This window comes from Canis lupus, chromosome 17 (genome assembly GCF_048164855.1).
Source record: "Canis lupus baileyi chromosome 17, mCanLup2.hap1, whole genome shotgun sequence".
In the NCBI taxonomy this organism is placed as follows: Eukaryota; Metazoa; Chordata; class Mammalia; order Carnivora; family Canidae; genus Canis; species Canis lupus.
Window position 1 is genome coordinate 37928566 of NC_132854.1, and position 144179 is coordinate 38072744.

Sequence of the window (144179 nt, forward strand, 5' to 3'; positions counted from 1 at the left end):
GTTAAATGTGAAACAAAATGAAGTTGTTCTAATCCTGAAATAATAGCAACCCATGAATAGGATCTACTGAAGGGAAACAGCTCAAATATGTTTCCAACATACACAGAAACTTGCAAAGTCCTTTGGTGAAATAGAAACTAAGTATGTATAAGAGTCTGAGTGATGATGGCTGGCTCAGACCTTGGCTTGATCATTTGCAAACATTATGCCAAGGTTCATAAGCATTCTGTGTCACAGTTTTTCCACCTTAATGATGTAGGAACGAGTTAGGGGCAGATGGGGCTAGGCAGGGAAAGACAGGGGAAAGGCCCAGAATCAGGCTACAATGCATCCCAAGAAAACAGATGTAAGACAGTAAAAACAGGGAAAAATAATAAACTTGGCTTCCTAACTCCAAAAGGTTAGAGAGTATCCCCCTTCAATGGCTACTAAGTAATCACAGAAACTCAACAGACCACAAAGAAATATGTCATTAAGGTGTTATCAATAGTCTCTGCTCAAACCAAGACAGCACAAGAATCTCAACTATGGGCTCCCTGGCTAGGTTCTTAATAAAAGGCCAGCCAAAAAGTCCTCAGTGCAACCCTGTCAGGACCCCTCTCACTTCTGAGAGCTGTCTGTGTATCTCTGCTTAATAAACTTCTATCGCTTTACTTACTCTCTGTTGTCTGCAAGATTCATTCTTAAATTCCATGAGACAAGAACCAAGCTCTCCTGTATCATGAAGATGAGAAAATGACATACCCTATGTCATGGGATTGATGTGAATAGTAAACTAGTTATCTATGTAAAGCATTTAGGACAAGTACTGATACTTTAATGTAAAAGTAATTCTAAAATGTATTAATTCCAAATACTTTTTACTTCCAGTATTATTAAAAATCACAATTTAGCAAAGATATTAAATATTGTTAAAATTATAAATAAAAACAACATACAAATTACCACTTAATAATAAAACTATCAGCTGTGGTTTTCTTTTCCAAATATTTTAATTTATTTCTGATGCTGTTAATGTGTTTTTTTTAACATTCATAAGTGCAAATACATCATTGTAAAATGATATATTTGAAAAAATAACTTATCATCATATTATTAGCAATATAGTTAAATTCCATTCCTAGGCTTTATTATAAATTAAGAATAACAGATACTCTTTTTTCTTTCATTTTTTTTACTGGTCTACTTTTGAGGACAGTCTAGTAACCTCTTAATTGACCTCTGTTATGCCATTTTATATTCATACTGTATGAGCCGACTTCTCCAGAGAAACAAAACCCATAGGCAATAGAATATATATCTGCCCCTGTTCCCTATAAAATGGAAGTTAGGAACAAAGGGCCAGTATTTTTTAAATTCCACATGATAATCCTTATTAAAATTGATTTATCTTTTTTCCCCAGAAAGTCATTGCCTTTATGGAATAAGAGAAGATTATGAATAGTTTAACAATATAAAGCAGCATACTAAGATGCCTGTGTAAGGAGTACCAAGGAGTTTAGTGTGATGGAATTTATATTGTTCTTTGTTCTGTTGGGAGAGGGGAGAGGAAAGGGAGGAAAGGAACCCAGAGATAAGACCTCCTATTAGTTAGGATAAGTTAACAAACACAATGTCTGAAGTTAGTGATTTAGCACAGTATCTATTCTTTGTGCAACCCCTACTTTTAATTCTGTCTCTATGTTTGGTCATAGATTTCTATTGCCAGTGAAAATGCAAAAATATTAGATAGGAGAATATAAGGTATTAAATTTGGCAGTATAAGTGGGGATGGAAGAATGAACAATGTTCACAAGTGTTGTGATTTTGTTAAATTAACACCCGTTAAGTAGAGCCCTGAGATGTCCAGTGGTGAGCCACTGTTCAACAAAAGGCAGCGTGAAATAGAGGTTTGTTACTCACAGGTCCTGGAAGTGGTGCAAGACAACCCTCTAGCAGCCATGTAGAAATGTCAAAGCCCGGTGCTGGCAGAGTGCTTTGGGTCTCCTGGGCTAAGGCTGGATTGGTCAATTCAAACCAAAGATAGTAGAGTTTTGGTACAGGGCTCTTAACCTAAAAGGCACACAGAGGGAAGGCCCTGGGAGGCGGAGGAGAATGCTCATCACCAGGGCTGTTGGAGTCTTGTTAGGAACTTATATTTACCTGTGACCCTTACCTAGGGCATGTACTGCTGGCAGGAGGCACTAATGTCAGTTCAAGTCCCCTGCAGGCTGTTTAGCCACACAAAATGGATGCCAAGGCAGCAATATTATGGAGTAGTTTTGCTAAACTCTCAACAATGAGTAACTTAAAATATAGATTTAGCTAACGTTTCTCAAGAGATGTAGAGGAAGATATAGGAAAGACTCAAAGTGATGTTACAAAAGTGAATGCTGAGGTGGTTGACCTAGGAAAGATCAGGCAAGAATTAGTCCATCAGTATAGGATTTGATAAAAATTGATTTGGGTATACTAGTGTCTATACTTAAATACTATTTACATACAATTAAATGGATGTTCATATGTCCTCTTTAATTTATTAGGAGCTCCTATAATTCAGAGACTATGGTTTTTGCATCATAATTACCTGAGGGAATAAGCACAGGGTCTAATTTTCAATGAAGAAAGAATGAATAAAGCAATAGGACTTGCAAAATGTCATAGGGTACTCAAAGTGCTGCAAAAAAGCAAAGGGTGTCTGAGCCATCAAGTAATATACTTTGTTGATAAGGGTGCAGTCTGCAATATAAGGGATCTAGCTTGAATACTATCTCTACCATTTATTTTCCATGAAAAATTATTAAAATTCCCAAGCCATAGTTCATGACCCCAAAAATGGATATTATGATGAAAGCTGCTTTCACCATTACCTCAAGGACTGAATTATATAAGACAATGTATAAAGATGCTCAGTGACAAAACATAAATGCTCAGAAAATGGATACTAAGGTTTTATATCGGTTTTCCTTTTCACCCAAACTTTAAGAGATTTTAATCAATTAACCTACATTTTATAACTACTTATTTTATTATTATTTACATATAATATTTATTTTACATATTATTTTATGTGATAAATTATTTTTACTTATTATACCTGTTTCAAAACTATAATCCATCAGCACTACAAGGAATCAACAAATTTGCATATTCACACAATATCATACCATATAAAGGATTAAAACTACAAGCAAGTATATGTATACTTAATTTCACAAACATTATGTTCAGTGAAAAAAATTAGACATAAATGAGTGTATTCTGAATAATCCCATTAATATAAACTATTTTAATATAATATAAAGGTCAAAACTAATAGATTAACAAAATTATTCTTTTAGAAGTTAGGATAATAGTTGCTATTATGAGCATTAAAGGGCTTTCGGGGCTCTGTTATTTTTGTGTTTCTAGATCTGGATGCTATTCAGACAGGTCTGCTCACTTTGTGAAAACCAACTGAGCTGCATACTTAAGATTGTACATAAGGCTATAAGTATGTAATGTGTTAATAAAAAGTTGACATGAAACATGAATTTTATAAAATCATAGTATTGTTAGAAATTAAAAAGCTGAGTAAAGAAGTAAGGATTCTATAAGAGGATGAGTTAAGTATATTTCAATGAAGTATTAACTGCAATCTTTCAAAAACAGGCTGATTGAATTGTACTCAATATGCCTAAGGATACATGAACCCTCACATTTCAGAATGACCATGTCTTTATCAGCAGATTAACTTTCATAATGGGGTATTTGTTCATTTGTCCTTCTGATTTGATGTAGACATATCCTTATTTTTTCAACAATGACAAACGTTGACTGAAGAAAAGTGTTTGTGTGCATATGGTGGTGGGGATGATTATAAAGTAGGCCAAAAATGCATGACAAAACTATGCCCTTTTTTTGATTCTGATAGAAAAAAGCACACTGTAAAATGACAGTTTCAAGACAACGAGGGAAATTTTTTTTTTATGAACAGAGATGATGTTATGGAATTACTGTTATATTTATTAGCATTTTTCATGACATTGCAGTCATGTAAAAAAGTAGTTTTTGAAATTTTGTAACATGACATACTGAAGTATTTATGGGTGAATGAAATTTGGATTTGCTTTAAACTACTTGATCAAAGCAATAAAAAACTAAATAAACCTATAGAAACATACATACCTACCAACATGCATACTACATACTTAACTTTATGGGTGAAAGATTGGATTATAGGTACATTATGCACTTTCTACTTTTGTACTTTTGCGTTATTTGGGAAATTCCATAAATAATTGCATTTACCTAAGTTTTTAGCAAGGCACTTTTCCTTTTGAAAGGTTTACTTATTTATTTTTATTTCAGAGAGAGTGCACATGAGCAAGGGACGGCACAGAAGCAGAGACAGAGAGAGAGAGAATCTCAAGTAATCTTCCTGCCCAGGGCGAAGCCCGTCTCAGGGCTCAATCTCAGAATCTATGAGACCATGTCCCCAGCCCAAAACCAAGTCAGAGGCTCAAACAACTGAGCCACCCAGACACCCCTTGCAAGTTAGTTCTATAGCATCTACCTTTCTGAACACACATCCTACCATTCTTCTAATCACTGTCAGGAGTGAGCACCTTGGTTTTCCTCACACTCCAGGCACACTTGTCTTTACATTTAACATTTTCTCTAGTTGTAAGCATTACACTCTGAGTTTCACATGAACACTTTCAAGTCTTTGTTCTAAATCTCCTTGTTGGTGAGTCTTTCTTCCATTCACCATAGTAAAAATTGAACCCTTCACTAACGTTGTTTCCTATTTTACTTTCCTGTTTTAATTTTTGTATTATGTATCGCTATCTACTTTACTACACATTTCCTTTAAAAATTTTTAATTATATATATCCTCCAATAGTATATGAATAACAGAAAGATGGCAATTTTGTCTCCTTTATTCAATCTTGAATAACCCAACACCTAGAAAAATAACAGACACATAATAGTCACGCAGAAAATATCTTTGAATGGATATATATTGTAATAGAAAGAATAAAGACGGGATCCCTGGGTGGCACAGCGGTTTGGCGCCTGCCTTTGGCCCAGGGCGCGATCCTGGAGACCCGGGATCGAATCCCACGTCGGGCTTCTGGTGCATGGAGCCTGCTTCTCCCTCTGCCTGTGTCTCTGCCTCTCTCTCTTTCTCTCTCTGTGACTATCATAAATAAATAAAAATTAAAAAAAAAAAAAGGAATAAAGACTTGCAGTTAGACAAAACTGAGTTTGAGACTCAGCATCACCAGGTACTATTTAATCTTGAAAAAGTAGTCCCTCACTTAGGAGACTAATTTTCTTTACATACCAAAAGCAATAGCAATGCTTAACTTTAACGGTTGCTAGGGAATTTAAATGAAATAATGCTTAGTAATGTACTTGATATAGTTTTGTTCACTCTTCCTTTTATATTCATCATCCCAGCAACATTATCTTTCAGATTTTACTAGTGTTATCATAAGAAGTAAACTCACTTGTGTATATAACAATTAATAACCAATGAATTAATATTATTTTCAATTTAGTTATAATTCATTCTATGGCTTGCTAAGACATTTCTTGTATGAATATTTAGCAACTTGAAATTAAGTAATTCTTACCATGCTTACTTCATGAAAAATATAACACAAACATAATACACATATTTACCAGAATTATGTTTATGTTTGGAATTTTCCAAATGGAAACAGTAGCTATAAGATAAGATTTAATTTTATTAATCAGATAAGTTACTTTTGGGTACTCTGGAGGCATTTTAAGCAATGTGCAAGAAAGATTGTTCTTCTAAGTCTCCCAGAGAGAACATAATAGTTTTGGTTTGTCTGAAGTATTTTTGAAAAATATGGGAGACTCTAGAAAAATTGAGAGTGAAAGTAAGAATAGGCTGAAAGATGGAAAGAATGAATGGATACAGGTTTAAAATAACAGTTTCTTCTAGAAATTTCAAAAAGACAAGAGGAATTGAATTTGATAATGTAAGGATGAAACATCCATTTACTGTTAAAAATGGATTTAAGTCTAAACTGTTGGAGCACTTTCACAGAATGTATTTTTAATCAGTCTGAGGCACATGATCCACTATTTCTGTCAATTATAATACAGAAAGGATGTGAAATTCCATCATTGTTGTGATAGTTTGAGTTTTTGCATACCACCACTAACAAGATGTAGTATTACTACACCAATTTATTAGGGCTACTACAACAAAGTACCACAGACTTGCTAGCTTCAGCATCATATATTTATTTCTTTACAGTTCTGGAGCCTAAAGATTCAAGACAATAGTGCCATCAAGTTTGGTTTCTTGTGAGGCCTTTCTCCAAGACTTGTAGAAAAATGTCTTCTTCCTTCCCCTCTCAGAGTCTTCTCATCTGTATCTGTGTCCTAATCTCTCTCATAAGGACATCCATTTTACAGAAATAGGGACCACCTTAATTACCCCATTTAACATTAATCATCATTTAAAGGCTGTGTCTCCAAATATAGTTTACATTTTGAGGCACTGAGAAGACTTCAAAATAGGAATTGTAAAGGGACACAATGTAACCCATGACAGTCACTATTCTCTCACCATTATATCTTTCTTTCCACATATAGATTTTAATGTTTTACATTGAATGTGAAAATCCTAAGTATGGTGATATTGTCATTCATTATTTTGGGGAACTGTGCCATATATAAGAGTATCTGCATTAATAAACTCACTTTAAGAAAAGCAATCAGTGGGATCCTTGGGTGGCACAGCAGTTTGGCACCTGCCTTTGGCCCAGGGCACGATCCTGGAGACCCGGGATCGAATCCCACGTCGGGCTCCCGGTGCATGGAGCCTGCTTCTCCCTCTGCCTGTGTCTCTACCTCTCTCTCTCTCTCTCTCTCTCTCTGTGTGTGTCTCTCATGAATAAATAAATAAAATCTTAAAAAAAAAGAAAAAATTTAAATCAGTTGTCAGATTTCTCACTCTTTTAATGATGATTTTGGTTTATCTCCTTTATTTTTGTATGACTTCTTTTGAAATATATGTAATTTATAAAATTAAATCTATCTAATCATTTCAATCTATGAAATGAAATGAATTTATAAATGAAATTTATAAAATGAAATATATGTAATTTATAAAATGAAACCTGTAGATTTCATTTCTAAAATGAAAAAAATAGGAATTTTAATGATTCAATAAATTTTCTTTTATGAAGGAAATTGTAATTATTGTGCCATGGACTTCCACTTAAAAAAAATCTTCAGGTGACTTCCTTGAGAATAGTAATACATATTTTTTTAGCATATTATACTTTCCAAGACTCTAGGAATTAACCTTTGTAAAATACAGTATGATCTCTTATAAAACATTTCTAGCACCATTACAAATAATACCCAGTATTCCAGAATATAGGAGCCCACAAATATAGGTTGAATCACAATACTGGTAGAAAAATAAGTATCATGATAACTTCACTGCTTCTCGTACTGCATGACCTCCATCTTTCTTAAAATTTTCTAAACAGGGATGCCTGGGTGGCTCAGCAGTTGAGCATCTGTCTTCAGCTTAGGGCATGGTCCTGCAGTCCTGGGATTGAGTCCCACATCAGACTCCCCTTGAGAAGCCTGCTTCTCCCTCTGCCTATGTCTGTGTCTCTCTCTTTGTGTGTCTGTCATGGATAAATAAATAAAATCCTTAAAAAATAAAAAAATTTAAACAATTTTTGCTGTTCTCAGGAATTGCTCTTGTGTGCTTGTGACCTTATGTTCTTAGCTCATTTAAGGAGATACTCAATTTTATTTTTTTCCTAGTGCAGTTGAGATGACTAATCTTACCCAAAAATTCTGTGCTGAAATATCCAATCTTGTCAAAATATGCTAGCCACTCATTAGCTACTGAGATGTTTCCATAAAACCATCAAAGCATGATGCCCTTCAATGCTTTTTGCTGCTTCAGTTGTAGGATGATTTACTCTATTCTCATAAAATGTATAATGTTCCTAAGGCACTGTCCTCACTCCCAGAGCATTTCTGAGAGGAAAGATACCTTTCTTCCTTACCTGCTTCTACTGCACAGCTTAAAAATAAGTGTTTATTATGTCCACAGTGTTCACTTGCTTTTCGTTGTAGTTCTTATTCTCTGAAGTCACATGAAATAATGACTGGGCTGGTTCTTCTAATAGGGAATCCCCATACTGTATCAGTTACTCTAGTCTAGAAGCATTGGTCATATTATTATTGGATAAAACATGTGTACTTAACTCTTTCTTCCTTTTTAAAAAAATATTTATCTATTTGAGAGAGGGAGGGAGGGAGGGGGAGAGAAAGAGATTAAGCAAGATGAGGGGCAGATGGAGAGAGAGAGAATCTGAAGCAGGCTCTACACTCAGCAAGGAACCTGACATGGAGCTTGATCTCAGGACAACAAGACTGTGATCTTAGCCCAAATCAAGAGTTGGATGCCCAATGAACTGAGCTACCAAGCCACCCCTCTTTATTCCCCTTTAATGAGTTCTTTCTGTGGTACCTCTTGGTACCCTCTTGGGTCATACCATTTATAGAACCAATTTTTCTTTTAAATGTTGATAAGCTGAATTAATTATTACCCCAATTATCTTCTCAGGCTATTCATTTGTATTCTTTATTATCTCCTTCCATCTTTAATTTTGGGGGGCACCTTTATTACCTATTTTCATGTGTGGTAGGTTAGAAATTTATCCTTTTATATAGTCTTCTCAGTCAAAATATTAATCACATCATTTCATAATCAATATATCAGCAACTTGTTTAAAATGTCTGTCTCTCCGAAATGGAAGATAAACTAGTGCTGGATTCATTATAGGAAGTGTAATTATAATTTTGATCAGTGATTAGTATAATAATACATATTATGTAGTATTAGTTTCTCATTTGTTTAGCTAATTTGAATTCCCTTCTATGGATAACTTAACTTCTCCCTTAACTCTGCAATAACTAATGCCATTACCCTTGGCTTTATTTTGCTTTTCAAAACAGAAGAAGCTTAGATATGTATGATGAAATTATTGAAAATCAAGTTATCCATAAAAGTTAAGTATCCACTGCCACCAGAGTGATATTTGATACAATTTTTGGGGTATACAGTTAAATCAGTTGAGGAAAGCGACAGGAAATCTCCCTTTCTAGATCCTTCATCCACCTTCTTTGCATGTTTTTGCATCATGGGAATATCATAGCTTGGTGGCCTTTCCTGAGTCTCTGCTTTTATGCTTCATTATGTTTTTTGCTTCCTAAGGAAGCTCTAGATTATTGAATATTCTTAGCCAGTGCATTGTTCTTAAAACTACCATTCAAGTCAAGTAAGAGTGGAAAAGTTAAAAAAAATTCTATGGGAGAAAGAAAAATATATGCAAGAATGCCAGGGCAAAATAGCTTCTCAAATTTTATATGAAGATCTTTCCAACAGTAAGATGATGAGAATGTAAGCCATAAAACTTTTAATTTCTAATTCTTGGTATGTGTACCATATGTTTACATTTTCTTTTTTCTTTTTTTTTTAATTTTTTATTTATTTATGATAGTCACACACACAGAGAGAGAGAGAGGCAGAGACATAGGCAGAGGGAGAAGCAGGCTCCATCTCGGGATCCTGATGTGGGATTCGATCCCGCGTCTCCAGGATTGCGCCCTGGGCCAAAGGCAGGCGCCAAACCGCTGCGCCACCCAGGGATCCCCATTTTCTTTTTTCTATGATTCAATTTCCCTTACTCTATCCAGGTGGCTTATTTATGTCAATACTAATATATGACAAATTTGTGTATTATCACAATTAATTTTTTTACCCATAGAAACTTTAGACAAAAACAGAGGGCTTCCAACTTGTAATGAATATCTTTGTCAAAAAATACATTTACTTTTTGGAGGCTTGTGTCTTATCCTTGTTACCCATAATATCTCTCATCTGTACACCAAAGAGAAGCAGATTGGATTGACATCCCTTTATTCATGATCTCATTTGACAAAATATCTACAATGTACTTTCCAATACTTTATTTTTGAAAATATATAAATATGGCTAAAATCAAAAACAAGAAACAGCAAGTGTTGACAAGGATGTGGAGAAAAGGTAACCCTCCTGCACTGTTGGTGGGCATGCAAACTGGTGCAGCCACTGTGGAAAACAGTATGGGAGTTCCTCATGAAGTTAAAAATACAACCACCCTATGATCTAGTAATTTCACTACTGTGTATTTACCTCAAAAATAAAAAAAAAAACACAAATTCAAAGAAATACATTAACCCCTATGTTAATTGCAGCATTATTTACAATAGCCAACTATGAAAGCAGCCCATTGATAGATAAATGGATAAAGAAGATGTGATTTATGTATATATAACATATATAATAAAAATCTTACATATACATTAATATATATATTAATATTATATATATATATATACCTTGTCATTGTAACAACATGGATAGAGCTAAAGAGCATAATGCTACGTAGAATAAGTCAATCAGAGAAAGACAAATACCCTATGATCTCATTCATATGTGGAGTTTAAGAAACAAACAAATGAGCAAAGGGGGAAAAAAATAAGATAAAGAGACAAATCAAGAAACACTCTCTTAACTCTGGAGAACAAACTGGTGGTTACCAGACAGGAGGTCGCTGGTTAGGGAATAGAGGGAATGGTAATTAAAGAGTACATTTACTATAGTGAAAACAACAAATGGCAAGACTAAAAAATAAAAAAGAAAACATATTAAATATATTATCCATATGTTGAGTGTCATCTAACCCTTAATTTTTTTTAATTTTCTTAACCCTTAATTTTAAAATAAAGTTCCTTTTCTCAACTTTTCAAAGTATATTTTTTAAAATTTTTGAATAATTTTAGCTTTACAGCAAGGTTGCAAAGATGGTACAGAAAGTTTCTGTACATCTTACACCCAGTTGCCCTTAATTCTTAACATCTTGCATACCATTGTACACTTAAAACATTAAGAAATCAATACTGGTACAAGGCTATTTTCAACTAAATTCCAGGCTTAATTCAGATCTCACCAGTTTTTCTACTAATGGTCCCCCCACCTTTGTTTTCTCTTCCAGGATCAATCCAAGTAATAATGCACTTAACCAACTTTTTTCAAGAAACTATTTTTCTTCATTTACCTCCCTTAGCATCTTATAGAGTAAACTTTATAAAAATGTAATAATCTGGTTATATTAAATTAATGCCAAATGTAAAGCAGGTATAAAGAGCATTCCCTTAATTTGGAGAAATGTTCCCTGTCAGCAAAGTAAATTACACGGAAGACAATCCTGTGTTGTTAAAACAAACTGTTTAGTGATTCAATTTCATAGAGTCCTTTTGTTATATTGCCTAGATAATTGCAATAACTATGAACACTTTATAATACTGATTCCAAAAACATGAAAATAATGCTCCTCAGTGGGAATAATATCCAGATCATTGTATCTATGCTGGATTAACATGTTAGGAGACAACATGTTATTATAAAATAGAAAAAGCCTGCTGTCACACTATGTCACTAAGACATAAATGGCCAAGTAATTTTGCAAGCCTACTGAAATAATAGCTATTTTTAGCAATAATAGTATTTAATTGTATTATATGTTGATATTTAATTGCACAGACTCATTGGAAAGAGATACATTTAAATTCACATTCCTTATATTCATTCGCAATACTGTTTATCTTAATTTATCATTGCTGTTTACTGATATGCTTCAGTTCTAAGAGAAGGTCAAACAGTCCTCCTCAGGGCATTTCAATCTCTGGCAACAATTTTTATTTGCTGATCATAAATGTACTTGGATTTCTGCATTGTTATTCTATGTAATAATGTCAAGGGCAAACATTCTGAAGCATGTCTAATAACATTGAGATCCATTTTCTTTCCACTACAATTCAGCACCCCATTAAATTTAAAGATAACTGAACAATTCTTTAGCTTGGTAGGGGGTATTAGATTTTCTTCAAAAGGTTTTGTTTTTGTTTTCTAATTGTCCTCTTTCTTCTTAGTTGGGAGAATGTCTGTGCCTAGAATAACATGAAGTATAAGAGAAGAGTCTGGTGGAAGAAAAAAATTGTATATATTTTCTATGCTATCATTATTCTTGGTCCTATTGAAGCAATAAGGAAGCATAATGATTCTGAATGTAAATGATGCATGAATTAAATGAGAAAAATTGTAATAATTTAAAATAGGTAACCTGTTAAAAACAACAGATACAAAATGGAGTCACTTATGCTAAACCCCATGATACCAAATTGATATTTAATTACAGTTTTGGCTCTTCCCAAAATGGAATTTTACACTAGTCAATCAGGAATTCCCTGATCATCATCAATTAGGTAACCTACTGGATAGACCTTAATATCCCCTAAAGGAAAATAACTACTTTGCATACTAAAATTTCCTTCTACCTATAAAAGTGTTTCATTTTGTGCAGCTCCTCAGAGCTCCTTTCTATCTGCTAGACTGGTTCATGAACTATTGAATAAAGCCAATAAAATTTACCCAGTTGTTTTCTTTTAAACAAACTATATGTTATGTTCTTATTAAAAACATTTATTTATGGCGTACATCATTTTTAAGAGGTCACTTAGAAAATGTACAGTAACCGGGAACCTGGGTGGCTCAGTTGGTTAAGCATCCAACTCTTAGTTTTGGCTCAGATCATGATCTCAGGGTTCTAAGATCCAGCCTCATATCTGGTTCTGTGCTCAAAACAGAGTCTGCTTGTTCCTCTCCTGCTTCTATCCCCAACTCATGCTTTCTCTCTCACAAAAAAAAGTCTTTTCCAAAAAAAAAAAAAGAAAGAAAGAAAGAAAGAAAGAAAGAAAGAAAGAAAGAAAGAAAGAAAGAAAGAAAGAAAATGTACAATTAATCCCTAAGAGCTACCCATTTGTACTTAAGCCAAATGTTTTCACTACTGTGTTTTTTGGTAACAGATTAGTAGACTATACTATCTCTCATGATAAAACCTGTGCATTTGCTTGCCCATCATTGCATCCACATAGTAGTCCCTCAAAAGGTATATTCTGAACAGTTAATGAATGCTCTAATATGGAATCTTTCAGGGGAAATATTTCAATTTTTCATGTGTATTTTATTCTACTTTAAAATATTTTTTAAAACACATGGTAGATATTAACCATTTTCTCTAATTTATGTTGTGGATACTTTCTTCCTAACATTATCTTATCATTTCCTTTAAGGTATTTATTTTGCCATATAAATTTGCTAAATTTTAACACATTCAAACATTTCAGTCTTATCTTATTGATTTGTATTTCCCCACAGTCAACTTATAAAAATTAACAATTTCTTTTTTTTTAAATAGAATATTTATTTTTTTATTTTTTTATTTTTGGGTTTCCCTTTTATTTTATTTTAGTTTATTTTTTTGGATTTTATTTTTTATTTTTTTATTTTTTTTAATTTATTTTATATTGGTGTTCAATTTACCAACATACAGAATAACCCCCAGTGCCCGTCACCCATTCACTCCCACCACCCCCCCGCCCTCCTCCCCTTCTACCACCCCTAGTTAGTTTCCCAGAGTTAGCAGTCTTTACGTTCTGTCTCCCTTTCTGATATTTCCCACACATTTCTTCTCCCTTCGCTTATATTCCCTTTCACTATTAATGCATTTTCAAGTACAATTGTTTTATGTAGAGTCTGAGGTCACACTTTGGTGTCAGATTTTCTCTACTTACTACCTTTTGTCACAGGATTTATTCCTCAGAGTCCTCATCTTCCCATATTCATATTTTTATTATTTGGATATCTGTGTGCAGTTTAAGAACTCTGAAGTTATGCTTACATTTTAAAAGACTTTCAATTCCCTTTCAATTCAAACACTGTTTGAATTATCCATCCTTCTACCAAAGATCTAAAAGTTCCCTTTTATCAAAACTAAAATTCCATCTATAAATTGGCCTATTTCTGCATTATTTATTTCATTGATATGTTTATTGATGTCATTTATGTACAGTTTTAATTTCTTTAATCTTGATGCCTAGCTGTTCAAGTCATTCATTATTCTCAATATCTTTCTCTCTCTCTCTCTTTCCATTAATAAAATTAGAATGGTTTATTAATGGTTATCTTCTAGATGCAATTTAAAAATAACTTACAAAAATAGTGGAATTTCAACAGAAAATGAAGGAGTTTATATGCTAATTTAGAAAGAAATGTCAATTCTACTATAGTGACTCATTCAAAACACAACTATGTCATGTATTTATTGATTCATGGTTTCTTTTGTATATTTTAGTAAAAATGTCATTGATTTCATAGTATATAGTCTGTTCATTTAATAATAAATTTACACTTTTAGTTGCTGTTTTAATGAATATATTAAGATGTTAAATTAATTTCAATAAACTGGTCCTTAAAATAAAAGTATACTAATATCTCCACTGACTACCACCCAGAATTCATTCCACCTTCATAGATGTAAACACTATCCTCATTGCAGTACACACAAACTCTACACTTTGTATTTTTTCAACTGTGTGATAGTATAATGCAACTGCCATCTACAACTTACTTTTTTACTCAACTATCTGACTCATTTAGCCTTTGTATAATGTGGATGAGCTGCTCTTTATTTAATGAATTATTAAGAAAACTGAGAGTGTTCTGGGTAAATAGCCTAAATTTTCTCTTGTCAACTGTCCTTTAACTCAAAGTTGATGTGTAAACATCTAGTTATCTGCACCTAGATCTAGATATAGGCATATTACTGAAGCCTAGACATTCGGAGTGTCATACAGTGACCACACTTGTTGAGAACCAATCATGTGCAACAAAAACAATACTGACATCAAAGAGAGAAGAATTTGTACTTTCCCTTCTGTAATTCAATCAGAGGAGCAGCAGGTAGGAACTGATAGCAGTCCTCTTCCTACCAATCACTTGTTATTTGACAACATATACCAGACAGAGGAAAGACCTGAGACATGGATAAGGATAAAAGCTGTAGTACATTTAAAATTTTATGCTTATGGCAAGAAAAGAACAACCTATTTATTTATAACAGTTTAACCAACCTGTATAAAAATATGAGGACGTTGGTGCAAGCATGATGAAAATAAAGGAAAATGGTTTTTTTCGGTTTTTCATATGCATTTTGAAGTATCTATACTTCAGGAATCTAAGGGAGAGAAGCGACATGATGCTATTGTTAATAAAAGTAAGTTTCCAGCCTTAATTCTATTAGGGAGGAAAATCTAATGGGCAAAAGCAGAAATGACGGAATGTGGGATCCATGTATTTAATATATTGTTTTTTAATCTGTATTTTTTGCACCTAATACTTTTCTTTAAGCAATATAATCACACACATTTTCTAAATGAAATAATTTATAGACTCTATTTCGTTTTTTAAATAAATTTATTTTTTATTGGTGTTCAATTTAGCAACATACAGAATAACACCCAGTGCTCATCCCGTCAAGTGCCCCCCTCAGTGCCCATCACCCATTCACCCCCACCCCCCCGCCCTCCTCCCCTTCCACCACCCCTAGTTCATTTCCCAGAGTTAGGAGTCTTCATGTTCTGTCTCCCGTTCTGATATTTCCTACCCATTTCTTCTCCCTTCCCTTCTATTCCCTTTCACTATTATTTATATTCCCCAAATGAATGAGAACATATAATGTTTGTCCTTCTCCGATTGACTTACTTCACTCAGCATAATACCCTCCAGTTCCATCCACGTTGAAGCGAATGCTGGGTATTTGTCGTTTCTAATGGCTGAGACTCTATGTCTAAAATAAATGCAAAATTTCCCCAAATACCCAGATTTATTAAGGTAATGGGATGTATTGATACTTAAAAAGTAATGTCAAAGCTAAAATGTAATTCTAGGTTCCTAATTCCTAGTTTAGCAGAATGAAAATATAGTCTGATTTCATAGATTAAAACTCGATTGTTAAAATACTATTTTTATTATGGTTATTGTTATCATAGTCATAATCCAGATAATGTCTTATATGGTTTTACTGGAAAACAAGGCCATAAAAAGTAATACATACACTCCTGAATAAGTTTTTTTGTTTCTACTTTTCTTATTCAAGAACAGTATGTGAGCATGTGTATGTGTGTGTATGTATATATGTATATGTATATATTTAAGTTAACAAAAATGAAAATGTGAAAATAATGTTAAAGGAAAAATGCACTGGGCAAATTTAAATAGACACAAAAAAACCCACTTTATTCAAGGCTTTTGCTTTGAAATGAAGGACTGAAAAGTTTTTAAGAGCTGATGCAGGGAGGCTGTCGGACATTTCTGTTTGCTAATTGGCTTTGCACAAAGAAAAAGTAAGCTTTGTCATATCTCTGTGACAGAAGTTATTTTTAAAATTGGAGCAAAGCACTTGCCAAAATTAGGCTTCTGCTCTCCTACAAAAATGGAAGATGAAGGCATCTTCCTTAATGATTACATTTCAAAGAAGTGGGTCCCAGGATCCCAAGAAAGTCAGACTTTCAGGGGTTCTAAAATGGCAACACCTTTTACTCTAAACAAAACTTCCGCTATGTTTCTAAATATATCACAGTTTACAGAGACTTGCAGGAGAACATGACTAACTTTTTTATTAGAGGAGTTTTATAAATTTATCAGCAAGCACACTAGGCAATTATCACTGTTAAGAGTTCTAACTAATCCCATTTTGAATTTTAATTCTATTACTTGTCATTATGTAAGGTCAAAGCAATTATAACATGGATCTAGACCACAGTTTCCTTTTTTAGCAAAACTGCCCACTTTTTAGGGTTCATCCAAGTACTAAGTACACAATTTGAGCAGTGATGAGTTTATTATGTAGTATACAATGCATTTTAACTACTTGTATTTCAAAGACCACTTATGATTCTTTCCAAAATTCGGGAGCTGATAAGAGTGAATAATCCATAATATCTATGAAAAAAAATAAAAATATTCCACATACTTCAAATTCTAGCTGTTTCTAACATCATCAGTAACAAAAGTGACTTCTCTCTATGTATCTGGTGAAAATAGCTGCACATTCAGTTTCTCACAACTGAAGTCCAATGAGTGACAAATGTGAACCTCAGATTGGTCAGCGTCTTCTAGAAGGTCTCTGCCAACAGATTTTTTTTCTCAGAACTTAAAAAATCTATTTATACAATAAAATAAATTCGTTGTTATAGGGTCTGATCTATATTTTGGTGCCCACTTGGATAAGTAAAAAATTCCTGCTCACAATAAGCTCACAGTCTACTGGTGTAATTCATAACTATCAGACCCTATTACAATGATCTGAAAAGTATTCCCACATCAGAAATTAGAATCTTATAAGAAAAAGTATGACATCAGTATTTTGTTATGTTTCAAAAAGATCCTGCGGAAACTTTATTCATTGAGACTGGGCCTAGATAGGTAATTTCACAGACTACAGTTTTCAAAAACAGGGGTTCTGTTGCATATATACAAAAAAAAAAAAAAGTTACTAAATATATCAGCACTAGCCAAAGTACATATTTACAAAACTAGGCTTTCTCTTAATAAAATGTACCTAGTAAAAGAAGAAGCCAAATAAGTAATATTTAGCATTCAAAAAAGTGTTCACAATTTCATTTGAGATTTGTAAGGAATAATACTTAAGAAAATTCTATTTCAGATTTAGGCATGCTAATTATTTTGAGAATTGGGATAGAAAGTAAATCTGCCTTGTCCTAGCTATTTGATAAAATATCAAAGAAGACATGCAGTGATTTCTTTACTAATTGAAGCTTTAAGGATCTTTAAGTTGCCTATCCATGGGCCATTTGAAAATTGTTCTTCATATTCTTTCATTTAAATTTTTACCCAAACTGCTTAGATTTACCCTTAGTTCTAACAATTGCTAGGATATGTACTACTACCAGCATGTAGTAGTACATCATAGCTACTGATAACAAGATCTGGAATCGTAATTGAAAGAATGGTCTATCATAAAGAGAAAAAAAAAGGTATATAAGCACCTATTGATCATTTTAAATTGTTATCTCAATAATGAGAGACATCACTGTCAGTCATAAATTTTGAGCATTTTTCAAATTAATCATTCATTCTGCTTGTACTCCAGATATTTCCCAGAAGTTAATATCTTAAATAAGTTTATTTGATTTAGTAAAAATGTAATGAACACTTGATCCCTTATTTCTGAAACACCTGTATTACTGAACATTTCAGAACTGAGACTTCTAGAAGTATTCACTATATTACCGAGTTTTAATCTAAATTAATTCTGCCCACCTATCAATATATTTAAAGGATAATATTTTTGAAGTTTTATCTTTGATTTCAGTGAAGTTACTTAGCAAAGTCAGAGGCCGTTGTTCTGTAAGTTCTTTGTGTCTCTCTTTGAATAATAATATTGTATAACCAAATAAAGTCAGTGAAGTGTATACAATCATATTATCTAATGCTGTTTGTGATGCTTTAACACATGCTTCCTGGGAGCTAAAGAAAAATGTGTCCTTATTGTAGGAGTAATAAACACAGGCAATTATGCATAATTATGGAGATTAAGCTCCAATTAAGGCTCAATTTCAATAATATCCCTATCTACAAATCTTTTCAAGTTTTTAGTGACATGAAAGAAGATCAAGGTAACTCAAGATACTAATCTTTATTATGGTTAAAGATAAAACAAGTTTGATTAGAGAATTTTGCCCATATTCCAGTATTCTAGCAGCATGGCAGGTTCAAGAGCATATCTCCATTTGTATTAGTGTTTGCGTAGTTCTTTTTAGTAGAATTTCAGAACCTGGAAAGAGTTTTTATATCCCCAAAGTACTTTTACCACTTGAAAACATGCAAAAGAATCAGTTGTCCATCTAGTTTTACCTACAAAAGTGTGTTTTAAATGTCAGTTGGAATGTTGCCCAACAGGCTTTAGAATATCTTCAGCTTAAACCTAATATCCTTTCAGAACACCCAATGAAAGTCTTTGTATTTTGTATAGGTAATAAAAATAACATGATGACACAAGACAACATAAGAAAAATGTGTGGTACATCATCCCATTAAAGCTATTTCCTTGTTTGCTTAAAAAATAAGAAACCTAGGGATCCCTGGGTGGCGCAGTGGTTTAGCACCTGCCTTTGGCCCAGGGCGTGATCCTGGAGACCCAGGATCGAATCCCACGTCGGGCTCCCGGTACATGGAGCCTGCTTCTCCCTCTGCCTATGTCTCTGCCTCTCTCTCTATCTTTCTGTGTGACTATCATAAATAATAAAAAAATAAGAAACCTAAATATGACTGTTATTTTCATGTAAATCCATTGTTGGAAATATCAGAATTATATAATGATTTACATATTTTTAAAGATTTTATTTATTCATGAGAGACACACAGAGAAAGAGACAGAGACATAGGCAGAAGGAGAAGCAGGCTCCTTGGGAGCAGGATATGTGATTCAATCCCGGGACTCTGGGATCACTCCCTGAGCCAAAGGCAGAAGCACAACCACTGAGCTACCCAGGCATCCCTGATTTACACATTCTAATCTTATTTATTTTGTAAGTATTGGCAATTTATTGTACTACATTTTCTTTATATAAATACTATTATGGTCATTATAATAAACCAACTTTGAATAAATCAACTTTGATTACTATGTTTTAGGCACTGTGCTAAATTGCTCTGTATATCTCCCTATTAAGTAACTGCTACTATTATCACTTTATACAGGTGAGGAAACCATGGCCTATGGAGTTTAAATAGCCTGATCAATGTAACACAGCTAATGGGTGATACAGCTGGGTTTTAAACCCATGTAATGGTCTTGCGTGCTTACAAATTGCCTTATTCAGGGTAAGCAACCATATTGATTTAAACGCAAACATCTATTTAACTTGTTGTTACAATATTCTTTAAGCAGAGAGCAGAATAGAAAGGGCTATACTATGTGTTCCATAGACATTCCCAAACTTCCCGCTGTATTTAGGACTTATCTAAGGAGATATTAAATTAATTATAATGAATTTTCTACCTGGAATTCTATGATCAGACCCAAAAAAGTTTCTTCAGCCTTTCATCTGTACAGCAAAAGATATTTCTTTGTCTGCTTCTAACACCCTTCTCACTCAATTTTTTAAAAGATTTTATTAATTTATTCACGAGAGACAGAGAGAGAGAGAGAGAGAGAGGCAGAGAAAGAAGCAGGCTCCATGCAGGGAGCCCAATGGGGCCTCGATCCCAGGTCTCCAGGATCACGCCCTGGGCTGCAGGCGGCGCTAAACCGCTGAGCCACCTGGGCCGCCCCCCACTCCATTTTTGTATTGTTTCCTTCCACAGATTACTTCTCTTTGCCTATCAGATGTGCATTGACATATCCACATAGCATGTTATCAACAAAAACAGATGGAAGCACAGGATAAAGATAAAAGAAAATGAGAATGTTAAATAAGATTTGGAAGGACTCACAATTCTCTTTTTATATACCCACCTTAAGAGAATTATCTTCTGCCACAGTCTGACATCCATTTAATAAAAAGATGTAAGGTATATTATTAAAACAATTGCACTTTCTCTTTAATGGAGCATATTGGAAAATAGAAAAGGAAATAAAAATCCTATAACCTTTATTTTTCCTGATGAATTTTTAAACTGCAAAGATTGTAGGTGTATACCACTCATGACATATAGCAGCCAAGAAAATTGAATGTTTACACAGGAAAAAAATAATTAATGAACACATGTTATAACATAGAAACTGACACTTCCTAAAGAACATAAAGTCAATTATTCTCCAATAGCAGGCATTTTGAAGTGCCTTTCAGGAATAAATTAAGTGTAAAACACAGTAGGATACCAAACAGAATCAATTATCTACTGGCAACTGAGGTTTACAGATTTGTGGAACAGATAGGGTTCATGCTTGATGATCCTCATTTTGTTTCAGTGCATTTTCTAATAACCCAATGAAAATGAAGGAGGTGTGTGCTTATATACTCAATGCTTGGGTCCCCCTCCAATTCATATGTTGATGCCCTAATCACCAATATGAAGATATTCAGAGATGGGACCTTTGAGAGACTTAAAATTGGATTAGGTCACGAAGGTGAGACCCTCATTATGGAATTAGAGGCCTTATAAAAGAAACCAGCTGAAAGGCCATGTGAGAATGCAGCAAGGTGGTAGCCACCTGCAATCCAGAGAACTCTCACCAGACCCTGACTCTGCTCATACTTTGATCTTGAACTTCTAAGACCTCTGCAATCTTCCAGAACTGCAAGAAATAAATTTCCATTGTTTAAACCAACCAGTCTTAGGGTACTCCGTTTTGGCAAACTAAGCAAACTAAGACAGGGTGGTACAGTAAAGTTTAAAACTTTATAAAAATACATTTCCACATTAAACTGATAGTAAGGCTGGGTGTAAAATTTTATGTGGAAAAAACATTTCCTTGTGGGGAATGTTCCAGCGTCTCATAGCTTCCACTGTCACTGGCACGAAGATCCATGAGCTTCTGTTATTTTATTCTTTATGTGAAAATATTTGTTATGGTTATATACTTCTTACCAGAAGCTTGCATAAATTTCTTTTATTTCATTCTTCTGATGCCCAGTGGATGTGTAACTTCTTGTATATCTATTTCAAAAATTTTTATATCACTCAGTGGTGGTTTCTTTGAATCTGGAAAATGTTGTACATATTCTGTTGACTTTACTTAATTATCTGTTGGATGACTTATTTTGCTTTCATTTGTTCTACTCTCTCACTATGGAATAACTCTTTTTAAGATACTGTTACTCCTCAACTGTTTCTATAACATTATCGCTAATCTTAATAGATATTAAAATTTTGATTTGATAATAATGAAGCTTTTTTTTTCAGAATATATTTTCCAAAATGTGAAGATGCAAAGTTGTTAATAGGAATTATAAAAAGATTCAAAGTCCATATTAGCTTGGGAAATTCATGACTGAGCAGGGTAATCAAATCTCTTAACTGTAGATATTATCAGAATATTTAGGGTACCATGTATTTTTTGGTAGTTTTTCAAAAAGAAAACATGCTATAAAACATATCCTTATGAAACATTTTTCCTTTAGAGGATCTCTCACAAAACTAGTTCTCAGTAGTAAAACATGAATCTAATGAAAACCTTTACTTTTTTATATGCCTTCAGGAAGGTTTAAATTTAAAACATCATCAATTTAAAATTAGCTTTAAATGTACAAAAAGGATATATTTTAAAATAGGAATTAACAATTATTCAATTCATGCGGGTCCTTGGGTGACTCAGCAGTTTAGCACCTACCTTTGGCCCAGGATCCTGGAGTCCCGGGATCGAGTTCCACACCGGGCTCCTTGCACGGAGTCTGCTTCTCCTCTGCCTGGGTCTCAATTCAAAGAACTAACTCTGCTTCAAAAAAAAAAAAAAAAAAAAGGAAAACAGCAAACTTGCCTGAAATAGCACATGAAGAGACAACACATTTGTTTAATAAACATTTAGTGAAAACCAATGGGCTAAGTTATCAGACTGTAGAGAGCAAAGACAGTCCAGGACCTGAAGGAATTCATTGTCTACTCTTCGTTAGGCATGTCTCCAGTGACCATTCTAGTTTATCCATGGGCATTTGTGGCATGCACATTTTTCTGAGTTCATAGAGGCAGACATCAACTTAGCCTGGCTATGTGACTCTGATTAATAATAGACTTGTGGAGCAGATGATACCTAAAATTTTAATTGTGATTTGCCCTTTGTGTGTGAATGAGGTGGAAGTTGGGAGTCAAGTATGTAGATCTTTTACTCTGAATGAGAACTCTTTACCACATAATAATTTTGGTCTGGAGACTAAGCTAAGATTTACTGTTGTTGTTGTTGTTTTTTGTTTGTTTTTTTTTCTCACAGTTAACTATATAGCATTTATATATGTGTATATACATATATATATGTCCTTTATATTTATATATATTTTTATTGACGTTTTATATATATTTTTATTGAAGTTCAATTTGCCAACATATAGTATAACACCTAGTGCTAATCCCACCACGTGCCCCCCTCAGTGCCCGTCACCCAGTTACCCCATCCCCCTGCCCACCTCCCCTTCCACAGCCCTTTGTTCATTTCCCAAAATTAGGAGTCTCTCATGTTTTGTCACCCTGTCTAATTTTTCCCACTCATTTTCCCTCCTTTCCCCTATAATCCCTTTCAGTATTTCTTATATTCCCCGTATGAGTGAAACCATATAATGACTGTCCTTCTTCAATTGACTTACTTCACTCAATACAATACCCTCCAGGTCCAGTCACATCGAAGTGAATGGTGGGTACTCAACATCCTCAACTAGAGAATTAAATGCAGATGTTCAAGTACGTTACTGACTCAAAAGCAGATTTGTAGCAATTTATGTATGGTGTCATTGAAGCTATTTAGAGCAAGTTTGGCTAATTGTTTTCATTTTGTACTTGTAATATATTCTAAGGTGAAAGATTAACAGTATTTCCTATATATCAAAAAATTAGTACTGTTTTGTTTTAAAAATGAAAAAAATTCTTCAAAAAGTCCGAATTGTTGTTAATTATCTGTTGAGAGATATTTTTTTAATTTATTTTTTATTGGTGTTCAATTTACCAACATACAGAATAACCCCCAGTGCCCGTCACCCATTCACTCCCACCCCCCCTCCCCTTCCACCACCCCTAGTTCGTTTCCCAGAGTTATTGTAAATATGGTAACAATTTACAACATTCCCCATATTCACTTATGAACGTCTTAGAATATATCTTTTTAAATACAGATTTTTGACAAGGATAGGATTCTGTCCTAACCACTGAAAATATTTCAATTCAAAGATGAATTAGATATAGTCTCTCTGCCTGACCATGTTATACTCAGCAGCTGGTTCTGTCAAAGTGTAGTGAATTTTGAAATTTCCATTTTTTTAGTTACCTTTTCCTGTTCTTTCACTAAGGATCAGAGAACACTGGTTTGGAAGTACCAATCAATCACATCAGGCACCTTTATTCAGTAATTTTGTCTTTCCCACCCATGATTTGTTGTTATTATTTAAATATCTTCCCCAATAATTGTCATGAACTCTCCAAACTTTATTTGTAAGAATAGATGAAATATAGTAGTTTTATACAAATTAAGAGAAATTATTTTTATGATGTGAAGTGTAGTGTTTCTTGGAGGGAGGGGAATATTTGGAGGCATGCTATTGATTTATTGAGGTCATTAGAGTAATGGAATAACCATAGAAGAATCCATTATCTGTACATTTTATGCAGTTATGGGGGTATACAGATTAGCTTTATGACTTGGAAAATGTTTCATAATGCAGCATCAAGAAAATAGACTTATTTAGGACATTTTAATATGTATTTGATATATCCCTTGCTGTTTAAACCAAGCAAACTTTTATTGAATAAGTGAATTACATTTGTAAAGTAAAAAGACCAAATTAAATCTTCATTGGATTAAGATTACTTATTCAGGAAATTACATTTCTCAAGGCATGAGGCATAGCAGGGAGAAAGGTTTTATTTGTTGTAGACTTTCATTACCAGTATCAGAATATCTAATACTGAAAAATATATTCAGTAAATTCAAATTCATTTACATACTCTTTATTCTTAAATATTCCAAAGACAGTCATGTGTCTAGACTAAAGAAGATCTAGTAAATGTCTCATATAATAATCCTTGAGTCTTTTGCTTTTTCATATTACTATTTACTCCTCATCTTAGGGCTTATTTGAAGCCAGAAGGGCAGAGCAGCATGGTTTCCCAGGCCTGTAGTTACTGCTTCTCATTCTGACAAATCAATATAAAATGTGAGCCTTAAACCTGATATTATCAACCACATTTTCTCAGTTTCACAGCAGGAAATAAAGTTATTTCAGAATCCAGGGCATCAAACGCATAAGTGTTTATCGTAACATAATTTTGCCAGGCAAAATACAGAACTATTATTTTCTCATAATACTGTGGCTTAAAATAGTTGATTTGATATTTTTGTAAGGATATGCTGTGAAGTATATATCAGCCTGAATATATACTTTTTTATATACAAATTTGTCGATAATATCTATTATTTGAATGTAGGTCAGTCTAGTGCAAACAGTGAAAGAAGTAAAAATGTTTTCAATAGTTTACCTTTAATAGTTTTATTGTTTATTCTATTTTTATGCACATCTTTTCTGACCCTTAGCATCCGGTGCTATTGTAGTTTCTAGCCTATTTGGCATTATTAAAGCTGAACTAAGAAATCTTTTGTATGAATTTTTAATAAAATGACCTCATTTTTGATACAATTTCAATAAAATCAAGGAGATATTTGACATTGAGTGGTTTTCCTCTATCCATAATATCACACTACAAAGATCATTATTTATAATATATGTCCTAATTTGTAAAGCTCAATGGAGGATTGTTAAAGTTTAAGAATCCTAACATTTTGACTGGGAAGTACAATGGTTATGGCATATGCTTAAAGCCTAAGAATCCTCTCTCTATATTTCTGCTTCTTTGACACTCTGAAAGGAAGCTGAGTGAATAACATCTTGTTGCTCAAATATTACACTTGATTTCAGTGTCTTTCCCAGAAACAGTGTACTGGCATTTCTCATATTGTGTGAAGGCTTTGGAGTAACCTGGAGTCAACTTTGTTTGTGAATCTCAAGATCTCTGTGACTACATTGAGCCAGAATTGAGACATAGTCCAACAAGGGGTGAAAGTACATTTTAAAAATGCTAAATAGGGATCCCTGGGTGGCGCAGAGGTTTGGCGTCTGCCTTTGGCCCAGGGCGCGGTCCTGGAGACCCGGGATCGAATCCCACATCAGGCTCCCGGTGCATGGAGCCTGCTTCTCCCTCTGCCTATGTCTCTGCCTCTCTGTGTGTGTGACTATCATAAATAAATAAAAATTTAAAAATAAAAATAAAAATGCTAAATATTTCTTCCAATTTATATTCTCTAGTTGGACTGGAACAGAATGAATCTAGATTTCAGACTTTAAGAGGTTTGTTTGTTTTGTGAGAGGGTTATTATCACATCATACATAGATGAATGCATAATTTTAAATATATATCCTGTAGCAAGTCCCATTTCCTTTTTCCAAAACAGTCTCTAGCAATTTTAAGATTAGAAAAATTTTAGAATTGTGCTGAAAATTATGAATATTTTGATGTTACAAATTTCAGTGTCTGTAATTTTGGATTATTGATCCCTTATTATTTATTTGTACTTACACTACAATAGCATATAAGATCTATAACCCCCCCCCCCAGCTATTCTGAGGAGTTCCATTAGTTTACTAATTGGCTTATGTTCATATTTTCTTCTATTAAATGCAACAAACTTTTTCCCTTTAATTGTAGCAGTACCAAATATATACAAAGGAAAATAAATCAATTTGTGATGATTCTAGGTACTTTATCAGGTAGTACAGCTCCAGATGTTTCAAACATTGTTTGTTATTTCTGTAGACTGAATGAAAATATATTTAATAAAGAGGAAGGAGGTTCAGTGAAGAGGAAAGAGAAACTTGAAATAGTATAATAGACTCCAAATCACATGAATACTTCTTAGAAATTGAAACAAAGTTCATCATTCAAATAGCTCTCAACAACTTAACTATTCAGAAGGATGTTTATGTTGTGTATCAAATTTGAATACATTGGAATCATTCCTTAGGCAAGCCAGATTTTAGCTCAGTAGGCTCTGGAGTTGATCCAGGTAGCTGGCACTAGGCCCCAAATAAATACACGTTGAAGAGTAGTACACTGAAACAGCAATGTTAAATTAAACTTGACATTCTTAACAAAAAGATTCATTATTTGTATACTTTTGGGAAATCTGATTTGTTCCCATAGTTCTCTTCCCTTGGTATTCTCAGCAGCTGGTATAAAATAAAATCTGTTTATGCCACCTTAATTTATTACTCATAATTAATACTTATAAAAATACAAATATTTACAAATCACCATAATTTACTATTGAAATTAGATCATAATTGGAAGCATAATTTAAAATTACATTATTATACAGATATTAGCTATTTAAAAAATCTATTAACTTGTATCTTATTACAATGTGTTTCCCTAGACCATACCCATCTTTATGTAATAATGATGTCAAAATAGCACTAAAATATTTATTAAATTCACCTCTGGGGGCAATGCTTGCACTTCAGTCTCTTCAAATTATTTCTGAATAATGTTTGAGAACCTCTAGAGAGTTATTATTCATGGATTCTCATAGTAGTCCTTTTTGATGCTCTGTGGTAAATGTCAGTTTCCTCATCTAGCATCCCAGCGTGACAACTATAGGTATCAACAACAATCAACCAGGTATGTGGATGATGATTTCATTTCAAGGTGTCTGCCTTGACCATCGAGACAAAGACCTCCCTCAAGATGAGATGGTTTCTCCCGAGTAAGCTGCACTGCTTCCCATGCTCTTTTTTTTTTAATTTAAAATTTTCTACAGTAATAAGAAAAAGCGTGTGCTTTTTATCCCTACCAATGGAATTCTCTATTATTTCATACCTAATCACTATAAGTACACACAATCTATGCCTGTATCTACAATGTATATGTGAGTGTGTATCTCTAACTTGTTAATCTATCTACATCATTATCTAAATATATACATAAAATGTAACCCAACTTGTTGCTAGGCTCTTTTTTGATCATTTATTTTGTAGAACCACATGATTAAAAATCATATATCTTTAATTTTCTAGGAATTTTAATTTTTCATATACATATACAAGAAAAAGAAAATCACAAAACTGACTGACAAATATGTACATATTATAATAAATAATTTGCTTGTTATTCAAGAAAACATTCCTTCACATTAATTTTTAATGAGTCAGTGTATTTGAAAGAAGATAGTCTAAAACATGATGTACATTAATTCAGTTGTACAAGTATTCAGTCTTCATAATATGGAAACTGAAGAATGAAGATAATTAGAGAATATAAATGAGAAATCTATCAAAAGTCTCATAATAGTATCTTATACTGTATTTTATACTAATAATGACTGAATTAAGTTGCTTCTATTTTAAGAGATTAATAGTAATACTTGAAAGAGACAGTTTTACTTATCTCACAGGATAATCAACTTGCACAAAAGAAGATATTAACAATCAATAAAATTGTAATGTTTATTTTTAAGATGAAAGGAGTACAGTGAAAAGAAATTTTCATAACTTCACACATTATAGAATAATATTAATTTACTGTTTTATGGGAAATAAGGTGCAATTCCCTAATTTTGAAGATGATATATTTTGGTCCCAAAATACTAAATGGTTTATCTGGGTTCAAATACTTAACTAATAATAGATAATTGCTGAGTTTCTAAGCCATGTTTCAAATGTCTTGACTTTTCATATTAAGACATTTTTATCTATTTTATTTTACATTAAAATATGATTTCTAATAACTTTTGTTGGCAATATTAAATTGCAGATACAAAGTGTAACTAAATTCACAGTGAGTGCACATTTTATACTCCAGTGAAACAAAAGGCAAATATTTTTATAAGGAGAATGTTTGACTCTAGACCAAATAGTCATAAAGAAAAATCCAGTGAAACAAAAGGCAAATAATTTTATAAGGAGAATGTTTGATTCTAGACCAAATAGTCATAAAGAAAAAATTATACACGATAAAGCCACAGTGCCAAAACGTAAAGGCATGATGAACTATTAATAAATGAGTAATTAATCTGAGTTAAGCCATATATTTATGTATATATATCAGCCCACATAGCTTCTCAAAAAATAAGAAATTAAACAAATGATAAAGCCACCACTAGGATTTGATAGAACTTATTTGACTTAAAAATATTTTAATTAAAATATATTTTATAAGTAATACAAATAAGTTTTAGAATTAGAGATGTCAAATTTTTGACAGTTTTTAAAATGGGAACATCTGCTTGCATTCACTTGAGATCACCTTTTTTCAAGCTGCTGAAAGAAAAGGAAGGAAATTGATTTAGAATTGAATTTTAGAGAAAATGTGCAAATAAAACAGTTGTGATACATTTAGGAAAGTCTTTTCAGCCAATAAAATACTCCCCAAAGATATCAAAGGACTTGGACAAACCAAATTAACTCTTTTGTGACTTTAGAGAATGAAGAATTAATTAATACTTTATTTAGTAGTTGACTTTGAGATTTTTTAAAACTCACTTTCATAATATATTTGATTTTAGCAAACACATTTGTCTTCTAAGAATAAATGTCAATCAACTTGGGAAAATAAATGCAGCCAAAAAAAAAGGAAATTAAGATATGACACATAATATAAATTATTAGTCCACATTTTCTAAAGATTTTACAGTTAATAAATGGAAGTGCAAACAAAGTGGGATGAGTTTGACAATGGTAAGCTAGCCTGGTTGGATAAGCTTAATTATATTTATATTTCTTTATATATTTCAGCAAATAAATTAAAGGATTATAGTCTAATAAAAGGGATATATTTGAGCAAATTTAACTTTGAGTCTTATTTCAAGTAATTTATCAATTCTAGGTTCAGTTTAAGATCAGAATGATATACACATGTGAAGCAGAAAAACTTTTTCTTTTTTTTAATTTTTATTTACTTATTCATGAGAGACACAGAAAGAGAGAGGCAGAGAAAAAGGCAGAGGGAGAAGCAGGCTCCATGCAGGGAGCCTGATGTGTAACTCGATCCCCGGTATCCAGGATCACGCTCTAGGCCAAGAGGACACTAAACTGCTGAGCCACCCAGGCTGCCCGCAGAAAAACTTAATAACATATCCATCTGAGTTCTAAAAGGTCATGAAATTTTTGTAAATGGTGTACATGAGACAAAAAATAACAACAAAATAATAATCCCTCCTGTGTGCAGTTTCTTTCACTATAGAGTTATTTCCTGGGTTCCAGAACAACAGTAAACAACCTTGTCATGAGCAATTACTTAATTTATGCCTTAATAGATTTTATTTATGTATGTACTAAAAATACGATACTATTATTTTCCAAATACTGTGTACAATTCAATAAAAATTATAGAGGAAATTTGTCTCTGATTTTTATTATCCAGTGCGGGGGTTCTAAAAATTCATGGGAATGAATTTTTAATTATATTGTTCAAATCATCTAAGGGCTATCCTTTTTATCTGTTTGCTATTTGAATTTCTAAAATTGTGTGATACATTTTCTTGTTATGGTCATAGTATAGATTTATCAATTTATTGTTCAAATTCTGACATTTTTAGTCTATACATTGTGAGAAAATATTATTGATTGTATTGAGTTTGGGGATATCTGTGTCTTTTGATGAAATTTTCCTTTTATCTTTTTGTAATAATTCATTATTGATCTAAAATATTTTTGCCAATAAGTTTATTTTTTATTTATGTATATATTTTGAATATTTTGTGAAAGTATATGTACATAACCATATATTTATTTCCTTTTTTCCTTTGTAAACCCCTTGATTGAGATTAACATATAATAAGCTGTAATTACTTGGTGTAGAGTTGGAATACTTAAATAATTGGAAAGTAAATATATGTATATGAAATCATTACTAAAATCTATGTCATAAACATAGCCATTACCTCCAAACAATTCTCTTGCCCTCTTATAGCTATTTATTATTATTATTATTATTATTATTATTATTATTATTATTATTTTGTGATAGGAACACTTAACATAAGATCAACTCTCCCAGCACTTTTTAAAGTATGCAATACAATATTGTTAACCATAGGCATCAGGTTGTATAGTAGATCTCTAGGATTTACTCATCTTGCAAAACTGAAGCTTATACCTTTGACTGATACCTTGTCACTCTCCCCTCCTCTCAACCCCTTACAACTATTACTCTACTCTCCGTTGCTATGAGTTTGACTACCTCAATTCTCATGTAACTGGTATCATAAGATATTTGTCCTTCCGTGTCTAGCTTATTTCACTTAGTTAATGTCCTTTGTGGTCATGCATGTTGTTACAAATGGTGTAACATTCCTTCCTATTTAAGGGTAAGAGTGCGCTGTATGTATGTGTGCATATATATAGAGAGACCACTACATACACTATATCAAACTAAAAAGCTTCTGTACAGAAAAGGAAAAGTCAACAGAATAAAAAACAAACAGCTAATGAATTATTTCTTTCATGCACCATGCCTTTGGTGTGCAATCCAAAAGTCACTGCCATGCTTAAAGTCATCTGGATTTTCTCCTATATAATCTTCTAGGATTTTATAATTTCACTTTTCACATTTAGGTCTGTGATCTATTTAAGGTTATTTTTTGTGAAGGTGTAAAATCCATGTCTAGATTATTTTTTTCTTTTTTGCAAGTGGCTGTACAATTGCCCTGGCATCATTTGTTGAAAAGACAATCTTTGTCCCATTAACCTTTGTTCCTTTGCCAAAGTTAGTTGATATAATTTTAGAAGTTTCTTTCTGTGATCTCTATTCTGTTCCATTGATATATTTATCTGTTCTTTCCTCAATACCACCTTATCTTGATTATGGTTGCTTTATAGTAAGTCTTGGAGTCAGTCAGGTAGTGCCAGTTCTCCAGTTTTACTCTTCTCCACCAATACCATGTGGGTTATTCCAGGTCTTTTGCCAGCACTCTTTCTGTTTTTGATTTCTAGATTAATTTCATTTTGGTCTGAGGTCAAGAATTGTATGATTTCTATTCTTTAATTTTTTAAATTTAAATTTAAATTTAATTTAATTTAATTCTTTTAATTTTTTAAGTTGTGTTTTATGGCCCAGAATATGGGCCATAAAATGTTTGGTGAATGTTCTATGTGAGAATGATGTGCATTCTACTGTTGGTGAATGTAGTAATATAAAGCTGTCTTTTATGTTTATTTGATTGCTGGTGTTGAGAAATTTAACTATATTCTTACTGCTTTTCTTACTGCTGGATCTGTCCATTTCTGAATTGAAGTCTCCAGCTGTGATAACAGATTTATCTATACCTCTGTTGTTTTATTGGTTTTTGCCTCACATAGTGTGGCACTGTGTTTGGGCACATGTACATTAAAGATTGTTATACTTTCTTGGAGAATTCACCCCTATATTATGATATAGTGCCCATCTTCATCCCTGATGATGTTCCTCTGTTCTGTGTGAAAATAATACAGCTACTCCTGGTTTCCTTGATTAGTGCTAGCATGGTATATTTTTCTCCATTTACTTTTAATCTATATTTGTCTTCATATCTTAAGTGGGTTTTTTGCAGACAAAATATAATTGGGTCTTGTTTTTCGATCCACTCTAACAATCTCTTTTAATTGGTACATTTAGACCATTGACATTCAAAGTGATTATAAGATATAGTTAGACTGTATCAACCATATTTGTTACTCATTTCTTTTGCCCTTATTTTTTGTTCGTATTTCTGTCTTCCACTCTTAATATGCCTTTGTGATTTAACCAAGAATTTTATATGACTCCCTTTTCTCTTCTTTCTTAGCATATAAGTTATACCCCACCCCCCAACCTTCCTTAGTGGTTGCCCTATAAGGCAAGAATATTGGAAACAAATTCAAGCCCAGTTTCAAATGACACTCTATTACTTCATGGGTAGTATGAGTACTTTATAATAACAAAATAATCCTAATTCCTCCCTCTTGTCCCTTGTATAACTGATGCCCATTATATATTTGCTTATGTATGTGTGTGTGTGTGTGTGTGTGTATATATATATGTATATATATATATATATATATATTTCTTTTCCTTTCCCTTCAGATGCGAAAAAGTGGCTAGAGTAAGTCAGAGTTGGGTATTTCTCTTCCTCTGGTAAGTTACACTCTGATAACACAGTAGCAAGATCTAGTTACCTAGTTTCTCCTAAGGGCAAGAATAAAGTACCCCTGGAGCACCTGGGTGGCTCAGTGGTTGAGCAGCTACCTTTGGCATAAGGTGTGATCCCGGGGTCCTATAATTGAGTCCCACATCTGGCTCCCCAGAGGGAGCCTGCTTCTCCCTCTGCCTATGTCTCTGCCTCTCTCTCTGTGTCTCTCATGAATAAATAAAGTCTCAAAAAAAAAAAAGAATAGAGTATCTTAGAATATTTAAAATGGTTCCCTTAACATTCTCCCTATGAAACCAAGAAGGAATTTTTTTTCTGATATTTACTAAGAGAATCTATTAGAACTCCTTGAGATAAATTTCACAAAATTGTTGATGAATTGGTATAATAAGGTCCTCCTGGAGTTTTTAACTCTCAGAGATGTCCACACTAAGCCTTCAACAATTCCTCAATTATAGCTCAGTTTTTCCTAGCTTTGCAGGTGATTCAAGGGTGGATCATTCACGAGTCTACCCAATTAAGCCATGACTCCAACTTTGGTTTACCCTGTGACCTCACTTTTCTTACAGATTTTAGAAGAGTTGTTGATTTTTTAGTTTGTTCAGCTTTTTCTTGTTAGTGGCAACTTCCAAGCTTTTTATATGCTGAATTGGAAACCAGAAGTTTATCCTTGCATTTTGCTCTATTCTTGCTAGACTCTTTAGTACAACATTGAAATGATCACAATGGACATTTTAGACTAGTGTTCAGCTTAGAGTGGAAACATTTAGTCTTCACCATTAAATATGATGGTATATCTAAGTTTTTTGAGGGGTGCTGTTCATGTACCAGGTTTGGTATCAGTTATTATCATGAATGGATGTTAAATTGTACCCAAAACTATAATGGCACATATTTTAAAATATCATGTTTTTCTTTATTTTGTGTTTATTTTTTAGTCTGATAATATGGAAAATTGCACTTACTTATTTTCAAATGTTATATAAACTTTGCATTCCCATGACAAACCCCAATAGAATATATCAATAAAACTAAAAAAATATAAAATATCAACAGAATAAAACTATAAATCTAAAAGCAACACATAAAAATATTTACCACTGAGCTCAAACATACAGATAAAAATAAATGAAAGTAAATATATCTATTTAAGAAATATATCAATAATATAGCAAAAATGTATTTTGATGTTTTGGGAAGAAAACCACATAAAATGGATTTATTCATAAGGATTAAAATATATATACAAAACATATAAAGGTAAATAGATATTAAAAGTTTGGATCATGGTTTTAATATCACATAAGGTAGATTTTGGACTAAAAATCATTACATGAGGGCAGCCCGGGTGGCGTAGCAGTTTAGCACCTCCCTTCGACCCAGGGTGTGATCCTGGGGACCCGGGATCGAGTCCCGCATCGGGCTCCCTGCATGGAGCCTGCTTCTTCCTCTGCCTGTGTCTCTGCCTCTCTCTCTCTCTGTGTGTCTCTCATGAATAAATAATAAAATCTTTTTAAAAAATTAAAAATCATTACATGAGACAAAAAAGAACACTTCATGATGCAAAAGACTGCCAAAATTACAGCAGTTTTTAGTATATCTCTGCATCTATTCCATAACAATTTCTATGAATCAGAAAACTCAGGAAAAGAAAAGAGAAATATGTAAGCATATACCTGTGATAGAAGACATTCATACGTTTATCTGAAATCTTGAGAAACACTTTTATTTTCATGTGTTGAGGAAAATATCTGGAATCCAGTTGAAATGTTAGCGTCATCTACAAGTGAATTGCTACACTACTTTAAAATGTCCTCAGTGTAGAGTGTATGTAAAATACAATGAAAAAGAAAATCCTCCCAAAATATAAGATCTGAGATATAGGGATACCTGGGTGGCTCAGCAGTTGAGCATCTGCCTTTGACTCAAGGCATGATCCCCATCCGGGGATTGGGTACTGCATTGGGCTTCCTGCAAGGAGCTTGATTCTCCCTCTGCCTATGTCTCTGTCTCTGTCTCTGTCTGTGTCTCTCATGAATAAATAATTTTTTTTAAAAAGACCTGAGACATATATCTGGTGTACATTTTGCCTAAAAAGGAAATGGTCAAATATATGGATGTATACTGCTTGATATGGAGGGGCTAATAACTTGGTTGAATGATAAGGGAAAAAAAATCAGAGGATTGCATAAGTATAGGACTTAGAAAATACATGTGAAGGATCTGTTAGAAAGGGTATATAGCATATAAAGAGATTTGCATTCCATTTGAAGTTCACTCCATACTGATGAGGTCCTTAATACTTAGGTGGGAAAGATGACTTATTTAATGACAGTCAGTCAGCCTCTGTCTCACCTATCCTAGCTTATGCTCAATGAGCTCATGAACAAAGTATGGTGGAAAGTATGGAGGTACTTGCCAAGATTCAACTAGATGAAGTTTTTCTCTCCAAGGTTGAACTGACGCCACTATCCAAAAGCAGAGATCAGCTGAGAAATCAAAATGATATCATCTCCCAGGGAAGCAATAGATGGCTCTCGTGAAAAGGTACTTCAGTTGAACATAAATGTGTATTCTTTGCCAAAATGCCCTCATAGCTATGCCATCTGTTGATTTAGTGATTTTTTTTTTTTTTTTTATATAGTGACCATAGGAGTGAGGCATGGAACAGATTCTCCCTCATTACTCTCAGAAGGAGTGAACCAACCCTGATGAACCTTGATTTTGGACTTCTGGCCTCCAGAACAGTGAGACAATGGATTTCTGTTGAATAAGCTACACAGGGCTTTGTTATAGGAATCCTAAGAAACTAGCACAATAAGCAAAAGTGTGATACTATAGCATTTTTCTTTTAATTATGAGTAGGAAGATATTCAAGAATGCTAAGTAGCGAGTCATTGCCTGTTGATAGTAATCACAATTCCTGCCTTAATAAGCTTTTGTCCATGCTACACTTGATGGAGAGCTTGCTGGCCTGAAAGTTTCCACTTTAAATTTTTCCATTAAAAGACATTTGTGCAGATTTGGAAAGTGAAAGAGAAGCCAGGTTTGCCCCTGCAGCAGTGGTAACTAAGCATTGGCTTTGGCAGATGATAGATGTAAGGTTTTGCTGGTAGGTTGGGAGCATCCTCTTCAAATCCCCCAGCTGGATGCTGCAGGCAGCTCATCTTATCTGCAGAGGCTCCTAGTGATATCTGCATTTCCTGATTTCTTACACGGGATTTATGGACTCTTTGACCTTCTCACCTCAACATTTCTGATATTATTTTAAGACTCTAATTCCCCATATTACGTCCCTGGCAGTTTAAAATACCTGAAGCAGTCTGTTTTCCTAAACCAAATGCACATTCCCTCAAACTTAATAAAAAAAATTAGAAATAGAAATCCTCACATAATCCAAAAATAATGAAAAACTTTGTAGAATATTACTATAAAAGCAAAATTGTATGACCTTTAGAATGAAAGACCTATTTTATTTTCCAAAGACAAATGCTAATTGATGCTCTTCTTATTCTAGCTTCACATTGTACTCTAAAATTTTGTGAAACGATACATATTATACAGCATTAATGTGAATGTCTTGTCAACTACGGGTTGATAGTTCAGAGAACCCCATGGATTAAGCTCACTGGCAGGTCTCTATGTCTTCAAAGTGACGCCGACTTCTAAATGAGAGAAGTTAAAAGAGGTACCTTACTTGGTTAGAAAATATTTTACATGTTGGATTACTTCATGTGAAACAAACTGAGACTACTGTCAAACCTATTTTATCTTCTAGAAAATTATGCTACATTTTCTATCACAATACAGACATTTATTATAGAAGCAAAGTGAATCTAGTGCATAGTTGTCATAAGATAATAACTACTCTTGGGAATTACAGATACTTGGTTAAGTTTAGTATCTCTTACTGCCTTAGGGATGTGGTTATATTATGACAAACAGCCCTCATCATTTCTTTTTTAAATATATTATTAGTATAGTATTTTAATACTATTAAATTTTAAGTTTTAAATTCCCACTTTGGAGAATTCTAGCTGTTAAAACAGTTTAGAATGGTTCCTAAACTCTTTAGTCTTGCTATGACTGCTATGCATTTCATAGACTGATCAGTACAGGGGTATTCTATGAGCCTGAATTATCAGTCCTGGCTGCTCTGTTTTCCATGAATTGCATGCTGATAAGGTTCAGATTTGTTTGGGGAGTGATGTTCAAGCTGAATCCTTAAATGGTACATATATTTAGGGTTAGAAATAGCTGCTATTAAAAACTCATTTTCCAAATAATTCCAAATTGATGATGCTCGGACATACCTGAGTGAATGAGGATGCTGCATTGTTCAGACCTCCATTAAGCTCATATTCTCTCAAAGCAAGTACTCAATTGTCTTTAGGGCCTTGTATTAGGTAGGATAAGTCTATAGGTTTGCATATTTGTAATTAAGGCTGATTTGTTTTAATCCCTGCCACAGAAAGTCCCATATCAGACAAGTGTGCTTAGCCATGTTGTAAAAATAAAATAATTAGGCAGGTTCCTCGTTCCAGAGCCTGGAAAGTCAAGCAAGCACAATACACTCTTTCTCTCCAAATGAATTTAGTTATACAATCTAAACAGAGCATATGGGGGAACTAGGTGAGAACTCTGAAAAATAAACAGTAGCAGGCATATTGAGAAGATAAGAATTTCAATGTCATTGAATTATTATTTTCCTGTTTTTCTCAGCCTGGTCTCAAGGCAATTCAAAAACTAGACTTGGACATCACACAGTCACAGAGAATGCCAGGAAAAGCCTCCAGTTCAGGCTTAGTGTGTAGGAAAGGATTCTTCTGGCAAGGACAGTAGTGATAGCCAGGACTTGTAGCACCTAAAACTCTGTATGAGGGGAAAATACTCTTCAATTAAAAAACAAATGATATAACTAGACACTAGGACAAGTCCCATTAATGTTTCTCTACCTCTGTCTTTCCGTACCTGGGCCAGAATGGAGGTAAAACCAAAGAATTGCACACTGGTGGGGGAAGGGGGTAAATAGTGTTCAACGTTTTTAGACAAAGCACTAACAGGGGAACTAGCTAGCACCCAGAAGATGACAGGAAGGGAGTTGAAACTCTTGGTTCATCCCTAATGAAGTATGTATGAATCTAATTCTAAAATAGCATGAAAATATTTTAAATCATAAACAAAGAGATAAATTGCTGCTAAGTTCCCAAAAGTGGCTACTGGCTGGTACACATATGGAGCAGGTTAGAATAGCACTGCAAACTCTTTGAAAATTGAACTAACATTAACACCAAAATCCACTGGAGCCTAAAAATAATGTGTCAGCCAAATTCAGCCATGTCGATTGCCAGCTTAGAAACAAAAAAAAATCCACAGAAATTAGATAAGACTCAGTGTGTCATATCACAAAATTCCATGGTATAACCAAAACTTATCACCAAGTGAAAAACCAGGAAAATCTCTATAAATATCAGGAAAGACACAATCAAGAGATACCAATGGCAAGTAATATCATTGAGGAAATTCTTTGAAAAATACTTTAAAAATAGCTATTTGTAAAATGCTCCAATAGTCATTGAGGAAGACTGCTGAACGAAGTTAAAAATGCCAGCAAAGCAATATATGTATTGAGATGACAAGGCAAGAGTCAATGACAATGAAGATACTAAAAACAATTTATTAGATGAGGTGCCTGGGTGGCTTAGATGGTTAAATGCCTGATTCTTGATTTTGGCTTAGGTAATGATCTCAGGGTCATGGGACTGAGTCCTGTTTTGGGGCTCACACTGAGCGTGGAGTCTGTTTGCGATTCTCTTTCTCTCTCTCTGCCCCTGCTCAGGTGCACCCTTTCTCTATAAATAAATAAATAAATAAATAAATAAATAAATAAATAAATAAATAAATAAATAAAATCTTAAAAAGAATAAGAACTATGGCAATATCAAGTCTTAGTGGAGATGTAGAGCATACAGAAATCATACACATAGTCCACCGAAGTGAAAAATTATACAACCAATCTGGAAATAGCTTGGCAATTTCTTTCACAAAAATACCCACATACATTCCGTATGAATCTGCAATCCTATTTATCAAGATTTAACCTAGAATAGTGAAAAGTTATACTCATATAAAAACAAAGAAGCAAATGTTGAAAGAAGTTCTATTTATAAGAAAAGAAAATTGGAAACAACCCAAATGTACTTCAAATTGTGAATGGAATGGAAAAACAAAATGCAGTACATCCATACAATGGAATAATACTGGGTAATCAAAGTGAATGCTTACGTTTAGATGCACCGAGTTGGGATCCCTGGGTGGCGCAGCGGTTTGGCGCCTGCCTTTGGCCCAGGGCGCGATCCTGGAGACCCAGGATCAAATCCCACGTCAGGCTCCTGGTGCATGGAGTCTGCTTCTCCCTCTGCCTGTGTCTCTGCCTCTCTCTCTCTCTCTCTCTCTGTGACTATCATCAATAAATAAAAAAAAAAAATTAGATGCACCGAGTCACTTGGCTCCCAATAGTAGGTTTTACTGATGTGCACAACTTGTATGAATATTAACAACTAAGTGAAAAAAAAAAAAAAAAGACTAAGTGAAAGAACTCAGTCTCAAAAGTCACTTACTGTGTGATTCCGGCTACATAAGTTTGTCACAAAAGACAAAACCTAATGGCAGATAATAGATCAATGCCTGCCAGAGATTAACAGTGGAGCAAGTGAATGATTACAGAGGGATAACAGGAGGAAGCCTTTGAAGGTGTGGGACTATTTTGTATCTTGATTATCGTGGTGTTTATGTGAATATACACACATGTCTAAAATTCATAAAACTACCAAATTATAAAGTCCATTTTACTGCATGTTAATTTAAAAAGTAATATGACATTAATTACACATGATGTGATGTTACCATTTTATTATGAGTGATCTAAAAACTGTCAATTTCCAAATTAACATTTCAGCCGAATTTCACTTTCCTGAATTTCACTCATGAGTAGCCAATTATCTGTTTGACCTCTCTAGGGCTATGGGACTGAGGTGCTCCAACATCTATTCAAATAAAACATAAATTCTGAATCCTCAAACTATACTTCCCATTTATAAATTTCCTTCATTCTTCAATTCTGAAAAGAGCAATATCACTACCCAAAGTAACATTATAGAAACAGTAAATCCATTTTGGCAGCTAGCTCTCTCATCTCACCTTAAATCAAACACCAGATCTCCCTGACTCCACCTTTATTATTGGCACAGGAATGTGTAAATGGGTGTGCCTGGGTGCACACACACACACACACATACATATTTAATTCTCTTCCATCACCAGTATTTATTTTAGTCCTAATGACCTGCAGCTTTTACCTAGTCACTTCTAACAGGCTTTTGTATCTTTTTTGTTTCATCTCTCATTCTCTTTAAATCTATTTTTTAACCAATAGGCTAATGAATATTTTAATAGGATACTAAAGGACAGTATATAGTCTTTCAACAAATTTGCACTTGAATTTATAATTAAATATACACATAAATTAAAGGAGCTATGAGCTCTTATTGATCTTGCTCTTGTCATTTTCTCAGGTCTCATGATACAACTCTCTTGGTCACTGCTTACTAGGCTCTGGAACTTCCTTCTTTCATTTTCCTAATTAAGAAGAGCTTTTGCTCTCTTTTTGTCAATGTCAAAGCCCTCATCATGTTGGTTCTTTTGCCTGTAGGACCTGTATCACCGTCTAACCTCAACTATGTAACTGTTATTCATCACAAATATGTCTACCAAAATAGTATCTTCTGGAAGGAGCCTTGACTCCTACCTCCCAGGGAAGTAATTATGTTCTTTCATGTTTACCAGTTACTTTCTTCAGAGCATGATGTCATTATATGATTACAGACAATGTTGTAGATTTTTAAAATATCTGAAGTATTAGTGTCCAGTAAGTTCCAATAAGACTAGCATCACAAATTCTTGTTTTACCATAACTCTAGCCAAAGTTCCTGAAATCATCTGCATTTAATGGGTATTTAATATTAAAGTTAATTAATAGATGTGTTTTAAACATTTGATTACTTTTATAACAAATTATTAACATTGTGTTTCTTTGGGAAAGACAATAGTATATTTTGTTATTTAATGCAATTTTGTTAAATATTAGTTGATATTATAAGTAAATTAATACATATGTTTAAACCTACTAAGACCATTGGCAATAATGTTTAAACCTATTAAGACCATTGGAACTGCTGAGTGTCCATGACAGTTTTCTTTCTTTTTTTAAAAAGATTTTACTTATTTATTCATAAAAGACACAGAGAGAGGCAGAGACACCAGACGGAGAAGCAGGCTCCCCATAGAGAGCCCAATGTGGGACTCAATCCCAGGACTAGGATCATGCCCTGAGCCTAAGGCAGGAACTCAACTGCTGAGCCACTCAGGCATCCCCCATGCCAGTTTTCAATGAATAAATACTTCTGAGCCTGTAGCTTTCTTTAAATAAATAATCTAAATTTTATGATATAAAAAACTCATAAAAGTGAGTAATTAGGGTAAAATACTCTTGTGTTTAATTCTATATATCCATGTTCTGTTTATATTGTATATAGCATGTCATAATGACATACAGCATAAAAACAGTCAAAAATTTTTGAAGTTCAATCTGGAGAATTAATTTCATCATGCCTTAGTCAAGAAGGGGAGTATATTAGTGAGGATTTTATGTTTTAAGTTAACATAAAACCTAACTCAAAGCACATTAAATAAGTAGAGCATTTAATGGCACATGTTACTAAAACATTTAGAATTAAGACCTTCACCTGGAAAGGCAACAACTTTCCAGGCTTCTGGATTGTGCTGAATGGTTCAATGCTTTCGCCTCCCAGGCTTTCTTCTTGCACTTTGCCAGTGTTAGCTTTAGCAAATACCTGGCCCTTATTTTTCACAAGATACTAACCAATGCAGTGGCATTACCTCCGTGCTTATCCAAGAGAAAGGTGAAGATAGAAAGGGAAAGAGAAGAGGAGAGAGGGAGAGAGAAGTATGGGAAGAGAAAATAATTCTCTCCAAATAATAATAGTAATAATAATAATAGTATTATACCTGGGATTCACTATGATGGGACCAAATTAAGACAGGTTTCCTTCCCTAATCCAATCATATGTTTAAGAGAGAACCTTATAACTGGGTGACAAGGGATATGGATTAATATATAACCACAGGCTAATGGAGGCCTTTCTTAGACCTGAAGTGGGGTGAATTTCATTTAAACTATGTGACTGCTAGACAATGTGGGTATTACTTGAAAGAAAGAAAATCTAGGGCTGTAGGAGAGAAGTAAATACATAAATGTCAAAAAGCCAGCCCGGGTAGATCAAGCTGCCTATAACAAACTACAAGCAATTATGTAAATATTTGATAAATTAGCTAATGAAATACTACATGAAAAATCCTTAATTATACTTAAAAATGCTTTAATATTTAGCCATCTATTTTTCTAAAAAAAATAATAAAGGCTTCATTAGGATAGTGACCATTCAAATATATTTGGTTTCAAAAGCCCATGAGTTTTGGAACATCTGGGTGGCTCAGTTGGTTAAGCATCTGCCTTGGGTTCAGAACCCAATCCCAGGGTCCTTGGATGGAGTTCCCCTTCAGGCTCCTTGATTGGAAGGGACCCTGCTTCTCCCTCTCCCTCTGCTTGTCACTCCTCTTGCTTGCGCACTCTCTGATAAATAAATAAATAAATAAATAAATAAATAAATAAATAAATAAAATCTTTAAAAACAAAAGCCCATGAGTTTTGACCCACAGATGATTGCTTATTACTTATAAAAGTTGTATTTTCACTTAAAAATTGCATCTATATAAAAATCATATATTTGCTATATGTTAAAAACTATTATGGTTAAGAGTACAAAAAATAAACATATTGTATTAGGTAAAAATGACAGTTATATTAATTTCTTCATCTCCACAAACATATTTCCATTGTACCATTATCACGGTCTCTCATACACAGTTCTACTTCAAATAAAATGAATTTCATCTCAGACATTTTTGCCTCAATGTATACATAGAAAACAATAAAAAGGATAGACACCATATAATAAAAAGTGTAATTTCACTTACTCTAATTTTGCTAGAGTAGGCCTTTTATAAAAGGATCATTGTTTATACAAATAATCCTATCTACTAAATCTAATTAACTCTGTAAGAAGGTTTTATTGTATTTTTTATGAAGAAGAAAGACTGTCCCTAGCAATGATTTGCATGATGCGTATAAACAAAGATGATGTTTCTAAGATTTTTTTCAAAACAATGAGAGATCTGTTCAATACACACTAAATAGGACCTTTTGTAGAATTAATCATTCAACAACACTTTGGATGGCTGTTCTTTCTTTCATGCTAAAGATTGGGAGTACAGTGTAGCAGCTGTTTGCGTTAAAAGTTTGTAGATGTTGGCCTCACATGCAATTCAGTTTAGTTGCTATAGCAATCACTACAGGGAAAGAAAAATAAAAGAAAATTAATCTGCCTTACAGTTTAGTTTCCTAGAGTGCGCCCACTATGTGGTAAGTGCAATAATTAAATCTTGTTTACTGTTTCTTTAAAACCTTTGATGTGTCTGATGATATCATCACTGCCTGGGAAACAACCAAAATTAATTGCCCTAATCTTCACTCAAGGACAACACATACATTTTGAGCTGAAACAAATTATGTGTGCATGTGTGTATGTTTTATTTCAGTTTTAAATAGCTGGAGATTTTGAATTTCTTCCATTCCTTTTTCTGTATTATAAGAAACACATTCTCAGGGAGAGAAAAATTGTTGTAATCCAGAGGTTGAGATTTTGGATGTGAAGCTTGAAATGGACAGAACAAAGGATTTGCTCTTAAATTAACACAATTTCCTTCCTGATACCAAATGACAGCAGGAAAAGAAAATTCTTTTCATCTCAAGAAGCTGTATTTAAAGAAAGATATAGTTTAAGGTGGACCTGATATATTAATTCTAAGAGTAAATAATTTTAGAAATGATTTTAAATTTTTTAATTTTTAAAATTTATACAAGTTTTATACATGTGTTAATGATCTATAAAGTACTATGTAGGATTATTCCAGAACAACAAAAAGAAAAATAACTTAAAAATGTATTATTAATCTTTTTATGACTTTGGTGCTATTGTCAACTTAGCATGGATATACAAATTTTCACATATCACATCATAGACATGAGTTTCTATCGACTGACCAAAGAAAAAAGTCTCTCTTTAAGAAAATAATCAACTTTCAGTAGCCAGTCTTAATGCATGCTTACATTTACTATAATTGCCTAAAACCAACATAAGATGTTCTTTCAATCCTCCCATTAATTGTTTTACTCATTCTTAATTGCCAATTCCCTTTTATACCCTTGAATAATTATTCCTATTTTTGCCACTATCCTGTTAAATTTATATCCCTTTCATAAAGAGAACCTAGCTTCTCATTTCATAAACAAAATGAAGAATATTACTTATGCAATCTCCTAATGTTTGCTATATTGCAATTATACAATTTATATAGCCACATCCATTTTATGTATCCTTTTCTCTGTGTTACTGGAAGTTCCTTCTGCTTCAGGGCAATGTTTGCACCTATTATTATTAACTCTTTTTCCCCAGAAGGTTATAGATCAGTGCAAATCTCTTCTATTACCCTCTCTCAATTTTAATCCTAACTACCAACTATATCCTTTGCTTGATATATTTCTAATAAGATAATGTTTGCTTCTTAGTCCCTGAAGAAAACTGCATGCTCCAGATTTTTGCGTTTTCCTTAACAATATTAAATGTATTCCTTGTTAATACAGAGTAATTTCAGGTCATGTCTTAAGCATTATTTGAAAATCTCTGCAACTATTTATGTACCGCTCCTCAGTCTGGCTAGTTATCCAGGTTAATTTAAAGGTTACATAAAATGATTGCTTTTTTTTTTCTTCCTCCTGAACTCATCCTTAACTGGAGGTAATTTATATTAATTATTTTTATTTAACTCTTGCCTCTCCTATAATCTTCTTTGTAGCCTCCTTTAGTACAAACCCTTCAATAAGGAGAAAGTTTTTATAACCTTGTATTGAGAAAGCCTTTGTACATCAATATACAAAATGGAATCCAATCTCTGAGATATCTGAAAACCACTATAATAGTATAGAGAGTGGCTTCTGAGGCTTCTATTTTTTCTTATTAAGAAATTGACGATAACAATTAGAACTTATCTTTCAAACCAACACACATTTGAGAGTGACAAATACTCTTAATAATAATGTAAAAGCAACAGATTAATATCAGGAAGTAAGATCATCCTATACTTCTGAGCCTGTTCTAATTTCTTTCTAGGTCTATATGTTCTCTCATACATTTTTCTTAGTCAATGAGATTTGTGGTGGGATTCCCAGTGTGAACTCACTGTACAATTATTTTTTTCTTCTGTGTTTTTCAAAGATTGGCTTTTAAAGTAATTTTAAGTCAGATGTAAAAACAAATTCCAAAAAGCAAAGTCACATATATTATGGTGTTTACTGCACCACCTCAATAATCTTATTTGGAGTGTATCATGGAGAAACTGTACCCCATAGGGTTAATGAGGTTGAGACTAACATAAAATTTAAAGCTTGTTTTTCAGAGAATGAATCCCCCCTAATCAGCTATTATCTCTTTTCAGACCCCACTAACAAATACATTAACTGTCTCTGCAAAAGCCTGAACTCAAGGTCAACTGATACAGTTCCAGCCTAAGAACAAGCAAGGTCCATTCCTTACCTAAGATAACAAGCTCAAGACCTCATTTAGTTTATACCAGCCTTAGGGGCATGCTAATAACCCCTTATTCTTGTCCTAAAAGAACTTCCTGAGGTTAGGGGCTGAATTTTGCCTTGTTCTGATGTTAAATCTCGACCCCAAAGTGAACACCGGATATATATTACATATGTTTGCTCAATGCACATGCTCCATCTTTCCTTATGACTAATCATAAGTTTCCCCACCATTTTCATCAATATGTATATCATCTCAATCTGATGATTATAAAAATTTGTTCTCTCCTCCATTGGGGAGGTGTATTTGAAACTTACTCTCTCCTCTCCTCACTACATAGCTGATGTCTCAGTGATTGGTTTTGCTGTGCATAGGCAGATGGGAGTCTATGAGGAGACTCCCACCTAGACAACTAAATGAGCAGACCATTAGACTGAAGTGTCTCTAATGCCTTCAAAAGCCTAAGTAAGCAAACTGAAACTTTAACCAGAATAAATATGAAAAAAATACCTTAAGGTTTTGAAATCCAAACCTAAGAACAATCAATCACAAACAGCCAATTAGGCTTTCCCAAATACGGTAGTCTTTTAACTACAGTCAATCAAATTCCTTGCTTTGCTTCCGCTTCTGTATAAAAAAGTTTCCCTAGCTTCTTCAGTGGAGTGGTCCCAACCACTTTTGATTTGGTGCCACCCATTCAAAATCCATGTTTGCTCAAATAAACCCTTGACAACTGCAATGTGCCTCAATTTATCTTTCAACACATCTTTCATATGCAAGATTCTATAAAATGGGATGTGATAGCTACTTCAAATAGTCTGCAATACTCTAAATGGAAGTGAGAAAGTATATCATTCCAGTGAATTTGCTTTAATTATTGTTCTGTTTGGGGCACAATTGCCAATGACTTTTGTCCTTTCTTCAAGGGTTTTCAAGCTTTTGAGCAGAAAAAAAGGTTTTCCAATATTTATGTATTGTTTTTAGAAGTCTTCTGATTTGCTTCATAGATACAGCTATAGCTAGTTTACTACACATTTGCAAACAACACACATATATAAGCATATTTGTGCATATCTATTTTTATATATGTAAACTGATGTAAAACAGATCGGGATATTAACATCTTTGAATTATATGACAGTGATTCATTTTTATGTGAACAAAAGTTGTTAAAATAATATTACAAATAAAATAATTAAATTAAGTATGCTTGTCCTGTTTCCTAACAATTAAGGGTTAGTTTTTGTTTGTCAGACATATTAATGCTATCATGACAAATCCAAATCTTATATAGAGACAAGCTGTCATGCTTTATTTTTTAATTGGAAAAGAAATAGGGCAATGATACAATATGTTATAAATTTATCCTTTAATCTATATAGATAGTCTTTCATGATTTAAAACTTTATAATATTAATGTAACAGGGTGCCTGGGTGGCTCAGCAGTTAAGCCTCTGCCTTCATCTCACTGTATGATCCTTGAGTCCCAGGATCGAGTCCCACATCAGGCTTCCTGCATGGAGCCTGCTTCTCCCTCTGCCTACGTCTCTGCCTCTCTTCTGTGTCTCTCATGAATAATTAAATAAAACCTTAAAAAAGATTAATGTAACAATATTATATTTTAATCTGAGAATTTATAAATGTATATAGTACAAATATGAAACTTGATTTTTCCAAATGTTTATTTATTAGATTAATACTTATTTATCCAATAAAACTACTTATACGTGTTTAAAGATTTTATTAAATATGAACATTTTTTTATCTCAATTGTAAAACAAAGTAATATGATGTTCTACTTTAAGAAGAAGCAATTTATATAAAAATAGAAGAAAATTACATTAATGTTGAAGAAATATAGTTACATGTAAATCACACATTTAAATACATTGTACGTTAATGTCTATGCTTAGTATATTAGTCATAAAATGCTATTTGGAAAAATATATAATAAATCTTGAACAAAATAATAAAAGTATTGCCATCAGAATAAATACTTGAACTCCAATGGTCGTATGTATTTAATATCTGAAGTATGCTACCTATTGTGTTTAATTTGAAATCAAAGTAAATTTGTTAATAAATGCACTGTGTTTTAAAGAAACAATGGAAACATATTAGAATTGTACCTATATGAGGGCAATCTATGGATTGTGCAGATCGGGATGTATCCATGCAGTGGTTAGAATATATTAACTAATTCCCTCACAAATATGTATTCATCAGCATCATGAAAGCATTTATTAATTCCCCCCACACCTTACATTAATTCTTAATTAGTAACTAAAAATGTCAAAGCCAAATGGGAAATGCTGTACAAATTAAAAATAAATGAAGTATTAGCATTAGTCACCAAAAGAAAACCAGAATTGTTCCTTATTACATGTATAGGGTACTGCTAACTCTCATAATGACTTTAATTATGTTTGGATTAGTAAATTTATGATAATTTTTCTAGTGGTGGATTATAATTATGTGTGAGTTGATGATAAAAATAAGAAAGATGATTTGTTATATGAAAATATATCAATCTGAATATCTACATATCCATGTTTAATTTCTAATAAAAACCTTGAAGATTAAGTAACCGCTTGTATGCAGAACATCATTTTGAAAATGAAACAAATGGAAGAAGCATTTAAGGAGGGAATAAGTCTATGTATTTGAATTCAATGTGTCTCAACATTTTAAATGTACACTATAGGATGTATTATATTTGCCCACATAAATAAATGTAATAATTTGACTATTTTAAAGTATTTTATTAGAAGACGCAGAGGTGAATTGGCTAAAAGTCAATCAGTAAATTACACTAGGAATTAAAAATAGAGAAAAAACAAACAAGGCAAGGAAACCAACAGGAAAGCAATAAATCTTGAACATCTTAATATATCTGCAGTTTCTAGGAACAGTAAATATTAAATGTGCAAAATACAAGCATATTGATGCCAGAGGAAAAGAAATATGATATATACACTTTCAATCTTGGGCTAGGAAGGCCTTTCAGTACATGATATACAAAACAGGATTTTCAAAGACAAAACACTGATAAAATAGAATACATAAGAATATTGAGAATATATTCAGGTAAAAAATATTTCAAAAGGCAATAATCATTCTGGGGGAAAATGTTGCAGAGAATTGACAACAAGAGTTTACATCATTTAAAAAAAAAGAGTTTACATCATTAACCTATAGTTAAGTCATCGACAACATTTATGTATTTCTTCATATATGCAATATATATCAATAGAAATATTATATACCTACATATATGCACATATAGATGTCCACATAGAAAAAAGCAGACAAAATCAGAAGTGCACCCAATTAATAAAATAAATATAAAAGTCTAGTAAACAAAGTTGACATTTTTTCATACATGCACTATTATGCAGATCTTAATTTTTAATATTTAAATGATTACATCATATTAATAGAAAAATCAAGCTCTAGAACACCATGGTAAATACTGATAACATTTACAAACTTCACTATTGCATAAGCATGTGCAACATCAGGTTTTGCAAGCCAGTGACACAGAGTGGCTATTTATTAAAACCTCTTCTAATAAATTCAGTTTTCAGAGTGCAAATCTTGCCCTATTTGATAAAATTTACTGTTAAATATTTTATTATATTTGATATTGTTGTAATGGCATTACTTTTACATTTTTCATCATTTTTTACTAGTATATAGAAATATGATTAATTTTTGTATGTCAATTTGTATCCTGAGACCTTGCTGATACAAAGAATTTATCAGTTCTGGTAGTGGGGCAACTTTATAATTTTAGATATCTAGGGTCATGTTGTTTGTGAATAAAACCAGCTTTATTTCTTTCTTTCTGAAAGATTTTTGTTTCTTGACTTCTTTTTTTTCTTCTTTTTTTTCTTTATTTCACTGAGTAGAATCTACAATGCAAAGTTGATCAAAAGTGACAGGGGTGAAATCCTTGCCTCATTCCCAATTTCAGAGGAGTAAATCATTCTTTCACCATCTATAGTAATCTTTTCTTTTCTTTTTTTTTATAGTAATCTTAATTATAGGTTTTCCCATTCCACTTTTTATCAAAAAAAAAAAAAAAAAGAAAGTTCCCTTCTATTCTTTGTTGCAAATTTTTACTATGAGTAGATTTTGCATTTTGTGATATGATTTTTGTACACCTGTTGAGCTGGTCATGTGTTTTGTCATTTGTATTATTAGTATAATGTATTATATTAATTGACTTTTTGAACATTAAAGGTATCTTCATTTCATTCCTGGGATAACATCATTTGATCATTTGTATACATGGTCACATATCTAAAAAGTGTGTATAATTCTTTTTATATATTTTATATATTGCTAGATAAAGTTTGATATTTTCTTATATACTTTTCATCTATATTTATGAGGGAAGTCGATCTTTAGCTTAATCTTTCCTATTTCTTTATCTGCTATCAAGGTAATATTGGTTCCTTAGAACAAGATGCAATACATTCTTTCCTCATCTGTTTACTAAAATAGTATAAGAAGGATTTGTATTATTCCTTTTAAAAAATATTTGATAGAATTCTCCAGTGAAACCTGGCTTTTTCCTTTGTACAAATTTTGTTTGTTTGTTTGTTTGTTTGTTTGTTTGTTTTTAATGATGCAAACTCTTGGTATAGGTCTATTCAGATTTTCTATTTTTTGCCAGTTTCGGTATTTTTTTCTTTTGTAGAGATTTGTTGATTTCATGTAAATTGTAGAATTTGTTGACACAAAGTTAATAACAGTGTTCCTTTATAATCTTTTTTTAACTCTTGTCAGATTATTAGTTACATCCCTACCTATATTCTTCATTTTGGTCATTTCTGTCTTATCTCTTTTTCTACATCATCAGTCCAGCTAATTTGCCAGATTTTTAAAAATCTTTCCAATGATCAGATTTGTATTCACTGTTTTCTCTTTTTATTTTCTGCTGTTTCATTGCTTTCTGCTCTAATTTTTATTATTTTCTTGATTGTGCTTATTTTGTAGTTAGGTCGCTCTTTTTGTAGTTTCTAAAATTGGATACTTGGGCTAATGATTTTTATTTCTTTTCTAGGATAAGCCTTTACAGTTATAAATGTCCCTCTAAATATTGCTTTAGCTACATCCCATAAATTGTGATGTGTTGTGCTTTTAATTTCATTCACTTCAAAATACTTTCTAATTCCCTTTGTGACTTCTTTGATTCCTCGGTTATTTATGTTTTTTAAATTTACAAGTATTTGTAGATATGCCTACAAATATAGCCCTCCATATGCTGATTTCTAATGTGATAAGGGTCAGAAAACATACTGAGTTATTTCAATATTTTAAAATTTATTGAGACTTATTTTATGACCCAGTATTATTAGTTATCATGAAGATTATTGCCTGAGTCCTTCAGAAAAATGTTCACTGAGCTGTTGATGTGTGCAGCATTCTGTTCATATCAATTAGATTGAGTTGGCTAATTGTGCTGCTCAAGTCTCCTATACTCTTGCTGACTTTCTGAACACTTGTTTAATCCATAATTGAGAATGTAATATTGACTTCTCCAACTATTACTGCTAAATAGCCTCTTTCTCCCTTCAATTTTCCAGTGTTTGCCTCCTGTATTTTGCAATTCTCTTGTTAGTTGACAACATGTTTGGAATTGCTGTAACTTTCTGATGAATTTGTCATTTTATCATTATAAAGTGTTATTTTTTGTCTCTGATAGCTTTTCTCTTGAAATGTATTTTGTCTCATGGTAGGACAGCCACTCCAGCTCTTCTATTGTTTGTTACATACTACATCTTTTCCTATCCTGAAACCTCCAATTTCTTTATGTCTTTGAGTCTACATTCAGTCTCTTGTAGAACTCAAAGAGTTGGATCTTGTGTCTGTTTTTGTTTTTATTTAGTTCAGTTCCCTCTCCCTTGCAGATAGGGTATTTATTCCACTCACAGTTTGAATATGTCGTGGGTGGCTCTGGTCTTCACTTACTTTTTAACTAAAAAAACAAGTTATTAAACATTTATTAAGTTTCTGTAATGAATGTGTCACTTTCGTCTTGACTTATTCAAGATTTTATTTTTGGTTTGGGTTTTCAACAGTTTGGTTATGCACTATCTAGATGTGAATTACTTTCTATTACACTCCGAGTTTTAAGCTTCTTAGATCTGCAGGTTAATGATTTTCATCAGATTTAAGTAGTTTTGAGACATTACTTATTCAAATATTTTTTATTTTTCCTATCTTTTTAGTTTTCTCATTCTGAGTATCCTGTTATTCATATGTTGATGTATTTGATACTTTCAATTCTCTAACCTCTTTTCATTCATTGTTGTATCTTTCTGCTGTTCAGATAGGGCAACTTATACTGGTTTGTCAATCAGGCTCACTGATTATTTCTTCTGCCACCTTTAAATATGCTTTTTAAAATTTTTCACTTATGGTCTTTTAAAAGTAAATAATTTTCATTGGCTCAGTAATTTGTTTCCTTTGAGATTTTCATTTCATTTCTCATTGTCATTATGTTTTCTTTAATTTTAACCATTATATCCTTTATTTCCTTGTATATGTTGATAACAGTTTTTTTTTTAAGCTTTTATTCATTCATAACAGACACAGAAAGAAAGACAGAGGCAGAGACACACACAGGCAGAGGGAGAAGCAGGCTCCATGCAGGGGCCCCAACATGGGACTTGATCCAGGTCTCCAGGATCACACCCTGGGCTGAAGGCGGCGCTAAACCGCTGGGCCACCAGAGCTGCCTGATAATAGTTGTTTTAAAGTCTTTTCTAAGTGCAATAGATGCCTATCCTGCTCCAAGACAAGTTCTGTTAGCTGTAACTGCTTTTACCTTGAGTATTGTTTGTACCTTGTTTGTACCTTGAGTACAAACCTTCTGTTTCTTTCCATGTTCAACAATTTTTGAAAGAAAGAGAGAGAAAGAAAGAAAGAAAGAAAGAAAGAAAGAAAGAAAGAAAGAAAGAAAGAAAGAAAGAAAGAGAGAGCCTGAGGCCTGTGACTGGCATCTGAAGTGGGGGAGGGGGCTGGGGGCAGTCTTTTAGGACTGAAACCTTAACCTGTGGAATCTGCTGCTGTGCAGAATGCTAAAATTACGTGCAGTTCTCAGACCACCAAGGTGTTTGGCAGGAGAAGAAGCTACCTCCCGTGTTAGATTGGGTCCAAGAATTCTAGAAGACCTATAATTCTTGATCTCACACCTTTTCTTCAAAATGTGAACATAATTATATATGGATATCTGGTTTAGACTTTTTTGTTAAAATTCTAACATATGAAGCTCTAAATAACACTCTGTTAGATAAGGCTCAAAAATATCGCATTAAATTCTAAAATGTTCTATCTATATATAGGCTCATACTACTTACTCACAAAAGGTTTATAGAAGTTTCCACAATGATATATTAAACATAAATTTATTTATCCATGAAATATTTTCATAATGATGCATACACTACAACATGGTATCTTTATTAGAAAACATAAACTTTTAGTGCATTTTTAGCAGAATCTGGTCTAAATTATTATAAGGTATTAGAAATAGCCCCATATACAGAGCGAATGAAATAATAGAATTTTATGCTGAAAGGTATCACACTAGTTTTCAAGTAGCATACCTTGAAGACATTTGAAGTTTCCTGGGGGTACCATACATGTCATTTTGGAGGACATGAATACTTGATAAACTCAAGGCCCTACCACCTTATTTAAAGATTTATTTATTTATTTATTTATTTATTTATTTATTTATTTATTCATGATAGAGAGGCAGAGACACAGGCAGAGGGAGAAGCAGGCTCCATGCAGGGAACACGATGTGGGACCCGATCCTGGGACTCCAGGATCACGCCCTGGGCCGAAGGCAGGCGCCAAACCGCTGAGCCACCCAGGGTTCCCCCTACCACCTTATTTAATAAGAACAATAGCACTTGTATTTACTTTAGAAATCAAAGTTCTCTAAAATTATCTTTTAAAAATGGTTTTCACTGTGGAAATACTGAAAAACTACTGATCTGGTGCTATGACTCATAACAGTGCTAAGAATCTGAGAAGCTTGGAGCAGTTGTCCAGAGTGGTTGTGTCATGGCAAACATCTATACCAGTCACTTGGTGGCGGACAAGGGATCAGACCCCAGGTTCTTGTTTCATGATTCTGGGTTCTTTAAACTTTAATTAAGTGAAAAAATATCATTTTGTTAATATTTGAAATAATTATTAAGATTAGTATCATTTGATAATTCTATTTTAAATAATCCTCATCTATTAGTTTTTTGTTTCTTCTGGTTTTTAAAAAATAAATCAGACCATTGATGTAGAAATACAAATGACAATTACAATTCTAGGAAATAATTACAGTTGTATTTCTTTGCAGTATATTAAATTGGTAAGATTTTTCAAGTATTTAATTATCTTTGAGTCATAGTCAGTGAACCAGATTCTGTAATGATATTTACTCTCCTTGATCATGAAGTTTTCTATTCAGTAGAGTAATAAAATAGCTTATTAAGAATATCTCCAGCTTGAGGGAAAGACAATAATGAAACTTGCTCCTTAGATACATTATGCAATACACTGCTAGACTCTGGAAAATAAATTGCTTCCTTTAAGCTACCAGGTTATTATTTAATAATGCACCTTAAACACTCAAGAGTTTATTCAACACATATTTATTGAGAAATTGAGAACCCACCATGTGGTATGGTAGACAGAGTGTAAATGACTAGATATACAAAGCCAATCTATACAGGCACAATGCCTACTACCAACCTCAACCTTTCAGTTTGTGGGAATAGGAAAAATGAACATGTTAACACATAATTACAATGCAATCTGTTAAGTGCCTTATAGAATAAATGCAATGGTTATCCGCACAGATAGGGGTGGGTAAGTGATTTTCTGACCAAATTTTCTGACCAAAAAATTTCTGGTCAGAAAAATATTCCTGGATGAAATTGCTAAATTTAGAAATAAAGGAGTCTGCCTTGTTGGATAGTATGGGTTGAGAACACTGAGCCACTCTTCCTAAAACACTAGGAAATTGAAAATATGCATCTTTATATCTTCCATTTCCACATAAGGTACAAGTAGGTTGAGAAACATGTCCAAGGTCTTACAGCTCCTAAGTGGTTATCTAGAGTCTGGAGGCTCAACCATGGTCAATCTAATTGTGGAGTCCTACTTCTTGCTACTATCTAGAAAAACACTAGAAGAGAATAGTAATAGAGTATGACAGTATAACATAGCTAGATATTCATTGAATTATCATAGATATGTGTGTGTGTGTGTATATATATATATATATATGTATTGATTACACTGACATTAGCAGTAACTACCATTTTTATTTCAAATATTTACATTCTATTACATTTATCCCTTAGTTATTTTTAACTGATTACAAATAGGTGGATGAAAAAGCATTCATTGTTTCATTAATCTTGTGTGTATTTACTTTTCAAAAAATTGTTTTATCTATATTTAAATTTCCTTATAGATGTTCATATTTCTTTCACTTCTCCAACAGGAGATTTAAAGATAAATATGCCAGGATAGCTTATTCTTGATTTAACAGAGAGGAGTTTATAAACTAACAATTACATCAACTAGCTAGCCTTGTGTTCTTCATTCAACACGATTGCCAGAGCCACTGTGCCCTGTGGTATTTTTAACCTCTGTAAAGAACCTCTGAATCCTGATTCCATATTTACCCTGAGAGAAATCCTGTTCAATCCTTTGAAAATCTTGAACTATAACTTATGGGATATGATTTTTAACTTTATCAATTATTGCTATATTTACTGTATCATAATAATTGAACATCAGTTTTAATTTACTAGAAAATCTACACTAATTTAAATTGGCTCTACAATCTTTTTAGCAGTAGTGAAAATTTATATATATTTTGTAAACAGAAGGAGCACCAATGAACTTTTACTCTCTGCCTTCTTCCCTGAAATTCAAAAATAAGTTTTCCTTTCCGACTTCTTGAACTCATTCTTCCTTTCCCTATACTCACAAATTGCTGTCTGTGAAGAGATTTTAATTTTTTTTTTTTTGCTCCAAGTTGAAATATCTTAGCTCAGTGGATAATTTAATATTGGCTATATATACAGGATGAGAAGCTCAAACTATGGGCTAAATTGTGCCACTCCATTACCAAAATTCATATGTTGAAGTTCTAAGCCCCATTACCTCAGAATGTGACAGAATTAAGAGACAGGATCTTTAAGCAGCTAATTTGTTTAAAATGAAGTCATTAGGATGGGCCCTAATTCAATATGACTATGTTCTATAAACAGAGGAGATTAAGTCACAGGTATACACAGAGGAGTATCACACAAAAACATGGAGAAAAATTACCACCTTCAAGCCAACCAGAGAGGCCTCAGAAGAAACCAAACCTGCCAACACCTTGACCTTGAACTTCTGTCCTCTGGAATTGTGAGAAAATAAATTTCTGTGGGTAAGCCACCCAGTATTTGGTACTTTGTTCTGGAAGATCGAGCACACTAATACATTAAGAGGAGAATACTATGTTCTTTTCAAAGTATTAGCCACTACTTTGTTCTCTATTAAGATTCCACATTATGAACAATAACATACATGTTAGTCTTGTAGCCAACATTCATGACTGTAATCAATAAGCATGTTAAATTATAAGCCCTGCAGTAGTGTTGAAATTAATGGTTCTTGTCAATTTCTTCAAAAACTGAACATGCGAAAAGAGATCAAAGTAGGAATAAGGAAGAATGTGAAATTTTCTCACTAATAATTTTCAAGGGTCAATTTCTTGACTTTATATCCAACAATTAGTACTCATCTAAATTAAAGAAAACAATGGCCTTTAAAATGCTAGTCCTGTTGCAAGGCAGGAAGATAAACTAGTGGCTTAGGTATATTCTCTTCAATGTGACCACATTTATTGAACTTTATGACACCCTGAAAACAAACACAAACTCTTTATATGTAGCTCCTTATGTATGATATATTTGTGGTGTTCTTTGGCTATTTTTCACAAGTGTCTTGTAAATGTCATAGTCGAGGGGAGGTATGCAGGTAGGAAAAGGGAAACGTAGAAAAGAAAATTAGGCCCACAGGGACACTGGTTCTGATATTTCAAATTGAGTCTACAACTTGAAAAGTTCTATAATTCTACCGCCACATTGCACTATGTGAGAAAACTTGCTGTAGTTTATACACTGAAGTTATGGAGGAAAATCACAAAGATCTCAACACTTCAATTAAATGTGTGTTAAGTCTAATTCTTAGTTGTCATTTTTTTTCTTTCCCTCTGAGATGTCATCTATTATTATGATAAATAACAGGTAAATAGTATTATATATAAATCTGATCAGTAATCAAATATGCTATAAAGGATTCAGGTATTTATGCTAGTCACATTGGTTTTAAAACAAAGAAGCCGAAATAAAACAGAGACAAAGAAATAAAGACAAATACAGTTCCACAAATGTAAGTAAAATATTTCATACTTAAAATATTAAACAATAACAGCTGCATTAATAGAACACTAATATAAATAGCTTGTTATCAGGACATTTTGTAAATGTACTATTTAAAAAATGAAGGACATTTCTAATACTATCTACATATTAAATTATTTATTTTTAAAATGAAAACTAACTAGAAATACATAGCTTTATCATTTCATATAATGGTCACACAAAAGAATATTCTTTTCAAAAAATTTTTTAATTCCAGTTAGTTAACTTACAGAGTAATATTAATTCCAGGTGTACAATTTAGTGATTCAACACTTACATACAACACCTGGTACTCCTCACAAATGCACTGTTTAATCCCAATCACCTATTTCACCCTTCTCCCTACCCACCTCCACTCTGGTAACCATCAGTTTATTCTCGATAGTGAGAGTCTGGTTCTTGGTTTGCCTCTGTCTTTCCTCCTTTATCCATTTTGTTTCTTAAATTCCACATATGAATGAAATCGTATGGTGTTTGTCTTGCTCTGACTGACATATTTCACTCAGCATAATACAATCTTTTTTGTTGCAAATGGTAAGATTTTATTCTTTTTTATGGCTGAGTAATTTTTCATTATATTCCACCTCTCCTTTTCCCACTCATCAGCTGATGGACTTTTGGGCTCTTTCCACAGTTTGGCTACCACAGATAATGTTGCTATAAACATTGGGGTGCACATATCCCTTCCAATTAGTACTTTTTGGGTAAACACCTAATAGTGCAATTGTTGGATCATAGGGCAGTTTTCTTTTAAGTTTTTGAGGAACCCCCCCATACTGTTTTCCAGAGTGGCTGCACCATTTTACATCCCTACCAACAGTGTAAGAGGGTTCTCCTTTCTCCTAATCCCCGCCAACATCTGTTGTTTTCTGTGTTAATTTTAGCCATTCCGACAGATGTAAGGTGATATCTCATTGAGTATGGATCTGTATTTACTCAGTGATAAGTGATGTTGAGCATCCTTTCCTGTGTCTGTTGGCCATCTGGATGTCCCAATAAATGCAACTTAGTTAAAAGAATCCAGAATGTATGTATGTAAATAAATGTTAATATTACTGATTATTATTAATATATCAAAAAAGACAAAAATAATATGTACTATAAGTTTTTGATTCACAAACAATGCACTAAGTACTTATGGAGATTAGCTCAATTACTTCTCAGGACAAACTCTGAGGTTAGTCATTATTACCATCAGCATCTATTTAGATGAGGAAACTGAGGCATACATAGATGTCATATCTTGCCAAGTAACACACAGAAATTAACAGAAATATAAATAAAACACCACACTTTGCTTTTTTATCATTTATGCTATATTTTCCCTCTAGTAATAATAGTAGTATATATACACATATATACATAAAGAACTATATGTGTATGTGTATATCTATACACTCATGTGTATACATATATATACATATATATGCAACTTTATATATGGAAGAGTGTGTTGTATGTGTTATATAGGGAATATATGCATTGTTTTTGCTTATTTGTACATAAATGGACATTTTTATTCATGCCTATTCATTTTTATTCATGAAATTATGGATATACAGGTATATTTATTTGTTTATTAAGGTAATTGGACTGAAATGAAGATGTGACTGTATGAATAAGGACAGATATGTGAACATACATGTATTTATGCATTTTAACTAATAAAAATATCTTCAACTGATTTTCTACTTTAAAAAGGAAATATGTATACATATGTATTAATTTGCTATCACATTAAATCATTATAGATAATCAGAAATATTTTAATCATCAAAATCCCCAAATAATCTTTCATACAGTCAATATTCAAAATTTATAGAAATTTATAATAATAATTGGTCTAGACATGAGACAGTCTCTTATTTCTGTTCTCAACAATAGAATATATTTTATATAAAAGGGATTTTTTTATTGTTAATACATTTATTATTAAGAGTACAAGCCAATTTTGATATTTGATATTTATAAAACATATTTTTCTTGTTTTCATACAATTCCTGAGAGCATCTGTTACAGGCAGCAAAGGTTTCAATAGTTTTTTTTAAATTCCAATATTTTCTTCACAGTTTCTGTACTTCAAGATAACCAAACCAAAAATGACACACAACAAAGTTCAATTGCATCCACTGATTTCTCCTAAAAATGGACTCATGTCTTCTATAATCTATTCTGATATCAACCTAAATCAGTGGAAGACTGTCACTTTGGCTATGTATCTTTGCAAATTTTCATTAAAAAAACTAGAGTATATATTTAATGGGGAGACAATTATTTATGAAACTTTATTAACTTGTTGGACATCAAAGGCATAAACCTCTGTTTATCTGATTAAGTATCATATAAGCAATTCCATAATAAATGGATTAATATATAATATCTGTTAATAATTTAAGAAGTATTTATCATAAATCTATTTTCTATCTGCTAGTTTTTAATAGTGTGATTATTTTCCATTGACCATAATAATAATTATTAAATAACACAGGCCTTGTGAAGTCATATTTTACTGTAAAATGACAGTCTTTAACTCCTGTTGTTATACAGTGAAGATGGTTAATAATGCCAGATACAAAAATAACCATAGAAAATAATAACAGATGAGTATTAAAGAGAACATTTTCCATGCAGGCCTCTGAATAGAGGTCTCTTTTTAAAAATAAATCTCTTTTAAAAGTAGCATTCACTGCATTAAGCTAAGGATGGCAACAGACTAAAAATATTTTGGGTAAGACTCACATCATCCTGATTTTCAACATGCTTTAGTATTGTAGAATATCATAAAGTTTGCAATATTTAAATTAATAGAAATAGCATCAACTATGTTTTTCTTATTTATCTTATTTGTACTTTCCTGAAGTGTGGATGTGCAACATGCTCTGAAAAATTATGGATTGAATAGTTGTTCTTGGTCAGGTCAGCCTCCATTACTATGTGTTAGTATCTCAACAGAGCTCATCTTACACATTTAGCTCTATAAGTATGTATAACTGTGTACTGTTTCACTCTATCTCTTCAGTTCTCTGATTACATGTCCCTGTCTATAGCGATGCTTTCAGTTTCCACCTTCCCTCTTAGTGGGCTCCCTCCCTTTCTTCATCATATTACTCTATCTAAAGTCTTTGTAGCTCATTTTAATTGTAACTAGCTTCATTAATGTGTTCACATACTTGATATAAATTCCATAAATACAAGGACATTATTCCATCTTATTATATGTTTCTATGTCAGCCATCTTTCTAAATGCTTGAAAAGAATTAGTAGTTCAATTTTATATGTAGTTGATTGAATTAATGCATGTGGTGGTTAATCTATAATTAAATAATATATATAAAAAGCCATATCTTGAGTCTAAACATTGTCCATGTTTTAGTTCAGTGTGAATGGGCATGACAGGCACATTATATGGTGGATCATCAGGAGTGTACTTGTTAAAATTTGAGGAGCACTAATGCTTTCATTAATTCAGTAAATATTGAGCACAAATACATGTCAGGCAAATGAATAAAGCAATCAAGTTACTGTTTTCATGAAGTTTATAATCCTGTTAGTAACAGGCAGAAAATAAGCTATAGTTACAGCAAATAAGAAAATTATAATTTGGAACAAAGTGTTACTAGTAAACACAAAGCAAAACAAAACAAAAAACAACATGGTAAGGGGTAGCAGGAGTGTAAGGCAGAAAGTTGAAGAGGAGAATGTGACATAGATTTTGTGATATAAAATCTGCTCGTTTCACCATGCATTCAATCACATTAACTAATGATAGTGAAATAAGTGATGTTACTTTATAATATCTCAAAGGAGGAAAGTGACATGTTGAGTAAAAAGTAGGTTCCAATATATTATTTAAAGTTGTATTAGTACCTCACATCAAAAGGATATCCCTTATGTGCTTCAAGAAATACTGATGTCTTACATTAAAATATAGAAAACCATTTTTAAAGAAAAAAAATGAAAATAGAGAAGAAAGTAAAACTAATATATATTTTTTAAGACGAAGTGAAGTTGTCTAATAAGTGAGGTATTGGTGAATTTAAGGAAAAAGTTGTAAAGTAAATTTATCACATGGCAGCAGTTTGTAATACTAAATCATCAGATTCAAATGACATTAAATCCTGTATTTTTAATGGGAGAGAAGACATTAATGTAAAATTGCCATAAATTATCACATCTATATATGGAAAATAAATATTAATATAAATAGGAGTCTTCTGCCTTAAGTCTGCAGTACATATTCTATTTTATGAAAAAGAACATATGCCCAACAAAGCAACAGAATTATAAATTGTGGTATACAAACAAAAGAAAGCCTATGGATATACTCTGATATTTATTCTAGATAAACCATGCTTTATGAATATGTTTTATTTTTATTAATAATATTATAATGAAATATGCTGTAAGCCTACAGCTATGCTGATGGTGCTTTTAAAAATATATACATTTTTTTTCATTTTCAAGAAGCATGAATGCTCTGCTGATAGACAATGATATGAAATTGTTCAAATCCCATAATTTTAATAAATGCTCTTTTAATATCAATAATACTTCATTTTATCAAATTAATTCAGTTATTTTCTCCAAAGGTGAAGAAAATAGAATAAAGTTAAACAATCACTCTAAAAATTTCATTAATAGGATTAGAAGTAAAGAATGCTGCTGCTGATTCTATGTGGGAGAACTTTTCAGAATGGGTTGGAGAGGTTGAACATATTAGGAATATATGTTCTTTTGTGTTTTATGATAAAAAATAAACCAAATTTTTGGTACAGAGAAAAAAGAAACTCACATGTTTAAGAAAGGTGCTATACTTTAGAGATACGAAAAATCAATCTGTGAACACAGTCACTTGGTCTTTGATCTGTTTCCAACTTCTCTATGCTCTCAGCATGACAAGGTGAAGGAGAAGAAACATTTTTTAATGGTAATTTTAACATTGGTTTTTGCATGAAAATCCATTTTGGAATCTCAAAAATAAAGTAGCACCTGAAATACTGTACTTGACTACTGAACATTTGTAGTTATATCATATTTAAAATAAAACTAACATAAATTAAATGTTCAAAAGAATTGACATTCCCTGACAAATAACATACAATTATGAATTATATGTACCTTTTACCTATCATTGGCAGATATGATACTCTCATCAGTAATACATTTTTACCATGGAAAATGATTTGTCAATTTTCTTTACTATATTTGTTTCTAGCTACCATTATAAATTCTGGAGATAAAGATTACTGCAACTTTTTTTCTTATGGATATATTAATTATGATGATCATTTAATAATGTATATTAAATCATCAGGTTGTACACTTTAAATGTGTACAATTTTATTTGTCAATTATACCTTAATAAAGCTGGGATCAAAAAGTAAGAAATTTTTTCTTATAAGGAGAAGTGTATTATCACAATTTGACCAGATTCTTTAATCTATATGACTGTGTTATAGCTTCAGGGGCTTTCTAACATGAGATTTATTTGTCTATATTCCATAAGAGGAAACAAACAATAAAATACTATAATACCATGAATATTAAAATATGTATTTTTTTATTCTCTTTAAAAACTCAAAGTGATCATGGCAAAGCAATCCTCTATGTCATGATTTGTAATGCACTTCTAAATAATATATTTTAACATCCTCTTGTTACCAAAATAATAGCTATTGGCCAGTAATATTTGTGCATTTAAAACGTAAATTAAAAAGGAATTTTACCTTGATTTGTACAGTCCTAAAATTGAGAATCCCTGCCAGTACCACTCTACTTCATTCTATCTCCATCCTCCACATTACAAAATCTTCCTAACAGATGTACCCGTGTCTCTTAATGCACCAGTCCATTTAATTTTACATGGAACATAGTGCTTTTACAGAACTGTGATCATGTCACTTCGTAGTTTTAACTGAGTCAATTAATTCCCTTTGTTCTTTCATTGAAACCCAAAACCCAACACATTCTATGATGTCATGAATGACTTAATAAATGCTCTTTTATTCTATTTTATGAAAAAGGCCCTTTGCCTGTCTATCAAGTCTCAATCTCCTCCACTTTTCCCTAATTCTTACTGCTGCAGTTGGTAGGAGTTATATTAGTAACTTGTGTAAGTGGCACCTCTTCCCTCACGTTTTTGTATTCTGAGAAGACATTCCAATTACTCTTCAGAACCAAAGAAAAATCAGCATGCCTGCCTATTAGTAGATACATTTTCTCTCATCTTTGGAAAGAATATGCAAGCATCTGTGAGATGTATATTTCATAGACCACATAATGACAGCTATTTTTCATGGAACCTTCTAACCTAGCAAGGATATCATTGATTTAAAAGGAAACTATGTGAATAAGTCCAAATTTCTCAGAGAAAAACTTTAGAATAGAAAATGAGTTAACATAAAAAATATAAAATATGCTAATCTCAGATTTTTAAAAAATATAAATTTTATATTTGCAGGTTGTATTCATTTTTAAAATATTGTTAGAAATTCCCCATAAGATGAATATGAAGGAAAGCCAAAATATGTTTGAGCTAATCTAGACTTTAAGTTTACTGAATACAAAAAAACAAGTTTATAAATTATAAATAGCAATAGATTTATTAGCATCTAAAATTTAAGGCATCTAAAATATCTAAATGATTTAATCATATTTTCATATTGAAAATACTATTTCTTCATATATATGATCTAAATGTTTGTGTCCCCCAAAATTGATATGTTGAAACTTAATCCTCAGTGTGAGGGCATTCAGAAATGGAGCCTTAGGAAAGTGATCTCTTCACAATCTTGATGGTTGTTAGAATCATCTTTGGATATCAGCATTTCATCTGCACTTCCAGTTTGGTTACTATCACACTCATATTTAAATTGATTGATCACAGATATTATTTTAAGGGTGCCTGGGTGGCTCAGTTGCTTAAGCATCTGCTTCTGGCTCAGATCATGGTCCCAGGGTCATGGGATAGAGCCCCATGGTGGGCTCCCTGCTCAGTGAATAGTCACTTCTCCTTCTGCCCCTTACCCACTTGGTGCTCTCTCTCTCAAATAAATACATAAAATCTTTTTAAAAATGTTACTTTAGAATTCATCTGAGGGGATGGGCAAAATGGGTGAAGGGGAGTGGGAGATACAAGTTTCTAGTTATGGTATGAATAAGTCATAGGAACAAAATGACAGCATATGGAACACAGTCTATGATACTGTAATAGTGTTGCAGGGGATCAAATGGGAGCTACACTTGTGAGCATGGCATAATATACACATTTGTCAAATCACTATGTTGTACACCTAAAACATTTGTAACAATATGTCAATCATTCTCAAATAAATAAAATAAAATTTATGTAAATAACACAAAGGAACTTTAAGGAGATGTTTTTACTTTTTTGGCAGGAGTGGTCTGTCTTGTTATAGAGGGATATTTCACGAAGTTGTTTAGAATTTCTAGTACAAGATGATAACAAAAAGACTCACTCCTAGTCTTTATCATTATTACTTTTTATCATTATTATTTTAAAGTCTCTCTATACAACATATATAATTATTACTTACACTTGAGGGCAGAGTGCTCCTGCCAGCCCAACAAGATTATATCCTCCTCACAACTAATTCTTTTTTTGTAGTGACTGGAATTGATTCAATATTTAAATCTTGGGCAGCCCCAGTGGCGCAGCGGTTTAGCGCCGCCTGCAGCCCGGGGTTTGATCCTGGGGACCCTGGATCGAGTCCCATGTCGGGCTCCCTGCATGGAGCCTGCTTGTGCCTCTGCCTCTCTCTCTCTCTCTGTGTGTCTCTATGGATAAATAAATAAAAAAATCTTTAAAAAAAATTTAAATCTTGACAATTTTCATAATTATTAAAGTATGAAAATATAAATTTCTGAACCTGTGAAATAGGGTGTATATAATTAAAAAAAATAATGTTAAAATATATGCACATATATATGCATATATACGAGATATATCAAATGATCTCATATATGACCAGTATAACTAGTTATCACACTGTAGAAATTTGCATAATTTTTATAGTTAAAACATATTTAAAAATAATATATAGGGGGATACCTGGGTGGCTCAGCGGTTTGGCGCCTGCCTTTGCCCCAGGGCGTGATCCTGGAGTCTCGGGATCGAGTCCTGCGTCGGGCTTCCGGCATGGAGCCTGCTTCTCCCTCTGCCTGTGTCTCTGCCTCTCTCTCTCTCTCTCTCTCTCTCTGTCTATCATAAATAAATAAATAAATAAATAAATAAATAAATAAATAAATCTTTAAAAAATAGTGGATAGGGATGAATTTATAAATAGTATATTGTTTATAACATTCCAATAGTATAAAGCATTTATAACAACATAAAACATTTAACAATGTGTACTAATGGGAATTAATAAATTTTATCTGTGTAAGATCTATGATATTCGTGAGTCTAAACTGACATCTCAATCCTTTTCCTCATCATATAATGAATTCTTCCAATTACATATGACTTTCAAAACCATCTAATTATTTTAGGACATGTTTGGGTTACAATGGAGGACTTCCCTTCAACAAATCCTCTGCTATCTATAGAAGCCTAGAGGCTATTAAATCAAATTTATTATGATTTTTATTATTTTAGCTTTTGTTGCTACATAAGCAATTCTATAAGCACTAAATACAAGCTTCCATAGTTCCCTTATTTTTATTTTTGGTATTTTGAAATATGAAAATATATTTAAGGGCATTTAATTTCCCGACCTCTGATGTAACTTAAAATGAATGCACCATATTCAAAAGTGTTTTTTGACTGTTTTTAAGATTTTCCTCCTGCAATGTTAAATTTAATGATGGCAGTTCTGCAAGAAACACAATTATAAAATCATGGCTTGAGGTAGCTTTCAAATAAAGATCTATGCTCTAATACCTTTTCAAAACTAACTCTATGGGTTTTGAAGTTCAAACTTTACTAAAAGAGAAACTTTAAGTAGCTAACGATGAACCAAGACAAGTTTAAACACTATAGTACCAGAGTAACTAAAGTTGTCCTAACATTCTTTCTTTTACTGCCCTGAAGAAAGGGGACAGAGGAAATTGCCTTTAAAAGTAGACAGCTGCTGAAACTTATCAGGTATATCTTGTATTAAAATGATATACTATACTGCCAAGAAACTGGCAACCTTGAATAGCTGTTCAGATTTGTTGTAGTTAATAATTCTGAGTGTTATAGGGTCATCTTTGAAACATATTAACTGTACTACACTATTAAATGTCTATAGATGAAATGCACATTTTTATGAATGAAGACTATGGATCTATGAGCATTTAGGGAGTAATTTGGTTTCTTTCGCCATGATTTATATGTATACATAGAGATAACTTAATCCACAAGAGATGTGCAAGTAATTTATTTCCAACCATTGAAGTAAAACTGGACAATAATTTATATGACTTTTAATGAGATACTGCAGCCAAGGCAAATATGACATTGAATGATACAGAACTCTTGCCACTGTATTGTTTATCTTTGGCCTGGGGCACTTGGACATTTTTGTTGCAAAATCAAATTATTCCCTTTTCACACACATACACACATACTGAACACACATTTTCCTGGTTTGGTTTTAAAATAGAAACTGATTAGTATGCAATGTTGACTGTTTTTACTAAAATTGGATAGCTACCATATTTTAAGTAGAAAATATATTACAACATTATCAGGTATTGAAACAAATAAATACTGGTACGCCCCTAAAAAACAGATTTCACTTCACAAAAGGTATGATTTTCCCTTTCATTCTGAAGCTGTTGAATTTTACACACAACAGTGTAAAATACTTTTCTTATGTTATATATTTTCTTCTGTCAGAACAATTATGGGATATTTCCATTTTATTTTATTATAGTTATTAGTATTTTGAAATATAATGAGCAAAAGAAAACATGGATTTACTATCTAATGAAATATTTTTGGGAAAAAGCATAATTCAATCTCACATACAGTTATACTAAAACAAACGCAAATAGAACTTTGTCTAAATGTCAGAATATTATATTTATTATACTATTGTTTCTTTGTGTTTATGATAATTTATTGAAATTAAGTCTTCATAATATAATCTGAAAGTATACTAGAAACATAGTCCAGTTCTTTAACCATAGGTAGGTTCATTTATCAGCAAACTTGTTTCCTAAAAACCTAGATTGGCCTTCCAGTAGTGGTTAGGATTTTTTTCTCCTTTGAATGATACAAGTTTATTTTTTTAAAGATTTTTATTTATTCATGAGAGACACAGAGAGACAGAGGCAGAGGGAGAAGCAGGGATCACAATTTGGGACTCCATCCCAAGACCTCAGGATCAGGTCCTGACCCAAAGCCAGAAGCTCAACCACTGACCCACCCAGGCATCCTGATACAAGTTTACTTTTATCAATTAAATAATGCAATGCCAGAATTGGAGTGCTGATGAAGATGAGGTAAGCCTACCAGAGTCTCATTTCCCCATAGATTACAACTGAAAGCATGGGAGAGACTACAGCAAACAACTATATGAGAACTGTGAAAAGTATATAAATTCAGGCATATTGCAAATGAAATTGAGACTTGAAAAGAGTCCTGTAAAGCAGTGGGTTTTTGTTTTTTGTTTTTGTTGCTGTTTTCCTTCACATTTGACCCAATGATGGGTGAGTCCTGGAATTAGTCAGCAAGCATGGATAGACAGCAAAATATCCAGGAGAAACCATCTCTGTTTTGAGCAATGCAAAAATTGACTCTTGTCAGCAAGAATGAGGGAGGAGTTTCTTTTTGTGGTTTGATTGGTGTTTATTTGCTAGTTTTTCTACGACAGCTCCAGTTAAGGATCTATATTCCTAGGATGTCAGTACCTGAAAAATGGCAAAAACCTTAAGAGAAGTCACAGAACTTAGGACACAGAAAAAGAGATGCAACTGGTCCAAGAATAAGGGAGAAATCACCATTTCCCCTTCTTTTATCTCACTTTATTATCACAAGACAACTCAGTCCAACAGTAAATACTACACTAAAATAGTCATAGCATAATACATTTAATACGGTATTTCAAAACTGTAGTATACTAATTCCAAAAAAGTAATATAGGAAAAAATACTAGTTTATTCCTTTATAGATATTACAGTAAAATATTTGAACTTGGATCCAGTCCCATTCTCTTCAATACTATTCCTATTATAATTCTCTGTGTAGTAATAATATCAGTTGGCATCTCAGTTCTTTGAACTTGTATTTCTCCTATGTAATTGTCTTTTACACTATCTCAGGTATTGGTGTCTGTGTTTACATCTTAGATGTTAGCAATCTCTCATAATTTTCATTCTGGTTACTCCAACTTCTGAACACTATATCTTATGGCTCAAACTCACTTATCCTGATATATCAACCACTAAAATCTAAAACCCTATAAGAAACTTCCATACAATTTTAAGCATCATGTCCCCTTTATTTCATTTTACTATTTTGATTTATCAAAATAGATATTAGACTATTCCATGCCTTAACCCTATAGGTGAATATGGCTGGAGTATAATTCAAAGCCACAGTTATGAACACATTTTTTTTAAAAAGAATTATTTATTTATTTATTTGAAAGAGAGAGAGAGAGAGCTCATTCGAACAGGGGGAGGGACAGAGGGAGAGAAGCAGACTCCTTGCTGAGCCCTGAGCAGTTGCATGTGGATTCATTGTGGTGTTTGATTCCAAGACACTGAGATGAAGACCTGAGCCCAAATCAAGAGTCAGTCACTTAACTGATTGAGCCACTCAGGTGCCCTTGATGGACAAATTTTAAATTCACAGTAACTAAATTAAGTTGGGTCCTGATGTTTTACTAGAATTTCCCCAGACCCTTTACTATCTTACTTCTCTTTATTATCCCAGTCCCTAGATATTTTTAAGGGGTCATCTTCTTTTCTTAGATATCTGCTGGGTTTTTCTACTGATGACCTTGCCACCTATTTTACATAGGAACGAAACACTCAGGAGACATTTGCAGCCCTCGTTCATTACACCTATCTGCATGTGAACCCACAGTGACGTCTCTCCTGCTGCTGTATTTCTCCAAATTAACTGTATTTCTGGAAATATATTACCATTATGTGTACTTAAAATTGCATCTCCTTTATGAAACTCCAAGAATTCACGTTGACAATTCTCCAATTTGTCTCCCACAATATTGTGTTATTCACTGTACTGGCACTTCTCACTATTATTTAATAAAAAGTTATTTATTTTTAAATTTCTTTCCTAGTTTTCTTGAGGAATGATTAACAAAAATTGTATATACTTAGTCTGTACAACAGGATTTGTTAAGGTATGGAATATGATTTATATGCATATACATATATTGTGAAATTATTACCACAATCCAGTTTAATTAACACATTACTTCACATAGTTACTTTTTGTGTGTATGGTAAGATCATTTAAGATCTACTATCTTAGCAAATTTCCAGTATACAATACAGTATTATTAACTATAATCACTACATTGTACATTAGACCCCAGAACTTAATTCATATTAAAACTTAATATTTTATTACGTTTTCACCAACATCTCCCCATTTCCCCTACCCTACATCACCTGGCAACCACCACTCCACTCTGGTTATATCAGTTTGACTTTTTCAGATTCCATGTATAAATGACATAATGCAGTGTTTTTCTTTCTGTGTTTGGCTTATTTCACTTACCATAATGTCCCTCAATTTCCTCCATGTTGTCATGAACAGCGACATTTCTTTCCCTTTTTTTAAGGTTGAATATTATTCCATCGTATATATGTCTTACAATTAAAACAACAACAACAAACTACCCCATGACCAATCCTTGCCATTCTTTGTGCTGCATTGATCTCTATCCAAAAACAAACCTTCTTATAGATGCTACCAAAATCGATATCCTCTATTTTTCTCTTATTATTCTATTTTCAATCAATTCAAATGAGGCTGGCCCCTTCATCACTGCACTGAGACTGCTTAGTTAGGTCATCAGTGACATCACTACTGTTAAACCAATAGCCAAGTCTCAGTTCTTATCATACTTGACTCATCAGTTGTCTTTTAACACAGTCAAATGTAAATTCTAAGACCTCTCTGATAAATGAAATAAGTTTGTCATCTTATTTTTTTTTTTGTCATCTTATTTTTATTCAACTACTGTTCTTATCAGCTACAATACGGTCTCTTTATTTTGATGAAAATTAATAATATGATTTAACAAGGGAAAAATCAATATTACTTAAAATATCCTGGAAAAATGTTAATAGAATTATGTGTTGTGAATGCACGTAAATATTAACTTGATGTGTTCATTCCTAGTTAATTTTGTTGTCAAGGCACATTGTTGATTACTAAATTTTTCTGACAGGAGAAAAGGTGTTGAGGAATGGCTTTTAGTAGTTGGAAAAATATTTAATAATTATCACTTGGATGTCCTTCACCACTGTCAATAAAAAGCAAAAAAAAATTTTTATTACCTTGCTCATGTTCCTGTGTGTACTTAAAGTTCATGTTCTTGTGACCTTGAAAACACAAATATAATATCACATGTACCTAAATAGTAGATATTCTGACAAAAAAAATAACTATTTCAATTTAAATTCAGCATATTCCCTGGCATTGTAGCTAGTATACGAGTGCACTACAAGTCTTCATAAAGTATGAATATTATTGGAAAGTATCATAGATTTTGCAGTTAGTTATCTTTCTATGGACTCTAGATAATAGTGTATTATCTGATCGCTTTATAGTATCACATTGTTGGTAAAATAAAAAGTCTCTGAAGTTCAGGATTATAAAATCAAGGTTTAAAATATTTATTTTATATTGAATATTGTAAAATATAAGATATTTCTAGCTCTATCTATCTTCTGCCATGTGTATAGAACATGTACAAAAGTTGTATACTTCTATGATGAAACTTTCAATATACTGAATGGATATTTCACAATATACATTTCCTGATTTTAATGCAAAAGAACTAATAACAAATCATTAATGATTTTAAAATAAACGAAACACTAGATAAAAATTCTACATAAGTCTTATTATCATGGGTAGAACTATCTGTCATGTTGCATAAAAGAATTGTTGGAATATATTACCAGATGTACTATGAAAGAATGGATAGCGTTAATTTTAGTTTTTCCTTTTATATCTAAATGCATGATACTAAAAAATGTGCAGAACAATGAAGCCAAAATGTGGAGACAAACTTAGGAAAGTTAATAAGAGAGAATAAGTACACAGGATATTAAAAAGGCACACATATATATAAAGCTTATATATAAATACTGTTTATAGATAACACACTTAATAATAGAAAAAGCTGTAATATAATAAAAATGTAGGATAATAGGTATAAGAAGATGAATATAATGATAAGTGAATAAATTTGAATATCTAGACATGTACAATATGCCTTTCCAGGAATAAGCATTTTAGGAAATAAATGGAAAATTAAGTAAACAATCCATTGATAAAATTCCCCAACTCCATTACCAAAAAAGAGAAATAAATATTCTACATTATAAGTATAATTAGGACTATAATTACACAGTCAAAATAAATTAAAAATAATTAGATATGTAAAACACAACATGTTAATAAATCAGTAATTTTCAAATATATTTTTAAAAGCTGTAATATGTAGAAAATACACGGAATATTCCTGGATTTACATATATGAATGATACATTATTCTTGGATGCTATCAGTTTAGAGAAAAATTCGTTGAAGCTGTTATTTATTATTTCTGTTCTCTCATGTCCATCTCCACTTTTAGAGCCACTCTAAGTATCCATCCCTAGAATTCCACTGAAACTGCTCTAATTTTTGTCACTAAACGTTTGCAAGATCATCCAGTAGCCATCTCTTTGTTGTCATCTCCTTGTACTGCTCAGCACAATTATTAACTTTTCATGAACTTATAAGAATATTTCCCAAATATATGCTGTATGGAAATAATACTCTTGTATAGTGAAATAAAACAAAAGTTGGAAAAATAAGTTTCATTACACATTATCCCATAAGAGAAAAAAAATAATCTTAACATAAGTAATGTAGGGATGCTGGTATGGCTCAGAGGTTTGGCGTCTGCTTTTGGCCCAGGGCGTGATCCTGAAGACCCGGGATTGAGTTCCACACCAGGCTTCCTGCATGGAGCCTGCTTCTCCCTCTGCCTGTGTCTCTGCCTCTCTTTCTCTCTGTCTCTCTCATGAATAAATAAAATCTTAAAAAAATAAGCAATGTATATAATATAACTTTAGAAAAAAATATTGCAAATCCTTTGTATGTATAAACTCAGTTGAATATCTTTTTCTAAATGGTGAAAATTCTATCATGAACTGATAATGGCATTTCTGAACTGTTCTGCTATAAACTACTAAATAACTAAAATATTTGTTGATTCAATAATTTGCTTAACAAATATATACCCGATGTCTCATATGTGCTATGATGTTTAGAAAACTCTAATTATGAAAAAGAAGAAAAATGTAATAATAAAACTAAAGAAAATATAAGTTTCTCAAAATCAAGGGCTTCTGTCTCATAGACCACAGGGTCAAATCTATATTAAGAACTCACATTAGTCCTTATATTAATTCCTTTCTAGGAAATTGTTCATTCCTTTATTATGAAATGCATAATTGCAGGCATTAAATATCACATTGACAAGCTACAATTTATTAATAGTATATTTGGAATCCGTATTAATAACTTTGTTGTTACTTTTAAAGAATGATGTTCTCAGATTCATACATTGACTTTTTAAAATCTTTTAAAAACCTAAAAGGAATGCTGCTTTCTTTCAGTTTTAGTGATTATTGATTTATATAGCAGGGTACCTACATTGATGTAAACCAGCAAATAGTGTTGAACCTCCCTAATAAAAGATTGAAATTCTGAAAACAACTCTAATAAGTAAGTAAATAAATAAATAAATAAGTAAATAAATAAATATTTTTACACAATCTGCTCTTGTGAAATTTTACCTGGTTTCCATAGCTTCAAATATAGGGATTTGAAGGTAACTCTTTGAACTTTTATTTACTTAATTTTATAGAACTTGATTTCTTAACACTTGAAATTATCCCACTGCAGCCATTATAATCAGCCAGATATATAGTATTATTTTTCTTTCTAGGATACTTTCAACTGAAACTCATTTTTTATTTGTTAGTGGATATTATTGATTCACTCTTTAAAATAATTTATATCCTGAGATACAGAGTAAGAGCCTCAGGTTCTATGGTCTTTAACAATATTTTTCTTTTTTTAGTTAAAATGTCAATTTCTAAAAGTCTTCTCACTTTTTAAAATAAAGGGCAACAATTTTGTATGTACCCAAATGTATGTATGTTAAAGAATTTTTAAATCTCTTAATTCTCCTTTGTGTATCATCATGGAGAAAATTAAAGTAATTAATATCCAAGTTTTAAGTCTTTATAATACCAAACTTATGCTACATAAATAAGAAAACATAAAAGTATATCGAAATACCAAAGCATTCTTTCAAATAGCAAAAGAATGATAAGTAAAAGTCACATTTGAGATGCTAGTTCACAGACAATATTTTTTAATAGAAAGAGATCATTAAGTAGTAAATATACTAATTTCTGAATATCTATATATCTTTTAGTTTGATTTCCTCATAAGGCCTGTACACTTTTATTAAGTAATTACTATATAGATGAAATTGTGTCTTAGTTTACTTCAACTGTCTTAATGTTAGTGCACATCTAAAAATTAATAAACTTTTAATGATAATCTGATTTAAATAGTCAATATAGAAAAAATATTTCAACATGAAATGTGGATTATTTTACTTTTTGAAGAGTGATTATAGATTTTTAGATTGTTGCCTCTCACCACTCCTTTTCAACATTATACTAGAAGTACTAGCTAATGCAACAGGACAAGAAAATAAAATTAAAAAATATGATAATAGTGATGGAAGAAACAAAATTGTCTTTGTTTATGGACGACATGATTTTCTCTGTAGAATAACCAAGAGAATCAACAATTCCTACACCTGTACCCCAATGTTCATAGAAGCAATGTCCACAATAGACAAACTGTGGAAGGAGTCACGATGTCCTTCAACAGATGAATGGATAAAAAAGAGGTGGTATATATGTGCATATGCATATATGTGTATTATATATATACATATATATATATATATATATATATATATATACACAATGGAATATTATTCAGCCATCAGAAAGGATGAATACCCACATTTGCTTTGACATGGATGGAACTGGAGAATATTATGCTGAGTGAGTCAGTCAGAGAAGGACAATTATCATATGGTTTCACTCATATGTGAAATATAAGAAATAGTGAATGGGATTATGAGGGGAATTGAGTGAGAAAAATTAGAGAGGTAGACAAACCATGAGAGACTCCTAACTTGGAGAAGCAAACAAAGGGTTATGGAAGGGGAGATGGGTGGGGGGATGAAGTAGCTGGGTGACAGGCACTGAGGTGGACATTTTATGGGATGAGCACTGGGTGTTATACTATATGTTGGCAAATTGAATTTAAATTAAAAAAAAATAATTCCTGTAACTAATAAGCAATTATTACAAAGTTGAAGGATACAAAGATACAAGGTTAATACACAAAATAAGCAGAAGTCACCCTTCCTATATACTAGAATAAACAAATGGAATTTGAATTTTTTAAAAATACCATTAACATTAGCACTCAACAATTAAAATAATTAGCTATAAATCTAACAAAATATGTAAAAGATACATTATAAAAAGACTACAAAACTCTGATGAATGAAATCAAAGAGGAAAATAGATGGAGATATAGTCCATGTTCATGGATAACAAGACTTGGGCACCTGGGTAGCTCAGTAGGTTAAGCATCTCCCTTGGGTTCAGGTCATGATCCCTGGGTCCTAGAATGAAGTCCTGCATTGGGCTTCCTGCTCAGTGGGGACTCTGCTTCTCCCTCTCTTTCTGCCCTTCCCCCTGCTCATGCTCTCTCTCTCTCTCTAGTCCTCTCTCAAATAAATAAAATCTTAAAAAAAATAAAATAAATAGATAACAAGGCTTCCTACTGTCAAGATGCCGTTTCCTTCCAAATTATTACATAGATTCATCTCATCAAAATTCCAGCAAGTTATTTTGTGGATATGAACAAACTAATTATAACATTTTTGTGAAGGGGCAAAAGACTCCGAAATCAATTAAAGGCAAAGGCAAAATCAATTAAAGAACAAAGTTGGGGGACTGATATTACCCAACTTCAAGACTAAGTATAAAGCTGCAGAGATAGCATGGCATGTGTGCAGAAATAGTTGTGAAAGAATACACAATGGACCAGAATAAGAAATATGGAAAAAGACCCAAATAGTCAACTGATGTTTGATAAAGGATCAAGGCTATACAATGCAGAAAAGGCAGATATTTCAACAAATGATGCTGGACAAAGTAGATATTTACATATAAAAATTAAGTCAAAATGGAAAATAGACCTAAGTATAAAATGTAAATCTATAAAAATTCTAGAAGATAACATAGAAGAAAACTTAGATGATTCTGGGTATGGTGATATAACACCAACGAAATGATCCATGAAAGAAAGAAATGAAAAGCTGGATTTGATTAAAACAAAACAAAAACCCTTCTGCTTTGTAAAACACACCATTAACAGAATGAAAAGTCAAAGTACAAAAATGGGAGGAAAATTTTTTGCAAAAGACACATCTGATAAAAGACCGTTATCCAAAATGTAAAAAAAACTCTTAAAACTCACCAAGAAGAAAATAAACAACCCATGTAAACAATGGAACAAAGACCTTAACAGACATCTCAAAAAAAAAAAAAAACATAAACAGATGGTAAATAAGCACATGAAGATCATACATCATTAGGGAAGTGTAAATTAAAATAATGACATATACTATGCACCTATTAGAATAGCCAAAATTCAGAACACTGACAACACCAAATGCTGGTGAGAATGTAGAGCACAAGAACTCTCATTCATTGCTGGTGAGAACATAGAATGTTCCAGTCACTTTGCAAGAGAGTTTAACATTTTCTTATAGAACTAAACATACTCTTTCAATTTGAGCCAGCAACCACACTCTGGTATTACCCAAGGAGTTGAAATCTTCTGTCCACACAAAAACCTGCACATGGATGTGTATGGCAGCTTAATTCATAATTGTCAAGCTGCCTGCACCATTCAGGGCACAATTTGCATCATCCTCAGATTTGGTGGAATTGTGGTCCTAAGCATGAGAAGTCCTCTTTTAGTAAGTAAAAGTGTTTTTGTTTTTTAAGTAAAAACGAACATAGAGCAGATAAAGCAAATGTCACAGATAGAGATCAACATGACCTTCAGTCATTGTCTGCCTTTTTTTGATTGTGGAGCTCATTTTGTCATAGGTAAGATCCATGTCATGGATGTTAGACTTTTTTTTTTTTTTTTGCCTAAAAACTCCAATAATTGGCTCTTAACTTTCTAAATTAAATCTCATCATTCTGCAGATCAGTGTATCTTATTTCAAAATATCAAAATAAAACCAAGACAAAACAATCCTTGTGTCAATCAAGATGCAATTTTGTTTACTTGAGTACTTGTAACTAGTGTTTTTCCAATATTTCTTATATTGAACATAGCTGATTCTTTCATATCATACCAATCTTGGAAAATAGTGAATTTATTTCTTCTTGCTCTCTTTTGCCACTTTTGTAAGGTACTTTTTCTTATGAACTCGGATATTATTTTTTAAGATTCAAACAATAGTAAGTTCACTATGGTATTCTGAATAAAAGGTCAGAAAACAATACTTATTTTTTATGTCTTGCTACAATTCAAAAAACATCATTTTGTATTACTTGATACTTTCAAGGCAACTATGCTGAAAAAATATGTACCATGTTCTTTTGTGATGGGTAGTTCTTTAACATAAGGCATGATGTCTTTTGTGGGTTTAATTATTTATCCTATTTATCCACTCAAGAGTAACTTTATTTTATTCTTAGCGTATCTAATTTTGTTTCTTCCCTTCATCTCAATTTTAGGCATTTAAATAATATCTTTCTCCTTTTCATGTTATTTTAATCAGTTGTTTATTTGTATTGTTTATTACACATCTCTGGCTGTTGTGCACATTCATAACTTTTCTGTTCTCTAATTTTACCTTCGTTTTATTAACTTTTTTAAATGATAATTAGAATATTTTTGGCTGAAAATATATGATTCAAAATTTTTTAGATTCTAAGGAAAATGTACTGTATCCCTTAAGAATTTTAGATAATTAGTGACATTCAAGCTGATTGATTCACTCGCTCAAAGATTCCATCAAGAAATCAAGTTCTTTGCATCCTCCCATTATTAGTAATCCCTTTATTGCCTACATAACTGAAAAATGACAAGGACAATTGTCATTGTAAGCAGACAATGACAGAATCAGTGACATTCTGGAAAAAAAAAATGCATGCTTTCCTATGGCTTTTCTTAGCATTTTGTTGGCCAAAATTGGTACATATCCATTTGGAAATGCTTCCTGTTAATTCCCCCTCCTCCAAAATTGGTTGTGAAGTCAATTTTTTTGAAGTACAGAGCTCTTTAAAGAAGAGAAAGATAGCTGAAGCATCTGCTATTTTCGTAAAGACTGGATGTTTTATAGGTAATCAATAATATCCAAGGTATTTTCTTTTCCTAAAGAATAATTTTGCTACTATGTTTCTCAGTCTTTTCTGTTGATTAATTGATAGGCATCATCAGTACCATCAACATTATTGATGTTTGTTATTATTAAAGAAAATTCTTGTCATTTCCTAGTAAATTTTTTAAAGTATGGATTTCAATACATAATGTTAAAATTATTTCCAAATAATCTTTAATAAAAATTATGACTACATATTATGTGATGATTCATTTTGGATATTGTGACTAGATAGATAGATATACATATATGAAAGTATATATACATATACATGATAAGCTATATGTGTATATATCTCTACCTATAAAATTATTTTTATAACTTCTTAGATATTGCATTTTTGTGTTTTGCTATGTGTTCCTTAACTGTTTAATATTTTACGAATTTATTAGGTCTCATAAATTTCTAATTTTTAAAAATTATTCTAGATTTTGTGACCGAATACAACATATAGTCTATGTTAGGAATGTCTCAGAAGTGATTGAGATAAAGGGTGCATTTCTATATCCAAAGACAATGATGTATTATGTAGATTCCATTGTAATAGTGACTGAAGCGGGAAGATTCTGTTTCAGTCCTATTTCATCCCAGTGCTATTCTATACCCTAACTTCAGATGGAATCCATCCTGTCTGCACTTCAGCATAGGTAAGTATGATTCTAAATAAAATGGCAATTGGACTATCCATAGAAAGGTACTCAGCACTCCCCTAGCTTTGTAATGTTGTGGATCCTCCGAAAACAAGTCTTTTCTTTGTCCTTGGCACACACACTCTACTGCCATCTTAAGGAACTCCACCATGCTTAATAACACATCTTCTCTAATTTTCTTTTATATTATTTTTAACTACAGTTGGGGCCACAGAAACTTCTGGATGTACTACTATAACACCCTGGAGCTTGACAGAACTTAAGTATAATTTGAGAATAAGAATTTCCTCACAACTCACCTCAAAATACACTTAACCCAATTGGTCTAGGTTGCGATACCATGATAACCAGGGAGAATTTGCTAAATTTCTGCTGATTACTTGGGACTTACCTAGAATCAGGGTGCATATTTTGTTTCCCTTAAGGTAATAGGCTGTAGGAGGGCACCTTAGGGGCCTCTGACTCTCATACTCAGGCTAAATATTAATAGGAACTAATGCCTACATGTTCATATCTTACTGTTATTATCTCTGAAAACTAATTTAGTTCTCCAAAATTTGAGAATATTATTTTGTAACCATGCTAAACACAATACTGTATTGTGTCTTTTTTGTAAGCATATTTAACCATCTCTGTTTTGGATGGTGACTTTTTAAGCTAAAATATGCCCTATATTTGTTTGCTGGTCTTTTCTGACAACACTACCCCAGGAAAAACTGAAATCTCATGTCTCACATCTATAATAACTTTGTTCAGAAGAAAGAGTGGGAGAAATAAGATAAAAAAGAGATAAAGAAAATATCATTTAATTATTTCACAATATTCTTCTTTGTGTTAATATAAAATTAAATTTCAAGGACCAATGTTTAAGGAGAAATGTTTTAAATGTAGGGCATAGGGGTGCCTGAATGGCTCAGTTGATTAAGTGTCTGACTCTTGATTTTGATCAGGTCATATTCTCAAGGTTGTGAGATCAAGCCCCACTTTAGGCTCCATAGTAGGCATGGAGTCTGCTTAAGATTTTCTCTCTCTCCTTCTCCCTCTGTCCTTCCTCTCAAAAAAAAATAAACAGTAAAAATACATGTTATATCCTGAATTTTTCCTGAGAAAATCCACCAGGATCAAAATGAAAGCACACCTCCCCCCCAACTGTTTAGGATGAGATAAAGACTTTGAAAGGGAAGTGAGCATGAGCGTAGGGGTCAATTATTCTTTCTGTATCATGCCCCTACAGTTGAATCCTGCACCTGGATTTTGACATGGTAGTAGAATCATGAACCACTTTTACAGGTTCTTTAATAAGAGAACTAGAAAATCAAAGAAATCTGTTTAAAAAAAAAAAAAAAAGAGAAATCTGTTTTATGGTAGTTTTGAAGGAGACCTAGATTTCTTAGGGTTTCAGAGCAGATATTGCTAGAAACTAAACACAAGCACTGATTATAAAGGACACAGTAATTACAGCACCAATAAAACATCCACACTGTGATGAAGATCAGGAATAGAATCTAACCATATGAAAACCAGGCATCAGAAAATGTTGAACTGACAGTATAGGGAGCCTCTTCCTCAATAGTTAATGTCTAGATAGAGGCTATAAAACTTTTAATGACAATATCTAGTGAATGTGCTCAGGAAATTTAAATCTAAAATTAACTGAACCGTTTGGACATGTAGACATGGCCTCCACCACCTTGCCAGAGGATAGGAGCACCACCTTAATGCCTGAAAACTGTTTAGAATCTCGACTGAACCTATGTCTTAAACCAACACATGATCATCTCAGGGCACCATGTCCTATCATGGCAAAAAAAAAAAAAAAAAAAATCAATTAACACCAAACTTACATGGCCCAGCTTATAAAGAGTGTGCTTTAATAACCTAGTCCGTAATTTTTTAAAAAGCTGTTCTTTTTTTCCAGAGTATCTCATAGTTGCCTTTTTGCAGGATCTTAAATAAAGCAGTGACTATAATATTTATCTTGAAGAACTTTAACATTTTTTGAGACTAATTATGATATTAAATAGGAAAATGTGTCAGAATTCAGTTTCCAGGCTTAATACTTGAAACATATCATTTAATTCCAAGACTCAGCTTATCAGAGATAAACCAATAATTCTCAAATCAACTTTATTCTGAAGTCAGCTATTTCCATCCACAAACTCATCATGTCAAGGCATTTGCTTTGATCCCTGGAATGCTCATCTCCCCTACACTCACTCACAGATTGTCACTGAGCTGTCTGCTCAGAGGCCTTCTCTGGCATGCCTTTTCCAAAACAGCTATTACTTCAGCCTTTATTCCTTTGAGTCTCTTATCTAATTTTTCTTTATAGTACTTATATCCTACTACTCTTCATTTTTTATTGTTTGTTCCCTTCACTTTAATATAACCTCCATGAGAACTATTTTGTATATTTTATGTATCTCCAACTCCAACCTTCAATGGCTAATCAATAAATATTTTTATTTAGTAAATCTCTGCTTGAGCATTTTATTTGTTCCTCAAAATACCAATGTTCTAAAAAAAATCCAAGACCTTTTTTGTAAAATGAAAATTTTTTTTCAGTGGAGCAAAAAGTAGCAATTCCTTCAAGTTGACAATGCCAGAAACTAGGGAATTTATCTCAAAATTTCCAACGTTCTAAATTTATACTCATCTATCAGCTTTTAGAAATATTCTTCCTAAAAAAAAGAAAGAAAAGAAAAAACAATTTTTATTTCCTAGTATCCTTCTGTTTGCCCACACTATGGCCAAGCAAATTATTAATTTATAATCTACACAGTACCTAAAAGGAATATTGAGATGTTACTCTCCCCAACTTAAAATCCTTCAGGTAGAGTCCAAAATCATGAATATATGTGTCACATAATATAGCCATGGTTATCTTATCTAAGCTCATTTTGTGAGAATCATCTTCTTTGACTTATGTTTCACTCTTTAAGTTTCTTTTTGATCTTTGAATTAATGTTCTCATTCAGTTCTCAACCTCCGCATGTGTTATATGCCTAGAATGCTTCCTTCTATCTCCACATCTTTACTCATTTAATCTCAGTTATCTCTCTGGTTTCAGCAACCACATTTATTAAAATAAAATTTATTTTCTCTATAGTTACCTCAATTTTGGCATTACAATTTCTTAAATTTATCGTCTTTGTTTTCTAGAATAATGTACTTACAACACATTTGTATTACTTAACATAAAATATGTGGTATAAAATATCTTGGAAATTAAGTATGTGATTTCTAGATGTGGGTGATGGGCAATTGAGAAAGCATAAACTATATCTTCTATGCTGCCTGGGGAAAAAAATGGAACTTTAACTAGAAATATGAAGCTATGTGAGAAAAAGAAATGTTTACTAGCTGAATAGAGAAAACATCAACATTTTTGTATATAATATAATATGTCCTCAGGGAAAACTGTTTAATATATTTTGGAAGTAATATATGAAAGAGTAAGTCTATAAACAAAAGTCACATCTAGACATTTGCTCATGAAGATTGTAAAGAAGAGCAGATTGAGAGATACTTTAAAAATAATTAACACAAAATGGAGTGTTAAATTTTCAGTCATTAAAATTAATATAACTTAGTGATTATATGACAAGCCAAAAATGTCAACAAATATTGATCATGGTCCTTTACCTGCATAAAACATAGCTATGACATACTGGTTTATTAATAAGGGACCGAGACACAAACAAAATGACACTAAAAGGGTTAGAGGGAAAGACCTGTGACTTGTAAGGGATTAATTATTGCCATATTTCAGACAACATCACAACTTCAGTTTAACATAAAAAATGCTGATTCATGAATAACTTACAGTATTTAGAGTGATACAACAGCAGTTCTTCCAGACCATTGTAAATCTAAAGTGAAAGATTTTAAGACCTAATGAGGATAACTTGAAAAGAATATTTATGGTATGCTGTCATAATTCCATAACTCAGAAAAGAAATATGATCTTTTCAACAGTCATCTTTTTATTTTATCAAATCACATTATATTTTAATCAGTTATGATTTTAGACCTTATCCTGTTCTGACATGTATTGTGATTAGATGTATATATGATCTAAGTAAATTGTGAGCAACTTAAGAAATTGAACTGTATCCTACTACAGTTAATAGTAGTAATATCGCAGAGTACTTCTTATATGAAGGTGTTCAATATATTTTAAATATTGAAATGTGGAAAAAGGGGATCCCTGGGTGGCTCAGCGGTTTAGCGCCTGCTTTTGGCCCCAGGGCGCGATCCTGGAGACCCGGAATGGAGTCCCACATCGGGCTCCCTGCGTGGAGCCTGCTTCTCCCTCCTCCTGTGTCTCTGCCTCTCTCTCTCTCTCTCTCTCTCTCTCGCTCTGTGTCTATCATGAATAAATAAAGAAAGAAATCTTTAAAAAATAAATAAAATAAATAAATATGGAAAGAAACTGTCAAATTGAGATTCCAAGGTATAATTAAGTTCTATTAAAAAGTCTTCTTATTTTTCTTTTCTTCCTTTCTTTTTCTTTTTTTTATTTCAAAAAACCCTTGCACTGAGGATTTTCAATAGATCACACTGAGAGAGCTGTTCTGTTGTGAACAGCACCCAAAAAAATTCTGTTTAAAATAATGACATTAAGACTCTATTATCTCTTCCTTTTTGAATCTAGAGAAACTGCGGTGAACATGAAACCACAATTCCATCTTAATGGAAAGTAGGATGGGCTCTTGTGCTGAACATAAGAGTAAGAAGAGATATGACAAGTTCAATGAAATAAAAATGTATTACAGAATATGAGATGATGTTGAGTGAGTAGGGAATTTTCCAAAATAGGTAGACATCTTTACAAAAATGAAATATCTATTACTTCAACAGAAACAGATCATAACGAATGAATCTGACCCATGGAATACCAAGGAGCAGCTGATAGAAGAGAAAACTGGAGGATTTTCCATTTGACAGGGCAGAGGGTTAACTGTGAGGTGTAAACTCCTGCTGACATTTGTTATTACCGGAAACTAAAGGCTAAATACACACACACACACACACACACACACACACACACAAACCTGCATATAGTTAGATACAGATGTAGGTTAGATATAGATATGGATACAGATACATAGAGAGAAAGAAAAGAAAGAAGAAAAAGAAAGAAAGAAAGAAAGAAAGAAAGAAAGAAAGAAAGAAAGAAAGAAAGAAAGAAAGAAAGAAAGAAAGAAAGAAAGATGGAGACAAAAAGACAGAGAGACTCACAAACATACTTTCATTCCTGGAAGTCATCTGCATATTTTAAAGAATTCACTTGTCTTCTCTTTGGAATATAAATAATTATTGGCACTAAAAAGGTATGAGAGCTAAAAAAAAAAAGTAAAATGAAGAAAATTAACAAACTGAAATTAACAAATTGACTTAAATAACTGCTACCATTTTTAAAAATGGCCATATGTTTGGTAAAAATGTGGCCAAAGTGTCCTGTGAAATCAAAGGACCTAATAGGTGGCTATTGCACTTTTTGAATTTAGATGTTACTCACAATATATAGTATAAGAAAAAAAAAGTCACAGCATAAGTTGCAAAGTACCGTAAAGGAAAGAAATGTATAGGAAAAGTAAGGGAATACTGAAAATAACAACAAAAAGGGAAGATAAGAAAATCAAAGAATACAGTCAAAATTATGTAGACATGCAAAGGAATCTTGAAGAATGTGGGCAAAAGTAAATGGAAAAAGATTATGAGACCACATATCATCATGGACTGGCTTTTACTTAGCTCTGGATAGTCTTGAATTAGGACTTAAATTAGTTAAGCATTTAAACCATTGTAACAAATTAGGGATTTAAATAGAATAGAAAATGAAAAAATAAAATTAAACAAACCAGGAGGAAGATGTTTGTAAAAATTACACATACACATACATACGCACAATGAACTGGGGGAAAAGAAAATCTACAGAGTTTATAAACAATCTTATAGAAGATATTTGAATAATAATTTATAAGCAACAACAACTAGATAAACAATTTGTCACATAATCAGGCTAGAAGAAATAAAAATCAAGAGATCAAAGTGTGTTAATATCAAGATGTGCAGAACTTACAAAGTTTTTGTTCAGTTTTTATTTAAAATATTTATAACAAGAGGGAAAAATAAGGGCATGAATTTCACAATGAACACATAATTCCTCTATACAAAATGCTAGGCACAAAGGAGAGAAATATTTATCCATTCTTAGCTAATTTATTTCAAATCAATTTATTATTTTCTTAGTATAAAATCTCATTTTTTGTTTCTTATATTTTTTGTCTTAAAATTTTTGTTTTATTATTAGCCATTCTTGATTTTTTAAAAGATTTTTATTTATTCATTCATGAGAGACACAGAGAGAGAGGCAGAGGGTGAAGTAGGCTCCCCGTGGGAGCCAAATGTGGGACTTGATCCCAGGACCCTGGATCATGCCCTGAGCCTAAGGCAGATGCTCAACCATTGAGCCACCCAGGCATCACGACAATTCTTGATTTCTTGTGTGTATGTGTGGAATTCTATTCTAGTTTCTTTCTTTGAATCCTTTTAAATGACTTTAAAAATTGTACAACTAGGTATAATCTGAGAGTATTTTGGACCAAAATTAACCTCAGGGCACACTCTTTTTATTAAGGTAAATCCAAGGTAACAAAAAATCATGGTGAAACAATTAGACTTCTTATTTATGACTACTTTTGAACATATCAAAATTAAAGTTTTAAAGTGATGTTTAATTAATTGTATTTAATTTTCTTTCTGAATTACTTTCAAATTTATTACCAAATCTATGAATTAGAAGGCAATGCTGCAGAGTAGAAAGTTAATGATTGACCAGTTTAACTGACTTGGCCTTAAATTCTGGATTATTCACTCTCTTTGAAAAGTTGGAAACAACTTTTAAGCTTGATGAAGTCTCATTTTTTTTTTATCTTCCTCATTGGCTATTATGATAATTAAATGACACAGTGCATGTAAATATTATATGATTAATATAAGATGGCCTTAACTGTTAGGTAATTGATTTATTTTTATATTAAGTTTTTAAAAAGTAGCCTTTCTTTTATACTCTTATATTTTAAAACTGTATCGTATTATGGCTCAATACTCCCACAATAAGAAGGAATGTCACAATTCTTCAGCAACCAGTAAAGTCCAGTAACCTATTTTAGAGCTTAGAGTGAGATTTTAGGTTCACTTTGGACTCAGAAGATATTCTGATATGGCCTATGATTAAATGTGCCTACTGACAAGTCCTCACCTCTGATGAAACAAGGAGAGAGCAGTAGCCCCAGGAGATCTAGAGGGTAAAAATTCTTTGTTCTTCTTGATAGCATTAGCAATCCCACAGGAAAGGTGAAGGTCTATCATCTTCTAAAAATGAGTTCACACAAAGGGCATTGGTGGGAAATGTGGTAAAGTTTATTACTGTAGAGTGACTACTCTTTAGAAAAATAGAAGACTTCTATACCCAGTGTCTTTTAGCTGAAACCTTTCAGAAATATTAAATTTAAACAAAACTGTCACTTCACTAAGATAAGGTAAACATTTGTTTAATGAAGTTCTCATTTCAAAGTATTATATTTAAAATCAAATTATAAGTAAAAGGAATGGGACAATTTATAAGCTCCATTTTAATCCTCAATTCTCTGAAATAAGATTTTTAGAATAAATGAAAAAATAAATGTTCACTGATATTATATTTTCACCCAAAGAAAATCAATCTTAGATGAGTAGTCCTCAATTAATTATAGTTTTGCATACTGTAAAACAACAATATTGTAAGTTTGACACCATGACTGATAAGAAAAACATATTTGGTCATTCAGATAATATCTATTTGGTCTTCCTATGTAATTCCTGGCTCACAGCTCTAAAAACCCTTGGAATTTCCTAAGTGTGGAGAGTTTTAAAAGTATCTTTTAATAGTCTTTTTAAAAAATATTTATTTATTTATTTTAGGGGGTTTAGGAGGGGCAGAGAGAGAGGGAGAGAGAGGATATCAAGCAGAATCTGCATTGAGCATGGAGCCTGAAGTGGGGATTGATCTCACAATCTTGAGATTATGACCTGAACTGAAACCAAGAGTTGGAGGCTTAACTGATTGAGCTCCCCACGTGCCCTTCTTTTATTATTCTGATGAGGTAACTCTAGAGAAGCCTAAGGATGGTGACTAGCTGGTTGCCAGTGGAGCCAATCATATGATTATGGGTTAGAATATGCAGTTCTTTTCCTCAGCCTCCAGAGAGGGGATAAGGGCTTGAGATTGAGTTCAATCATCAATGGCCAATGACTTAATCAATAATTCCTTTGTAATAAAGCCTCCACAAAACCCCAGAAAGACAAGATTCAAAGAGACTTCTATTTGGTGAGCACATGGAGATTTGTGGAAAGTGGCATGCCTGGAGAAAGTGTGGAAGCTCTGTGCCCATTCCCATGTACCTTGCATGTCTTCCATGTGGCTATTCCATTTATCATTTTATGATAAATCAATAGTCTAAAAAGTAAAATCTTTCTCTGAGTTATGTGAGCCACTATAGGAGAATAGTGGGAACCTTAAATTTATAGGCAGTAGGTTAGAAGTACAAGTGATAGCCTGGACTTTCAATTGACATCCTGAATCAGAGTGGATTGTCCTAACTTTCAATTTGTAGCCAGTTGGTCAGAAGCATAGATAATATCTTGGGCTCATGACTAGCTTTAAAGTGGGATAGTGGGGAACCTTATGAGACTGAGACTTTAACCTGTGAAATCTGATTAAAACTCTGAGTGGATAGTATCAGAATTGATCTGAATTGTAGACCACCCAGCTGGTGTGCCAGCATTGCTTGTTGGTGTAGGTAAATTCCCCCTTACACATATACAATTGGAATTGGGTCCTGGAACCCAAAATAGTAAGAAATTTTCTCTTTTATTGTATTTTAAAATAAGACAATTCAATGTCTAAATATGTTTCTAATAAAAATCTATAAATAAAAGTAAATAAGACAATTCAATGTCTAAATATGTTTTTAATAAAAATCTATAAATAAAAGTAAATATTTCCTTTACAAAATATACAACTCATAAAATTATAGCAGGGGAGAAATCTATTTGGCAACTAGCTAGATAGCAATTTAATATTTATTTTATCCCTCTTGGGCAGAATTATAATCTACATAGTTTATTCACTTTATACTCTTCAAGCCTCCCTCAGTTGTTGACATTCTAGTTAAATCATTTGTTCTTTGATGTTATTTTCATTAACTTTATACAAAACAGCTAAATGCCCAATGTACATGGAAAATTACTGGCAGTCATCCATGGTTTTGGAAGATTAATTCTAATCATACTTCATTGTCATGCACTGCACAATGAGGAAGGAAAGTGAGCTTCCTGATTCCTAGACACTATCATGTATACATTCTCTAATGTATTTATATATTTTCCAGGCAATTCTATAAACTTTTCATCACCTTATAGAATCTTGAATCTACAATTTATATATTTCTTGCCCTATTCTTGAAACAAAATACTATTTTTGAAAGAAGATGCTATTTTATTTTAGATTTTGAAATTATATGCTCACTGTATAATTTAATGTTAAAAATAAAAAGTCTAGCTTTATTTTGTGGTTTTGGTACCCTTATAATAAATTAGTATGCAAAATAGAGTCTATGTCATTATCAGTTTCCTTAACCAGTAAAGTAACAACTGGAGCAATGAAAATAATGGTCAAATAATATATATTTTTTTTAATTTTAAAAAGTATTGGGACACCTGGATCAATCAGCAGTGGAGGATCTGCCTTTGGCTCAGGGCATGATCCCAGAGTACTGGGATCGAGTCTCACATTGGGCTCACTTCATGGAGCCTGCTTATCCCTCTGCCTGTGTCTCTGCCCCCACCCCTGTGTCTCTCATGAATAAATAAATAAAATCTTTTTTAAAATTTTTTAAAAATACTATTCTCTTTGTAATCATGGTAAAATACATAATAAAATAGGTCATTTTAACCATTTTAAGTGTTCAATTCAATGCCATAAAGTGCATACATATTGTTGTGCCAACATCACCACTATCCATCTCCAGAATTTATTTCATCTTGCACAAATGAAGCTCCGTACCCATTAAACAATAATTCATTATCCTCCTCTCACAGTCCTGGGAAACCACCAATCTGCCCTCTGTCTCCTTAAATTTAACTAGTCAAGGAACCTCATATAAGTGGAATCATATACTATTTGTCCTTTTGTGACTAGCTTATGTCCCTTACCTTAATGTTCTCATGGTTCATCCATGTTGTAGCATGTGTCAGAATTTCCTTTCTTTTTTAAACTAATATTTTTAAAGTAATATCCCATTGTATGTATATAACATTTTGTTTATCCATTTATCCATCAATGAACACTTCATTGGTTCCAGCTTTGAGCTATTTTGAACAACGCTGCTATGAATATGAATGTGCAAAAACCTGTTTAAGCCTCAGCTTTCAGTTCTTTTGGGAGTACCCACAAGTGGAATTGCTGAATCATATGTTAACTCTATTTTTATTTTTTTAAGAACTGCCTCAATGTTCTCCATAGCAACTACACCAGAAAATATTTTTAAGTTAGGTTCACAGAATAAAATGGGTTCTGGAAAGTAAAAGGTGGTTTCAAAATCATTTGTAAAAGATATCATAATGCCATGTGAAAGAAGGATGGCAAAACAAATAGAACCCAATAGAGAAATAAATAAAAGGACAAGATACATACTAAATATAAAAGAAATGGAGGCAGTAGAAGATAACAGATGTAAAGCTGATAAAAATAAAACACAACTGCATGTTCAATTATACATATTACTATTGACATGGTATGTACTCCACAAGGTGAAGTTGCTTGGAAACATTGTGTGATTTTTATGTAATACAAAGTTATTTCTAACATTTTGAAAATTTATTAATAAAAATACTTTGCAAAAATTTCACTCACATTTGGAGATTTTTAAAAATTTTCTCTGCATTCTGTATTATCATCTTCTCCAAATGGAACATATGTTTTTCTTTTATATTCTTGACAAATGCCATACACATTGCAACCATTTCTGCCAATACTGCTATAACATTGTACACACATTTTTATTTATTTATTTATTTATTTATTTATTTATTTATTTATTTATTTATTTAGATGACAGATTTTTTTCCTTTTTTTTTATTAGTGTTGAATTTACCAACATACAGAATAACCCCCAGTGCCCGTCACCCAATCACTCCCACCCCCCGCCCTCCTCCCCTTCTACCACCCCTAGTTCGTTTCCCAGAGTTAGCAGTCTTTACGTTCTGTCTCCCTTTCTGATATTTCCCACACATTTCTTCCCCCTTCCCTTATATTCCCTTTCACTATTATTTATATTCCCCACATGAATGAGAACATATAATGTTTGTCCTTCTCCGACTGGCTTACTTCACTCAGCATAATACCCTCCAGTTCCATCCACGTTGAAGCAAATGGTGGGTATTTGTCATTTCTAATAGCTGAGTAATATGTACACACATTTTATATAATTATCACAACGACTATTGAGTTATGTACTATTATCATTTCCATATTTCAACTATTACAATTGAATGTTAGAGAATGTTGACAACTTATTCAGGGCTATGTAACTAGTATATAAATGAGTGTTAAGATTCAAACTCTTTCTTACTCAAACTCCATTTTTCCCTTCTATCTCTGCTTAAGAATACATTTAGCCAGTGTGGAAATATTGAAAAAAATAAATATGTTGAGTGAAAAATGAAAACAACTGATCATATAAATGTCAAACTATGAATTCACACCTTCAATTACATACTGAAGTCATTGTATGAATCTGTTAAATTTAATTATATATAAGAATGCTAAATTTCAACATCCTAAAAGATTTGCATAGTATGAGAAGTCACACCACTTTTCTTTACATAGAGAACACCAATAAAGCATTCTTTCCAAAGAATCACAGTAGCATGTAAGTAGGTGTAATACCACTTTTTGGTGTTGGAAAAAAAAAGAATGGCATCCTGAAAATTGAAGTATTGCTAAGGTTACCAATAAGAGCAAAATATACTCAATTACCCAGACTAAAAGGGAAAAATTTTATAATCCTTTTTATTAAATACAGGTCAACATGATTTCTAACTAAACAATTATGTATTAAGCTATTAGTTTGTACAGCATCTACTCTTATTCCATGTATATATGCAGGAAAGCAGGTATAATCCTCGTGTATCTGCTGCCCCTTCACTTACTTGTAGCATCACTTCCACAGAATAAGTTAAGGAATATTAAAGCTTGAGATTGTGGGTTCTAAAATCAGAAAACTTTAGGCTTTCAATCAATAATCAATCAATTAGGGGCTAAAAAAGTCTATGTTTCCCCCTACACTCTGATGCCTTCATAATAATGACAATTTGAATAACAACATAAAAGTATAGGTTATTTGATGGTTCGTCAGGTTTTATACACATAGTTATAATTATTTTATTAAAGTTTGACTATAAATCATATATTTATGAGTTCACTATTTGTACTTATTGAAGCATTGTTATGAAAAAATAGACAGGTGTGTCTCTTTTAAGAAAGACAATGAATTTCTTTATAGTACACAAGGTGTTTTACACTTTTTTTGCATCACTCACCTCAAAATTTTGTGCTTAGTACAAAATTTGCTTAATGAAATGTTTACTAGGTAATGAAAAAATAGAAAAGAGATTTGTATATTTCTTTGAGGTTATTAATGCTTGCATAGCACACAGAACAATCACTGTTGAGCCTCTTAAGCATATTAATTTTTCTTTATCATGACATTCATTATTGATTAATTAAGGAAGTGTGCATAGGGTTCTATTGGGGAACATAGGCAGGTGGTTGGTTTTCTAGTCTTACAGGACCAATTCACTCTAAATTCTTACCTATACCTTAAGCCTCCTGTCTTCTTCTTAATTTCCTGCCAGTGGTTTTTTGGCATCTCCATTTCATTTGCTGTATCCATAAATGTGTTCATACTTTAAGGAGCAGTCCCACCAGCAAAAGAAGACCATCCTCACATGTTTTTGAAAAGCCATTAATTCCTGATTAATGACAGAGTAATCCTATGGTCAATAATACCTAGAAATATATAAACTCTAAGACATTCTTTAAAAAGATAACTTGGTGATAAAATATAATCAACAAATTTGTGAAAAATAAATAGAAAACAGGTGGCAAATGCTTAACCCACTTAAATTTATAATTATAGGGATGCCTGGGTGGCTCAGTGATTGAGTGTCTGCCTTCAGCTCAGGACGTGATCCCGGAATCCAGGATTGAGTCCCACATCAGGCTCCCTGCAAGGAGCCTGCTTCTCCCTCTGCCTATGTCTCTGTCCCTCTCTCTGTGTCTCTCAGGAATAAATAAATACTTTTAAAAATTTATAATTATAATTTATCAACTATTAAAATAATGGCTACCAAGGAGAATAAAGATACTGTACACTTTTAAACACTGATATTGTGATAATATTGTATAATTTTATAACCAACAGCTCAAAAGGAAAGGGGGTAGGAAGATGCAAGAATATATCATCTCTTATGTTTAAATGTGGCTTTCTCTACACTTCACACCAGAAAAATAATATTAAAAAAACTTAAGAGTTTTTGGTGCTTTAACACTTATTACATGGTATAAAATCATATTTTAGGAAATAATTCCAATAAAGAAGAATTTTTACAAATTCCACAAATTCTTTTAATCCCCACAAAGGTATTGTTATAAGTGATGGTAGTTACCATTAAATTCATTATTTCTTGATGTGATTCAAAGGATTTGATTCTTTTCTTGTTTGGGGAAGGGCTATTGGAGGACACTCAGTCCAATCTGTCCTGTCAACACTACCAGCCTGGATGCATTCATTTGCTCTCAAGAATAAAGTCTGATACTGGTGGGAACAGCAGCAGCAGGAGGAAGGAGGTGCAGTCACTTCTTGCTGTCTCATGATCAAAATGCCAGACTTGGTAGTGATCTACAAACAACATATAGGGAAGATTGGGATAGCCACATTGGGTTGCTTTCCTTTTGGAGGAATACTCCAAAGTCAATTCTAAAAAGCAATTTTTTTTGTTTTGTTTTTCTTAGCTTTATAAAAATGTTATTGATATAACAAACATGATTTCACACATGTATATTTTGAAAACTGATTACTACAATGAAGTTAACACTTCCACCTCCTCCTAAAATTTCCTTTTTTTGCATATATGATGATAACATGTAAGATCTACTCTCTTAATAACTTTCAGGGATATTATATAGTATTGTTAATTATTGCCACCAAGCTATACATTAGATCCCCAAACGTACTCATTTATAGCTAGAGGTTTGTAACCCCTGGTCAACAAGGATTGTTAAACCTATCTCTCTCCCATACTTCCCTAGATCTAAGGTGGTCTCCTCCCCTGGGTGTCTGGTTATTGTTCTCCCTTTATATTCAAAAAGTATGGGTATACGTTTCCAGTGGTTATAATTTCAACTTAAAAAGAAAAAGAAAACATTCTCTGCTCATATTCAGACCCTGTCTAAAGTGCCAAGTGCAAAAAAGACAAAAGTATTTTCATAATCAGAATTAAATGTGAATCTCCTCAGTTCTACAAGACCCAGTGAGTGTACCAAAAAGACAGTGTTAATAAATAAATAAACAAACAAATAAATAAATAAATAGCCAACCCACCAACCTTCAAGATTTAGCTGAGTCATTTAAGTAACACAGGTTTCACAATACATGTGACAAGGAAGTAAGCTAGGAGCGTCACTGGGAAGATTTTAAAGGATTTAAGGGTTGGGAAATATAAAAGTCCACAACTCAACAGGTCATATTTTTCCCATGAAGGTTTACTTCCTCCTAAGCCAATGGACCCATGCACAGACTTTAACTCACTAATACTAAAGGAAAATAAAACACTGATATCATTAAATTTGAGTTTGTTTTCTTAAAGGTATCTTAGGGTGGGTCCTTTTAACCATGGAGCCAAATTAGATCCAACTGTGGTCCCATTACTAAGTGTCAAGGCATCACCACAGCATTGCCTTTTCTGCTGTGTCAAGAAGTGTTAGCAAGGTTGCTGTTATTGCTGGCCTGATACAAAAACTTTTTGTTTAGATCTTGAGTAACTGAAACAGGCAATAAATGGAATGAGAGGAGACATTAGTCTTCTGAATTTTGTTGTGGTGGATTGTTAACTTCTGTGATTAATATATCTTGTTTCCTTTCACAAGGGTTCTAAATTTGAAACCAGCATGTATCAGTTTATTTCTTATCCTCATTAGATTGTTTGTAGGCATTAGATTCACAGCTTTATGTGTTAATCTCCTATCCCATCCCTATGATTAGGCCATAGCTTTATCACATAAGCTAGATGCTAGTGCAATTGTCAGAAGCAGCTCCAGTTCTCAAACACTGAACAAAAATCCTCAGGGCAGAACCTGGTGCTGGTTGCTCTGCTATTGCCGATGACTCATGGTTTCAATTTCCTTTTGATATCTGTGACTTCTTTACTTTTCTGCAAAATCACCACTGAATTTTAAAGGATATTTTAAAATACTATATCATACATTTTATCTGTGATGATCAGAGTGGTCATTTTGTGAACCTAATCTGCTGAAATAACAAAAATGGAAAAAAGAAACTCATTTTTATCTTCTAAATCACAGAAATACCCTTAATCACCTTAAAATTATTTTTTTGCATGAAATTGTAATCAGTACCACTCAGTTGCTCTATTTCATTAGATGCTTCTAGTTTAATATGTGTTATTTTTCTCTGTGGCATCTGGACTAGTATGATGGATGAGACATAGTAAATCTTACACAAATGCCTCAAGTATTTGGCACATGATGACTGCCTATTACATAAATAGAGTTATTTATTTTAACTTAACTTTTAACTAAGATATTTTAGGTGGATACTACAATTTAAACATATATAAAGTAACACCAGAATTTTCAGACTTATTTTTTAAAGCATTCTAGTAGTTAAAAAATATTATATAGAGTGAATATTGAGAATCTAGAAGAGCTTCAAGATAGGAACATCACCATATAAATTAAGGTTCTCAACTAGAGGTGATGCCTCCCACCTCTGTGACATTTAGTAACATCTGGAAACATTTTTGTTTGCCACAGTGGTTTGGAAATACTAATGCCTTCTAGTGGGTAGAGATAGAGGATGCTGCTAAATATAATGCATGGGACAGTAGTTCCCACCTTCATGCACCCCCAAAAGAATTATTAAACCCAAAATGTCAATATTGTCAACATTTGAAAAGCCTGGCTTAGATATATGATTGTACAGACAATATTAATTAGTACTGGGAAAAACAGTGAACACATAATCAGACAAGACTTAACATGGAACAAATATAAGCTAACTGGAGATGAAGGTGGGTGAAACAACTAGTGAAACATGGAAAAGTGATCTTAGCAACTCTGAGGAAGGACATTAAGACACAGGCTAAAAAAAATAGCAAAAATAGAGTAAATCATCCAATCAGCTCCAAAGGTATAGATATATAACACAAATGGTGGAAAGTATCCAGATGGATCAGAAAAGTTTCTCTCTCACTCTGTCCCTCCCCTCTAAGTGCTCTCTCTCTTAAATAAATAAATAAATAAATAAATAAATAAATAAATCTTTAAAAAACATTTCCTTCAAAAATTGGCTTGGAGTCATATAACAGATTTAGTAAGAAATGTTGATACATTTCTTCTTTCTTATAAGCTGTAAATGGTCGCTAGAATTTAAAATAACAGACCTATAGTCTATCAGTAACTCTAGTCCCTTCTATCTGAGATTAAAATGTATATTTATAATTACATGCTTTGTAAATTGAAGGTTAAATCCCTGTTCAAAAAACATGTACTTTCCAAGCTATGTTTATCAATCAATGACTCTAAGTCAGTGTAATTCCAGTCTCAGTGATTTTGTAGAAATTAAATTGCCTTCTACTTTAAACTGCTTACTTCTTATATTTGGCATAAATGTCAAATCATGAAAATAGCGTTCTCCATACACAAGAAAGTATTATAAGGGGTCATCCTGACTTAGGGCCAATAGGAAAAGTAAATTATCCCTGCCATTAGTGCTGATGTTACAGTGGTAATTACCACATAACATCTAGTGAAATTATACTGTGAAAGTAATTTCCTACTGGGTTGATTACCACCTGGATTCACTGTTTTCTAATTGGTTAAGTAGTAGCAAGCAATAATTGAAGAAAATAGAAAATAGCTTGTATTCATTTAAGGACACACAAATGACTCAGTCCCTGAGAAACTAAAACAGAAATATACTCCCATCCTGAAGTTTTACATCATGAAATATATGTATATGAATATGAAAATTATGATTACAGATTGTACATATTCAAAAGTGTACAAATAATTATTTTAGTAAAATAAATATTTCTAATGATGTTAGGAAAAGAAATAATATACTTCGAAAGTCATATTTAGCTTAACTAGTTAATTATCTTCAAGTACTACTTGAAAAATGTTTGCGTTTTGGGGGATGCTGGTTATTATTTTAATTCCAGTTAGTTAATATAAACTGTAATATTAGTTTCAGGTGTGGAATTGAATCAACACCCTCTGCTCATCAAGAAAAGCATACTCCTTAACCCCCATCACCTATTTAACCCATCCCCACACCTACCTCCCCTCTGTTATCCATCAGTTTGTTCTCTATAGTTAAGAATCTATTCCTTTGCTTGCCTCTCTCTCCTTTTTCCCCCTTTGTTAGTATGTTTCTTAAATTTCACATATGAATGAAATAATATAGTATTTTCTTTCTCTGACTTATTTCACGTAGCATAATACTCTCTAGCGACACCCACATCATTGCAAATGGCAAGTTTTCATTCTTTTCTTATTAAATCTTATATTCTATTGTATGCATGTGTACATGTCCATGTAGGTGTATGTGTATTGTATGTATGTATATATCACCTCTTCTTTATCTGTTCATCATTGATGGACATTTGGGCCCTTTCCATAATTTGGCTATTGTTTATAATGCCACCATAAACACTGGAGTATGCCTTTGAATTAACATTTTTGTGTATTTTGGGGTAAATACCCAGTAATGCAATTGCTGGGTCATAGAGTAGTTCTTTTTTAACTTTTTAAAAAAGATTTTATTTATTTGATGGGGTGGTGGGTGGTGGAGCACAAGCAGAGGAGCAGCAGAGGGAGAGGGAGAAGCAGGCTCTCTGCTGAGCAGGGAGTCAAATGCAGTGCTTGATCCCAGAGTCTTGAGATCATGACCTGAGCTGAAGGCAGATGCTTAACCAATTGAGCCATCCAAGTGCCCCTGCTTTTAACTTTTTGAGGAACCTCCATACTTTTTCCAAAGTGGCTATACCAGTTTGTATTCCCATCAGGAGTGCAAAAGGGTTCCCCTCTCTCTGAATTCTTGCCAACAGTTGTTGTTTCCTGTGTTGTTAATTTTAGCCATTCTGACAGGTGTTAGGTGATATTTCCCTGTAGTTTTGATTTGTATTTCCCTTATGATGAATGATGAACTTCCTTTCATGTGTCTTTTAGACATCTGGATGTTTTCTTTGGAAAAATGTCTATTCATTCCTTCTGCCCATTTCTTAACTGGATTATTTGTAATTTGGGTGTTGAGTTTGACAAATTCTTAATAGATTTCGAATACTAACCAGTTATCAGATATTTATTTGCAAATGTCTTCTCTCATTCTATAGGCTGCTGTTTAGTTTTGTTGATTGTCTCCATAGTTGTGCAGAAGCTTTTTATTTTGATGGAGTCCCAATAATTTATTTTTGCTTTTGTTTCTCTTGCCTCAGGAGACCTGTCTAGAAAGAAGTTGCTATGGCCCATGTCAAAGAGATTATGGCCTGTGTTCTTCTCTACAATTTTTAGGGTTTCAGGTCTCATATTTAGGTCTTTCATCCACTTGAATTTATTTTTGTGTATGGTGTAAGAAAGTAGTCCAGTTTAATTTTATGTAAGGCTTAATTCATTTTCTATTTTCTTTAAAGAACGTTTCAAAATTGTTTAATAAGTAAACTGTGCAATATATAAAATGGAAAGATATTATGTTTATAATAATATATGTTAAAATATTGGAAAAAACATTGAAACTATTTGTCATAAGAGATTTTCAATAACTACTAATGTCTTATTAATTACCATGAGCATATTAATCAGGATGGCCCATTCTTGTGATTTGAATCAATATCTACACTTTATTGTGCATTTATACTGACACAATTTAAGTTAAATTATTGATAAAATCTTTCCATGCCATCCAATCATATCTATATCTATATCTATCTATCTATCTATCTATCTATCTATCTATCTATCATCTATCATCTATCATTATCTATCTATCTATAGTGGAATTACGTGTATTATGTATGAACCTCACTTCATAAACACTTTATAAAAACAATAGTAACAGTTTTTGTAAATGATGTTAAGATACAAGATAAATAATTTTCATATAGGTTATTATGTTTTGTGAGAAGTATTTGGTATGAAATATAACGCTTCAGAGGAAGGGGATATTACTGTAGCATGCTTTGAGAAGTTTTGATGTATCAGAAATTAAATTAGATAATCTGTATCTACTAGATTTATCATACAGATCTGACTGAGGAACGATAACAGTCACGCATTTAATATGTTTCTTAAATATGTAAATTATCTCAGATAATATTTCAATTTATATTTTTGTAGCTAGATAGTTCATAATGGCTCAATATAAGGTTAAAAAAAATTATCCTTTAGCTTTGTGTGGTAGAGTTGAGGTCCAAATAAATTTAGCATGTCTTTCTACATAATATTAATGTATTAAGTTACATTAAATCCATTCACATTTTGGGGGGTAAATTTCAAACATTTGGTAAATAATATTTTGTTTCATCTTTATAAAAAAACATATTGTCCAGGAATATATTATATAAGTTAACAATACTGACAAATATATCAATAATCCAAATTTTTTATATTTTGCTATATTAATCATACACATAGAAGGGTTGTGCAGGGCCAAACTTGCAGACATATCATTAAAACTATATTGACTTGAAAATAGATAACAGAGATGTGCTTGAACTTAAGCAGATCAATTTCTAGCAGTGTGCCTTTGAGGAAGGAACTTAACCACTTTAATCCTTAATTCACCTTCTGTTAAATGAGCCTGTGATCACCCTTTATTTTTATTTTTTTAAAGACTTTATTTATTTATTCATGAGACAGAGAGAGGGGCAGAGACACAGGCAGAGGGAGAAGCTGGATCTATGCAGGGAGCCTGAAGCAGTACTAGATCCTGGGACTCCAGGATAACGCCCTGGGCCGAAGGCAGGAGTTAAACCGCTGAGCCGCTGAGCCACCGGGGCTGACCAACCCTTTCTTTTTAGAATGAAGAACATGCATATAGAACTTGGAACTTACTAAATGCAAAATAATTCATAGCAAGTATAATAATAGTGAGAAAGAACAAAAGAAACATCTCTATTTTTATAAGAAACACTTTAGATATAGGCTCATAATTACAACACATAATTTATTTGAGTACATTATGAGTATACATGTTTGAATGTGCTATTTGTGTTAACTTGTATCATTTGTTAAGAAATATAATACTAACCTCTAACTAGTTTTATAATTGTTTCACTTCATGTTAAGGAACTAGAGTAAAATTCTATTTAATTGTAACTTTAATTTTGTAAGGTTCTGAGTTCTAATGCTATTGAGTAGACAACATGGACTTTAGATCATTTTATTTGAATGTATTGAATATGCATTTCTATAGCTGCTTGTATCCATCTTTAGCAACACTGGTCACATTTTAATTATAATAGGTCCTTGATAATAATTTAGACTTGTTTCATAATTCAAAGTTTTGAAGTGTAATGCACTTAATGATAATTGTGAAAAACAACTATTTCCCAGAGGAGGAGTATGTTAAGACAGAGTTGACTACCAAAGAACACTCAGTCGACTGATACATGGAAATCTCATCTTCTTATATTTTGGTTTTCTGATATAGCATAAAATGGAATTTCAATTTAATTTTGGGTCCTAAATTCAGCTCAGCAGTTTATTATTATTATTTTTTTAATATTTGTTTATTCAGAGAGAGAGAGGCAGAGACACAGGCTGAGGGAGAAGCAGGCTCCATGCAGGGAGCCCGACATGGGACTTGATCCCAGGTCTCCAGGATCACATCCCAGGCTGCAGGTGGCGCTAAACCGCTGCACCACCAGGGCTGCCCCTGCTCAGTAGTTTAAAAATTATCTTCTCAATGTTCTCTTAGAATAATTGGCACTACAATAGGAGGGGGATTGTCATGTAAGAAAATTTAATTGAGAATAGCATAAAGTGAAAAATACTTAAACATTGTGTGTGCATCCTTTACACATTGGGAAATAATATATTTTGGGTACCAAGAGATCTTCAATATGTCAGAAATTCTGTTTGTTAAATGCCTTTGTTTAAATATAAATTCATTATTTAGGGAAGAGCAATAACAATATTTTAAATGCATAATAATTTAAGAAGAATGACAGACTTCAATATTGTCAATCTAAAGACTCTAAGGTGATTAAAATTATGAATTGAATTATAAAAGGCATAAAATTATTTCCATATGGATCCTATTTGACTTTGGAAATGAAGTAATAAAGAAAGCTAAGAACTCTTCAAATCAAATATAATTGTGATACTTAAAAAAGAATGATACATAATTTTGAGGACAATTTTGAGGATATGATAATTTTGTGTTTTTTTTGATAATTTTGATTAAAAACAACAAAATAAGCGAAATGCAATTAAGATAGTATTTTATTTTCTCTGTCATTAAATCAATTGTGAATTTTACAATAAATATTGCTAAATAAGAGAAAACAGTATTTTTGGTACATGTATTTCATTCTTTATTGAAAATTACATTAGATAGGGAGTATATCTATTTGATTATTAAAATTAACATCTGTACAAGTGTCTGATATGTATATACATTTTACTGTAGTTTTTGCACTAGCATCAGAAACAAACAACAACCAGTGTAATGCACTCTACAAATGCTATAAAACTGCTCCCCAGACCTCTTTGGCACAGCCTCAAAATGTATTAGAAATTCCAATTTAAGCAGACACTCCAACCTGTGCTTTCTTGGTTTGTGAATACACAATCTGACATCTATGTAAATTATTCTTAGTCCATTTAGTCATAGAGAAAGCACAATCATCCCCCAGCACTTGATATTTACATACATAGTCTTATCTATTTAGGATCATAGAAAATGTAGTTTTATAGTAAATTCTGTATGATAAGTACACCTTGAACTTTTGCCCTGATCATTACAGATTTTTCTAAGTATGAACTCAGTAGTATTATAAAATTGGAGAGCAGTGGCTTTGGGGGTTTTACTGAGATATAATTGAAATATAATATACTGGTTTCAGATGTAGAACATAATTATTTCATATATATACACATGGTGAAATGATCACCGTAATGTCTAGCCAACATTCATAATTATATTTCTTTTTCCTGGAGTGATCTATTCTTTTGGAAACTTTCAAATATACAATACAGTATTATTAACTGTAGTCACCATGCTGTATGTATATTACATTCTCAGACTTATATATAACTGAAGTTTGTACCTTTTGACCATCTTCACTTATTTTGCTTACCCCAAAACCTGATGCATATATTGATAATTAAGAATGAGTATAGATTTATTTTCCTAAGTGCAAGAAAATTAATAAGTATTTTCAGAAGTCAATGCCATTTTAAGGGCATTTTTGATGCTATAGGAAGAATACTTTTGGAGATAGGACAACAGAAAAGCAGAGATATCAGGAAAGATGAACCTAAAATTCCAGTAATACATATATAATTACCAGACCTAAGGGGATGGAGATAAACATATGAAAAGATGTTGGATTATCAATATTTTTTCGATGAATAATCAATATGTAATACTGCTGTATTGAATGTAAGAGGAGAGTGAATGAAATCAGTAATCAAGAATAATTTTTATATTTCTGAATTAAAAAGAATTTAAAATCTGTGTGTGACCTGGCTATGTAATGTGATGGAGATTGGTTAGTAACTTGGGGGATGCAAATTGAGGGAAGAAACAGAGTTCCTATTTGGATATGTCAATTTAGATATAATTTGAAAATGAGGATTTATATTTAGGAGTTGATAAAGAAAATCTAAATATTTGAAAATGAAATTTCAACTTTCCTAATTTAGGGAGAGGTATAATAATAGAACAAAATGCATGTTACACTTTGAAAAAAATGCAGGTCAATTAGAATAAGAGGTACTTCAGAAGGATATTGAGAAGAGATGTCTACCAAGCTGGGATTATTGGTGACTCAGAATTATTAGTAATTAAAATTATTAGTTATTCAGAAGTTAATAAGAGACTACTTTAACAAAGACAAAGTAATACCTAGTACAAGGTAAGACACAATATAGAATATATGTAAATGCTATACATACACACACACACAATTTTTGGCTCTGAAGATAACAGAAGAAAGAGATGTTCTGGAAGGCAACGTGGATTCAAAACAAGTTTTGTTTTAATTTGCTTATTTTTAACATTAAGAGAAATTATACCCAAAGATGATGATGATGATGATGATGATGATGATAAATTGATATAAAAGAAAAGGAGGGCAGCCTGGGTGGCTCAGCGGTTTGGCGCCGCCTTCAGCCCAGAGCATGATCCTGTGAACCCTGGATCGAGTTCCTGCATGGAGCCTGTTTCTCCTTCTGCCTGTCTCTGCCTCTCTGCCTCTCTCATAAATAAATAAATAAATAAATAAATAAATAAATAAATAAATAAATAAAATATTAAAAAAAAACAAAAAAGAAAAGGAAACTAGCATTCCATGTTTATAAAAAATATATTTGATTTGATTCTAATGGAAAGATACTTGTTCTTTTTCCAAATTAAATTGTCTTTATCACTGTTGTTGTAATGTAGTTAAAATGACACAAAGATTGGTAATACTCTAGTCCTGCATAAAACACTGAAAGATAGATAAAATACCATTTTTAAGGTACTTAACAAATATATTTATTTAAGTTAAAAATTTTTATAGATAAGAACCAAACATAAAGAATTAAAGTCTATACTAGTAAATTGGTACTGAATTTCAAAGACATTAGCCTAGGAAACATAACACAACACAACAAAACTTCCAATTAAAAAAAATTAGACTTCAAAATATCTCATTCACAACCATCAACTGAAATATGAGCACCAGTTTAAAGGCAGAGTTGCTGGAAGGCAGGTAATTGGGGGGACGGGTCATGGGTATTAAGGAGGGAACTTGTTGAGATGAGCACTGGGTATTGTAGGTAAGTGATGAATCACTGACTTCTACACCTGAAACTAATATTACACACTGTATCTTTACTGACTAGAATTTGAACTGAAGATTTAAACAAAAGATAAAGACAGAGATACATAGAATTGATTTTAAAAATGACCCAACAATATAATATCCATAATAAATCAATTTCATATGTAAATAGATTGAAATTAAAAGATTGAAAAATGTATAAATATTATCAAATCATAAAATTTTGTGTAAAATATGATCAAAATAAACAAGGGTGTGGATATATTAATATCAGATAAAGCCAATTGCAGACCAAAAAAAAAAAAAATCCCAGAGAAAGAATGGAAAATGAATCACAATAAATAGATCAATAGCCAAAAAAGAGAAAACAAACTCGAAACTTTATGCACCGAACAAAATACGTGAATCAAAACTGATACCTTATTTAAAAAAGATTTTATATATTTATTCATGAGAAACACAGAGAGAGAGGCAGAGACATAGGCAGAGGGAGAAGTAGGCTCCATGCAGGGAGGCTGATGTGGGACTCAATCCTGGAACTCCAGGATCATGCCCTGAGCTGAAGGCAGACGCTTAACTGCTGAGTCACCCAGGCTTCCCAAAACTGATAGCTTTCATGGGAGAAATCCACAATTATGTGCAGACTTCAGCACCCATCTGTCAGAAACTGCCAGAACAACTAGATAGAAATCAGCAAAGTATATTATAACTCATCAAAACCATCAATCAATAGGTACTGATATTTATAGAACACTCCACCCAACAATAGCAGAATACACTTTTCAAGTTACCATGGAACATATATGAAAATAGACCCTATCCTGATTCATAAAACAAACCTTGACATTTTTAAGAAATGGAATCATATACAGTATGTTTATCTGCTTGTAATGTAATCAAACTGGAAATTAATAATAGTAAGGCAGAAGGAAAGGTCTCAACACATGCATAACAGTTTAGTGAACATAAAGAAATCACAATAAGATTATACGAAATAAAATACAGAAAGAAATAATACAAAATATGTAAGAATAACAATATCAAAAAAGAACAGAGTACCAGTGAGCTATAAGACAATGCTAAGCTAAATGCCTTTTTTTCTAAATAGAATCTCTATCTCTATAGACCCCCCAAAATGCACTAATGCCCAAGCATAAGAAGCATGGAATAACATGGCATCACAGCTCTAAATAGGTAATCTTAAAAGCAGCCAGAGCTTTTTGCTACATTTTACCATAAAATCCAAGCCCATGTACAGTTGTGCAACTGTTTTTCTGGGACAAACTGATACCAGCCACAGCATGGCAAGACCCTCCCCAGAGGATTAGAAGGGGGCCATGCCATGCCAGCTCCATAAAATGTGAAGTTTTGAAACCCAGCCACTTGCCTGAGGTAAAACACAGGGACACTATGCTGCTCCTGGGTGCATACATCATTCTGGCACAGACATGGTAAAGGCAGGAATCTGTCAAGCATCCTGGGACACAAGAGGGAAGATTGTTTGCTCTTATGTGAGGGCTCCCTGAATTATGGTGGGTATGAACTCCCCTTTTTGGGGATGAGAGCAGGCCAACATAATTTTTCATCCCTCCCATCAGCTGAATTTTAGTGAATGGCACAGTACCCACAATGGAGGTTAGACACTTCCACCAAGTCCCACCCACTTGGGCTCTTCTGGTGCCTTTTTTTAATAGGTCAAGTGTGTTTGATAGCTAGAAGAGCAGCAGGGCCCTGTCCCCAGATAAGGATGAACCCCCTGCATGGACCAGGTATTCTGATCATAGTGCTGCAAAGCTTTAGCTCTAGTAGGAACAGGACAAGACACACACTTTCCTAACACTCAAATTCAGATACCTAGACAAAATGCAAAGGTGGAGGAATTAATCCCAAAAAGAAAGAACAAGAAGAGGTCACAACCAGGGAGCTAATCAAAATAGATGTAAGTAATATGACTGAACCAGAATTTAAAGCAACAATCATAAATATACTAGCTGGGCTTGAGAAAAGTTTAGAAGAAACCAGAGAGACTCTGACCACAAAGGTAAAAGACCTAAAAATTAGTTGGGCTATAGATGAGATGCAAAACACATGCAGGTAATGACCACAAAGACGAAGAAGCACAAGAACGAATATGTGATATAGAAGGTAAAATTATAGAAAATAATAAAGCTGAAAAGAAGAGGGAAAGACAAATATTGGATCAAGAATGTAGACTTAGGGAACTCAGTAACCCCATAAAGCATCACATTCATATCATAGGATACCCATAAGATGATGAAAAAGAAGAGAATGAAAAGGGGGCAGAGGTTTGTTTGAGGAAATTAGAGCTGAAAAATTCCCTAATCTGGGGAAAGAAACAGACATTCAAATCCAAAAGACACAGAGAACTCCCATCAAAATCAACAAAAGCTGGCCAACACCAAGATATATCTTAGTAACTGTAAAATAGAGAGATAAGGATAGAACCCTGAAAATAGCAAAGAAAAAGAAATCTCTAACCTACAAGGGAAGACATATGAGATAGGCAGCAGATCTCTCCACAGATACATGGCAAGCCAGAAGAAAGTTGGATAATATGTTCAACATGATGAAAGGAAAAAATATGCAGCCAAGAATTCAATTTAAATTCAATTTATCCAGCAAGACTTCCATTCACTATGGAAGGAGAGATAAAGAGTTTCCCAGACAAACAAAAACTTAGAGAGTTTGTGAACACTAAACCAGCCCTGAAAGAAATATTCAAAAGGACCCTTTCAGTGGGAAAGAAAGACCAAAAGCAACAAAGACTAGAAAGGGGGCATCAGGGTGGCTCAGTGGTTCAGCATCTGCCTTTGACTCAGGTAATGATCCTGGGGGTCCTGGGATTGAGTCCTGCATCAGACTTCCCAGAGGGATCCTGCTTCTCCCCCTGTCTATGTCTCTGCCTCTCCTCTGTATTTCTCATCAATAAATAAATAAATCTTAAAAAAAAAGACTAGAAAGGAACAGAAAAAAATCTCCAGAAACAGCAACTTTACAGGTAATAAATGGCACTAAATTTTATCTATAATCACTCTGACTGTAAATGGACTGAATGCTCCAATCAAAAGACATATTGGTATCAGAGTGGATAAAAAAAAAAACAAGACGCATTATATGCTGCCTTCAAGAAACTCATTTTAGCTCCAAATACACCTATAGATTGAAAGTGAGGGGGCAGAACAATATTTGCCCTGCTAATAAATATCAAAAGAAATCCAGAGTACCCATACTTATATCAAAAAACTAGATTTTTAAACCAAATACTGTAATAAGAGATGAAGAAGGACACTACATCATAATAAAGGAGTCTGCCAACAAGAAGATCTAACAATTGTGAATATTTATGCCCCCAACTTGGGAACACCTGAACATATAAAACAACTAATAACAAGCATTATAGAATTTATTGGTAATAATATGATAATAGGAGGGGATTTTAACACCCCACTTAAAGCTATGGACAGATCATCTAAGCAGAAAATCAATAAAGAAACAATGGCTTTGAATGACACACTGGACCAGATGTACTTAACAGATACATTCAGAACATATCATCGTAAAGCAGCAGAATACACACTCTTTTCAAATACATGTGGAACATTCTCCAGAATAGATCACATATTGGGGTCACAAATCAGGCCTTGATCAGTACAAAAAGATTAAGATCATACCATCCATATTTTCATACCACAAGGCTACGAAACTTGAGGTCAAACCGCAAGAAAAAATTAGGTAAGACTACAAACACATGGAGGTTAAAGAACATCTTACTAAAGAATAAATGGGTCAACCAGGAAATTAAAGAAAGAAAAAAAATACATAGAAGCAAATGAAAATGAAAACATGTCAGTCCAGAACCTTTGGGATGCAGCAAAATTGGTCATAAGAGAGAAGTACACAGCAATACAGACCTACCTCAAGAAGCAACAAAAGTCTCAATACACAATCTAACCTTACACCTAAAGGAGCTAGAAAAGGAACAGCAAATAAGCAAATAAACAGCAAATAAAGCCACCAGAGGGAAATAATAAAGATTAGAGTAGAAACAAATTATATAGAAACAAACAAACAAAAATCAGTGGAGCAGGTAAACAAAATTAAGAGCTGGTGCTTTGAAAGAATTAATAAAATTAATAAACACCTAGCTATACCTATCAAAAAGAAAAAAGACCCAAGAAAATAAAATAATGAAGGAAAGGGGAGAGTTCACAACCAACAAGACAGAAATATAAACAATTATAAGAGAATATTATGAAAAATTGTATGCCAACACATTGAGCAATCTGAAAGAAATGGAATTCCTAGAAACATATAAATTACCAAAATGGAAACAGAAAGAAATAGAAAATTTGAACAGACTCAGAACCAGCAAAGACATTTGAACCAGTACTCCAAAATCTCCCAACAAACAAAGGTCCAGGGCCAGATAGCTTCCCAAGGGAATTCTACCAAAAATTTAAAGAAGAGTTAATACTTATTCTTTTAAAACTGTTCCAAAAAATACAAATGAAAAGAAAACTTCCAAATTTAATCTATGAGGCCAGCATTACCTTGATTAAAGCCCAGACAAAAACCCCACTGAAAAGGAGAATTACAGGCCAATATCCTTGATGAACATGAATGCAAAAATTCTCAACAAAATCCTAGCAGATCAAACCCAAAAGTACATTAAAATAATTATTCACCACAATCAAGTAGAATTTATCCTTGGTTGAAAGAGTGGTTTAGCATTTGCAAATCAATCAATGTGTTATATCGCATTAATAAAAGAAATGATAAGAACCATATGATCGTCTCAACAGATGCAGAAAAAGCATTTGACAAAATACAGCACCCATTCTAGGTGAAAACCCTCAACAAGGTATGGATAGAGGGAACATACCTCAACATCATAAAAGCCACATATGGAAATCTCACAGCTGAGAGCTTTCTCTATGGTCAAGAAGAGGACAGGGATATCCATTCTCATCATTGTTATTTAACATAGTACTGGAAGTCCTCACCCTAGCAATCAGACAACAAAAAGAAATAAAAGGCATCCAGTAAGCAAGGAAGAAGTCAAACTTTCACTTTTCACAAACCACAAGATACAGTATGTACAAAACCCAAAGATTCCACAAAAAAATTGCTAAACTGATACATGAATTCAGTAAGGTTGTAGGATACAAATCAACATACAAAAATCTATTACATTTCCATACAGCAAGATAATGAAGCAGCTGAAAGAGAAATCAAGGAATCCGTCCCATTTACAATTGCACCAAAGAACTGTAAGATACCAAGGAATAAACCTAACCAATGAGTTTAAAAGATCTGTACTCTGAAAACCATAGAAAACTTATGAAAGAAATTGAAGATGACACAGAGAAATGGAAAAATATTCCATACTCGTGGATTAGAAGAACAAATATTGTTAGTATGTCTATACCACCGAAAGCGATCTACACATTTAATGAAATCCTTATCAAAATATCACCAGCATTTTTTACAGGCTAGAAAAAACAATCTTATAATTTGTATGGAACTACAAAAGACTCTGACAGCCAAAGCAATCTTGAAAAGGAAAAGCAAAGCTGGAAGCATCACAATTCCAGACTTCAGGTTATATTACAAAGCTGTAATGACCAAGACAATATGGTACTGGCGCAAAAACAAAGACATAGATCAATAGAACAGAATAGAAAACCAAGACATGGACCCACAACTATATGGTCAACTAATCTTCAACAAATCAAGAAAGAATATCCTTTGGAAAAGAGTATCTTCAACAAATTGTGTTGGGAAAACTGGACAGCAACACACAAAAGAATGGAATTAGACTACTTTTTTAAACCATACCTTAAAATAAATTCAAAATGGATGAAAGACCTAAATTTGAGACAGGAAACCATCAAAATCCTAGAGGAGAACATAGACAGCAAATTCTTGACCTCAGCTCTACCAACTTCTTACTACACAGAACTCTGGAGACAAGGGAAACAAGCAAAAATAATCTATTGAGACTTCCTCAAGAAAAAAGCCTTCTGCACAACAAAGGGAACAATCAACAAAACTCAAAGGCAACCTACAAAAATGGGAGAAGATATTTGCAAATAACATATCTGATAAGGGTTAGTATCCAAAATCCATAAAGAACATATCAAACTCAACACCCCCAAAAAACAAATAATCCAGTTAAGAAATGGGCAGAAGACATGAACAAACATTTTTCCAGAGAAGACATCCAGACAGCTAACAGACACATGAAAAAATGCTCAATATCACTCATCATCAGGGAAATATAAATAAAAACCATGATAAGATACCACTACACACCTGTCAAAATGACTAAAATTAACACCACAGGAAACAACAGGTGTTTGTGAGAATGCAGAGAAAGAGGAATCTTCTTGCACTGTTGGTGAGACTGCAAACTGGTGCAGCTACTCTGGAAAACAGTGTGGAGATCCCTCAAAATGTTAAAAAACAGAACTATTTTATGACCTAGCAATTGCATTACTAGGTTTTTACCCAAAGGATACAAAAATACTGATTCCATGTTTATAGAAGCATTGTCAACAAGAGCCCAATTATGGAAAGAGCCCAAATGTCCATAAACTGATGAATGGATACAGAAGAGGTAGTGCATATGCACAATGGAATATAACTCAGCTCTCAAAAAGAATGGAATCTTGCTATTTGCCATGACATGGATGGAGTTTGAGTGTAATATACTAAGTAAAACAAGTCAGTCAGAGAAAAGTACCATATGACTTCACTCATATGTGGAATCTAAGGATTGAAACAGAAGACTATTGGGGCTAGGGGAAAAAAGAGAGGGAAGCAACCCATAAGAGGCTGTTAATGATAGAGAACAAACTGAGGGTTTCTGCAGGGGAGGCGGGTGGGGAGTGGGCTAAATGGGTGATGGGTACTAAAGAGGGCATTTGCTGTGTTGAGCACTGGGTGTTATATTTAAGGGATGAATCACTAAATTCTATTCCTGAAAGGAATATTAAACTCTATGTTAACTAACCAGAATTCAAACAAAAATTTGAAAAGAAATCACTTCTCGGCCTTTTGACTAAGATCAAGCATAAAAGTTTGAAAAAAAAAGTGATAACACTTTGAAACTTACAATAAAAAAAAGCAGCAAGAGAATAAATAAACTTTACTTACAGAACAACAAAGTTAAGTATGACTGGTACAAACACACATGATCTCATCACACTGCCTTTTTCTCCCTAACGTCCTCTAACAGTTTGACTAGCTCACACTAGTCCTTAAAATCTCTCCTGCTTTTTGTTCTAGTAGAGTTGAGTTCAAATTCTCTTCCTTATTGAAATGTCTTCAATAAAGGCCTCCTTGCCTATTTACTCCATCCAGAGCAGTTTTTCTCTGACAGCACATATTTTTAAAATAGAGAAAATCAAACACAAAGTTATTTTGGACACTTGTTATGAATATATAAATATGATATTAATAAGGTCAATCTTGGTTAGGGGTTTTAATTTTTAATGACAGCTTGATATATAGTTCACTTTCTATAAAATTCATCCTTTTAAAGTACACAAATCAGTTTTTTAAGTATCTTCATAGACTTGTGCAAACATTTCCATTTGAAGATATTTTCATTCATTGCAAAAGGAAACACCATACCCATCAACAGTTTCTCCTAATTCCCCCTCATCTCAGTCACTGGCCTTCATGAATCTGTGGATTAGTCTATCCTAGACATTTCATATAAATGTAATCTTACTGTACATGGTATTTTTGTGACTGGCTTCCTGCACTTAGCATAGTATTTTCAAGGCTCATCTATGTAACACTTATTAGTTCTTACAAATCTTATTGCTGAAAGGTACTATAGAAGATTTTTTAAGAGTTTGAGTTGATTGATCTCTATTAAATACTCCTGCATATTTCAGACACGTCATTCTCAGTCTATTCCTATGGTGGAATGGCACAAACTGTTTGTTTAATTTGTATTTTAAATGGAACAGAAAAAATCAAAGTTTATCATCCGAGAGAAAAGGAAATAGTTGCTGTAAAACTTGAAAGATATGACTAAATCAAGTTAGAAGAAAAAATAATTCAGCTTCTCCCTATATGCTTTCTGCCTCTAAAACCCTAATAACTATATGTTTAGTCAGTTAGACTGAACTAATATTCATTCTTGAATGAATCTAAGCAGGTAGGAATAAATGATAGCTCTGGACTCATCCCCAATATTCAGTGATCCTCACCCTTAGGTGGTTCCTTCACATTTGAAAATACTAGGACTTAAAATGAGCAATGGTCTCAAAATTATAGATGAACACATTTTGAAAAACTGAGGAAGATCAATATTTAATATCAAGGATGTTTCTACTGTATTATAAACTTCAATAGATACTCTTCCATCTCATCTTAGTCAACATTTTAAGTAGAACTAGATAAAGTAGAATGTTCCATTCATCTTGAAATTGCCTTCTGTGTGCAACAGTAATGATCTCATTACTGCACAGTGCCATTAACAGACTAATAGGCCTCTCCTAATAAATAGGAATGGTTCTTGTGACTCAGCTTAGTATTGCCAATGCGTTAATTTCTAAAAATTTCCCAAACCTATACCTCAATTATCCATGGTTTTCTCTTCTGTTATACCTTGCTAGTGCACAGACCCCCTAGATATCATTTCATATCATAAGATACAGCTCTAAATCTATTTTTTAAATTCCATGTCTCCCTCATTCTCACACTAGTCTATTGCCAAAAATTGGTTTTCTGTTTTATTTTTTGCCTTCGAACAAAGTCACTACATTTTTAAAAATACTAGAATTCCATCTGGATGTTACTTCTAGTTTCATCTATTGCCTAGGTAACAAAAGAAAGTCCAGTATTATTTGATGAGGGTCAGCAGAGAAGCTAGTGTAGCTGATAAAACACACACACGCTCACTTACATTATAACAGCTTGTATTTCAGAGTAGCATATTCTCAAACACAACTTTGTTTTAGATTTAACAATGCAGCTAATGGAGTAAATACCTCACTGAAGCACCTCAGCTTGAAAACCTTAGCACTCAGCATCAAATCTTAGAGCAGCTTCTAACCACAAAGGGGACAAGTAAGTTTTGGAACAGCTGCTTCTATGATTTCTCACAGCAAAGCTGAAATGAAAAGCAAAGCCCACCTCCTTGAAAAGCTCTTCTCCCTTGGCTTTATAACACTGTATTTTCTTTTCTGTCCTCTTCATGCTCTTTCTCTTTAGCTCTCTCCCATTCTTCTTAATAGAAATCCAGGTGCTTCTTGCAGTGCTATATGTCTCTATATTTCCTAGTCTACTCAGAGATTGCACACCTGGTCTCATATTCACTGTGGTGCAGCCAGACCAATCACTCTTCCCAAACTCTTTTACTGAAGCTTTTTTTTTTTTTTTTTTTTTTAAATATATCTATCTAACACTCTACATTGTTTCTTGTACTCTGGGAACTCTTGTAGGTGCCTTACATTAGCCCATAATTCTCAGAGCAACTGTATGCAGTACATACTATTGTTATCTCTATTTTACAAATAGAAAAATTAAGGCACATAATGGGTTAAGTAACTTTCCCAAGGGTACCAATCTAGTATGTTCTGAAGTCAAGATTTACAGTCCAGGCTGTCTGGATGTAGATTCTGTGGTTTAGACTATTATTCTATGCTATCTATAACTAGGATGAGTGTTTTTCTTCTTATCACAAATCCTCAGGATATTGTTGGAGACACTGCAATCTTAATATTCTCTGTACTCCCGTCTTGGGTAAAATCCATCTTTATTTTTTTTATCAATGCACTCTCATGGCCTATGATAGATTTTCTCACCATTTGGACTGCTCAAAAGCTGACTATAAATTGAATATCCCATGTTTGCAGCACATACTCCCATGTTCCATCTTTCCCCTTATTTTTAAAGATTTTTATTTATTTATTCATGAGAGACACACATTGAGAGGCAGAGGCACAGGCAGAGAGAGAAGCAGACTTTCCATGGTGAACCCAATGCAGGACTTGATCCCAGGACCCCAGAATCACCACCTGAGCCAAAGGAAGATGCTCAACCACTGAGTCACCCAGGAATCCCTTTCCCCTTATTTGTATTCACTATATCTATATATCATCTCACAGCAACTTGTATTTTTTTCCTCACTGACTTCTCACTCTAGTTTATATGTTTATGTGGTCCATTATCTCATCTAATATTTTGCCAGTTTTAGCATATTCCCCACAATATTTTTCTATATCAACCATGTGAATAAATCACATCTCAACTCTCTATCTTAGCTCTACTGTATCTGGATTGCTAAAAGCCAGTGGTGGAAAAAAATCAAATTTTATAGTATAATTAATTTTTACACTTTTATATAAGGTTATATTCATGACCTTGACCTAGTATAATCAATTTCTTACTGAATAACTCAAAGGCATCTCAAAAAAAAAAAAAATAAAACCCACACATTTTAATTTTAGGTCAGTTTGTTCTATTAACTTAAATGAAGAAATCTCATACAATTGGAAAGTCTAACATGGTCAAAAGTTCACCAGAAATAAAATAAATACCTATAAATATAATTAATAAATCTATCTAATTTTTTATTGTGTTAAATTTGAAAACTTGAATCCTTAAGCCCTTTTGTGAAAGGCCTGTTAGGCCATGCATAAGTTAAGATCCTTCCTATCTCCCCTACCTCATCTTTTCCTCTTTCTCTTAATTACTATAGTCAATATGTCTTGGTCTCTCAGTTTATCAAGAACAACACTTTCCTGCCCAAGAGCATGTGCTCTCTCTTCCTTGATGTATCCCTTTAAGCATGCTCAACTACCTTGGCTACATAATACCTTTTATTTCTCAGCTTAAATTTCCCCATGGTAGAAAAATCTATCACCATACTATATCCATTGTCTTTATTCTTATCATTAGTAATGCTTGTGTCATCAATGTTTTGCTTACTTATTTGTTTGTTTTCTGGTAGAAAACTATATTACTAAGAGGGAAAAAAATTGAGAGTAATTAATCTTCCATTTTAACCAGTAACTTTCAGCATTGTGTCTGACAGAAAAAACACTCAACAAAATTGGGGTAAAGTCAGACGAAATGACACATACCCCTTCAGCACTTCCTGAAAAGCCAAACCTACCACTTGTGCAAAATAGGGAGGTCTAAAAACAGTAACTTCCAGGTTTGGAAATGCACCTACTAATTACATTCCGTAAATCTGACCCTATTTGCTCAATATTCTTTTTCCTTCAATGAGTAAATTTGGGTGTGAAAGGGCCCTACACTTGGTGTCACTGGTATTCTTGTGTGGTAGCACTTAATCTATTCTCACATGCTTGAATTCTTTCCTACACAAGAGCTCCATGATATCATCATTGTAATCCCTATATCCAGAACAGTAAGTCATTCACAAGATCACTCTGAAAGTACGTTGAATAAATGGCCTTACCTGGTTGTCTTTCAGGTTACTTATAACATGAAGACCAAATGCTGTCCCTCTTAAAACAGACTCTTAAAAATCCAGAAAGATTTTAGTTACATATTTATAGCATATGTATAGACACATACACATGCCAGACAGATGCCTAAGGGGATCATTTACTACATGCTAAGGTATTTTGGTTATTTTCATTTTTTTATCTTCAGATTTCTAGATTTCTTGCCATAACTCCTATCCATATCATTTTTGTTTCCAGATGATATCACTTTTATAATTTGATAAATTAGATAATTGCTTTTATTTTCCCCATTAGTAGATTGTCTTAGATGCTATTATCCTCTATAATACCCTAACTTTACTTAGAGTTTTATTTATCCTTAAATGGTAGGTTTTATTACATGCCTTTTTTTGCATCTATCAATAGATGCATATGATCCATTCTCTTAAATTTTAATATGATAGGTTGTTTTGATAATTTTTAATGGTAAAACATCAATACTAAAAATTCTTGCTTAGACTACATTTTTATCACTGAATTTTTTAACAAAGATTTTATTTTATTTAGAACTTTGCATCAGTATTCATAGCAGAATTTGATTCTTAGTTTGATTTTTATTACACATAAGGTTTTAGTATGTTGTACTGTTTTTAAGAAGTCTCACTAATTTCATCTATTAGTCTTGGAATAATTTAAATGGCTTTGGTTTTATAAGTACTTTCAAAGTTACATGGCTGTCACCTGTGAGCCATCTGGTCCTGGTAAATTTTTACATGTACATTTATAATCAGCTCTCAGTCTGTTTTAATTAGGATCTTCTAGTTTCCATTTGATAGCACTCAAGTTATGTAACTCATTTTTTCCCCTAGGAAATCATGAATTACCTATGATAAAGATTATAGTATTTGTGACTGAGTACTTAGTCCATTTTTAACTTCATATACTAATATGAACACATATATATAAATACACATGCATACATATATTTGAACATGTAATTCTTAGGAGATTAATGACTATTATTCATCTCTTTAATTTTAAAAGTTTTATATTAAACATTTCATATTTTTAGAAATTCAATTAACTTGCAATCATAAATGTTTCATCTTTTCTGCTTTTGAAAAAAGTTGACATCAAATTTTTGTCATAAAAACAGATTATTAAAAAAAATAAAAACATTATTATAAATTGAAACTGCCTTAAACAACATACTTTTCAATTCAATGTCAGGGTTAAGTCATAATCCATATTCTAATATTATCACTGCCACTATCCCTTTTTTCATTTATCTGGCATCAATTTTCGCAAATTATTATTTAAAACACTTTTTAAAAAATATATTATGTATTCGTTTGAGAGAAAGAGAAAGAAAGCAAGAGCATGAGCAGGAGGTAGGGCCAGAGGAAGAGGGACAAACAGATTCCTCACTGATCAGGGAGCCTGACATGGGGCTCTGGAGGATCCGTCCTAGGACCCAAGGATCACGCTTGAGTTGAAGGCAAATCCTTAACCGACTGAGCCACCCAGGTGCTCCTAAAACACTTTTTAAGTGACTATTTTATGTGTATATTTTGTTAAATACATATAATTTTTTTTTATTTTTGGACAATTTTGCAGCCCCTATATTTTAAGAACTATTTCAACACATGACTGATATGAGGATTGGTAATTTAAAAATTACACTTTTTTTTCTAATGTTATATTTTTAAACCATTTTAGTCATTGTTTCCATTCTTCATCATTTTCACTTGTTGAAATAGCTATTCAGTTTTTTCCCTTTGTTATTTTAGAAAGCTCTAATATAATTTCTTATGTAATTTATGATTACATTTCTTTTCTGGTTATTCACAGTTAGACACAGATTTCTCTATCATCTTCACAAAGAAGATATCCACCATTTTCCCCCACTCTGTTGCATTGGTGCTCTCACCAAGACACTATATCCCACACCTTAAACACCCTCTCAAATCTGACTTTATATAGGACAGGCAATTTAGGGGAAAAGAATGTTTCTACCATTCCCATCCTCCAAATTTGTTTGTAGGATTTTAGACTTGAGAAGCAGTCTATTTCCCACAAAAAGTCTTATGATTTCCTTTACTGTCTTCTAGGTATTGGTTTTGCAAAAACAAACTAAAAAAACAGATTGCAGTCTGAATTATATTAGAGATACCTTCACATTTCTCTAGAATCTTGTATTTTTCTCCTGTCTATTCCATTTATTTATAAAGAGAATTGTAATTGTATAAAATTTTCTGATGGTTTATGCAGGAGGATAAACACCCAAAAGTATTTTGAAAATACTCAAAAGAATAGTGAGAAGTAGGTTATTTTACAGTATTGCAGAAATCATATAAGCCTCATTGTTTTAAAAAAAGTAATATTGCTTTATATACTATAGACAAACCAGTAGACAGAATAAAAATTCCCAGTTCTAGGTCTTAGTGTATATCAGATTTTAATTTAGAATAGTCGAAGTTATTTCAATTCAAATGAAAATCAAGAATGTGTGCAATAAATTATACTAAATGTTGAGCAAACCACACAGAAGACAGTAAGCTAATACTTTCCTGCTATATCACAAATTAACTAAATTTTGCCCATATTAAAATGCAAATGTTAAGAAAACTAAAATAGTGCTAATGCCACAAAGCTTGTCATTACTAGGAGTTAATATAGTAAATTAGATAATATAGGTGTATACAGATAATATAGTTAATTGGAATATAGGTGTGGAAAAGAAGATATGGAAGAAGCAATGTATAAAACTTTAGGCTTGACTGTCTAAAATCTACAATTTTTAGAATAATTATCCACACATCCAGAATAACTGGTATGCAGAAGATTAATGAGAATTAGTGTGTTTAGGGTTAATAAAGTAAAATTATGACAAAAGTTTCAATGGAAGAGTTGAAAAAAAGTAGTTTAAAAAAAGTGTCATAGGGATCCCTGGGTGGCGAAGCGGTTTGGCGCCTGCCTTTGGCCCAGGGCGCGATCCTGGAGACCCGGGATCGAATCCCACGTCGGGCTCCCGGTGCATGGAGCCTGCTTCTCCCTCTGCCTCTGTCTCTGCGTCTCTCTCTCTCTCTCTCTGTGACTATCATAAATAAAATAAAATAAAATAAAAAAGTGTCATAAAGACAGAAAATATAAAAATCAGGTGTTTTCAGCCAGTTAAGTAACAGAATTTTTGCAAACTCCCTCCCTCAAGTTTTGTCTCCCCCTCCCATTATGTCACATATCTCCAACTCTTAAATTCTGATTTTATTTTTGACTTTATTTTTGTAGTTATTATTCAAGCATTAATACATTCATGGCTAATACAATAGCATGTTAATTTTTCATGGCTTTATTCTTTTTTATTTCATTAAGGAAAACATCAAACATGCACAAATATACAGAGTAGAATAATAAATCCACACAACAGCTTTAATGGCTGTCAAACCATAGCCAAAACCATAGTGAATCTTACTTCCTTTATATTCCCAACCAATGCCTGCACTGAAGAATATTTTAAAGTAAAATCAAGATCTACTTATTACATCTATACATATTTTACATTTATCTTTAAAGAAATAAAACCTCTTTAAAAATATCATAATCAGAAAAAACCTTAATACTATCAGTCATTGAGTTAGTTTTCAATTAACTTTCTCTTCATATCTCTATTACCCTACATCCCTCAAATATCTTTTCCCTTTATGTGAGGAAACTTTCCTGTGGAAAAATGTAAAGTGCTTTTATATTCATGCAGCTGGATTCCCAGGAGATGAGAACAGGATTGGAATCAGGAAGAAGTCAGAAAAAAAATATGTGAAGTTATAATGACTAAAAATTCTCCAAATTCAATGAAAAATATAAACATATGTTTCTAAGAAATAGAATACACTATAAACAGCATAACCTATGAATATACATATAAAACTCTTGATTTTAAAATAAACCAAAATTTAAAAAACAAAGATGAAATAAATGTATTGTATACATAACAGAGCTAATTCATCTGCAGCAGAACAGCACTATAAAAATGTTCTTTTAGCAGGACAATAATACAAATGAAAACGTGGATCTAACAAAAGAATGTAGAGTGCATGCTTCTTCAAAGCAAAATCACTTAGGTTGGATAAACCCTGGAAAAGCCTATTAAAAAATTAAAAAAACAACATTGCAACCAATGAGACAAGTCTGCCTCCTGATACTTTAGCCTCCATACTATGTATAGATTCACCCATATTATGGCCCTGCTAAATTCTTCATTTAAACTTAAAGGCATTCTAATGGAAAGAGGTTCTTACTTACAAGAGTTGCTATCTGAAAAAAGAAAAATAATGTACCTTTTTTCTTGTTCAATAGAAATTAAACACAGTGCTTTAACACTCCATCAAAATAATAGTACAGCACTGTTTGTGTTTTGTATTGATTATTTCTATGTAATAGGCTGAGTTCTGGCTATAGCATGCCATCCAGATTAATTAATTTATATATTATTTATGAGCTATTGCCCATAGCCTAGTGTGATCAGTCTTGAAGTGATCCAAAATAGGATTGTTAAAAGGACTATCATATGGCTCATGCCTTAGGAAAGAAAGTACAGTAATCAAATTACAAACTAGAACTGATATCACATATATAGAGAGTGTATATATGTATATATATACTGGACTACAGCATAGAAAATAGCATCTGGAATACATTCAAGATTGCACACTCATCATGTCATGATGATGCAAATGTCAATGCATAAAACCAGTATGGTTACAAAAGTAACAAAATTCTTGGATATCCAGAAAAAAATTACTGGACATATGAGCAGGATCTAATGACAATTGTAGAACTTTGCCTTTTGCCATATATATGATTATATAGCTCAAGGTGAGTTAGACATAGTACCATATAAATCTATAATATAAATCTTACAATTTATAGATATATTTTCAACTCTCTACCACTGGTATTATGGGTTCTATAGAATGGTTTCAGAATATGAAAGTGCTGTTATCTTAGCTGGGTGAATTGCACAGATATTGAGGCACTAAATGACAACTTCTATTACATGAGCTGCATGTGGTATACACAGATTTGATGTAATCTAGAATTGGACTCTTCCCAGGTACTGTCAATCCCAACATAGGATTTTCTAGATACACCATGATGATTACATCCACATATGGCAAGTATCATTAAATACATTGGTGGCTAATCCAAGTAGCCAGACTTTCCAACAAAACCCTTACAAAATGAATGCAGACATACTCCGCAGGAGCCTTACTAGTTGGTGAAGCTCATAGGTATGCAAGAATTTGAGAATGGAAAATAAAAAATAAAAATAAAAACTTAGAGTATCTAAACACCAACAATATTCTCCCTTTTCTTTCTTTTCCACCCTGATCCTGGCTAAAATGTGATACTAGCAAGTTTGATTGGATGGACACAACTTTGGATTTTTCCTTTTTAATTTCACAATATCTGATATCCATGTATACTGAAAGGATAACCTTAACTTTGTTATTATTACTAGTGATTCTACAATTCTTCCTTATACCCCACTCACAATGGTTTTTAAGCCTGTGTAGTAGATATCTTTTCTTTTCTTAGGGGTCACCTTTAGTAAGAAAATGGTAAATTCCTTTTCAATTTTCTAGGTTAAAGCTCATTCTTCTAGGAAAATGATCATCTGGCTCCTCTGGGAAGCAGATGACAGATCTTAACTAGTAAGATGGAGGACACTTGTGACCTTGACATACAGATTCAAGCAGGCCACTGCAATAACCTCCTGTGATTGTCCCAGTGGTGGCAGAGAATACCATCACTCTGCAAGATTTGTCTTCATTAAGTGAATATAGTGTTGAAAAACTTCATTATCATCCCACTGCCAGAACTGACTTATGAACTAATATCAACCTGGCAGCAGCTGTCATCATTCCCGGCATAATTTGATGTGTTCAATCTAAAACATCAGCTTTCCAGCGTTACTGAAGTTATGAATCTGGGGTGGGTGCATGCATAGACGATGGCAATAGTGGTACTGCTTCTGATGAACATTGAATTAAATGGTCTTTAAAGGAGTAATTAAACCACATATAAAGTAAATGGTGAAGAACTGCCAATAAGGGCTTGTAACATTTCTTCTATGTATGCAGATCTGACCTGGATAGCAGACAGTTCCCTGTGACCTGTTGGACTTTTTGTTTGTTTGTTTGTTTGTTTGAATGGAAGGCATGTCTTTGTCTTCTTTCATGTCTGTGCAATAGAAGCAACTCTAAGGCTATAAGTAATGAAATCTAATTTTCAAAATTGATCACTTGCAGACTCCTACTATGACCTTGGGAGAATTCCTAGGAATTTCTCAGTTATAATTTTGTATTATTTGATTATGAAAGCCTGCTAAATTGTGTGAGTGCTAGGTTCAATAAAACCAAGAAATGCTGCTAGTTATTAGGGTAACTGAAGATCCAGTTAGCTTCATCCCTATTCCAGTTCAAGTTTTGTTATGCAACCAAAACAATGTACTTAAATGAATGGAGACAACTTTGCATCAATTTCTAAGAATTTCTCTAGATTGACCCATCTAACACAAAACAGAATCTGTAACCTGTCTACCTCTTTAGGAGAGATTGCCAATGAGAACTTCAAGGCTCTTCTTATTTTTCTTATTTAAAATTACTTTGTTAAGAAAATGTATTTTCTGTTTTTATTAAACAATGCTAGATTCCCTCAAAGTCTACATAATACACATTTCTCATAAGAAGCCCTAGTATTTGGGTGTTAGAAGAGACTAAAGTGTGAAAAGTAATCCTGAATAGCCCTGTTAATCCTCATTGCTTCCCTCAAGGAGCCTGAATAAGTGACTTTATTACTGCTTCAAAGTATTCAGCTGAAATTATAATAGGTATGCACTTCACCATGAGACATCCCGAGAAAACATATGGTTGTCACTCTAAGAATAGTCTTATTGCAAATGTCTTGTGAATTCACCAGTGTCACTCCTCAAATATCCGCATGTTGGTCAAGCAAAACTAGTATGTTTAGGTCTAGTGGAAAAGTCGACAGCACTTCCTTCACAGTCTAATCATTAGCGAATCAAAATAGGGATATTAGAAAAGCCATTAAGGCCCTGGGTGATTTTAAAATAGACCTTGTAAGAAGAGGCACTGTTTTTGTTTGTTTGTTTGTTTGTTTCATTAATATTTAGTATTTATCTTCAGATAATACTTCAACATGTAACCATAAGATTTAATTATAAAAGTAAGGTGGAGATATAATTCAAAATAATCTTCACTTTAATTCTTGTTCATGTAGAGAACCATATGCTGTACTATTTTGAACTTAACATCAAGAACATACTTAAGCAACAAATATTTATACACTAACCTGAATTCTTCTATCAAAAGAAAATAATTTATTCAAATACACTTTACTTTGCATGTTAATTCATACATATCATGTGTGAAAAATGGTATAGTACAGAATGGGAAAAACATACTGTGTTGCCATATAAGAGACCAGAATAAATAAATATTCCTCTGTCCAAATTATCAACTTCTCCAAAACCACATTAATTCTTCCTATTGATTCTTTATGAATGCCACATTTATAAATAATACTTTAAATTCTTTGAGATCTAAAGTGAATAATTTAAAATACATCCTGCTTCTTAATCATAAAATTGAACAGTGTCAAGGAGTGATTTAAAAATTTAATATAGAGATAGAAAGACAATAATGGAGATAAACTGCAAATACAGAACTACCTACTTTTTAAATTTAAGTTTTATTAAATTAAATTCTAGGTAGCTAAAATTAAATTCTAGGTAGTTAACACATAGTGTAATATTGGTTTCAGGAGTAGAATTTAGTGATTCATCACTTACATATAACACTCAGTGCTCAACACAAGTCCCCTCTTTAACCGTCATCACCCATTTAGCCCATCATCACCCTCTTCCCCTCCAGCAACCCTCAGTTTGTTCTTCATAGTTGAGAACCTCTTATGCTTGCCTCCCTCTCTTCCCCCATATCCATGGTCATCTGCTTTGCCTCTTAAATTCTACATATGAGTGAAGTCATATGGTATTTTTCTCTGACTGATTTATTTCACTTAGCATAATACACTCTAGCTCTATCCGTGTCATTACAAATGGCAAGATTTCATTCTTTTGATGGCAGAGAAATATTGCATTTATCTCTCTCTCTCTCTCTTTCTCTCTCTCTCTCTCTCTCTCTCACACACACACACACACACACACACACACACACACACATCTTCTTTATCCAATCATCAGTAGATGGATATTTTGGGTCTTTCTAAAATTTGGCTATTGTTGATAATGCTGCTATAAACATCAAGGTGCATGTATCCCTTTGAATCAGTATTTTTGTATCCTTTGGATAAATACCTAGTAGTGCAATTGCTGGGTCATAGGGTAGTCCTATTTTTAACTGTTTGAGGATCCACCATCTTGTTTTCCAGAGTGGCTGCACCAGTTTGCATTACTACCAACAGTATAAGAGGGTTCCCCTCAGATATTCCAGTTTTACCCTGTAAAAGGAGGATAATATGTTCCCCTGTGTGTTAAATGGAATTTTACTATCCCACACTGACCTCACAATATGACAAGAAATGATTCTCAGTGGTAAATCCTGCACTTTCAAGGAAGACAGATTGAATGGTGGCATCAAAAATATTTTCCTATCCAATATAAATCCAGTATGGTTTTAAGGAATGAGAAATAATGTGCATTTTTAAAATCATTTATCATCACAACTTGATCACATAATACTCTTATTTCTTTCTTTAGAAAAGAAAACTGGTTCTTTTGGTAAAAGAATCAAAAGTTAGAGAAAACAGATTTGTCTTACGAAAATGCCTATCTTAACCTCTCTCTCCCTCTCTCTTTCACTTACTAGTCAAGCATTTGTAGAGAACTTCTTAAGCAGTACTATAGATAATCTTGGAGATATAAATAAAAAATATATGTTTTTTCAAAATCCTGATCATTGCACCACTATTCATAATAGCCAAAATATGGAAACCACTCAAGGATCCATCAACAGATGAATGGATAAAGAAAATGTGGTATATATACATAAAAGAAAGTATTATTCAACCTTAAGAAAAAAGAAGAAAGAAACTCTGCCACTTCTGATGACATGGATGAACCTGGAGGATATTCTGCTAAGTGAAATAAACCAGTCACAGTATAAATACTTCATGATTTCAGTTATATGAAGTATCTAAAATAATCAAACTCATATAAACAGAAATACAACAATGGTTCCAAGGAACTGAATGGTGGGGGAAATAGTTGTTACTTAGTGGTTATAAGTTTCAGTTATGTTAGATGAATAAGTTCTAGAGATCTGCTGTACAACATAGTGCCTATAGTTAACAATATGGCATTTCCCTCCTCAAAACTGTTAAGAGGGAAAATCCATTTAAGTGTTTTTTATTAGTCTATTCCAAAAACAACAACAAGAACAAAAAAAAAAAACAGATGCATAGGTAAACTCTGGGAGGTGTTGGATATGTTTATTATCTTGATTATGATGATGTATCATGGGTATTTGAATATTCTCATATTTATCAAAATTGTTCACATTAATTATGTGCAGTTATTTATCAATTATAGCTTGATATACCTATTAAAATTGAGAATATATGTTATAAAGTCTGCCATCCCAAAATAGTCCATAATAATGTACAATCAGCTATAATGTAAATCATACAATGTTATTCAGTTTATATAAGTGCAATATAAATGATTCAATATATTGAAAGTTCATAAAATAAAGATAAAACCATCAAGTGAATTAAATAAATTAATAATTAGAGAAATTATTTTCCCATTAATTACTTAATGAAAAAATAAGTAAACTACAGGAAGGTAAATGTTGTAATAAGAATATCTTAGGGATGCCTGGGTGGCTCAGTGGTTGAGCGTCTGTCTGCCTTCGGTTCAGGGCGTGACCCTGGGTCCGGGGATCGAGTCCCACATCAGGCTCCCTGCGAGGAGTCTGCTTCTCTCTCTGCCTGTGTCTCTGCTTCTCTCTCTCATGAATAAATAAATAAATCTTTTTTAAAAAGAATATCTTAGGAAAATCTCATATATAAGCAATAATATAGTGGCAATTTGGGCCACATAAGAGAGAATCAAAACAAACCAATTTTTTGGAGTTAAGTGGCAGTACTTGAAATTTTTAAAAAACTCCAATTCTAAAATAATAACAAAACATCAAACAGTAGGTGGTAAGTTCTTGATTAAGTATAGACTCTTGGGACTCCTGGGTGGCTCATCAGTTGAGCACTTCCCTTTGGCCCAGGGCATGATCCTGGAATCCCAAGATCCAGTACCACATGGGGCTCCCTGCATGGAGCCTACTTCTGTCTCTGCCTATCTCTCTGTGTCTCTCATGAATAAATAAATAAAATCTTAAAAAAAAAAAGCATAGACTCTACAAAAGCATCTGTTTATCACTAAAAATGAGACTTCTGAAGGCTACAGTGAGGACTGGAGAGAGTGCACATAAGGCATCTGGTACAGCTCCTGCAACAGGGGTGTTTCCAGTATTTTAGCAGCAGACATGATCTGATTGGGGCAATATTCTTAAAACGTGAATCTGGGAGATGATGATATAGGACTGGTATTTGAAGAACTGGTTTCAAATACCCTCTTTTTGTAATGAAATTGTAGCATTTTTAGCAAAACCATCAAATGTGAGAAAATAAATAGAAACAGAAGACTGGTTCCTTAGCAGAATACTACCGTCTTTTCATGCAAAAGCACCAAAAATATAGAACGGCAGTAGAGGAAATAGAGAACCAGTATGTTAATTCAGCAGATTATCCGATAGTTACATTTTTCTACTAGCGTTTAATGTAGAACATCAGCAGATTTTTTTTTTAAGTATCCTGGAATAACTGCCAAGGAATCAGCAAAACCAAAGCTAAAACAAAAACAAATACAAAAGTACCAGTTTAAAACTAAGATGAAATGTTTTTTATATTACAATGGGCAGTAAAAAATGAAAACATTACATTTTGTTTATCACATCTCATCTTCTAAGAATGATTTGTGAAGAGCAAACACCGACTACTGTGTCCATACTAGAACCTCCATTGTCTGATCAATTGGTTGATCATAAACTGAGGATGCTGCTGCTTTTTAGCAGAGAAAAAATGGCTAATTTGGCTATTACTCTACTGCAAAGCAGCTGTGATCACAACCTCCTGAGCACTGAAAATACTTCCTCCCCGACTCAAGTAAAACTTTCATATGGAAAACTTCCAAAAAAGCTAAATATGCATATTTCATAATTTACTGAGATATATTTTGCATCATGCTGTTATATTCTGCAACTCAGCAAGAATAAATATCATATCCTGGGACTTTTCCACTCATAAAGTGTGTAACAACAGTCAAGTACAAAACATAGCTTTCTTTATAATCAATATAGTTCATTTGAGCTTAAGTGGCAACCCTGGGGAGAAAATAAAAAAGAAAAGCATAACTAATCAAAGGCTTCCATAAATGTCATCTCCCCATCCCCCATGTGGTTCATACTTTTTGTTTTAATTTGCATAAAATTTTCATACTCTTAATGAATTTATAAAACTCCCATAGTTTTACTTTTAATCTAAAGTGTTAACACATTTATATTTGAAATATATCTTAAGGATATTAAGAATATTGAAGCAATATTATGATTTGGGGAATCTAATTTTGGAGAGAACTACTACACACAGAAATTGATGTGTGGTAAAAAAAAAAAGACACACGCTATATTGTAGTGAATGATAACCATGGATACTGAATTTTAAAATTGAGATGTTAGTGAAAATGGTATTGTCATCAAAAGAATGCTCCCTCTGTTGATAAATAATTGAACCATGTGCTCTTTTCAAGTACTTCTTTGGTTTTAAAAAATGTTCCTAAGTAAATAAAAATTCAATTATTCATAGATAGGTTAACACAGTCTTTGCATTTCCTCAATGGTACATTTATGGAAATGATTAAGCCATATTTATGTGTGATAAAATTTTCACAAAGGTGGATACGGAGACAGTAAGGCCTCAGCAACAAGGTAATGGAGAATGTCAGTTGCTTCCTTTTCAGAAGACTGTGCTTGCAGGAATCTCTGTAAACTTAGCATTTATCCTATAAAGACATTTATAGGTTAAATGGACTAAAGATTTTAAGGTGCTTCAAATGTTTTAACTTATTGTTGTAGGCTTCAATACTGATGACCTCCATTCTATGATAACTTAGGTTAAGACATAAACACTCACTTGCCCTACATTCTTAATATTTATCATACATACAGATGATGATTAAAAATAAGCCACAAGCAATTAATGAAATTATATACATTTCATAGCATCTCAAAAGCAGGTCACAAAAAATATCAGATATGTAATGTGTATAGAACCTGATGTTCTGTACCTGTATGTAGCCTCAGGTCTCCTGCCACCATTATAATAATCAGTCTCTGAACCTTTACACTGAGTATACAGGTAGAGCAATCACCTTAAGGGCTTTGAAAGTCATGGAAACTGCCATTTTGACTCAGGAAAACTTCAGTGATCAATTTAGATCCTAGATAAATCAATCATGGAAGTAACAAATCTCCTTTTTTGTATCTTCATAAAAAAGTTGTAGTCTTCCTATATCTCCCTTTGATTCCAATCACGCTTCACACAGGATTCTGTGTGAAGGATTCTAGGATTCTGTTCCTTCATTTGATGTCATGTTTAACTCACATTCGGAATATCTCCTTGCAATCGTCTCTGTTCACATAAAATTATAAAACTGAGGGGTTTGGAGAAATGAGTAAAGATAGTCAAAGGGTAAAAAAACTTCCAATTATAAGATGAATACTTCTGGAGATGTAATGTACAGTATAGTGACTATATTTAACAATACTGTGCTGAACAGTGAAAGTTTCTAAGAGTGATCTTAAAAGTTCTCACCACACATATACCCTTATATGTTTCTCTACTTTTTGCCTATGACCGTAATTGTTTTTTTTCTTTTTTTTTCTGACTGATATTCTTCATGGAAATGCATAAATAACACATAATCAAAGCTTTTATCCCTATTTATCTAGAGATGTTGGCTTGACGTTAAAACAATTTTTCCTTTGTCCTTCTTTTTGTACTCATTACAATGGATTACACTTCCTCATCATGCACTTTTCTTGCCAGAGAGATTGAATACATGCCAAGGGCAAAGAGCATGACTTATTCTTCTTTGACTTTTTCTTAATGCCTATCACATTGCTGACACATAATAGTGTTCCATAAATATCTATTGAATAATTAAACACAATGACTTATTTGACTGCCTTGTTATTGTCTAACTATATAGCCATTTTATAAAGCCTGTAAGGGGAAATGAATGAGAAAAGACACATTTAAGATTTTTACTACCCTTTTAAAAGTACGGGGATACTATATATTAAACTATCTGTCTGAACAGAAAGTGTTAATTTGCCACAAGTTAAATTTAGCATTAAGCGTTAGAAGAATCAGATTATGAATGATTTTGAAAATTCTCTGACTATAATGGAGGAAAATTTACAGTTAGAATATTCTATAAAACATTTTAAAATTCTACTTACTTTTTGTTAAACAAGTTAAAAACATAATTTGATAGACTAGTAAGCTTTCAACATATTTTAATGACATGAAATGTGAAATACAATAAAGACATTGCATTATGCTGTAATGGTTTTATCAAAATATTAAAAGTTGAATACATATAAACACATTAGATGACAACAAAGCTTGATTATAATGAAATAATTTGAAGTTATAAAACACCTAGACTACGAGAAAAATATACTTTAAAAAACTTTTTGAAAAGGAAAATAAATTTTACTTAGTTCTTTCATTTATCGTTAAATATAGTTAAGAGTCTCTATGGTTTGCCTCCCTCTTCATTCTTTTTTTTTTAAGATTTTATTTATTTATTCATGAGAGAGAGAGAGAGAGAGAGACAAATAGAGGGAGAAGCAGGCTCCATGCAGGGAGCCTAATGTGGGACTCGATCCTGGGTGTCTAGGATCAGGCCCTGGGCTGAAGGTGGCGCTAAACCACTGAGCCACCCGGGCTGCCCTCCCTCTTCATTTTTCTTTTATTTTTCCTTCCCTTTCCCTATGTAAATCTATCTTGTTTCTTAAGTTCCACGTATGAGTGAAATTATATGGTATTTGTCTTTCTCTGACTGACTTATTACATGTAGAATAATACTCTCTAGTTCCATTCACATCATTGAAATGGCAAGATTTCATTCTTCTGATGGCTAATATTCCACTATATAATATATATGTACATACATGTATGTCTGTATATATGTACATATGTATACATATATATATATATAATCTTCTTTATTAAGCTGTAATGCTCTTGTATCTGTCCTGTTTGTGGGTCGCCTAATGACTTGATTAATGGTCTATTGATTAGTGACCTATTAATACAGTTCTCAAAGTCTTTGGTATGCTAGTTAAGATCAAGTATATGCACCAGTAGGTCAGGTTAAATTCTGGAGTTCAAAACAACTTTAAGAGTTTACTTTCATGAGTTCCTTCATCTCCATTACTTCTCCCAGACTTTTCTATTCCTGCAGCTCTCTTTTTTATTCATCTAGCTAGATACGTGAGTTTATATGTACTTTACTCTTCTATGTCATTTATGTTTGGTAATATATCCATGCCCTACCACTGGAAGGGCAAAGGAAAAGGGAAAAATAGATAGCAATAAGGGTTAGCTCCCCTATCATGGGATCTCACCTCTGAGAGTTTCTTTCTCTCACAGTTGAAGCTCCTGTTAGCCTCTTATATTAGTTGCTGCCACTGTGGTTAATTATTATGGAAATGGAATATGAGAGAATGGAGAAAAGAGATGAAAGAAAAATAACTGTATTTCTCTACTATGAATAAGTATTTCTCTGTTTGTCTCCTCAAGCCAGAACTAAAGACTAGAATTTTCTGTGCCATTGACCTCATTTTGGATCAAATATTATATTACAGTCATATTGAGTATAGCCTTGCCTTCTTTCCTGGAGGGAAATAAATGGTAAATTCATGGCCAATCTGGTGATACTTTGGACCTTGATGTTTATTGCTCCTTCACACACTGCTAATTACTTTGCACAGTCTTCAACAGTTGCTGCATGTATTCTATCCCATTTGTACCATTGTTATTAAGCAAGAAAGGCAGTTGGAGTGTGCTAAATCCATTTTACCCAAAACAAAACTCTGGGCTACTGTTTATTAGGCTAGAGTATCATTTGTAATGCAATTCTCTTAAAATCTTCAGAGGCTGCCAATCCTCTGAATCCTAGACAGATTTAAACACTTTTCAAATCATGGTCCAGGACTCTAACCTCTGCTTTGTAAATTCACATTTTATTTAGCAAAATGCCTTTGTACCTTACCAAAAGCCACATGTTTCAGCTCTTATCTTAGATTTTGTCTTGAATCAATATAATGGATGTAGTTTAAGTTGTAAGGTAAATTTTATTCCCTCCAAAACCCCGTATTTATAGCTAACCTAGGTATTTAATGAGAAGAAATTATTTCTTCTATCATGCAGGAAATAAAAAACAGAATGTCTTTGAAAATCTTAGAGGATCAAAATCCCCTAAGTGTCTGTGTTTTTCCCATGTTGCAATATTATCTTACATAGTTTTATCCACATCAGTTGGTCAAGGTGATTTTATCTTAGGGTAAAAAAAAATTAAAAATGATTATGCAAGTCAGTAAGTCATATTATTAGTTAACAATGATCAATTTGTATTACTCTGGACTAAAAAATGGGCAATGAATTCCATGCTCATACTTTCTGGGGTTTAAATACCCTAGCATGTAATTAAATATACCTATCCTTTGCAAGAACAAGAAGTATCCAACCTTTTCCTATATCCTGGTAATATTTCTATAAACTCCTATATACTTCAGCATCAGTGAAAAATAATCTGAGGCCCAATATACTACAGGTAAAATTTCAGCTTCTTCACTGTGGGTTAAGCAGGATTTGTTGTACTCAGCCAGGTATTACAGGATCAGCATTGCACCCACGGAAATTTATAATCAACTAATAGCACATTATTAGATATATGACATGAACAATTTCATTTTCAACTAGTTAACTAATAGAAGCCTCATTTATGCATGGCTAAAACTAACTTGGACAATCAAGGTAAGTCAGGGCTCTTTTATTCCAGTACCCTAGGAACTTATTTGGACCAGTTTCTTACCCATTCCATCATTCACTACTTTTAGATTTCATGGATTCTAGGACTGCGCAAGTCATTTATCCATCTTTGTGCCAGGGGCGATGATTCCTATGATCACCAGCAACAAATGTATTAAATGTATTGTAGGATAATCCTTCCTCTCCTTCCCTCTCTGTCCTTCCCCCACTTAAATAAATAAATACAAATATAAATAAATAAATAAATAAATAAATAAATAAATAAATACTTTTAAAAAAAAATTTTAAAAAATTATAGGGTATCTTTGGTTTGATCTATCTTTGAACATAGAATATAAATAGAATACTGGGGGTGCCCCAGGGGGTGCCCCGGGGATGCCCTGGTGACACAGTGGTTTGGCACCACCTGCAGCCCGGGTGTGATCATGGGGACCAGGGATCTAGTCCCATGTCAGGCTCCCTGCACGGAGCCTGCTTCTCCCTTGGCCTGGGTCTCTGCCTCTTCTCTCTCTCTCTCTCTCTCTCTCTGTCTCTATTAATAAATAAATAAAATCTTAAAAAAAGAATATAGGATACATAAAAAAATTCATTTTGCAAACTCTGAAAATCGCTTACAATCCTAGGCAGTCTACACCAAGGAAGGAAATCCAGGTACAATGAAAGATGTATTTGAATTCAAACTAGGAAATATGAGAGTTACATAAAGATTTCATTGAAAACAAAATAAGTAATAATTTTAAACATCAAAAGAAATTGAATAGGCTGGCACCTAGAATTGCAGACATTGATTTGTGATCACGTTGATTCTCACTAAGCAACTCTATGTCATATGTTCCAGAGTGAATGTATTCAAACATTTATGTAATTATAACATTCACGGTTCACTTGAGCAAAGTTAGTACATATTATCTCAAAAACAATTAGCCACGTTCAAATAGACATTAAATTACATACCATTTGGGGATACTAGAGAAAGAAAACACAGAGTTAAAAAATGTCCAAATATGAAATATTCAGAATAATTGTCAAAAATGCTGTTAATGCTCCATTATACTTTTCTGCTATTGTTATGTAAATTTTTAAAACTAAAATATATTTTAACTGATTTGCTTTAAAGATAATATTTGTATAAGCACAATGTAAATAAATCTCTTTTTTTCATTTTAGCAGAAATTTTACACCCATTTTGTAACTCTATAACTAACATTGCACAGGATGTGTCACAAAATATATATAGCTCCAACTTCCCAGAGATGCTGTGCTTACTTCCTCACTTTAATGACTATTTCACTTTCAAATGGATTTATTAACAGAAATAAGTACACTCAAAACAGATGGTTGTCAGAAATCTGCTTACTTCAATAAAATAATTGAGAGTTAACAAACATTTGCAGCTTGGTGTGGTATAAAGCATCACTGCACTAAGTTGCCATAAGGAATGAAGCACATACAGCATTTTATAAAGATAACTCATGTTTATGTAGTTTTGATTTCGGTAATATTAAATACATAAAGTGCATGTACAAATGACTAACCCAAAACTATAAATAATATTCATTAAACAACACCTATAATGTTTAAAACTTATATAGACTCTGCTGAAATCCCTGTAAAACAGGATAAGCTCAAGCAAAGTGGGGAAAGATTAATTGTAGTTTTTACTTAAAAAATAATAAGCCAAATCTCTGAATATTTACGATTGATTTCCCTTGAAACTTTTTCTCCATACCTTCTGTATCATAAAATAAATAACTTTGAGAATATCCAAAATATCTCAACTGCAATAACAAGTGTCAGATAAAATGCAATATTAATCTTTCTATACCATATTAAAATTCTATGTAGCTGGTAGCATGTTATTGCAGCATATGAAGGTAAAATAAAGCAAAACCAGACAAACTTAACATTTAATGGGGACAATGTTTAAAGTTAAGGATTTTGTTTTAAGTGCTAAAAAAAAAAAAAAACTAAAGGATAAAGTAACCATCACATGAAGAAATGGTTATGTCTTTCTCCTGAATGCATAATTTTTCTTTTCTAACTAGGAGATATACTGTCTACTCTCGTGATTTTCTTATTCTAGGTTTTATTTGCCTGCAAATTTAGTCTATCCCACAGCGATTTGATAGATAAATACATAGATTATAATAAATATGTATGCATCAATCTATCTGTAAGTATATTAACTTATTGTGTTTAGTTAGCATTATCAATTTCTTAGCATTATCAATTTAATAATTTAAAATTCTCCCACTAGGCTTGAAGCTACATCAGATTTCAATATTCAAACTTACTAATCGCTCAAAACAAACAAACAAACAAACAAAAATCCAGGATAAGTAAATAATAATAAATATGGAGAAAAAGTTAAAAACATATTTGAAGCATAATTCATGAAATTTATTTTGCTATAAGGGAAGATTATAATAATAAATTATTTTACTCAAATTACACTCTAGAATTACTTTGTATTTTATGTTCTATAATAAGAAATTCAGTCTAAATCCTTAGAAATAGTGTCTTGTAATTAAATTTCCCTGTTAAAGTGGAATTAGTAGTCTCTCACCTCTGTGTTTTAAATAGACAAGTTGTGGGCAGCCCTGGTGGCTCAGTGGTTTAGCGTCGCCTTCAGCCCAGGGTGTGATCCTGGAGACCGAGGATCGAGTTTCACGTAGGGGAGGGAGCCTGCTTCTCCCACACTGCGTGTCTCTGCCCCTCTATCTCTGTGTGTCTCTCATGAATAAATAAATAAAATCTTTAATAAATAAATAAATAAATAAATAAATAAATAAACAGACAAGTAGAGAGAAAACTGTCAATTTGAAAGGCTGAAATTTTTGGTGGTGATTGATTTCAATAGTTATTCTAAAAAAACAGTAAAGGATCTTGTTTTAAGAAAGTAGGTTAAGTTCCTTGTCAAAAATCAGTCTGGTGTTTTAGCTGATTTTGTTTAGGAATGTTAGAATTTTTTTTCAAGTTAATAACTAATAATTATAAATTCTGATCTTTTTTCTATTTTTTTTTCCTATTAGTTCATCTATCCTCTTGTATCTTGCATGGAGGACACCATATGTCAGAACTGGACAGCCTGCTATAATAATCTTATCTGAGTAGAATGGTTACAATGATACTCTACCTCTGCTGCCAAACACAATTACAATATACTTCACCAGTTGAAACTGTATAGTTAATGGAATGACCATCATTCAGCATTTGCCTAGAATGATGATCACATGGTTAATGTGATTAAAACAATAGCAAAGTACATTCCCTGAAAGATGGCTTACAAAACCAAATAATAAAAATTCTATCTGGGTTGCAAGAAATAAAATTTCTGTCTTTGGGACCCTGAACTTTATGGTCAACTAATATTTGATAAAGGAGGAAAGACTATCCATTGGAAGAAAGACAGTCTCTTCAATAAATGGTGCTGGGAAAATTGGACATCCACATGCAGAAGAATGAAACTAGACCACTCTCTTTTACCATACACAAAGATAAACTCAAAATGGATGAAAGATCTTAATGTGAGACAAGATTCCATCAAAATCCTAGAGAAGAACACAGGCAACACCCTTTTTGAACTCGGCCATAGAAACTTCTTACAAGATACATCCACGAAGGCAAAAGAAACAAAAGCAAAAATGAACTATTGGGACTTCATCAAGATAAGAAGCTTTTGCACAGCAAAGGATACAGTCAACAAAACTAAAAGACAACCTACAGAATGGGAGAAGATATTTGCAAATGACATATCAGATAAAGGGCTAGTATACAAGATCTATAAAGAACTTATTAAACTCAACAGCAAAGAAACAAACAATCCAATCATGAAATGGGCAAAAGACATGAACAGAAATCTCACAGAGGAAGACATAGACATGGCCAACACCATGAAGGTTAACCAAAAGAGGTCAAAGTTAGCAAAGATGGACTGATCATCCACTCCTTCCAAAAATGCCTGATATTAAATGCTCTAGAAACAAATAAGATATTTGGCAATTCAGAGTGATTCCTAATTGGAAGAAAACAATATACCAAACTGATTATATTAATTATTTTTCCTTGTGTTTTGTTTTGTTTTGTTTTGTTTTGTTTTGTTTGGGGGGGGATTGATCATATTTAGTGCCATATTGGTGCAATACCCTGCATATTGTGGCTGTTGCCTATAATTGGGTTTACTATGTGTCAGTTTAACAATAGAAATCAAAAATTTATTTTTTTCATTGAATGCATGTCCTCCTTTTATTAATATTATACATGCTTATGTTTTTATGAAATGCAAGTTTTTAACTTGAAAATGAAGTCACATTTGTTTTAGTTATGAACAATCTAATCTGCTTTTGAAGGAAAAGGGCAGAAATATAGTGTTAGAGTGCAATATTTATATGATACAGGTATTTAAAATATTTGTCACATATGTCAATAGTTGAAAATTAAAAAATTTAAAATTTAAAACAGTTTAAAACTTTAAGGTGTTTGCCAAATAATAATAATATTCTTTCATTAAAAAGATAGTTTATGGTAAAATTTTAATAGTAGTAGTATGATCTAGTAATGTCATTTTGCTATATGATATGTATATATATATACATATATATGCATATACATATATACATACACATATATACACATATATACTTATATATATACATATATATATCCAAATATAACTGAATTATAATATACTTAAGTTAAAAAATACAAATCTTGCAGTTACTTTCATCATTCTTCTTCACATATAGGTAGTAAAAGTAGATGAAACAAAATTATAATACTAAAAAGTTACAAATTCTATCATTAGAAGCTTTACACTTTGTCTACTGTAGACATATTTCGAAATTTAGCAGAATAAAACAAAATCACTACCAAATTGTAATATGCTTTTTAAGTATTTATAAAATAAAAATATACACATTAAAATTCTGCCTGAGTATTAAAACATTTAAGTAGAATTAAAATAATTATTTAAATTTTTTAATTACCTAAAAGAATTATTTGGTCATGATAATTTTCATTCATTTAAATTTTAATATCTATGAAATGGTTGACACCTTCATTTTGTATTAATATCAAGTAGTTTACCAAGATTTCTTACTTATGTGTATAAGTGTGCTTGTATTTATTTTACCAAATAGTTGCTTCATATTATGCTTTTTTATATTATGCTTTTTAAAATTTATATTTGTATATATATTTTTAAATATTTTTTATTATTTTTTTAAAGATTTTATTTATTTATTCATGAGAAACACAGAGAAAGAGACAGAGCAATAGGCAGAAAGAAAAGCAGGTTCCCTATGGGGAACCTGATATGGGACTCAATCTCAAGACCCCAGGATCATGTCTGAGCCAAAGGGAGATGCTCAAACACTGAACCACACAGGTACCCTTAAGTAATTTTATTATTTGTGCTAGGGATCTGATCATATATCTTTAATTTGTCACAAACTACGTAATGGTTGATTTAAAATTTCTGTTACTTCAGGGTAATCTTAGAATCTGTTTCAATGATATAGTAGTGGTGTAACAGTCACATTTTTCTACTTCTTTATGTGTCTAGTATTTTGTCAATTATATGTTAAATGTTGTTAATTATATTATCTTTTTATAGGTGTTGAATATTGTTATGGCATGCAGTCCTACTACTCATGGATCCTCTTGATCTTTGCAGGTATGGTTTTATGTTTTGTTCTACTGGTGTATTTCAATCTTGTTTTAGGTTCTAGTAATAGGCTGTGGCTTGTAATCTAGGGTGTGGCCTTTACTTATTTGGCTTTTAGCTTGTCTCACCTGACTACCTGAGATACTAAACAAGGTCTCTTCACTCTTCATTTGGGGAATTTGAATGCCCCCAACACAACATGACTCTTGGCATCCCTGTTAGCTATCAGTCTCACGGTGTCTTCTTTCTGCCAGTCTGAGCCTTGACTTAAACATACAAAGCCCAACTCTCAGTTACAAAAACATAAGGAATTTAGACACAGACTTCCCTTATCACCCTTCCAGAATCCCTTTTCTCTGATACGGTGTCCTGCAAGTTCCACAGGTTGAGAACCAGGTGGGTCAGTACAAATGTGGTGGCCATCTCACTCTTGAAGGAGCCACAAGTAAAAGGCTCCGACAGTTTTGTGGACCCCAGAGTCAGGAGGCAGTCTAAAGAGAAGGGCTAGGAATGGAAAAACACTGAATAATGAGTCAGGGAAGGGAAAAGTGTCATTAAGACTTTCTCGATCCCACCCTGTCCCCAAAAGGGGGCCTCAGCAAATGCACCTGAAAACTTCTGTTCAAGACATCTGATAAAGAGACATAGGAATGAACATGCTATGGGCCCAGGAATGAAAATATGCTAAGCATCTGATGAGGTCCAGAAGGGCCTGAGTCTTTGATGGCCATTCCATTCAGAGACTACCATGCATTAGCTATGCCCTGAGTCTAATATAGAGAGGACAGATTCTTCCATGAGGCCTCCAGGTGATTAAAGCTTTAGTCAGTGCCTGTGGTCAGGCCTGAAGAATTGCACACAGGTTTATAACCAGGAGTTGAACCTCTCAATGTCACACCAACAGAAAAAATTCATTAGGTCCAAGCAATACACAAAAACATAGTAGTATTGGACAAACCAGAGAATTAGAAAATCAGCATTAGAACATCTCAACAGTAAATGCTGCAGGTAAGATTTACCAACAAATGTTAAAATTAATGAGAAGAAGATATGGTATATATATTCAATGGAATATTAACCATAAAAAGTGTAAAATCTAGACACTTGTAACAACATCTGGATCTACAGGGTACAATGCTAAAGTGAAATAAATAAATAAATAAATAAATAAATAAATAAATAAATAAATAAATAATAAATAAATAAATTGAAATAAATCAGTCATATTTATCAGACAAATACAATATCGTTTTGTTCATATGTGGAATTTAAGAAACAAAACAAATAACAAATGAAAAAAGAGACCAACCAAAAAATCAACTCTTAACTATAGAATATATACTGATGGTGACTGGAAAGGGGTAGGTGAGGGAATGGGTGAAATAGGTGAAGGGGATTATGAGGGCACTTATCATGATGAACCCTGAATAATATAGAGAATTGTTGAATCACTATATTGCACACCTGAAACTAACATATCACTGTATATTAACTACACTAGAATTAAAATTTAAAAAGAAAAAAAAATGGGTATTTGGATACAGCAACAGGGTGATGGATCTTACAGTCCAGATGGCCTGTAGAGGAGAGAGCCATTTGATCAACAAACTCCAGTGACAGAACAAGAGAAAGAGAGAGGCCTTGCCTCAACTCCGTCATTCACCACTCTTGAGACGTTACCATCTTTACTTTCTATCCCAGAACCCTAAAGAAGGCAGGTGGCTTAAAGAGCACTACCTTGTCTGGTACCATCAATAAAGTATACTATAGCCAGACAAAAAAAAAAAAAAAAAAGCATAAATAATGGATGAAACTTTAAGAAGACAGGATATTTACACAATCTCTATGATGTGTCCAAAATAATATTTAATCCAGTGTTTGTTTTGACATGTTTTATATTTTAATATTCGTTTTCACCTATATTCTTTGATATTCCTTTTTCTCAGTGTTGGAGCTTAATTTGCCTCCTCTGAAGACTCACCTAGACACTTCTAATGAATATAGTGGGAAAAATTATAGATATGAATATTGTATGGAGAGGGAAAAAGAGTACTCTGATAGACATATTAATCATGATCAATATTAGCATCACTAGTAAAATTCATGTTGATATCATGTCCTCATTTGTGTAATGAGAAGGGTACTTCACCTGTGTGAAATTAAAAAATCCATAACCCCTGTCTAATAATGAGAAATCATCAGGCAAACCCAAAAAGAGGGAATTCTACAGAATACTCAACCTACACTATACTAAAGTGTGAATGTCCTGAAAAACAATGAAAGACAAAGAAACTGTCGTAGACTGGAGGGTACTAAGGTGACATGACAACTTAGTATAATATTCTGGATTGGATACTGGCTTAGAAAAAAAAAATAGACTGGAGGAAATTCTGGTGAAATCCAAATAAAGTCTGTAGTTTAGTTAGTGGTGTTGTAACAATGTTAACTTATTAGTTTGGTTATTGTAACACAGGTATGTAACATGCAGGAAGGCTGGTGAAGGATATGCAGTAATTTATTGCAACTGTTGGTAACTTTTCATTAAACCTAAAGTTATTACCAAAAAAAGGTTTAAAATAAAAGCATATTGATTTGAAAGAGATAATCTCCGATTTCATAAAATCCTTTGTATTCTCCGGTTAGTGAGGAGTCAAATTGACACTCTTCTATTTTTAACTTCCATAGGTTTTGAAAATTATTGTTTTTTTTTTTTGCAAACTTGAACTTATTCAATTAGATTTGGGATAAAATGTGCCAATCTCTACCACTTGATTTTCAACTGTTACAACTTGCTTTGATATTCATACAGATTTCTAATTATCCAAAAGTTACATTCAAACAAAATTTTATATTGTTATTTTAGTTAACAATGTTGTATTCTCTGGATTTACAAAATAATAGAAATGTTCATGATTAAGAAATTATGTGTATAAAGAATTATAAAATTTATAAGAGAATTATGGTTGGTAATGAAGAAAAAAACAGTGGTTCTATTTGGTGAACAGAAAGAAATCTCAAGAAAATCTTCATGGAGATGCATTTTCAAGCTAATTCAATACATATCTACAAAAAATACCAATTTACTGTTTAATTGATTTGTCATTTTTAAAGTTGTTAAATTTTTTGAATTTAGATTAAATTATTCTTTTAAATTTTGAAACTAACATATAACATTCATATATATAAATATATATACATTTACACTTGAATTGATAAATATTTATGTGATATAAAGTATTTCAGGCATGGGTATTAGGGATATGAACCCTATTAATAAAATCTTATATTCTCATTTTTTTCATATACTATCTTCTAGGCTTGGGAACCTAAATTATAATAACTAAACCAAATAATATCAACTTGCTTCCATCATGTGCATTTATTCCAAAATGTGAAATATCAAAATCTTGTACTTCAAGCCCCAAATTATCATTGAAGATGGAACTAGATTTCAAATAACCAAATGCTAACATATAGAGAATATAATATTCTGCAACATTTGCATTTACCATTTTCATTAAAAATGCAAAATGTATATTGTGATCTCTCAAATCAAACAATTCTGGAATATATAATCATTTTCTTATTTCATTTATCTTATTTGATGATACGTGTTCATTTTTTCCACACATCACTCTATAGCAGAGATGCAGAATGTCAGTGAGAAATGTCTAATGCTACAAAAGATAGATATCTAAAAAAATTCCTCTAGCTGTTAATATCACAACTTAAAATATTTATGAATTATGGTAGTGAATAAGCTATTTTTAAGTATATAATCAGTTTCATATAGTGATTCTAATAACATAGCAATAAAATTTTAGTAGCTCATGATTCCAGATCTATTTTGAATAAACTGTTTATCATTGTTCCATACTCATTATCTGCGTCAAATTTGCAGTCGAGTTTGCTCCAATTTATAACTATATTTTACTCACCTGCATTTTTTATAGTTCTATGAATAATTTTTATGCATACCTTAAGTGAATTTTTATCAATTTGATAAGATGATTTTAGATATTCCTTGATTTTTATGTGGTTTTAACCATGCTCTTGGTGGAACTTCTGTTGTATTTATGGTAATCTTTTGCATATAAAATTTATTTTTACCTTAAATGTGTATGTGATATTCTCCATATAAAGATGATCTAATAAAACTTATTAAATATAAATAATAAAAATGTTTTGTTCCTAATGTCTTAAGACGAGAGAATGTTTCAATATGAAAAATACAAGTTTTACCTTATCATCTGTTTTAGGTTTATATTGTGTTTGCTCTTTCAGGAGTTTGTCCTTTCAGGATTTTAAAAAAACTGAATATCTTTCTAGAGATATATTATCAAAATTTGTCAAGAAATGCCATTTTTATTTGATGTAAAAAATGCACATAATTTACATTGAGAATGTGTACTTCTTGGGATCCCTGGGTGGCGCAGCGGTTTGGCGCCTGCCTTTGGCCCAGGGCGTGATCCTGGAGACCCGGGATCAAATCCCATGTCAGGCTCCCGGTGCATGGAGCCTGCTTCTCCCTCTGCCTGTGTCTCTGCCTCTCTCTCTCTCTCTCTCTCTCTGTGACTATCATAAATAAATAAAAATAAAAAAAGATTTTATTTAAAAAAAAAAAAAGAGAATGTGTACTTCTTGAATAATTCCTGGAAAAATACTGGAATATATTGATAACTAAAAATAATCTACACTATTACTTTATTTTTTTACACTATTACTTTAATCCATAAAATGGATTATTTTTGAGATTTAATCTTACTGAAAAATTTATTTTCTATTTTTTACATTTGAAAATTTTTATTCCATAAGAATTTGCACAAAACATGAAAATTTTATTTTTATTTATATATTTTATATATTTATTTATTTTATTTATTTATTTTGGAGTTCAATTTGCCAACATATAGCATAACACTCACTGCTGATCCCGTCAAGTGCCCCCCTCAGTGCCCATCACCCAGTCATGCCACACACCCACCCACCTCCCTTTCCACTATCCCTTGTTTGTTTCTCAGAGTTAGGGGTCTCTCATGTTCCATCACCCTCACTGATATTTCCCACTCATTTTCTCTCCTTTCCCCTTTATTCCCTTTCACTAATTTTTATATTCCCCAAATGAATGAGACCATATAATGTTTGTCCTTCTCCGATTGACTTACTTCACTCAGCATAATACCCTCCAGTTCTATTCACGTTGAAGCAAATGGTGGGTATTTGTCATTTCTAATGGCTGAGTAATATTCCATTGTATACATAGACCACATCTTCTTTATCCATTCATCCTTCGATGCACACTGAGGCTCCTTCCACAGTTTGGCTATTGTGGACATTGCTGCTATAAACATCAGGGTGCAGGTGTCCTGCTGTTTCACTGCATCTGTATTTTTGGGGTAAATTCCCAGCAGTGCAATTGCTGGGTTGTAGAGCAGTTCTATTTTTAACACTTTGAGGAACCTCCACACAGTTTTCCAGAGTGGCTGCACCAGTTCACATTCCCACCAACAGTGCAAGAGGGTTCCCCTTTCTCTACATCCTCTCCAACATTTGTGTTTTCCTGCCTTGTTAATTTTCCCCATTCTCACTGGTGTGAGGTGGTATCTCATTGTGGTTTCGATTTGTATTTCCCTGATGGGAAATGATGCGGAGCATTTTCTCATGTGCTTGTTGGCCATGTCTATGTCTTCCTCTGTGAGATTTCTGTTCATGTCTTGTGCCCATTTTATGATTGGATTGTTTGTTTCTTTGTTGTTGAGTTTAATAAGTTCTTTATAGATCTTGTATACTAGCCCTTTATCTGATATGTCATTTACAAATATCTTCTCCCATTCTGTAGGTTGTCTTTTAGTTCTGATGAGTGTTCCTTTGCTCTGCAGAAGCTTTATATCCTGATAAAGTCCCAATTCATTTTTACTTTTGTTTCCCTTGCCTTCATAGATGTATCTTGCAAGAAGTAGCTGTGGCCAAGTTCCTAAAGGGTGTTGCCTGTGTTCTCCTCTAGGATTTTGATGGATTCTTGTCTCACATTTAGATCTTTCATCCATTTTGAGTTTATCTTTGTGTCTGGTGTAAGAAAATGGTCTAGTTTCATTCTTCTGCATGTGGATGTCCAATTTTCCCAGCACCATTTATTGAAGAGACTGTCTCTTTTCCAGTGGATAGTCTTTCCTGCTTTGTCGAATGTAAGTTGACCATAGAGTTGAGGGCCCATTTCTGGATTCTCTATTCTGTTCCATTGATCTATGTGTCTGTTTTGTGTCAGTACCACATTATCTTGATGATCACAGATTTGTAGTACAATTTGAATCTGGCATTGTGGTGCCCCGGCTCTGGTTTTCTTTTTCAATATTCCCCTGGCTATTCAGGGTCTTTTCTGATTCCACACAAATCTTAAGATGATTTGTTCCAACTCTCTGAAGAAAGTCCATGGTATTTTGATAGGGATTGCATTAAATGTGTATATTGCCCTGGGTAGCATTGACATTTTCACAATATTAATTCTTCCAATCTATGAGCATGGAATATTTTTCCATCTCTTTGTGTCTTCCTCCATTTCTTTCAGAAGAGTTGTGTAGTTTTTAGGATATAGATCTTTACCTCTTTGGTTAGGTTTATTCCTAGGTATCTTATGCTTTTGGGTACAATTGTAAATGGGATTGACTCCTTAATTTCTCTTTCTTCAGTTTCATTGTTAGTGTATAGAAATGCCACTGATTTCTGGGCATTGATTTTGTATCCTGCCACACTGCCTAATTGCTTTATGAGTTCTAGCAATCTTGGGGTGGAGTCATTGGGGTTTTCTATGTACAGTATCATTTCATCTACAAAGAGGGAGAATTTAACTTCTTCTTTGCCAATTTGAATGCTTTTTATTTCTTTTTGTTGCCTGATTGCTGAGGCTAGGACTTCTAGTACTATGTTGAATAGCAGTGGTGACAGGGGACATCCCTGTTGTGTTCCTGATCATAGGGAAAGGCTCTCAGTGTCTCCCCATTGAGAATGATATTTGCTGTGGGCTCTTCATAGAAGGCTTTTAAGATGCTGAGGAATGTTCCTTCTATCCCTACACTCTGAAGAGTTTTGATCGGGAATGGATGCTGTATTTTGTAAAATGTTTTTCTCTGCATCTGTTGAGAGGATCACATGGTTCTTGTTTTTTTCTCGTTGATATGATCAATTATATTGATTGCTTTACATGTATTGAACCAGCCTTGCCTCTGGGAGATAAATCCCACTTGGCCATGGGGAATAATTTTTTTAATGCACTGTTGGAGCCTATTGGCTACTTTCTTGTTGAGAATTTTTGCATCTATGTTCATCAGAAATATTGGTCTATAATTCTCCTTTTGGAGGGGTCTTTGGTTTTGGAATTAAGGTGGTGCTGGCTTCATAAAACGAGTTTGGAAGTATTCCATCCCTTTCTATCTTTCAGAACAGCTTTAGAATAGGTATTGTTTCTTTAAATGTTTGATAAAATTCCCCTGGGAAGCCAACTGGCCCTGGACGTTTGTGTCTTGGGAGGTTTTTGATGACTGCTTCAATTTCATCCCTGGTTATTGGCCTATTCAGATTTTCTATTTCTTTTTGTTCCAGTTTTGGTAGTTTGTGGTTTTCCAGAAATGCGTCCATTCCTTTTAGATTGCCTAATTTATTGGTGTATAGCTGCTCATAATGTTTTTTTAAAATCATTTCTATTTTCTTGGTATTGGTTGTGATCTCCCTTTTTCATTCGTGATTTTATTAATTAGAGTCTTTTCTCTTTTGTTTTTAATAAGGCTGGCTAATGGTTTATCTATCTTATTAATTCTTTCAATTAATATGCAACTATTTTTAAAAAATAAAAGAAAATTGTACCCACAGGCCTTGCTTTAACCAGGTGCCTGGAAATGTTGAGGTTTTCCTTCAACATTCTTTGAAGAACAGACCAAGAATTCTTTCAAAGAACCAACTCCTGGTTTTGTTGATCTGTTCTACAGTTCTTCTGGTC